The sequence below is a fragment of the Pleurodeles waltl genome, chromosome 7 (assembly GCF_031143425.1).
Source record: "Pleurodeles waltl isolate 20211129_DDA chromosome 7, aPleWal1.hap1.20221129, whole genome shotgun sequence".
Taxonomy (NCBI): Eukaryota; Metazoa; Chordata; class Amphibia; order Caudata; family Salamandridae; genus Pleurodeles; species Pleurodeles waltl.
The window spans coordinates 1,302,834,656-1,302,978,834 of record NC_090446.1 but is presented as its reverse complement, the minus strand read 5'-3'; positions in this window follow the sequence as shown (position 1 = coordinate 1,302,978,834).

The following is a 144,179-nucleotide window of genomic DNA, read 5'->3' as shown; positions in this document are numbered from 1 at the left end:
ATTTTGTTTTTCCTTGGAACTATCTGTGGCTTTTTATGACTGTGATGGCTTTTTTCCTGTGGCTGGGATTTGTTGTCACCTTTTTTCTGGTGATACATGGTCATTTTCTTCCTGAGCGATCTGAGACTTAGCAGGTGGAGACCGCATTTTTCATCACACATAGTTCGAAGAGACTTGTCCTTTGTGAACATTTCTGTTGTACCTGTTCCAGATGGGATTGTGTGGGATAGAGTAATGTTTGATATATATGGTCCCACTGAAATAATTCAAATACCGTATGTTCTCAAATTGTCAATGAATGATATCATTATACCAGGCATTGTATCTGACGATTGGGATGTGAAGACAGTTGCCAGAATGGTACGCTTAACACTTCATTGACACATCCAGGCGGGTGGTTATTGTGGCCCATAGACACTAATGGGTGTCATCAACGTTTTGTCACCTCTTCGGGGGGTTTCAGGACTAGTAGGGCAGACCCTCGCTATATATCACCAGAACATGCTGATATCATTACTACATATAGCATGGGGAAAGTTTGTCAACAATGGTTAAGGTCATCCACACTAGATGCAGTTAAGACACATCTCACGTTACAGTCTAATTACACTGACTTGCAAGATTTTTTGTCAGGTCCAAGAGTGCCCCGGAAAAAACGTTTTTTGTATGAAGTGTACAATGAGATATGGAAACTTTCACAACACGACGCAGCGGCCCGGTTGAGGCAGATAGATCAGGAGAATTTGAAACAAGCTTTGTCTGTTGTGGATAATGGAATGCATACCCTGTCAGACCGTGTATATACGATTGACAACATTGTTTCCTCTGCTATAGACATTATTAGATCAGATATGTCTTCTTTATATCATGGGCAGAGTCAAACGCGGTCCATTATGCAGTTGGGTTGGACTCTACAGACATTGAAGGCGGGTCACATTCCGTGGCAGCACATCAAAGCCAGGGAGATTTTCTTTTCCTTTAATTTGACACGTCAGCGGCAGCTGATGGCTAAAAAGGAGGCGACATATGTGATGTTGAATATTGAAAAGTTGGAGGAGTTGCCTTTTACTGTGGCTGAGATTCCGTCAGCTGAATGGTTGATACACGGGTTATAAATTTGCCTATTTCCACTCTGCAATTCACTTCTTGTTTGAAGCATGTTCCAGTGGGCAGATATGAGAAATTGGGAGACAGTTACATACATGAGGTGTGGGAGCTTCCCTTTTTATACAGATGTCTTAATGGTATGAGGGAGGTTTTTCTTAGCGGTGGTGAATGTGAAACTTCTGTCAGCCATTCGATGGTTTGTAAGCAGCTGTCCTTGCATGGGGCGTGTAATGCCTCAGTTGCGAATTTAGCTTGCTATCTAAAGGGAGTTCCAGTCCCCGTGATTAAAAACACATTCCAGGTGCTTTCAAACGGCAGCTACGTCCTTCTTAACAGTGAAGCCTGTTGTGGCATGCGTGCCGGATTAGTTTACGTGGTCATTGTCACCAAGGCCGTTACGTGCTGCGGACATGTGTTGTTTCCCCCACTCAGTTTAGGGAGGTAGCAGACATCTGGCCTCACATTGCTACTTCCAAGGTGAATTTCGACAGGTTGAGTCGACTAAAGGCTCTATTGTTTCAAAAGCATGTGGCCCTTACATCTGCACGCGAGACCTACGCACTTCAGGTGGCGAGGTCATCAGCAGAAATACAGTCCCTTTTAAATACTAACTTTCCGAACCACTTTGGTGAACTCGTGGGATGTATATTTAATGCGTCCAGCACTGCTGGAATTGCACATTTTTTTGTAGCCGTTGGTGTTGGATTTGCTCATGTCTTCTCTTCTGTATTTGGTTTGATACCTTTGGCTATTCATTCTATTTTCGGAAGCATCTTTGGAGGATTTCCGATAACTTTGGCTTTAGTGGCTGGTGCTTTGCTGTTGCTGTTATTCTTCCGCAATGGCTGTCCCGCCGCGACAAGATCCAATATGGGCGCTCCCATCTGCGCAGCTGTGTCGTGAGCGCATGATGCAGCATTTTGGAGCAACACTCCTGGGACATTTGGAGTGTGACTGGTCTCTGTCATTTCGACCAGTTCTGGATTGTGTTTCAGTGCCTATGGTGCTCTTTTGAAAATGCGATGGCTCTCTGTCTCTCACTGCAGCGCCCCCCAGTGGTTGATGCTAATCTGTAGATGTTCCCGATTAGGGCTCATTCCCAGACATGTGCACTGCGGTTGCGTTTGCTTCGTGAGGCAGTTTACGAGATTCCCTTCCTGGAGGGAGATGGTATTGTCTCGTTCATAGGCTCTGCACGGGATGCCGCCTTGAATGGTTCTGGGGCTTTGGAACACACCTGCTCCGTAATAGTATTTGGAGTGGATTTTCCGGTGTTGACATCTGCCGAAGTGGAGGATCTCCTGCTTTTCGTGGCTTCCATTTGAAATAGGGTTTTCTTCTAAATTGACATTGTATTGATTTGGCTTTACCGTCACATGCTTAAAAATTTAAATATGGTTCTGTGCTTTGATGTCCTCTGGACTTGTCGAAATATATTTTGTGTATTTTTATATCTGGGGATATTATTGTTGTTTTTTGTTTAGAGTGGAACCACTTACTACCGACAAGGGGAGGGTATAGTGTAGTCATTTTTATGTATACTTTGCGTGTTTGCTTCAGGCGTTATGCCTTTGTGCACTTTGCCCTGGATGTATTTTATTCCTTTGCTTGCAGCATAGAGCCTCTGTGCACTTTGCTCTAAATGGATTTTATTCAGCTTCGTACTGTTATTTTACAAATAGCCAGTTCTACGGTCTTGTTTTATTTTTTATATCACACTGTTTAGCCTACTTCAGCACTGGAGTTCTCAATAACATATTCTTGTTCACTCTGTGCTTCAGTCAAGGATACAGTCTGGTACATTGCCGATAGACGTGGTAGGAGTTTAGTCTTTGGATTACTTGCGTAGGGACATTTTGTGATCACACTGACATGTTAGTTATAAAAACACTTCCTTGTCCTAATACACGCAAGAGGGAGATTCCGACCAGGGAACCACAACTAGACTCTGACTGCCTTGTTGCAGACGCTGAACCAGATCACAGGCCTTTGCTCAGGTATGAGGGTTGATGTCTTCCCGGGGAATCTGAAAGGCAAGTTAGTAGCTTAACATGCTGTGCTTGAAATATAACTTACTGAGAGAGAATAGAATCTATTAACACCATGATAGCGTTGTTCTTATGTTTCACTCTCATCGTGACTATTTCAATCCTACTGTGTTGTATGCTTCTGGTTATTGTGGCTCATGCCTTATTATCTAAAATACAGTCGTTTTATTAAAAACAATATATAAAACTTAAACTGCCTATGTCATTTGTATATGAGATCATACTGTAAATGAGAGAGTTGGTTAGGACCTGAGTGACCACGACTTCCCTGAGAAGTTCTAAAGATGTCATGCGCTCGGCTGCCCAATCATCCCTCCCCCTTGGGAGAGATGAGGCACTGCTAGTTAGCCGGAGCAAAACCGGATTGAGGGAGACAGAGGTCCTTCCAAGTGGGTCAGACTCAGTCCCCCACACCAGGAGCGATCCTGCTACCTAGAAATCCAGTAGTCTCATTTAGGATAATGAGAGCCCACGCAACAGAGGTACAGGGGATTGGGTCTGGGTGAAGGAAGTTGGAGGGGGGAGGCTAGAGACGGGGACAATGGCTGCCATCAGTGCTGAGGCCAGAGTTTAAAAAGCTCAGTGAAGGGCCACCTGACCAGAATGAATGCCCTCTAGGAATGCATTAGTTTGTTGCAACTGCCTTTCTACACCCTGGATGGCATTCAAAATGGTAGACTGCCCAACAGTGAGGGACCTGAGGAGGTCAATGGCTTCCTCACTGAGGGCAGCAGGGGTGACTGGGGCAGGGCCTGAGGTGCCTGGGGCGAAGGTGATGCCCACCCTCCTTCGTGAGCGGGCACGGGGCAAAGGCTGAGGGGCTGCTGGGAGGGCGGTGCTGGTAAGGGGGGTGGCGGCTGTACCTGTAGATGCGGGGGACACAGATGTTGCCGCCACCACAAGGGAGCTCCCATCAGAGGACGTGTCCGTGTCGCTGGTCTCAGCTCCTGTCCCCACCGTGAAGCTCCCCTCGCCCTCCGTCCCACTGGTGAATTCCGAGTCCGTAGTCTCGCCCTCCAGGGCCATGTGGGATGCAGCTCCCTTGTGCTCCGGTGCCACTGCTCCTTCGCCTGATGATGCTAATGCACACAAGAACAGGGAGACCACAAAAAGGGGGGGGACGACAGAAGAAAGACATGTTGAGTGCATGGATTACCGCTACCATTGGCGGAAAAGGCAGACACAGAAGCCCCCTGCACTACGCCGCGCTCTTGGGCTCCACTGTTCAATTCCTGGGAAATGGCCTACAAGGCTATGGACGACATCTGCACACATAGATGACACAGGGGCATGAATAGCTGTACTTGGCAGTCTACAGAGGTGGGCTGGGGTGCCACATGGCCTGCCTTACGGAGGGGCCTTGCCTACGGAACTCGTACTGGCCTAGGGAAACCCACAGCCCTCCTCCCCCACCCAGACAACTCCACTGCGCGCAAAGTCAGCACAATGAGAGTGTACTCACCCCCTTGTGTCTGCTGTGATGCCCTCAAGCGCCCATCCAACTCCGGGTAGGCCACCGCCAGGATCCTGAACATCAGGGGGGTCATGTTGAGACGGGCACCCCTCCCATGTTGGGAGGCCATCCCCAGCTGAGCCTCCGCCCCCTTCTTGCTCCAGCGGCGAATGTCCTCCCATCTTTTCCGGCAGTGGGTGCTCCGTCTGTGGTAGACCCCCAGGGTCCGGACGTCCTTGGCGATGGCACGCCAAATATCTTTTTCTGGTGGGCGCTGACCTACATGAAATGTACAGGGGAAAAAGAGAAGTTATTACCAGCTGCACCGTCAAAGTGATTTGCCCCCATCCCTACCCTTGCCATGTGGCACATGCATTCACCGTCTTTCATGCACGCAGCACTCTGCCCCCTTCCTTCTTACATCTAGCCCTCTCCACACAGGCATAGCACATACAACATGCTCCCTGTGTACTTACCTGTTTGTCTGGAGGACCGTAGAGTAGCGTGTACTGGGGGAGGACCCCATCCACGAGCTTCTCCAACTCCTCCAATGTGAAGGCAGGGGCCCTATCCCCAGACGCACGAGCCATTGTCTCTTCCAGACCGAGGTCACAGCGGCACTTGCAATGTAGGTCCTCTCCTGTCGAAGATCAGGTATCGAGTGATTGAAGAGATAGAAAATGGCGGTCACGTCCGCAGCGGTGCGTACCGTCACCAGCGGCGTACATCATTATTGGCTCCTGGGACCCATAGGGTCCAATGTTAACCAATGCAGCATTGCGCCGCGGTCTTCGACCACCTACCGCGACGGTGTACAACGCCAGCGCAGTTACCTCACATCCCATTGTCCCACTTTACAGGTCAGGCAGCCGCCATTTCAGGGGCCCACATGGCTTAATTTTCAACTGCGTCACACATACCTAGGCCTAGTCTCAACACACATACAGGCCATCTTTTTTGTATGATTGGTGTTCTGGGTAAACTGTTGGTACGTACCTCTGAGTTGGTTGACTCTGTGCTTGCTGTTGTCCTTCATAGGCACCGTCCGCTGGGACATGTGAGGAGATGGCGGCATCCTGCGGTGTACCGACCGTTGGTGGACCTGTCGACAATGGAGGAGCGACATTTGATAATCACCTACAGGTTTGACCGTGCCACAATCCAGGAACTGTGTACCCAGTTGGAGCCAGACCTGATGTCAGCAATCCGCCATCCCACGGGAATCCCCCCTCAAGTGCAAGTGCTGTCAGTACTCCATTTCCTTGCAAGTGGCTCTTTTCAAACAACTGTGGCCATGGCATCAGGGATGTCCAGCCTATGTTTTTCAGCGTATTGTCCAGAGTGTTCTCTGCCCTTCTGAAACACATGCGGAGCTACATCGTTTTCCCTCAGGTGGAGGATTTGCCTACAGTGAAAGGTGAGTTCTATGCCCAGGGACATATCCCCAACATCATAGGTGCCATTGATGGGACCTATGTGGCTTTGGTCCCCCCCACAGGAGTGAACAGGTGTACAGAAACCGGAAGAGTTCTCATTCTATGAATGTACAGATGGTATGTTTGGCAGACCAGTACATCTCCTATGTGAATGCCATGTTCCCTGGCTCAGTTCATGACGCCTACATCCTGCGGAATAGCAGCATCCCTTATGTGATGGGTCAACTCCAAAGGCACCCTGTGTGGCTATTAGGTGAGCACCTGGAAGCAAGTCAGTGGGAATGGTTGTCTGGGTCTGGGGTTATCCCTCCAGGTTAGTGTGTGTCTAACAGTTGCCCCTCACCATTTGCAGGTGACTCTGGTTACCCCAACCTGTCATGGCTAATGACCCCAGTGAGGAATCCCAGAACCAGGGCAGAGGAACGCTACAATGAGGCCCATGGGCGAACTAGGAGGGTGATCGAGCGGACCTTCGGCCTCCTGAAGGCCAGGTTCAGGTGCTACCAGATGACAGGTGGATCCCTATTCTACTCACCAAAGAAGGTGTGCCAGATCATTGTGGCCTGCTGTATGCTTCACAACTTGGCTTTGCGACGCCAGGTGCCTTTTCTGCAGGAGGATGGTCCAGATGGCGGTGTTGTTGCAGCTGTGGAGCCTGTGGACACTGATGAGGAGGAAGCAGAGGAAGAAGACATGCACAACAGGGACTCAGTGATCCAGCAATATTTTCAGTGAGACACAGGTAAGAATACAATCCTGCCTACTACATGGACTTTAACACTACTACCTATCTCCTGACTGTAGTCTTAACCCAGTGTATGGTCACTGAGTTGTCACTTTCCCTTACGGTTTCACAGATGTGGGTCCCACTGTGTGACATCTGCTTAGATTCCTCATGGACTAGAGCTGTGTGACATAGGTATGTTGACATTAGTATTTCTAAAAATTTTGTCACTGTATTTGCAAATACACTATTTCGAAATCACAGACAGACTCCAGATCATTTTGTGCTTTAGGTGTGTTTATTTAAATGCTCAAAATTGGAGGGGGTAGTGAAATGGTGAGGGGTGATGGCGGAGGAGTGTCCATGGCAGAGTCCAGTCTATTAGTCTCACAGGTGCATTGCCCATATGGGCATAGGAAGTGGAGCTGGGGCAGTTTAATTATGGACAGGGTGACAAAGTGGGACAGTAGGATGACAATCAGGGTGGTCTCATTTCTTGGCGGGGGTCTTGGCATCATTCTCTGTCTTGTTCCTGGATCTCAGGCACCGTTTGTGGGGTGGTTCTCCCTCTGCAGGGGGTGGGGTGCTGGTGTGGTGGTCCTGTGGCAGGGCTTCCTGTCCACTAGCGCCGGCGGAGGTGGTGGGCAGTTCATCGTCCATGCTAGTGTCAGGGGCCCCTTGTAGTGCCACAGTGTCCCTCCTGGTGTTGAGTACTTCCTTCAGCACTCCTACGATGGTGCCCAGGCTGAAGCTGATGGTTCTGAGTTCCTCCCTGAAGCCCATATACTGTTCCTCCTGCATGCGCTGGGTCTCCTGAAACTTGGCCAGTACCGTTGCTATCGTCTCCTGGGAGTGGTGCTATGCTCCCATGATGGAGGAGAGGGCCTCGTGGAGAGTGGGTTCCCTTGGCCTGTCCGCCCCCTGTCACACGGCAGCCCTCCCAGTTCCCCTGTGTTCCTGGGCCTCCGTCCCCTGGACCGTGTGCCCACTACCACTGCCCCCAGGTCCCTGTTGTTGTTGGGGTGGTGGGTTATCCTGGGTTCTCTGTAGTGGTGGACACATAGCTGATTGACGTGTCCTGGGGACGGAGGGTGGAGTGTGTGGTGATACGTGGGGTGATATGTAGTGGTGTGTTGTGTGAGGTGCGTGGAAGTTGTGTGGGTGATGGTGTTGTGTGCCTGTGGATGCTGCTGTTCTTGCTGGTGGTGTCTCTCTCTGGCCTTCTTTTGGAATTTTTTGTCGTGGGGGTTTGTGGGTGATGTGGGTGTGTGTTTTATATTGTAATGGGTGTGTGGGAGTGGTGTGTGTATGTGTCTCAGGTGTGTGTATTTTGAATTGTCCAATGTGGGGATGTTTTGTAAGAGTGTGTGTATTTTGAGCGCAGCGGTGTGTACCGCCAATGGAATACAGCGGATGAAAGACCGCCGCGTGGATTCGTGTGTCGTTATAGTGTGGGCGTATTTCTGTTGGCGTGACGGTGTCGGTTTTATTTTTGCCAGTTTATCACTGACCTTTGGCGTGGCAGACTTGTGTGGGTGTCTGACTTCTGGTGGATTCCGAGATGTCGGTCATAATAGCTGTGGTGGAATTCCCCGGCCGTGTGTTGGCGGTATTCTGCACGCGGTAAGCGGCTTTTACCGCCAATGTTGTAATGAGGGCCGGAGTGCATGCTCATTTGGCTCACAAAAACACTTCAGATGTTTGCCCCAGGGTTATAAGAACAGCCCAGGGTTGTTTTCAGCCTGTGTCACATCAGTACTGCATAATATTGATCCAGAGGTATTGTCCTATGTGGATGACATCTATCTCACTGATGATGACCTCAACATTCATCTTGCCAGGGTCAATTGGATCATTTTAGGATTCACATCCCTTGGTTACAAATTCAATTTCAAGAAAACTAAAGTAGCCTTTCTCAGTGCATTGTTCCTGGGATGCGAGCTATCAAACGAGGCTAAGAGCCTGACCCCGCACTTTCTAGAAAAAAGTGCTCAACTTCAACCACCAAACACGATCAAGAAACTTCAGTCTTTACTTGGTTTCTTCAACTTTGGCAGAACTTACATTCGCATCAAACCATTGTATGATTAAATTTGCCAGGCTTTCTCAAGCAGACAATGGACAGTAGAACACAGTAGCATCCTTAGAGGTTTGCAGCAAGACATGCTGGACGCAAAACACTCAGATGTAACGTAAAACAAATTTGGTCATCAGAATAATTGCTGGTGCCTTTGGGAGTACCTATGTCACGTTTAATGAGGGCGACATGGTGCCCACAGCATATAAATCACATTTTTATTCCAATGCAGAACAATGTTTTGCACCCACAGAAAAATTCTGACTGCTGGACAGATAGCCGTCATCAACTAGAGGCCACTTGCCCAAGGGAAACAAATTATTGTTGTTACCCTGGTGCCAGCTTTAGAGGCAAGCGTTCCCAATGCTAAAGCATTTCATCATTCAATGGGCAACCTCCCTGAGGACCACTGATGTTGACTATATCTTTAACCCAAAACTTCAAACACAAGAATTTTTCCAGTATGACCAGGAGTGACCCTCACCTCTTAATATCTTGTCAGTTGACAGATACCACACTGTCATTCACACTGGTGGTTCAGAACAACCAGTTGTAGGTACAAAACATCAGAACTCAGTTCCTTGCGCAGCCGTGAGAAGATTTATGAAGGATGGTGTATTCCACCCTCAGAATACCTACATGCAGACCCTGGGGGACTGCACAGCACAGTTGGCTGAGCTTAAAGCTCTTATCTTGGCACTGGAACATATGGATCCAGAACAGCTCACACTGATTGTATGTGATTCGTACTTTTGTGTCCAGTCCTACAATGATTATCTCAATCATTGGTGGTTCAACTGGTTCAGCGACTCAAAGGGGAACACCATAAAACACCGAACTTTGTGAGGGAGGGTGGCTGATCTTCAGGCTAAGCTACTAAGTGCTCATGTAGTACATACACTGGGCCATCAACGTGTGAAAGAACATGTTATAGGAAACACTTTGCCTGATGAAGTGGCCAAATCCCCAGTATCTCTTCTATTGCTGCAGTGACTTGTTCTCACACAAGATTGGATAATGAAATACAGGCTGCTGTGAAAGCTTCGGCGAATGAAAGCCTCTTCCAAAAGCATACCCTACAAAATATTCCTACCATATCAGTGCACAGAATGTTGCCTTTGTGACAATTCATGGGGTGGGAGATCTAGTGATCCCCATCCAATACCAGAGATTAGATCTCATCAAAGCAGCGCATGAGGGTGTTGCATCTGCTCATGCTGGCGTTGCAGCCACAATATCACTGTTACAGAAATGCTTCTGGTGGCCTGGTCTATACAAACAGACCAAGCAATATGTCCTTTTCTGTGATGTATGCCAGCAAATAAACGGCTCAAACATCAAACGCCCACCCCAGACATCCCTCTTAAGGTCCAACAGGCCACTACAAAGTTTGTGCCTGGACCATTGTGGTCCCTTACAACCTGATGGTGCATACAAGTACATCTTAGTCGCTGTTGATTCTTGTTCTAGATTCCTGTGGGTATGGCCACAGCGGCTGGCTGATGCTTGAACTGTTATGAAAGACTTGCTGGTCTTTATCAGTACATATGTAGTTGCAGCATTCCATTTGGACCAGGGCCCTGCTTTTGCCTCTCGGACATTCAGGGACACCATGAGGACGATGGGTGTTTAACTCCTTTACTCTTGTCTTTATCATCCCGAGGGTAATAGTGTTGTGGAGAAGAGGAAATGTGCCCTAAATCAGTCCTTAACAGCTAGAGTATTATGTTCAGGCTGCAGTTGGTTTCATCCCCTACATGGGATCCAGAGAGCACTGAATAATCTGCCAAGGCAGTCCTTGGGACGATGCAGTCCTTATAAGGTACTCTTTGGGATACCTCTGTATGTCCCAGATCTAGATGGCCCTGGTGTGGTGGCAGCCGACACACCTTTTAACATAAATGAACATCTCACTGTCTTACAGGACCTTCAGCAATTCCGTGTTCTACTCCATTGTGTGGAGCCCTGAAAAATATATAGACAAATTTGCATGCTTTTCTGGGCATGATACTACAAATGCAGAGACATATCATTTCAAATTACCACCTTCTAAAATACGGAAGATTTTGCTAACTGACACCAAATTAATCTATTCAGATTCCTTTGTTTTCTGACTTGCTGTTGAAGGTTGTGAATCCTGGAAGGGCACTGGTGATGTGAAAAGTGTATGGGGAACACAAGATTGGCAAATTGAGAGTAGGGAAGCTTTGTTCAGAGCATGCCTTATTCCTGTTAAAATGATATTTTTAAATTACATGGTTCAACAAACATCCTGCCTAGGGTTACCAAAATTAAAGGAAATGAATGCACTCAGTATTCTCACACCAGCGAAATTCCCCAATTGGCAATCATTCCTAAATGTCACTGAGGAAGAACTAAATGCTTGGGTTCAGGATGATACCTATAATTCCACACTTTCAAGGGCCGGTGGGTGGTTACTGTGGCCAATAGACACAAATGGGAGTCAGGCGCATTTTGTGAACTCTTCAGGGGGTTTCAAGATCACCCGGCCAGACACTCGCTATATCTAGGGTCAACACTTGGGCATAGTTACTACATACAGTGTGGGTAAACTGTGATAACAGTGGTTATGCACCAACTCCTTTGCAGCAGTTAAGGAACATCTTAGCCTCCTATTAGAAGTAGAAGTGCAGGATTTCTTGCTAGGTCCAAGAAAACAATGCTCAAAATGATTTCTGTAAGCCATATACAATGAAATATAGAAACTTTCTCAAATGGAAGCAGCTGCACGTTTAAGGCAGGTAGATAAGGAAAATATGGAAACGTCTTTAGTTGTTGTCGATAATGGCATGAATGCTGTGTCCAATAGAATATACACCCTTAAGAACACAGGCCCTCATTATGACATTGGCTGTAAAAAACGCCTACTGCCTCGGCGATGGGCACCAAAAGACCGTTGCCGCAGCTACCAGCTGTCTGCCGTATTATGACCATAGCTGGATTTTTGCCACAAGAATGGCGGACACCCGGCTGTGGCCATGCTGGCGGATGGCGGATGGCGGTAAGGTGGCGTTGCTGCCAGCAGCAGCGCCACACCAGTAGACTGCCGCCAGCTGTATTATGACAAATAATATGGCCTGGCGGTGTTCCGCTGGCGGACGTTGCTGCTGGCAGCAGCGCCCTGTCCCATCTCCTGGCAGAGGACCCCCTGGATCCAGGTAAGTCGGGTCTCCGACAGGGGAGGATGGTGGGGGGTGTTGTGTGTGTGTGAATGCGAGTGTGTGTTGCGTTTTGAATGCGTGTGTGCATGTGTGGAGGTGTAAGTGCATGCATGCTGTGTGATGTGAATGCGTCTCTGGGTGTATGTTTGAAAGTGTGTGCAGATGTGTGGGTGAATGGATTTATGCATGCGTGGATGCATGTGGGATGTGTGTGTGTATGCATGTGTGTGTCTGTGAAGGGGGCGTGAATGTAGGGGGTGGGGGTCTGTGGAGAGGTGGGGGTGGGGAGAAGCTAACTGGAGGGGGGAAGACCCCTATTAATGAAAGGGAAGGAATTCCGTGTCACTGATAGTGCCTACCGCCATGGTTTTCATGGCATTAAGGAAGCCCCGAAAATCATGGCGGTAGGTGGGGTCATAATCCCGCAGGTGGAACAGTGACGGCCACCCGGGGGCTGTTACCACTGTGGCGGTCGGAGTGGTACACCCGCCAATGTCAATATATGGCTGAAAGTACAGCCAGCCTGTTGGCAATACTTACCGCCATATTATCGCTGACCACCGGGGTCGTAATGACCCCCATAGTATCTTCTGCAATAGACATAATTCAGAATGACATGTCCCTCGTACATCATGGGCAAAGTCAGCTGCGCTCCATCAGGCAGTTAGGTGAAAGTTACAGATTCTGGCCGCGTCTAATGGAAATACATCAACAGGAGTGACTTGTTTGCTGCTTTTTTTATTTGTCTAGGGAGTTACACCATGCTTAATGTAGAAAAGTTAGAAAAGCTGCCTTTTACGGTAGGAGAAAGTCCTTCAACAGTATGGCTTGTACATCTGTTATAAATCTGCCAATTTCCACCTTTTGTTTCACAAAATGTTAAAAAAATTATGGTGTGGGCAGATACGAGTGGTTAGGAGATAGCTATATTAAAGAAGATTGGGAGTTGCCTTTTGAGTTCAAATGTCTGAATGGCGAAACAGAGGCCTTTCTGAGGTCCTACTGTTAGTCATTCAATAAATCTGCAAACAGGTGTCACTTCACGGCTTTTGCAATGCGGGAGTCGCAAACTTGGCATGCTTTCTGAAGGGTACTCCCGTCCCTTTGATTCGTCCAGCATTTCATATACTTTCAAATGGAAGCTGTGTGGTCTTGAGCGATCAGAGCTGCTGCAGAATGAGACCAGAAATTGCCTACCCAATTTCCGTGTCTCAAATTGTAACTTGTTGTGGACATGTTCTGTTTCCACCCCACACAAGAGATAAGAGTTGCAGAAATGTGGCCTCCACAGTGATACTACTAATGTAAATTATGACAAGCTGAGCAGACTAAAGGCGCATCTGTTCCAAAAACAAGTGGCATTGACATCGGCCAGAGAGTCATATGCTCTCCAGATAGCGAGACCATCAGCCGAGATACAATCCTTATTGAATACCAACTTCCCCAAGCACTTTGGAGAACTGGTCTTCAGAATATTCAATGCTTCATGCACTACAGGGATTGTACATTTCTTCAAGGCTGTTGGGTCTGGATTTGTTTCCATCTTAGTCATTCCATCAGCTATCCATTCACTCTTCTCAAGTGTGTTTGGTGCTTCCCTGTGACTTTGGCTCTGATTGGCGGGATACTGCTGTTGCTATTTCTAATATGTAGTGGTTGTGCCTTCTCAACCAAGCGGAGTGATGGAGCTACTACCACCAGTCCAGCTGTGCTGTGATCGCATGGTACAGTTATTTAGTGCTCTGTTGCTGGAGGAATTGGAGCATGATTGGTCACTGTCATTTCAACCAGTCTTGTGGTGCATGCAACCTGTCTTTTATTGCACCTGGTGCCTCTTCACATGTCTACCATCGGTGTGTCTTGGTGTTCCACCTGTACCTCTTGTGGACAAAGAACTGCTGATGTTCTCAATGAAGGTTCATTCACGGTCATGCCCCAGGGGACTGAGGCTGATTCTCAAGGCCACTTACAAGCCACTTCTTGGGAACTATTTGGCTCCACTAGGCACTATGGATGATGCTGCCATAGCGGGTGATTCTGCGCCTGAGGATTCTGTGCACTTCTGCTCCGTGGATTCATCTGCCAATCCTGTCATCGATCTGACGATGTTGAGTCATTCCTGGATGCGCTCTGATGACTTTGGAGACATTCTTCAAGATCATGATTATTGTTAAATAATTTGACCATTGGCCTTAATAAAAGTTTCAAAATGTAATGCCAAATTGCGTGTTAATTAGATTTGCATTTGGCTCGCTGGCTTATCATGGTCGACATTTTATCTCTTTGTATGTTTTAAGCCTAGTTTTTAATTACATTTTAGCGTATTTTTAGCTCAGAGCCTTTTAGCTTGGACTTAGGCACCCTCAATACTGTGTTGTCATCCCCCGGCAATAGGGAGGGTGTAGTGAATCCAATTTAGTTTTCAATGAGACTCAGAAGATTAGCTTAGCCTTTTGGTTCACAGGCCTGTGCCCCCATCAACTAGTGACTTTTAACCTACTTAGCTTGCTCTGTTTTAACCCATTTACTTAATTATTTCTTTTAAGATGGCTGCTATAGTTAGAGAAATGTTTTGATTAGCATTATCAGTGCCACTCTGTGAAGGCGTCACTATCAGCGTCATAATCAAGTGATGTCCGTAAGTATTCACATCATGTCCCTTTCTCACTTACGTGTGACAGGAACATAATGTTCACTTGTTGGGAATAGTTTACATAATTGCCACTACAAATCTACCTCCTTATCAATTGTTTGGGAACATACCTGCGTCAGGGGTCCTACATGATCTGTATAAATACATCTCACACTGACAAGGTTATCAGAGGGATTCCTTCAATATGCCATCCATGCCATCTATGCGGCACATCACCTTGCTGCAGAAATCAGCCTTCGTGTCCCCACGGGGTCTGGCCTAGAGACCTCATTCCAAGGTAACGAGGGTTGGGGGGTGCTTCTCATGGACATGATACTGGGAGATTAGGTTTATCACACCTAGCTCTCATTAGGTTAGAGATATAGGGCCAGATGTAGCAAAAATAAAAATTGCGACTCGCATTTTGCAAGTTGATGCGACTCGCAAAATGCGAGTCGCAAATTGGAATGCCAGAAAAAAAAGCGATCCGATTTTGCGACTCGCAGCCGGACTCGCAACGCTGTGTGCGAGTCCGCAGTTTGCGAAGTCGCTGTTTGCGAGTGTGCAAAAAACGAACTCGCAATTAGCGAGTGGGTGTCGCAAATTGCGATTACCTTCAAAATTGCTTGCAGATGCAGCAGAACACTCCAGAAAGCATACCAGAACACTCTGGAAACACTTCCTGGCACATGATGATGACATCACAGCCAGGAAGTCAACAAATACACCTGGGAGGAGGGCTCAACAGTGAGCAGTGTCTCTGCCACTCACAGTAGGGTGCTGAGGAGTGGTAGGCACAGCACCATGGACGCAGCAGGGACCAGCCAGGCTGGCAGGAGGGGCAGGAGATCATAGATAACAGCCAGGACAGATTAATGTGGCACATGGCGTTAATGTGCCACATGACTGGTTGGCATTTTCCTGCCCATGGACAATTTCAACTTGTATATAGTTTCTTCATGACATTAATAAAACAGTTATTTTTGTTCCACTTAACAAATGGTTAATAGGTGAGTATGGTGGGAGTTGACACGTACCGTCCAAAATATTGCGTTGCAATGTGGTCCCGTCTCAGTCTGCCTTGATTAGCTAGACTCCTATCCCCATGATGGCGATGTGGTTGTTCTTGCTCTTCATCATCAGGATCTGGGTCTGCAGGGGTGAGAGGTAGCCCACGTCGGGTGGCTATGTTGTTGAGGATGGCGCATGCGACCACAATTTTGAAAGCGGTAATGGGGGTGTATTGGAGGGCGCCTCCACTGCGGTGGAGGCATCTGAATCTTGCCTTCAGCAGTCCGAAGGTGCGCTCGATCAGGTTCCTGGTCCTCTTATGCGCACTGTTGTATTGCCTCTCTGATTCAGTTCTGGGTGTTAAAAACGGAGTCATGATCCAAGGCCTGAGAGCATATGCACTGTCACCTGTTGGGCACAAAAGTACACGGTTAGGAAGTCCAGATTGACGTGCACAGTGACCTGTGTGTATGTCGGCAAGTGTCTGTGGCTCTACCTAGGAGCTAACCGTCTCCAAATTCCCCACGTTCCAGGCGTTGATGTATCCCACTATGCCTAAAAATGTATGAGTCATGGGTACTGCCAGGAAACTTAGCTACGATGTCCGTGATGACATAATGGGCATCACAAACAACCTGTATGTTGAGTGAGTGGGTGGGTACACTTCCTGTTGCGGAAAATGTGTTCCAGATTAGCAGGGGGGCATATTTGAATGTGTGTCCCATCTACACACCCTATGACATGAGGAAAGTGGGCAATGCGGTAAAAGTCCAGCTTGGTGCTGTTAATTTCTGCCTCATTCCTTGGTAAGTATATGAAGTGAGACATGTGCGTGACTAAGGCATCTAGGAATGCCCTGAGGAACCTTGACACTGCACTTTGGGATACCCCACGTGCCACGGCAATGACCCCCTGATAGCTCCCTGAGGCCAAGAGGTGCAGTGCGCATAGTACTTGCACATGCGTAGGGATGGCGCAGCCACGTAGAGTCTTGTTTTCTAGCTGTGGTTTCAGTAAATCTATTAATTCTAGAATGGCTGCGCTGCTAAGGCGGTATTTGTCATAGATCTCCTCTTCAGTTTGCTGAAAAAGAGTCTGCCTGGTTCTATATATCTTCTCCTGTCTGTGGCCCCTCCTCCTCCTCTGCTGGGCTGCGTAGACTCTCCTCCTCACTGCTATCAGGTATATCTCCGCCATCTTGAGTAACCCAGATGCCTTCTGGGTCCCCTTTTATACTTTGGTAATGGTTACCACCTGCTCTGAGTTAGTGGTAAATGGGACATGCAAACTGGGCTTTTTGCGACTAGTCGCAATTTGCGAGTTGCAATTGCATAAGGTTTGCGACTCGCAAATTGCGACTTGCAATTTGCGGGTCGCAAAATGGGGTCGCACCGGATGCGACTCGCAAACGGGTCCCATCGCTTTTTGCGAGTCGGAAATGGGCTTTTTGCATCCCATTTCCGATTTTGCACTGTCGCAAATTGCGATTCGGCCCGTTTGCGAGTCGCAATCGTTTGCTACATCTGGCCCTAGATTCTCTATGCTAGGGATTTTACATCTCATGCTTATTGCAAGATTGTGGGGGTTTTTGTATTCACAACTCTTATATTCACAATTATGCTTCTTTTATTGTTTGTTACCCTAATCATTGCAGCTCATGCATTTTACCGTAGATTGCAGTATTTTTAATACACCTATTGAAAACTCTCCTGCATCCCCTTCATTGCCTGTGTGTGACTGAGACTTACTGCTAACGTGAGAAATGGATAACTTCTGTTCCACCATGACTCCCCTGAAATATTGCAATCTAGAGACCATGTGTAAGGCTGCCAATAATCACCTTTTACTGTTTGGGTTTTTGGTGAGGTACCGCTTGTGACCGGAAGTTGCGACTTGTTGCAGGAGTGCCTCATTTGCCTGTAAACAAAAGTGCTGTCATCCCTAAACCATCAGTCTCACCTAGGAGCGAGAGTCCAACTATGACATTGCAAATTTGTCCACTTGTGTATTCATTGTGAACTTGGATTCCATAGTAATTCCAAGGTTTCTAACTTCCTTTGATACTTTAGGAGGTTGTCCCTGGTCGTTAGGCCAAGTGAAGAATCGGTCATAATTTTTTCCATTTGCCACATGTGAGTATTTCCATTTTGGAAGCATTCAGTTTGAGATGGCTCCATGTTATCCACTAATCAAAAGCTCTGTGGCAACTGAAGATTTGTGAGTTTATGAAATCTTTGGGGCATGCGAGTTTAAGCAGTATTTGTGTGCCATCTGCATAGTTGTAGCATGAGAGTTGAAATTCATTGACCATTGCCGGTAATGACATCACATAGATGTTGAAAAGCATCCCTTGCTTTTGTGAAGTAGGGTTTGGACGAGAAAGGGAGAGTATGGATAACATTTGTTCTGTTTTGAAGGTAGGATGTGAGCCAGTCGAGAGCAGTCCCCTCTATACTGGGTTCGTAGAGTCTTTGTTTTAGGGTGTCATAGTCAACTGTGTCAAAGGAAGCTGAGAGGTCCAAGAGAAGTTGTACAGCAACTCTTGTGTGGTCTATTGTGTTTTTAAGATCATCCCAGATGGCATTGAGGGCAGATTCTGTGCCTCTTCCTGGGCAGAATCCAGTTTGGTAGTCTCAAAGTATGGAGATATCTTCAATGAATTGACATCTGGGTGAATGCTGCTCTTTCCATCAGTTTGCCCAGGAAAGGTCCATTTGTAATTGGCCTGTAGTTGTTGGGGTCTTACAGGTCCAGGTTTGCTTTCTTTAATAATGGGGTTATGTATGCCATTTTAAAGTATTCAGGAAAGATTCTCATAGTTAAGAATTACTGATGATTCTTCTTACTGGTGCGGCAGCAGAGGTAGGTAAAAGAATGTTCCTAAAGATGTGTGGTAGACAAGGGTCAGAAGGGCAGCCAGAAGGCCTGCTTGCTTTGTCCTGATCCATTAATTCACTTTGTGATATTTGTTTGAAGGAGTGCAGAGGCTGGGTTGGCTTACTCTTGGAGGGGATTTTTGGAAACGGATTGGTGCTGGTGGTTTTCCTTTGTTTTAAATAGGGGCCCAATTTGTCTGCCTTGGTTGTGTAATGATTTGACAGTTTTTCTGTGAATTCTTGAGTGATGAGATGAATTCCTTCCATGCATTTAGATTTTCTAAATGTGAGGCGAATTTTATAAAATTCTTTATTTGCAATTATAACATTTTGAATTCCGTTTTTTTTTTGTTTTTTGATAGATGATTTGTGTATTTTGTTAAGTTTGCATAGGTGAAGTTTGTCTTGAATGTTGTTTGTTTTGAGCCAGGTTCGTAGCAGCCTTCTGATTTGTTGTTTTATTTTTTTGAGTTCTGTATTTCTCCAAGGTGCTTGATTTATTTTGTCCTGTTTTGCTTTTTCTGAGTGCTATTACGATATCAAAAGCTTCTTGTAGCCACTCATAAAGATTTTGAACCAAATTTATTGTGTCTAGGTCTGGCAAGGTACTTGGCTAGGGCTGCAGGGGCCACAGGGGTCTTGGATCTCTCCCGGTGACCCCTACTGAGGGGAAAATTGTGGGTGACAATATAGTTGTGAATGTTAATATGTTACTTTAAATTCAAAAAGGATAAAGGGATGTTATAGTTAGATGAAAATGTCACCGCAATGGGGGGAATCTCTCTAGGACCCCAATCCCCAACAAGGACTAGAGGGTGGCCCCAAAGGAGGTGTGTGTGCCTTGACTTCCACAGCAAATCTAGGCAATTTATCAGAAAAAGAAACCCCTTGTCTCAATATGGTGTTCTTAAACCAATTCATACTTTTTATTTTTTCATTATTTCAACAGTTTCATATATTTATCATTTAAAACAGATTAATCAATTAGAATGGATTTAGGTGCTCCTATAGTGACGGCACTGTGATATGGAAAGTGCCAAAGTGTTACATACAATATATGCACAGAGTGTGGTTAAAAAAGGGAATCAGTGATCTTCAAAAAGACTCCTTAATGCCAGGTGTCTTGAAGTCACCTTATAGTTTTCTACATTAATCCACATCAAATTATGTCGACGTTTTGACCCTATGTATAAGCATCAATCAATAACGGGTCATCATCAGGACTGAAAATTTCTCTATGCCGGTAGCACCTACTGGTCCAAAGATTTCAACAATACTCTTCAAAACTGTTTCTTAATGGCAGTTAAAAGCACCTATGGTCGTTCCTCGTCCCAATCGGCTTTTCAAACAACTGATTTTCCTGATCTCACTTTTCAGCCTTCAAAGTGTTAAATATCGCCATGACCTCGCTTCGTACAATCTTGCTTCGGATACTTTGTTACGACGCGCGGGAGGATGAAAATGTGGCATTACTTTCACTGTGCCATCACTATAGGAGCACCTAAATCCGTTCTAATTGATGAATCTGTTTTAAATGATAAATATATGAAACTCTTGAAAAAATGAACAAATAAAAAGTATGAATTGATTTAAGAACACCATATTGAGACAAAAGGGTTCTTTTTATGATACATTGCCTAGATTTGCTGTGGAAGTAAAGGCACACACTTCCCCCTTGGGGCCACGTTTCTGTTTGATATTTTGTAAAACCTTGACTTGTTGAGGAACTTGAGATTATGAAGCCGCTGAAGAAACTAGTGAACAGGTTAGATGTTTGCAAGGTTTCCCTGGCTGTCCTTTATGGGCATGTTTAAACAAACATCCAACAACATTCTGATGTCCATATTATTAGGTAAGCTTGGTTAAGGTTAGTCTTACTGGAGTGGAGTGTAAGCAATTACCCATAGGTTTGTAATAACCTGCTTCAGGGAAAGCCAGCTAATTATGTATTTGCTGTCTATGCAATATAAACAGTGACACTGAGGAAATGCTGATACTTTCTGATAGTTGATGCAAAATCTTCAACTGTTATCCTCTTAAATATTAAATTGTGACCCAGATTTACTATTGCTTATGCAACACAGCACTCTGAGAAAAAATGCAGCCCTGCATTGTGTGAACCTTGAAAATCTTTTCCAGCACCAGACCTACAGTCACCCATAGATGATGCAATCAGTGGTTCTCGCAGAGTAGATGCCACGCTTAGCGCTCGCTTTAGTGACTTTCATAAGGTCGGTGAGTCCCAAAGTAGACAAGCTGCATCTTTGATGCATTTAGTTGCAGCCATTGAGAATGCATACACCTCTCAAAGAACACTTAGCCAAGAGTCAATTGATCAATCTGATCTGATGAGCAATTGACCTTGACTAAAATCTGCGTATCTTCTGCGTAATATTGAAATAATTGAATAAGCCTTGTGATCAAGAAGGCTTCACATATGTATTATGTAAGAACAGCCCCCTTAACAAGTTCCTATTGGCAAAATGTATCAGTTTATGTTTAGGTAATAAGCATGTTTTTAATGTAGTGTATTGATATTTCTAATATTGTCTCACAATGAAATGGTATATTGGTCCTAAAATTAACAGGAATTGTAATTCTTTCCAGACTGGGACTCTGAACCTGAACGCGTCCAGGAGTTAGTCCTTTGCAAGCAGGAATATGGCCCCAACGCCTCATCTCCTGGGAACCTCCCCACGCCAGGGCTGGTCTTCGCAATGTTGATTGTCATTGGTCTGCTGCTGAAGAGTGCTGTGAATGCTAGAGCCATTATTCAAGATATCAACTAGCCGTCTTGCTAGTCTCCGAATCTTGTTTCCTGCCTCTTTTTGGACAATGGACTGTGTAAAGTCATATCTGTAAATTTGTATTTATTTAGTTGCCCAAAGCATGTTGATAGAAATTGCTGTACACAGATCGAAGAAAGTGTGCAGAAGAACTAGGGTATATATGGTGGTGGACATAAGCCTTCATAGATGAAAAGAGAGGATCACTTTATGGGAGAGAGGGCTCGAGAGGACTAGGTCACTGTAATTTTGTAGAATTTGAGTTAGGGCAGCGAAGAGCCATCCTATGGAAAATGGCACTGAGGCAGTCAGTCACTTTGTGTGAAGGTGAGGGGTAAGATAAAGGAAGGCAAAAATATTTTTTTGTCATGAGTGAGCACAGAGGTATTCAAACTTAAATGAGGAGATTTTATCACCCAAAGCGGTGGTCTAGAAAGAGAAAAAAGAGGATGAAGGACCAAGATCTGCGACATGGGGGGCAAGGGTGGAGGTGGGAGTCCTGTTCCGGGGGTATTAGGAAAGGACAGAATCATCATAGGTACTGGGAGGATGAAAACAAGATAGATGATAGCACTGGTGAGGAAGCTTGAGATGTGGGAGACGCCAATCTTGTTTGGGATCGACCCAGGAACAGCCAATTGGAAAAGATTCACAGATTATCTCTGGAAAGGGTAGGGTGAGCCTGTTAAAGCTCAGCCCTAGAGACCTTTGGGGAAACAGAAAGACAAAACTTTGAAATTCTTTACACTGAGCTATTAATTGCTACATTTTCCAAGATGGCCTGGTTTAACTTAGATTCATTCAAATGACTATGCATATTACGTACTAGTATACAGATGTACCCTGAAATCAATGACTACTACTTTGATAAATATTTCTTCATGTGAAATGGAAAGGGAACATGCACTTTAAAAGTCTATTGCTACTTGTCAGGAATTTACCATCCCAGTCGCTATCTCTTTCTGTCGGTTTATTTTTTGCATTGCTTGGTAGCTTGGTTCACTTAGACTGTCTTAATTGTCATGAACTGTCTGCAAACAGCTTACTACATTAATAATGCAGAACAAAAGATAATATTTTATTCACAGCAGAATAAAGCCGCCTTCCTTCAAAGGGCTGTAACCCCAGTATCTTCTGTCCCAGTATGTCATTTATCATTAAAAACATGGCGAGGACCATTATTTATTTATTTACATAGCACTACTCAAAACCACGGGGTGTTAGTGAGCTCTACGGAGAATTTAAAAGAATGAGACAAAGACTAAAAAATACATTTAATAAGCATCTCTTATGGATGTAACCTTGAAAATGTGACTGAAAGAGAAAGCAAATCAATAGGAGAGAGGAGGAGGGGAGGGCGAGTAGAAGTGAATAAAGAAGGTACAAATAGACAGAAAGCAAACAGAGATATGTCTATCAGGCCTTCATCTTTTGGAGGTAGGATCAAAACTGATGAATGTACCTAGAGATCTTTAAGGAGAGACTTCCATGGTGGTGGCATAGCTTCTGAGAATGACTTTGAAGCAGCAAATTTGGTTTTAAATCTCTTTATTTCAAGTTGCTTCTCATATCTTTGGCTCTTCCAGACTAGAGAGAAGTATGTAGGAACAAAGATAAACTGGATTTTGCATTCTCAGATCTTTCAAACTTAGAATTGCAGGTTTCAACTCAATGTTTTGCCACAAGGGATAACCAATTAAGCTGCCAAAATGATGTCAAGTGAGAGGAGAGGCATGGAACCTAAACTAGTAGGCTCAAAACCTTCCACTTATGCTCTTGTTTTTTTTTTTTTTAATTAAGCACTGCGATTCTCAACTTTGTACTAATTCATACGTGACTTTCGTTTATAGGGGCTCTAAAAAATATAGCCTGTGTTACATTTCTTCTTTCTGTATTTTCTGCGCAAATTGCACTCCATGCACCTTGTATGTACAACACAGCCACTAGCACTGTGCTCAGGTGCTGTTGTTTATCGCATGTCTGGATTACAAAAGTAGTGTGAGTTTGGCTCAAAAGCCAAAAAAACGATAAAATGCTTCTGTTCTTCCACGCATATTCGTTTTGCTAAAAACTGTGTACATGCATTGTTTTCATATGGATTTATAACTTTGCTATAATCTATAGTTTCCCATGGATGTAATGTCAAGAATATTGATTTATTTGCATAAGAGACTCCTGGGAACCACTGTCCTCCTATATACCAAAGTATGCTTCTGACATGTTCTTGTTAGGTCTAAGCCTACCAGACAGCGCAGCTGTCTGATTTGCTAACGACATCTTGGAGACATTGAGAAAGCTTTCCTGGAAAAGCATTCCACTCTTTGCTTATCACTGACTTTGTGGTTTGTAACTCACATGTGTTTGCTTTCTGTTTGCTAACTCAATTTGTTTTTGGCTGTCCAGCTTGAGTTTGTCCCTTCCGTTGCCCAAATACTATTTACCGTATTCTTCCACCACTACTGGATTTCTGTAAACAGGCTTTTAAATATTGTTCTTACCTTGTCACCTTTGCCGCACATTCAAAGACAGGGGTAAAATGTCAGGCTCTGTCTTTCAGGGAGCTTGGTGTGTACTTGTCTTCTCTGACTTCAAAGTTAGAGGATTTATTTAACAATCATGTTGGCTACTGGTGGTGTTCTTGAAGAAAGCTGCACAATGTTATTTTTTTCTATATTTCAGAATATATCAGTATTAGAAAAGCACAAATGAAGCATATTTTGGTAATTCTGAAGTGTGGTGGAAACAAATATTTGAATACAATCAAAACAAATCAAACACAGGTGATGACATTTCCACACATCATAATTTGTGCACTGTATATTTTTATCAGTAAAACTGTACATCTGTGGAAATGTAATGGTCATTTCAATTGAAGATGTGTTGTCTGTAATTGCAAAGTGGTACCACATGATGCATACTTCACCTTACCCCACTCCACTCTACTATCTGCCACACCACACCACTGCAATCTACTCTGCACCACTCCAGACCATGACACTCCACTCAACACTACTCCACATTGCATCATTGCACTCTACTCTGTACCACTACACTCTACAACACTCCACTCTACACCTCTCTACTCTACACCACTTAAATCTTTGCCAATGCACTATACCCCACACTACTCTACCATGCACCACTGTACCTTTTGTCACTCCACTCTTTGCTACAGCATTCTACACCACTCTACGCCACTCCACTCTATGCCACTATACTCTGCAACATTCCACTCTATGCCTATGCACTTTATTCTGTACCACTCCACTTTACACCAGTGCACTCTATGCCAATCTACTCCACGTCACTCTAATCTACTATGCACTCTATGCCACTCTACGCCGATGAGCTCTACTGTTCACCACTCCACTCTACACTGAAACATTCTAGTCAGTGCCACTTCACTCAGTGTCACTCCACTTGGTGCCACTCTACTCTGCGCCACTGCACTGTACTCTGCTCCTCTGCACTGTACTCTGCGCCACTGCCCTCTACTCTGCACCTCCGCACTCTATGCCAATGTACTTTACACCACTTTACTCAAAACCAATACACTGTTCTCCAATGAACTCTACGCCAAACCACTCTGCACCACTGCACTCTATGCCAAAGCACTCCACCAATTTACTCAAAACCAATGCACTGTACACCACTGGACTCTACGCCAAACCACTCTGCACCCTTGCACTCTATGCCGCTATACTCTACTCTGCAACACTTTACACCACTACACTATATGCTATTGTACTCTACATCACTACACGCTAAGGCACTCTATTCTACTCTTTTCCACTGCTCTCTATTCCACTGCTATCTACGCCACTGCTCTCCATGCAACTGCACTCCAAGCCAATTTACTCTATGCCCCTCTGCTTTACACCACTGCCCTCTACGGCTGTCAACTTTCCAACAATGCACTCTACACCATTGCACTCTACGCCATTGCACTCTACACCACTGCACTCTGCATCACTCCAGTCTATGCCATGTCACCCTTTGCCACTCTACCCTGCACCACTCCTCTCTACGCCACTTCACTCCACATCACTTCACTCTACGCCGCTATAGACTGCAACACAGCACTCTACGCCACTCTTCTCTGCACCGCTCCACTGTATGCCACTGCACATAACTCTGCACAACTCTATACCACTCTACTTAATTCTATGCCAATGATCTGTATTCCCCTACACTCTATGCTACTCTGCATTGTTTCACTCTATGACACTGCATTTTACGTCAAACCACTCTAATCTAATCTGCATGACTGTACTCTATGCCACTGCACACTACTGCACTGTCCTCTGAAACAGTCTACTCCATGCCACTGCACTCTATGCCACTGTGTGCTATTCCACTCTATGCCACTGCAATCTACCCTGCCTCACTCCACTCACTGCCACTCTATTCTATGCCACTACACTCTGCGCCAATCTACTCTACACCACTGCACACCACTATGCTCTGCAACACTCTTCTCTACACCACTCTACTCTACACCATTGCACTCTATGTCACTTTACTCTGCACCAGTCTATGCCACAGCCTTTCCACCAATGCACTGCCCACCAGTTTACTCTATACCACTCCACTGTACAACACTCTATGTAACACTGCACCCTCTGCCACTGTACTCTGCACCGCTGTACTCTGTGCCACTGCACTCTAAGCCACTGCACTCTACACAACTCTGTGCCACTCTACTGCACTCTTTGCCACTACACCCAACACCACTCTAATCTACTGTCCACAACTGCACTCTATGACACTGCACTCTAATCCACTTCACTCTACGTCACTCTACTCTATTTCAGTGCACTCTACTATGCACCACTGCACTCTTTGCATTGCATGCTACACTACTTCAGTCTAGGCAACTCCACTCTCCTCTGCACCACTCCACTCTACACCACTCCTCTCTATGTTACTCTACAACACTGCACCCTATGCCAGTGCACTATATGCCACTACTCTATCTACTACACTCTACCCTGCACCACTCCACTCTATGCCACTTCATTCCACCCTGAAACAATCGACTCTATGCTACTGCACTGTACTCCATTCTACTCCACTTAGCGCCACTCCACTCTACATCACTGCACTCTATGCCACTGTACTCTACTCTACATCACTTTACAGTACACCAGCATGCTTTATGTCACTACTCTATGCCACTCCAGTGTACCCTGCACCTCTCCACTCTACCCTGCACCACTCCACTCTACACCATCTCACTCTACTCTGAAACAATCTACTCTATGCCACTGCACTCTACCCTGCATCACTGTATATCACTCTACTTCACTCTGCACCACTTTAATCTAGGCAAATGGGCTCTACATTACAGTTTACTCAAACCCAATTAACTCTATGCCACTGCACTCTATGTCAACTACTCTGGGCCACTGCACTCTACACCACTGCATTCTACTCTGCACCACTCAATTACATTCTACACCAAACCACTTTATGCCACTAAACTCTGCATCACTCCACACCACTCTAATCTGTTCTGCACCACTGCACTCCACGCCACTGCACTCAACGCCACTCTAGTCTACACTCTACCCTGAACAACTCCACTCTATTCCACTTCACTCTACTCTGAACCAATCTATTCTGTGCCACTGCACTCCATGGCACTGCACTCTGCATCACTTTTCTACCACTCTACTTTATGCCACTGCACTCTATGCCACTCTGTGTCATTGTACTCTTCGCCAATCTAGTCTGCATCACTGCACTCCATGCCACTGAACTCGACACCACTCTAGTCTGCACTCTACCCTGCACCACTCCACGCTATGCCACTTCACTCTACTTCAAAACAATCTACTCTGTCACTGCGCTCTACGCCACTGCAATCTACTCTGTATCACTCTACTCTACGCCACTACATTCTACGCCACTCTGTTCTACATAACTGCACTTTACGACACCACTGCACCACTGTACTTTACGCCACTTCATTCTAGACCACTCTACACTATTTCATTACACTCAATGATGCTCTTCTCCACTAACCTTTCCTCCACTCTATGATACTCTACTCCACTTTATGCCACTCCACTCTAAAACACTCCACTTCACAAAGCTCTCTGCAACTACAATCTATGCCACTCCATTCCATGTTACCTCATTCCATTCTATGACACACTACTCATCTCCACTCCACCACTCCACTCTATGGGCCTCATTATGACCCTGGCGGTAGAGAACCGCCAGGGCCAACGGGGGCGGGAGCACCGCCGACAGGCCGGCGGTGCTCCCTTGGGCATTCTGACCGCGGCGCTTTGGCCGCGGTCAGAAAGGGAAAACCGGCGGTCTCCCGCCGGTTTTCCACTGCCCCTAAGAATCCTCCAAGGCGGCGCAGCTCGCTGCGCCGCCAAGGGGATTCTGACAATCCTTACCGCCATCCTGTTCCTGGCGGCTCGCCCGCCAGGAACAGGATGGCGGTAAGGATTGTCGTGGGGCCCCTGGGGGCCCCTGCAGTGCCCATGCCAATGGCATGGGCACTGCAGGGGCCCCCGTAAGAGGGCCCCGCTAGTATTTCACTGTCTGCGTAGCAGACAGTGAAATACGTGACGGGTGCAGTAGCACCCGTCGCACCTTCCCACACCGCCGGCTCGATTACGAGCCGGCTTCATGGTGGGAAGGTCGTTTTCCCCTGGGCTGGCGGGCGGCCTTTTGGTGGCCGCCCGCCAGTCCAGGGGAAAACTTGGAATACCCTCCGCGGTCTCTGGACCGCGGAGCGGTACTTTGGAGGGGGGAAGTCTGGCGGGCGGCCTCCGCCGCCCGCCAGACTCAGAATGAGGGCCTATGTCCCTAAACTCCACCCTATACTACTTCACTCTGACACTCTATGCCATTAAACTTTACACCACTCCACTCAACAACACTCTGTTCCACTCTACAATACTCTACTCCACTCTGCGCAACACCCTCTGTGACACTCTGCTCTGCTCTACACCACTCCATGACACTCAATGCCACTCCTTTCTATGACACTCTAGTCTACACCGCCCAACTCTACTTTACGTCCTTCCACTCTATGACACTACTCCCTCCACAACACTCCACAACACTCTACACACCTCTCCATGACCTTCCACTTCACTGCACTGAACTTTACAGCACTCTGCACCACTCCATAATACTCCACGCCACTCTACGACACTCCACTCCACGCTCTTTAACTCCGCTAACTTAAAGCCATGCTGAACAGCAGCCACGCTAGTATGCAACATGGCTGGAACATGTTGTCAAAGCCAATAGCTCTTGCATAGTAAGACATATTGGCTTTGCCAATGCCGTGTTTTATCTGTATGCTCATTTCTTTGCAGATGCTTGTCTCTGCACAGCCTCACGTTTCCCACAAGTATTGAGCCACCTAATTGGGATGAGAATGGGGACTGGGTGACCTAAAACCACAACCGTCCTTCAAATATTATCGTGTTCTTAATATAGCGTTCATTATCACAGACTGACTTTATAACAGGTTAAACTGGAAGCAGACTTATTATATTAAGCACTGGAGAAAAAAGACTGGATTGGATAATCTGTAGGTTGCAGGGAGATTTTTGAAGTAGAACGCTGCTAAAAAAATGCTTTGACTTAGAATCGCGAGCTAGCTTCTGGAACTGATTAAAATTTTCTCCATTGGGAAGTCTATCGCCTGCAATACTGCATCAGAACTCTCTCGCTAGTATGCAATATTGACCCATTTTAGGGATAAGTGGTTTGTCCAGTTCTGGTTTTATCTTTGCGTTCAACTCCTTGTAGATTAGCCTTTTCTATTATGAAACACGAATTCCAAGCTTGAGCCAAAGAACTGCACATGCGCAGACAGTCAGACACACCCACACACACACATTGACATAGCACACATCATGCACCTATGCAGACAGAAGACACATATAGGCATCAATGCAGTACAGAACAATACACCTACAGACATCCATGCACACAGGGGTCGAGTCACTGACACCAACACTCAATGGTAGTCATGGAATTTTACAGACAAACTAACCACAAGAACTACAACTGACCCACGTAGATCAACAGACATGTAGTGCCCCATGCACACTGACTAACAGGCACTCAAGTTCTCATGAACACAATTCAACAAACATGTAAAACATAAAGGTAGGTGTGCAGGACCATGCAACTGAGATGCAGCTAGACTGATCTCAAGCAGCGTCATATTGATCTGCTGGACTTCGAATAAGCAGAAAGATAGAGGATAAGACAGACTGATGGATGGAAATAATGATGAATCCCTTATGTACTTTTAATGCTCTGCTGAGGAAATCAAATTCAAGATGAAGCACTTCCTGGCAAGCAAGTCTACTTAGAGCAGGTGTAGAGACCCTTTTAAGTTCCAATGCACATCACAGGAAAATATTAAAGCAAAGGTACTATTAGCTCTGAATTAATGCAACCAGAATTCCTAATTTAAACCTAAAGGTTTGACGAAAACAATTAAAAAGGATAAAGAAGGGATAGAAAAAGCATTGGCAAAACGGTATCACACACACAGTGCAAGAAAGCCAAGGGTTGCAGTAGGTTGACCCCAAGACACAAGTCCTAAAAAAAGAAGTGGGGGGGATTAATCAAGTTAGACAGTATACAAGTGACATAATGGCACTTGATATCACAGCATGTGACATCATGGCCCATGACATTCCAAGTGCCATCACAGGAATTGGCATTGCAACCCATAACCTCACAGGAAGTGACATCACAAGAAGTGACATCTGACCTTAAGGCCTCACACATATGTTTATCAAGTCTTTAAGAAGTACATTTGAGCGAATTACCAGTTTTAACAAATTCGATTTTGTGTTGGGTTGTGCCAAAAAAAGTTACACAACCCCAACGCAAAATCTGGGCCTCAATTTCAACATTTATTTTAATCTGTGCCACAAAGACTTTGACAGTTGGAGGAACTTGGCAAAAAAAAAATCTGCTAAAGTGGTTGCAAAGACTACATTTTTAAAAATCTTATGGGGTTAAGGCACCTGCTGCAGAGAATGTTATATGCCCCATAAATCTCAGGGAATAATAATAATGGTAAAATAACTCTGGTGGTTAGGACATTTGCTGTAGAGGTGTGTGTTGGGTCTAGTTCCAGTTTTGAATACAGAGCAGCATAAAGGGTTATGGTGTCTCCTGCAAAGCACATCATGACAGATTTTTATTTTATGTAGATAGGTAAATGGGCTAATGTGATCCTTCTGTTACTTGCAGTTCATAAATTGTAATCCATCTAATATAGCACAGTGAGCTATGAAGAACATGTGACTACTACACCTTGGAACCCTCACTATTCTATGTAACACATCCTGCATAGATTTACACGTATATGATGTGTCAATGCATAATGCGTACATGTGGTCTAAAGCGCTCTCACATCCTGCATTGGGATAAGTAGCACTGTAAAAGAAATAGAACAAAATAGTGATATTTAAATTGCCATTTGTGCAAATACAGGAACAGACCAGCGTATCTGACATATTTACTGTGCATGCATAGTTTTTAAATCCAGGGAGTGACTGAAGTCAAAATCATGCCTCTCTTAAGTACCAGTGAAGTGACAAGCCATTTGTTAATCTGTTCACCCTCCATGGCATTTGCAGGTATGTGTGAGCCTCCAGATAGCTCAAGCGAGAAAAATAAGGAGGCCTGATGGCCACTTAACTTTGGCCTTTGTTTCGGCCTCAGTATGAATTTAAAATAAAACAATGTACCCTTCCCTGCCGCCTGCGCGTTGCTGCTCAGAAGGAAAGCAGACAATGTTCAGGAGCTGCTGAATGCATTGCGGTATTTAAATATTACATAGGGAAGAGTTTAGCATATTATAGTATGGCACAGCTACTTCGCAGGGTGGACGGGGTCCACCCTGTGAAAATAGTGAGTGGACGCCATGTATACCCCTGACTTGTGCCCTGGCTGACCCACTACCCACGCTATATGCTGTGGTGGGCAGAAGTAAAATGTGAATGGCAGTTCAACAAAACAATAAATGAAAAAGACTGACTCAAAGCCCCTCTGTGTACGTGCGCATGTGTTTTTAATAACATGCTTTTTTTACCTGAGGTTGGCGAGCCATTTAAAACTGTATATTGGCCCGACCTAAAACATTCTGTGACGTGAAGAACTCATTAGACCGAACATTCGAGAAATTGAGATGTCTGAAGCATAAATAAAATGTCATGCATGTCACATATGTACATTATTTCACACCCATGGCGCCTGAGTGTCCAATCACCTCATAAAACTCTTCCATGTGAAGGATTTATTTACCAGGTTCTTTGCCTCTGACTGTCACGTGCACAGATCTGATACCCACGGGTGTCCAATGCTGTTGTCAAGGAAACAAGAAACAGTGTGCCCTTCATTAGTTGGCTAATTAATCAAGATGCTCACTGACCCGCAACGTTTCCCCTAAGGCGGTGTTTAAGTAGCCTGTCCTTCACAGAGAGGGCTGGGAGAGGCTGAAATTAGCAGTACTGCCTAACCGTTCTGGGATATATGCTACTGATGTATGCGTTGGGCCCTCAAACAGCACTTCTGATAGTCATAAATTACACGCAGTGCATATTACCAAGCATAGGGAGGAAATGGTTTGGTAGAGTGAGGTTGGATGCCACTTGTCAAGAACAGCAAACACTAGAGAACTCCAAAGTGTTTTGAAACCTTGTTTTGCTTGGCCATGGATTAGACACATACACGTGGAAGTGGTTCATGGCTATGAAAGATCTTGAGATGGGGACTTGTTTCTATCTGGGTTGGGATTTTACAGTGGCGTTGTCACTTTTGTCACTGCACTGCAGAGGGTATGCTTCGGCCAGTGCTTAATTTGTAAATAAAAAGGTGCCGGTGCTCAAAGCCCTCCTCTTAAACACGCGGCTGCTGCAATTAAATGTGTGAACACGGAATACTGAGGCAGCGTAATCCTGAAGCCATCTCTGGCCTCTTTAATCCATATAAAGCCACGCCTGCCCCTTCAGCTCACTCTTGCAGCTTTCTACTTACTCCCTTTGTGACGCTTTTTCGTTTTTCCCTTCATCCATCTTTCCCATATGTGTCTTTTGCTCGCAGTAAATGCTTGAGGCAGAAGAATAAGCCCCGGCCCTTAAAAATAAGTGCCGGTGCTCAGCACCGGACACAACAAGCACAAATTAAGCACTGGCTTCGGCACACCGATGGCAGCAGGGACACGGCCTCCTCCACGCCCCTGTTGAAGCAAGGGTAGAGATGCTACAAGTAATACCTCTGCTCTCGCCTATATTGATGGGGGAGAGATGTGGCCTAAAGTCCAGTGTTGACTTTGGAACGGGGAAGCTGGTTTCAGTCTCAGTGTCTGGTTAACATCTTGTGATTCTGAGCAAGTCACTTAACCTCCCCATGCCTAAAAACAGGAAAACAAGCATTGGCAAAGCCAAAAGATTTTGCTTATGCAAGAGCTACTGGTTTTGTCAATGTCTTTTAGCCGTGTTGCACGGCAGCTGGCTGCATCTTAGCCATTTTTTCTGGGAGGGAGGGGCCAAGCAACAACACAGGAGAGGGCATGGCATGCAACAATACAGGGGGGGTAGGGGTATGTGGCAAGCAACAACGCAGGAGGGGGTGGGAAGGATGTGGCAAACAACGCAGGAGGGGGTGAGGGGACGGGCAAGCAACAATGTGCGAGGAGGAGGAATGGACAGGAAAACAACAATGACTGGGCAAGCAGCAACACAGGAGTGGCAGGAGGGATGGTGCAAGCAACAACATGGGAGGGGACCGGAGGGATGGGGCAATCAACAACACAGTAAGGGGAGGTACGAATCAGGCAGGCTACAACATGAGAGAAGGGTGGGAGAGAAGGGACAAGAAACAACACAGGAGAGGAAGGATGGGGCAGGCAACAACATGGGAGAGTGGCAGAAGGGACGGAGCAAGCAGCAACCCAAGATGATGGACGGAGCAACCAACAACAGAGGAGGGATGGGGCAACCAACAACATGGGAACTGAAGTGACGGAGCAGGCATCAATGCAAGAGGAGGAGGAAAGGGACAGGGTAAGACAATGTAGGAGGAAGCAAGGAGGATAGGACAAGCAACTACGTGAGAGGGGTCGGGAGGGATGTGCTAAGCAACACCACAGGATGCCATGGATGCCGCATGGGCCATGCTCCAGGAGAGGGAGAAAGAAAGAAGGACAAAGCGAAGCCAACACAAGCTGACCAAAGAGAAGCAAGGAGTGACCATGCAGTCAACCAATGTTAAGCATGGGACAGTCTCTAAGCCACCCAGGAGTAAATAAAATGCACATGCGCTGTGTCAATTGAGACTTAAAAATGAGTCTGACTTTGTGCAATGTAGTCTAGTGCTCTTGTAAAGAGCTAATGCCCTTGGGCCAACTTCTATCTATATAAACCTATAAGCCCTCTCCCTAAAACAACGCAGAGTTGATTGTTTGGGTAAATGTTGGAAATTACCCATTCTGCAGGGTTTTCCCTGTCTTTTTGACTTCTGACCGCCTGTTTGTGATCCTGTGCTGAATTTTGTTTTTGCTGGCTTTAGGACTCTAGACACTTTACCACCGCTGACTAGTGCTAAAGTGCAGGGCTCCATGTGTAAATTGTATTGGTGATTGGTTTATCCATGGTTGCATATTTGATTTACTAGTAAGTCCCTAGTCTAGTGCACCATGTGTGCCCAGGGCCTGCAAATTAAATGCTACTAGTGGGCCTGCAGCACAGATTGTGCCGCCCACATAAGTAGCCCTGTAAACATGTCTCAGATCTGCCACTGCAGTGTCGCTGTGGGCATTTTTAAACTGCCATTTTGACCTGGCAAGTGCACCCACTTGCCAGGCTCAAGCCTTCCCTTTTACTACATGTAAGTCACCACTAAGGTAGGCCCAAGGCAGCCCCACGGGCAGGGTGCAGTGTATTTGAAAAGGTAGGACATGTGCTGGTGTGTTTTACATGTCCTGATACTGAAATACTGCTAGATTCGTTTTTCACTATTGCAGGGCCTATCCCTCCCCTAGGTTAACAGTGCTTCCATCAAGACGTTGTGAAAGACCCGAGTTGGAGCAATTGGGTTTGTAAGCACTTTACCAAGATTTCATCTTTAAAATGTTTTAACTTTGCTTGTGCATGGTGAATGTTTGTTATTGTGGTCTTGTTTAACTCAGATAAATATTGGCTACTTTTTAAAACTGGTGTGCAGTACTTTTGTGGTGTTTTCACTGTTACTGTGTGTGTGTATGTGTGTGTGTGTACAAATAACTTTACACTGCCTCTGACTTAAACCTGACTGCTATGTTGTGTGACTCTCGTGATTCCACAAGACTGTTGGACTTGGGGCGGCAGCACCACCATTTGCGGGTGACTGAGTCTCTCCCACACCGGTTTGGCAACTGTAGACCCAACCCTACTGGCTTGCTAGCAGTACCTCATCCAGACACAAACAGTGAAGGTGATTTGTAGCAATCTAGTGCATGACACTCTAGTGACTTCTCGGGGAGTCACTGTGAACAAGCCATACTCTTTTCTCTCATCGGCAATGAGTCTTGTACCCACACACAGGCAAAAAAGGCGATGCAGGATAGGTTTAAATCAATTTATTGAAAAGACTGCAATCTACGATAAAATGCATGAGCTATAATAATGAGGATAATGAAACATAACAAAAGTGGGGTTGTGAGAATTGGTGATGTAAATATAAACAACCCCAACATATTAATGCATAATTTCTAGCCTGTAGTGAGAGCATGGCTGTGTTAGCCAGATCTGTCCATTCTGAGTCTATGAGAGACGCACCCACCCATGACGGAAATACAGCACAAAAAAAGTATAAATATGGGCCTAAAGGTTTTTGTGATCTGCCCATATTGTGGCCTGATGTTTTGCCCCTTCCAGATATTGGCAGCACTTAGTACGCTTCCTTGATTGCCAGAATCTCTTGGTCATAGATTGCACATTTGCTTTCTGTAATGTTGAGGGTTCAAGAACAAAAAAGCTACAGGGCTTCAGTAAGAGGATCACATTGTGAGAGTACAGCTCCAACCGCGCAGGAGGAAGCATTAGTTGCTACTATGAATGGTATAACCACATCAGGATGTCTCAAAATGGTTGCCTAGGTAAATGCTTTTTTCAAAGTCTAAATGGTGTGTTCTTTCTCTCTGGCCCACCTGAAAGGCACTCCTGTTTGAAAAACTTGATGATGGGATTGGGGATAGAGAAAACGTCATGTTTGAAGTGCTAGTAAAATTTGGTGAATCTGAAACCACTGTATCTCTTTCACTATTGTTGGTTGGGGCCATCAATGATCAGCCTTCAGTTTAGTAGGTACATTGCTGATCCTGTCTCTTGAAATCTGGAACCAGAAAAAAGGTGATTTAGGAAACCTCAAATTTATACTTTTCAATCTTGGCATAGAAAGAGTACTTTTATAGTCTTGACCGAGTCTCTAACATATAACCTATTTGTTAAGACTACTATATAATCTAAATATACCAACTTTAATGTGTCAAATTTCTGAATTTATCTTTCAAAAAATGTTGAAAGGCACTTGGAGCACTGCAAAGATTGAAAGGCACACAAGATAATCATATTGTCTATATCATGTTTTAAAAACATTCTTACAACCATTGCCCTGTCATATCGAAGTAAGCCCCCTTGAGGTCGAACACAGACACAGTATTTTGTTGTTTTTATCTGATCTACCAACACATACATGAGAGGCAAAGAGTAACAATTATGAATGGTGATCACATTAAATTGTTGGTAATCAATGCAGAAGTTCCACTTGGCATTCCGTTTTGGTATTAATGAAAAAGGGTGCAGATGATAAATAAATCTTTTCTCAAAGTTCCCCTGCAGATACCTATGTAGCACTTCGTCTTCTTTCGGTTTCAAGGGCTAAGTTCATCCATGAGGAATGTTTGTCAGAAAAACCAAATCAATGGCAAAGTCGTATTGCCTATGGAGGGAGAAGTTTCTGTCCCATTTTTAGGGAAGACATTCCTGAAATCCCTATATACTTTAGTTAAGGGATCTGCCTTGGTTGTGTTTCTTAGAACAAAACAAATACATAACAGAGTCTTTTCCTGGTTGCAGCAAAGAAAGCTGTGTTTACAATACGGAGAAGAAAACATGTTAGAAGGCACCTGCCAATAAATCAAAGGGTTGCCTCTGTAACAAAGTGGTTTATTAAAACATCAGGAAAGACAGGTGCATCAATAAGATCAAGTGAATGGTTTCCATGTGTCAAATTGGTATGGCCACAACTGTTGAAATAGTTTTCCTCCTTTCAAGCCCTGAGTTGAGGGCCATCCCCTCAACGCTTTTAATTTCTTTGGGGAAGTTTTTGCCTTGGTTGGAAGATTCATCTTTATCTGAACACAAGGTCTATGAAACAACTTGAGATACCAGAATCAAATAAGGCAAAGACTGGAAATGGCCTCTTCTGAGTAGTTAGTAATACTTTGATTTGAAAATGTGCCTTCACTGTCACAGATGAATGGGCCCACTTGTTTGATCACCCTAGGTCAGTCACCTAAGGATGACTATGTCTGCTTCCTGCCAAATCAGGACACGTGACACACAAAATGTCCTGCTTTCCACTATAGAAACAGAGCCCCACTTTCCTCCTTCTCTCATTCTCTTCCTGAGGGAAGGGCTTACACACCTATGCTAACTGCATGGCCGCTTCTTCATTAGGAGTTGCTTCTGAAGGTTCTACTTGTAGTGCACTACTTGTACATCACAGATCGCCTCTTTTCTCAGATTTATGATATCTTTATTGCACATTGATCTGAAGGGTGGAGCCTATCAGTGCAGGGGTTATAGTAGGTCAGGTCACAACAACAGCTAGAGTATTTTAGCTCTACTCTTGAAGCCATGGTAGAAAGCCACAGCAGCAGCTTCATCAGTTCAGGCAACCTCTACATTCAACTTTTGCAAGTAACTAATATACAATATTAACTCCTTTTTGTCTTGTTGAAGGGTAAGTAGTTCTGCATGTGCTATCTATGTGGCTTTTCATTTGCTAAAGATAGCCCCAAATTGTGTAAGAAACTGATGATGATTTGATAACCAGAGGCTCTGATTCAGATTAAGGGGTGTCACTCAAGCCTTTGTGTCCTTTGCTACATAGGATAAAAGGAACAATGCTACTGCAGTATTACATGACAAAATCAGATGTCATAAAATACAATGTAGCTGACAGTGTGAAATTACGCACAGATGTGTGTACTTTGTTCACCATACCACAAGATCCAAGCCAGTGCTTAATTTGTGCTTGTTGTGTCCGGTGCTGAGCACCAGCACTTATTTTTAAGGGCCGGGGCTTATTCTTCTGCCTCAAGCATTTACTGCGAGTAAAAGACACATATGGGAAAGATGGATGAAGGGAAAAACGAAAAAGCGTCACACAGGGAGAAAGTAGAAAGCTGCAAGAGTGAGCTGAAGGGGCAGGGAGTGGCTTTATATCAATTGAAGAGGCCAGAGATGGCTTCAGGATTACGCTGCCTCGGTATTCCATGTTCACACATTTAAGTGCAGCAGCCGCCTGTTTAAGAGGAGGGCTTTGAGCTAAAGATAGCCCCAAATTGTGCAAGAAACTGATGATGATTTGATAACCAGAGGCTCTGATTCAGATTAAGGGGTGTCACTCAAGCCTTTGTGTCCTTTGCTACATAGGATAAAAGGAACAATGTACTGCAGTATTAAATGAACAAATCAGATGTCATAAAATACAATGTAGCTGACAGTGTGAAATTGCGCACAGATGTGTGTACCTTGTTCACCATGCCACAAGATCCAAGCCAGTGCTTAATTTGTGCTTGTTGTAGCCATTGAATGTATTAGGCACTGTACTAGGATTGTTCCAGGCAGAAAATAGGAATAGGGATTTTCTACATCGATGATGATGGGAGTTAAGTGGCTTTTACATGTACCTACCACTGTATTTTAATAAATACTGTAAGGAAATGGTAATAGTTATTTTACTCACAGGGGATTTTGGGCTTTAAACAGCGGTTCAATATATTTTCCTTCATTTACAAATGGGTAATGTTAGGACAGTGAGAATAGATACTGTTTACATGGAGGACTGTGGGGTGGGGGTACATATCACAGGCATGGAATATTAGTTATTCCTCATGGGACAGGTGCATAGTGATTTTCTACATGGGAGATGATAAGTGTTAAATAGCTGTTACATATACCTGTCACTGTAGTGTGGTGGTTCACGTTTCCTTTATGGTGGATGATAGGGGTTAAAGGGCAATTGAATATAATTTACCTATATTCTAATGGGTTCCTGTTAGGATAATGAGAACCGGCATCTTTTTATTTACAAATTAAGCACTGATCCAAGCTATACCTCGCTGATAAGGCCCAGTAAAGCTGAAACCAGTCTGAGTTTGCTTGTATTCCTTACTGGCAAGATACCAGTACATTAAAACTTTCAAAATCATAAACATGAGTTTTAGTGTTTGGGAAAAAAAAGCAGTACACTTTGACTTTTTAGCAGGTGATAATGACGGAATGACACATCAGTCTCTGAGTGCTGGCATGCTGTATCGAGCTCCAAAGAAACGCCAGGATACAGGCACAGAACCCAGGAAATTCTTGAGACTTGAAGTATTGTGTCTGACGAGGGAAGTGGTAGAACACCAAGAGAGAAAAAATAGTAAGGTATGTAACTAATGGAAACACCACACGTGAGGGAACAAGAAATGGAGAAAAAAAGAACAAAAGTACGTAAAGTTGAGTGACATACTCACCAAAGTGTGATGAGACCAGGAACAACTAGGAAGCATTGCCAGGCAAAGATATATAGAGTGACCTTCCACTTTGTGGTCACTCTGACTACCCTGCTCGGGAAGTGCACCAGTCTGACCTGAAAGTCCTGTCCTCTGGTCTCTGATGTCATTTTCAAATTTTTCACAATATCCAGAACTCCGAACTGCTTATTTTAGATGTAATGCAAACATGATGTGGAATTAAGTGTATGACATTTGCAGTGTACCACACTTAGGCGGTCATTCCGACGGGAGCACCACCAACAGGCTGGCGGTGCTCCTCAGGACATTCTGACCACGGCGGTTCAGCCGCGGTCAGAACAGGAAAACCGGCGGTCTCCCGCCGGTTTTCCGCCGGTTTTCCGCCGGTTTTCCGCTGTCCTGCAGAATCCTCCATGGCGGCGCAGCTTGCTGCGCCGCCATGGGGATTCTGACACCCCATACCGCCATCCTGTTCTGGCGGTATGAGGTGTTGTGGGGCCCCTAGGGGCCCCTGCAGTGCCCATGCCAATGGCATGGGCACTGCAGGGGCCCCCGTAAGAGGGCCCCACTTTGTATTTCAGTGTCTGCTTTGCAGACACTGAAATACGCGACGGGTGCCACTGCACCCGTCGCACATACCCACTCCGCCGGCTCCATTCGGAGCCGGCTTCCTCGTGGGGAGGGGTTTCCCACTGGGCTGGCGGGCGGCCTTCTGGCGGTCGCCCGCCAGCCCAGCGGGAAAGCCAGAATGGCCTCCGCGGTCTTTCGACTGCGGAGCGGCCATATGGCGGCCCCCTCCAGGCGGGCGGCGACCGCCACCCGCGGGGGTCAGAATGACCCCCTTAGAGACGAATTAACTGTCTTAGTAACAGATGTAAACACATGTTCATTGCTTTATCCTGAGCCTGAGACCTGGCATATTCACAGATTCAAGACAACTGGATATCCAAAGATAGCTACAGAAAAAAAGAAAAAAAATCAGAAAGGAACTACTAAGGATAAAACCAACTCAGAAGATACAGAATGACAGGACGTACTAAAAGAATCATTGGGGATGATGGGATGATGGGCTGCATTCTCTTAAGTGTCCACTGGTGGCAGTGCATTTTAATACTTACATGTACAAAGTGAAAGTTAACTTTCTTCAGCATTTGTTACTGTTTACCTATCAGGATGTGCTTTAATTGTTTTATTCAGCACTACCTTGTTAGTAGATAATTACATAGTGTGCATTTGGAGATATTTTCACCTATATATGAAATATGATAACTTACCTTATAAGATATGACTTTTTTACCATTGTAGATTCCTGATGATTATATGCTAATTGAACTGTTACCTTGCTGGGTCATGTACAGCTGCAATACAGCTATTTATGGTAGTACCAGACACAAAATATACATTACAAAAGAGGGATTATTGAATGTAATCAGCACCAACTGTTACTTTTACCTGCAGAAGATGGGAACTTAGTAACTGAAATGTAGCTGGTACTGTTATTTAGTACATGTTGAAGGGACATTGGTATAACTTTGTTCTACATGGGTTATTATGGGAGTTCCATTGTCTTTGCATCTATTTAGGAATATATTAGGAGGTAGGAAATGGGGATAGGGATTTTCTTCATCGGGATGATGGGCATTACATTGCTATTACAGATACCTTGTACTGTTGATTAGTAAATGTTGAAGGAAAATGGCCATAGCTGTGTTCTGCATGGGTGAATATGGAGGTTATATAGTCATAGAATATATTTGGGACTGTATTATGTTTGTTCCAGGTAGGAAATGGAAATAGGGGTTTTCTACATCAGGGATGATGATTGAAATAGTTGTTACATATACCTGCTGCTGTATTTTCATGATTACTGTATGACAATGTGAATAGCTAATTTCCTCACTGGGGGTTATGAGGCTTAAAAAGCTGTTGAACACATTTTCACCTGCATTATAATGGTCTTGTTAGGAAAAAAGGAATAGATAATTTTTACATGGGGGATTATGGAGGGTAAAACGCTGCTACATATCCTGGACACAGTAGTTACCCTAGCCTTTTTGGGATAATGGCCATAATAACTTATAAATAGTGATGATGGATGTTAAATGGCTGTAATGTATACGTGCCACTCTATTATAGTGACGTGTGTTAAGGAAATGGGCATATATATTTTTTACATGGAGATGATAGGGGATAAATGACTGGTAAATATACCTGGTACAGTTATTTAATAAATGTTGAAGGTAAATGGGCATAGCCGTATTCTGCATGGGGGATTATGGGTGTTACATGGCCATTGAATATATTAGGCACTGTACTAGGATTGTTCCAGGTAGAAAATAGGAATAGGGATTTTCCACATTGATGATGATGGGAGTGAAGTGGCTTTTACATGTACCTACCACTGTATTTTAATAAATACTGTAAGGAAATGGTAATAGTTATTTTACTCACAGGGGATTTTTGGCTTTAAACAGCGGTTCAATATATGTTCCTTCATTTACAAATAGGTAATGTTAGGACAGTGAGAATATATACTGTTTACATGGAGGACCGTGGGGGGGTGGGTAAATGGCTCCTACATATCACAGGCATGAAATATTAGTTATTCCTCATGGGATAGGTGCATAGTTATTTTCTGCATGGGAGATGATAAGTGTTAAATAGCTGTTACATGTACCTGTCACTGTAGTGTGGTGGTTCACGTTTCCTTTATGGCGGATGATAGGGGTTAAAGGGCCATTGAATATAATTTACCTATATTTACCTATATCCTGTTAGGAAAATGAGAATAGATAATATTTACATGATGGATTATGTGTGGAAAAATGCTTGATCCATTTCTCGGGCATGATGTTTTATTCACTTGAGATAGTGGCATAGTGATTTTCTTCATGGGGAAGATCATGCATGTTAGGTGGCAGTTGCATAAATCTGCCACTATAATTTAGTGATTTATGGTGAGGAAATGGGTATTCCTATTTTTCACATGTGGGACTATGGGTGTTAAATGACCATTGAGAATAATTGGAATAGCCTTAAGCTTATTCCTGGTGGGAAATAGAGCTCTTGATTTTCTACATGGGGTATGATAGGTGTTAAATGGCTGTTACACATCCCTGCAACTGCGTTTTCATGATTTCTGTAAGAAAATGGTAATAAATGTTTGCTGCACAGGGATTATCGGTTTTAAAAGTCTGAAGAATGCATTTGCTACTTTATTCTAGTGGCTCCTATTAGCAAAATGGGAACTGGTAATTTTTAAATGGGGACTGATGTCTGGCAAATGGATGTTATATATCATGGTCATAGGATTTTATTTATTGGGATTGTTAGCACAGTCATTTTCTACATAGAGGATAATACATGTTTAATTGCTGTTACACATAGCAAGGACAACTGGAAATATGTGGTAGGGGGTACTACATTATGTGACAAATTTGACAAAATCTTGCAGCAAGAAAAGGCAAATTAGGTGGCGTAATGAATCTCATTTTGTGATATGCATACCTCATTATTTTGTCCTTTTTACATGTTAGCACTATCTGGGCAAATGATTCACCCCATGATTGCCAGCATGACATAGAACTACAGTAATAAGCAACAGAAAGTTGTCCAACATTTGTGAAAGGCCTTCTGCATTTATGTAAAGTTTGATACGTTTGAGTGAGAAACACATTTTTTGTTAAAAACAACAGATTATTCGGCAGATGATGGATTATGAAGCAAATGCAGCAACTCCATATTTTTGCTGGTAAGGCAGTAACTGCAAAATCTTTAATTGCAGTGGCTCTGTGTTAGAAATTGGGTTTTTGGTTGGCAGTCAGGTTGCCCTCTGTCCAAGCAAGAACCCTCACTCTAGTCAGGGTAAGTCACACACAATCCAAAATCAGCCTGTGCTCACCCTCCGGTAGCTTGGCACGAGCAGTCAGGCTTAACTTAGAAGGCAATGTGTAAAGCATTTGTGCAATAAATCATACAACACCATAGCATAGCACCACAAAAATACACCACACAGTGTTTAGAAAAATATATAATATTTATCTGGGTATCTTCAGGTCAAAACGATCAAAGTTGCAATACGAATTTGTAAAGATATCACTGAAAAGTGATAGAAAGTGTCTTAAGTCTTTAGAAAGTAAACAAAGGGCCTGATTCTAACTTTGGAGGACGGTGTTAAACCGTCCCAAAAGTGGCGGATATACCACCTACCGTATTACGAGTCCATTATATCCTATGGAACTCGTGATACGGTAGGTGGTATATCCGCCACTTTTGGGACGGTTTAACACCGTCCTCCAAAGTTAGAATCAGGCCCAAAGTCTCTTTCAAACACAAAGTACCTGGTTTCTGGTGAAAAATCTCCTCAGAGGGCCACAGGAGAAGAGGTGCGTGGAAAACTGGTGTGTGCGTCGATTTCTCCTCAGCACACACGGACTTGCGTCGTTATTTTCCACGCGGGGAGACGTGCGTCATTTTCCGGCGCGCAGACAGTCTCTTACTGTGGTTTGCGGTGAGTACCAGATGTCCCGGGTCTGTGCGTGGATTTTCCTGTTTGTTTTCCGGCTGCGCGTCGTTCTGCGGAGCTGCGCGTCGAAGTTTCGATCTCACGGCAGGCGTCACGTCGATTTCTCCTGCGGAGTCGGGCGGCGTTGTCCTTGCGAGGCCGTGCGTCAAAGTTTTTATCTCACGGCAGGCGTCGCGTCAATTTCTCCTGGGAAGTCGGGCGGCGTTGTCCTTGCGAGGCCGTGCGTCAAAGTTTCGATCTCACGGTAGGCGTTGCGTCGATTTCTCCTGCGGAGTCGGGCGGCGTTGTCCTTGCGAGGCCGTGCGTCAAAGTTTTGATCTCACGGCAGGCGTCGCGTCGATTTCTCCCGGGAAGTCGGGCGGCGTTGTCCTTGCGAGGCCGTGCGTCAAAGTTTCGGTCGTCCCGAAGACGTCGCGTCGATCAGCGTCGGTGTGCAGCGTTTTTCTTGCCGCGGAACAAGCTGTGCGTCAAAAGGTTCGGCACACGGAGCGTCCAAGAGGAAGAGAGAAGTCTTTTTGGTCCTGAGACTTCAGGGAACAGGAGGCAAGCTCTATCCAAGCCCTTGGAGAGCACTTTCACAGCCAGACAAGAGTTCAGCAAGGCAGCAGGCCAACAGCAAGGCAGCAGTCCTTTGTAGAAAGCAGACAGGTGAGTCCTTTGAGCAGCCAGGCAGTTCTTCTTGGCAGGATGTAGTTTCTGGTTCAGGTTTCTTCTCCAGCAAGTGTCTGATGAGGTAGGGCAGAGGCCCTGTTTTATACTAAGTTGTGCCTTTGAAGTGGGGGTGACTTCAAAGAGTCTCTAAGAAATGCACCAAGCCCCCTTTCAGTTCAATCCTGTCTGCCAGAGTCCCAGTAGGGGGTGTGGAAGTCCTTTGTGTGAGGGCAGGCCCTCCACCCTCCCAGCCCAGGAAGACCCATTCAAAATGCAGATGTATGCAAGTGAGGCTGAGTACCCTGTGTTTGGGGTGTGTCTGAGTGAATGCACAAGGAGCTGTCAACTGAACCTAGCCAGACGTGGATTGAAGGGCACAACAAGATTTTAGTGCAAAGAAATGCTCACTTTCTAAAAGTGGCATTTCTAGAATAGCAATATTAAATCCGACTTCACCAGTCAGCAGGATTTTATATTACCATTCTGGCCATACTAAATATGACCTTCCTGCTCCTTTCAGATCAGTAGCTGCCACTTCAACAATGTATGAGAGCAGCCCCAAGGTTAGCCTATGAAGGGAGCAGGCCTCACAGTAGTGTAAAAACGAATTTAGGAGTTTTACACTACCAGGACATATAACCACACAAGTACATGACCTGCCTTTTACCCACACAGCACCCTGCTCTAGGGGTTACCTAGGGCACAAATTAGGGGTGACTTATGTATAGAAAAAGGGGAGTTCTAGGCTTGGCAAGTACCTTTAAATGCCAAGTCGAAGTGGCAGTGAAACTGCACACACAGGCCTTGCAATGGCAGGCCTGAGACAAGGTTAAGGGGCTACTGAGGTGGGTGGCACAACCAGTGCTGCAGGCCCACTAGAAGCATTTAATCTACCTGCCCTAGGCACATGTAGTGCACTCTACCAGGGGCTTACAAGTAAATTAAATAGTCAATCATGGATAAACCAATCAGTAGTACAATTTACACAGAGAGCATATGCACTTTAGCACTGGTTAGCAGTGGTAAAGTGCCCAGAGGTCAAAAGCCAACAACAACAGGTCAGAAAAAATAGGAGGAAGGAGGCAAAAAGTTTGGGGATGTCCCTGTCAAAAAGCCAGGTCCAACACTCTGCATACACCTGTCACTGTATTTTAGTGATTCCTTTGAGAAAATGGGCATACCTCTATATTTTGTTTTACATAGGGGATGATGGGATTTTAATGGCTGTTACAAATACCTGGTACTGTTATTTGGTAATTGCTGAAGGAAAATGGACATAACTGTGTTCTACACTTGGATTATGACTGTTAAGGGACCATTACAAATACTAAGGACTGTATTGGGATTGTTCTAGGTAGGTAATAGTGATAGTGGTTTTTAAATGGATGATACATAACCCTGCCACTCTATTGTCATGTTTAAGGAAATAGGAACAGCTATTTGCGCGTCAGGTTGTGGGCATTAAAGGCTGTTGAATACAATGGCCACTGTATTCTAATGGTTCCTGTTAGAAAACTAGAAAAAGCTGTTTTTTAACACAGGGAATGGGGTGTGTAAATGTCTAATACCTATACCAGCCACCGTATTTCAGCATTTGCTGAAGGGATAATGGCATACCTGTGTTGTATATGGGGGATGTGTGTGTGAAGTGGTTGTGGAATATATTTGGTACTGCATTGGATGTATTCCAAATAGGAAACATGGATATAGTTTTTTTTTATTCATGGGGGAGATGGGTGTTAAATGGCTGGTACATATACCTGCCACTGTACTAGCATGATTCCTGTAAGGAAATGGTCATAGCTATTTTATGCATGGAGATTATGGGCTTTAAAGGGCAGATTAACACATCTGCCACACAATTCTAATGGTTTCTGTTAGGAACATGGGAATCACACATTTTTACATGGGATATGGTGGGTGGTACATTGCTGTTACATATACCTGGCACTATATTCTACCCATGGCTGAAAGATAATGGACATAGCTGTGTTCTACATGTGGGATTATGCACAATAATTGCCTGCTTAATGTATCTGGGACTCCATTTGGCTTGTTCTAGGTGAGAAATGGTGGTAATGAATTTCTACATGAGGATGATAGGAGTATATAAACCCTCCATTAGCTGGTAAAGACTTGCGGCCTTATATAATCTTGTTCTGCAATCTGCTGGCTTTAAAAATATACTGCACAATTGTAAGTGTAGTATATGCCTCCAGCAACAAAATGGCAATTTGTGAATCAGTACTGCACTACTGGATTTGAGCCACTCACAGTGTCCTTCTCAGGAAGTTGATTCCCATGAAGTTGCATCCTCAGAAATGAATTCCAGTGCATTCTTAGCCAACTGATGGGTGGGAAACCTGCTGATCTCGATAGGGATTGAGGATTGTAATTATTTCCCATGAATGAGGAATTCCCAGTAAGTGTGGATCATAAACTTGCGGTAAATTCTTGCCCTTTGCAAACACCACCCATGACTACTACCAATTGGATGGTTTAGTGAGTTCTTCAGATCGGCCCGACAGGGTTGGCGAGGGCCCTGGCAGAGCACAAGAAGCCGTTAAAACCTGAGTATCTAGAGGAAGTAAAAGTCTGAACACATTTTCTGCAGATGAACCTGCAGAAGCATAATTAATGCCAGAGTGGCCTGAGCCTGAACCTTTGGACGGCTCCTGGAAGGTACCCGAAACCCATAGGCACAGGATCCGCACCCACCAGCGTGCTTGGCGCTGGAAGGCATCCCCCACCTGGGAAGACCCAACTGATACACTTGTGAGGGACCCCTGCCACAGTCCCCCCGCCCGGGAGCTGCACAATGGAAAGCCCTCAGGAGACGGAACCCACGCTCACCCAACACAAAACTGGGGGAAACTGAATCACAGTGCCTCCCGGGGCTTGACCCACCTGCAGAGGCCCTCCTGCAGCCAGGTTTCAGGCAGCCTGGATAAGAAGGAGCTGGAACCATGAGGGAACCCTTGCTCATCTTGGCATAGGGGCCAGGACCCCCGCTCAAAGCTGGTGCGAACTGCTTTGAGGGTGTAGTGTTTGAGAGGGGGATCCTCACAGCTCTAACCTTCTAGTGCCTACCACCAGGGCAGGAGCGGGATCCCCCCAGCCCAAAAGCATGGCTCGGGCATGAATTGTTAGTGTGAATTGCAGGACACATTGTTCATCAACATTTTCAAATGCACATTCTGGCCCCGGGTTCCTCCCAAGGCTATGCCATTCTCAGACTCGATTGATTGTCAATCGCTCCTGGGCTTTCCCAGGGTGAGGCTGGGGTCATCGCAGGATAGCTCTGCTGCTTTCATCCCCCCAATGTCACACCCTCATCGCCCATTGATAGATCCCACCTCATGGTCCTTTCGCAGAGGTATGCTGCTGGTGCACCTACCCTTTTACCCCTTGCCTTGGTGGGGTGCAGGCACGTAACGGGTCCACCACAGGTGTGTCCCAGTGTGCCTGGCTGTGTCCCAGGCACAGCTGTCTGTGGTGTCCTATGGTTGCCCATGCGCACCACCTCTGGCACCCATTTCAGCAGCTGAAGGGGGCAAGGGCCCCCCTGGCTGCCAGCGGGTGCCGGTTCCCATCCCAGTACACCAGTGGCATTGGCCCCATGCTTTGACATCTGACTATGACCTCAGATCAGACATGGCGAGCCACTGAATATAAGCATATTACTAAAAGGAGAAAAAGAAAATAACCAGTATTCCCTCATGGGAGTGGGCATGGCAAATGTGGCATACAGAAGTACTCAGGGGGCCCCAGTCCTTCTAACTGACCCCAAGAATGATCTTAGCCCAGTAGCGGTCCCTGGTGTGCCGGGATCGGGTCTTCTCAGAGTCAGGTTGCTTGGGAATGCAGCCTATAGTGGGTGGTAACCTCCATCTAAGCCTAAATACGGGTGCAAGACTGATAGCTAACAAGTACCGTAAGGGAAAGTTGAAAATCACTTTGAAGAGTAAGTTGAAGAGGGCATGAAACCGCCAAGAGGTAAATGGGTGGGGTCTGTGAAGTTAGCCCCGAGGATTCAACAGAATAGGAAGGTCAGTTGCCCAGGAGGGTGGCACACCAAGCCCTGCAGGGTGCATTTCCTGTGTGTGGTGGTGCACAGTGACTGGCTCTGGGTCAGCTGGGAAGGCTTTGAGATGGCAGGTGGCTCCCCGATCCAGCAAAGAGTAATACAGCCCTTCTGGCAGCAGTTTTACTGTGTCCATGGGGCAGATAGAGATATGACTGTCCCGCCTTTCCACGACAACCACCCTGTCGTGTGTGATAGGACCCGAAAGATGGTGAACTATGGCTGGGCAGGGTGAAGCCAGAGGAAACTCTGGTGGAGGTCAGTAGGGATCCCGACATGTAAATTGGTCATCCAACCTCGGTATAGGGGAGAAAGATTACTCAAACCATCTAGTAGGTGGTTACTTCCAAAGTTTCCTTTAGAATAGCTGGCACTCAGAAACCACAGTTTTATCTGGTAAAGCAAATAATTAGAGGTCTTGGTGCAAAAATGATTGCAATCTAATCTCAAACATTAAATGGGTAAGAAATCTGGCTTCCTGGCGTGGAGGCAGACATCAAATGAGAGTGCCTAGTAGGCCATTTTGGTAAGCAGAACTGGCACTGTGGGATGAACCGAATGCTGGGATAAGGAGCCAGATGCTGATGCTCATCAGAACCCAGAAAAGGTGCAGATCTTGGGGGTAGTAGCACATATTCAAATGAGAGCTTTGAAGGCCAAAGTGAAGAACAGTTCCATGTGAACAGCAGTTGAACATGGGTCAGTCAGTCCTAAGAGATGGGCTAGTGCCATTTGGCCGATCCGAAGGAACTCCGGTTCAGATCCCTGAACCCAGAGTGGCAGAGACAAGCACCCTTGCGTTGTCCAGTGTAGTAACACAAACAACCCTGGAGTAGCAGATGGGAAGCTTGAGGAGAGTTTTTCTTTTCTTTGTGAAGGGGAGGGCACCCTGGGTTCATACCAAGAGTGGGGCCGAGCCTTGGAAAGCGTTGCAGTTCCAGCAGCATCTGGTGAACTCTTGCTGGTCCTTGAAAATCCAGTGGATATGGTGTAAATCTCACGCCAGGCTGTACCCACATCTGCAGCAGGTCTCCAAGGTGAATAGCCTCTGGGATGTTGGAAAAAATGTAGATAAGAGAAGTCGGCAAGTCACATCCATAACTTTGGGATAGAAATTGGCTCCAGGGGCTGGATGAGTCAGGTTGGGGTATGAAGCGGGCTGGGTGAGTGCCACAGCTGGACAAGTTGCAGCCCTCCAGGGCAGCGGTGTCTCTGGTTGTGAGCCAGGTCATTCCTGTGGATTGTCCCAACTACAGTGGTTACTCCTCCCTGTGCCCCTCCCTGGGACACAGGAGCAGCACTCTGCCTCAGCTGGTGCCTAGCAATTGACTTCAAACTGATGCAGGCCAGGGGAATCTGACTGTTTAATTAAAACAAAGCATTGTAAAGGCCCGGAGTTGATTGAATGTGATTGCTGCACTGTGCTCAGAATGTCAAAGTGAAGAAATTCAGTGAGGCACGGCTAAACGGCAGGAGCAACTATGACTTTCTTAGCCTCATCTCAGTCGTAGTGGCCTTTACCTCCTAGTGGTCCCGCTGGTAACTATCTCTGTCCTACTATACTCTTTGAGTAGAAGTTTATAGAGATAGGTCAAACAAGGTTCTATCATGGCCTTGAGCATGATAGTGAGAAATGGCAAAGCACACAATCTCAATACCAGATGGGGTAGTTCCTGGATATTAAAAACCCTGCTAAGATGGCGAAAGGAGGTGCTGTCTTTTCCAGAAATTGTTAACCTCCTAACCGAGTTTGTCAAATTTTCACCTAGATCTAACAAAAACAATTGACAACATTGAATCGAATCACACACTATCAACTTGTACACCCTTTGTACTATCAGAAAATGAGCAAAATGTATACCTCAAGGAAAGCTTTGAATTCATAGCCTCTTCAGCCAAGAATGACACAATTACTTCAAAATGTGAAAGACTCCCAGATGTGTATGTATATGAGGTCAAGGACAAACCAAATGTGAAACGAAGAAAGTCACATTTGGATTACGATTTGTGTGAAGACATTATGGGTACCTTCAAAAAGTTAAGAAAACATCTCTCTAACAAACACAAGGGATTCTACCATGTCATTATGCAAAATGCAAGGGTTGCCCCAAGAAAGGAGAGTTGCAGTTCCTCGTAGCTTTTGTGACCTCAGATTCAGAACCAATTTTGGATTGTTGCAACAGGCAAGGCAGTTACATCTCAAAGCACAAAAGGATGCTTGAGTGGCAGCTGTAGCAAACAGCAAACCATGCAAACTTTGGTCACAGGAAGAACTATTGCTCCTGGCAGATTTAGAAAAAGTACATGAAAATAAAATAAATATCAATGCACTCATGGTTCCACACTTTAACAACAAAAACAGGAAACCAATTGCAGAAAAAAAGAAGGAATTGAATGGCTAAAAGAAAACAAGAGGCATTGGATGTACAACAGTCATCCAATAACACCGAAAATGACTCCAATGATGAACCCGAATTACGGAAGGTAACAACAGAAGAAAGGCGCAAAGACTTTATGAACAGAAAAATGGTGCCTAAAATCATTAACTTTTATGATCTGAGTGACAGAATAACAGAAGCTCAAAGATATTCCAAAAATGTGCAGCATCACAAAGCTGCTATGGAAGAAATTGTGATTTACATATCTGACAACAACAATGATGTTGATCCAAGACCAGTCAACAACAAAGAACAACCAATTGAAACTGGCAGCGAACCTATAAATACTGCTCAATAAGAGCAACAGAGTAGCCCAGCTCAAAATAAAATTTAAAAAAGGAAAAGAGAAATGAAAAACTCAATAAATTGCATGAGAAAAGATATGCCAAAGCAAAGGGCAGTAACAAGGAATACCAGCAATGTTTAAGAAAGACAAAAAGAAAATTGCCAGAATAATCACTGATGGTGCAGAAGATGCTACCTGCCAAATTGGTGCGGATGATATCTTTCAATATTACAAAAACAATATTGAGAAAGAAAATAAGAAAAATCCCAAATTCATTCCTATTGACACTTTTGACCCTAAGTGTGAAATCACACTGCTCGAAGTAACAGACGCATTTGAAGTCTCCAATCTGAATAAAGTAGTTGGGACTGACAATATTGGCCTGAATGATCTTTTCAAAGTACACAATAAAGTACCAAGGTTGCTGCCCGAAATACTATTGACTTTGTTGTCTATAAGAACAGTTCAAGAACGTGTAAAGAAAAAACGTTTGATCTTAATTCCTGAAAATGTACCAATTGATGAACGAGACATAAAAAGCAATTGGAGACAGATTACAATTGATACAGCATTCATGAAGTTACTCACAAAAATACTTACCAGAAGACTCACTTCATTTGTTGACCTTAACAAGAGACAAAAAGGCTTCATGAAAGTAAGAGGATGTCTTGAAAATTTGACATTACTTCTAAACATAATTAAAGGGGCACGGAAGAACAAACACTCTCTTGCACTAGTGTTCATAGACATTTCAAAGCTTTTGACTCTGTAAGCCACAGTCATATTTTATAGAGTCTCAAAAGACACAGAGTTCTGTTGTACATAAGAGATCTAATTAAGGACTTTCAAGGGTAAAAACAACGAATCTACACCAGAGTTAGAAATTAAGGGGGTGATTCTGACCTCGGCGGTAAAAGGCCCTTACCGCCGGTCAGAAGTCCGCCATTCTACCGCCGCGGCCGCGGTAGACCGCCACGGTCATTCTGACCACCAACTGTGAAACCGCCAAAAATCCGACATCCAAGGAAGGCCGCCACATCAGCGGGCCGCGGAAAACTGGAGATGAACAAACCTCCACCGTCACACCAACACAAACACGCCCATGCCATTCTGACCCACGAATCCACGCGGCGGTCTTTCAACCGCGGTATTCCATTGGCGGTACACACCGCCGCGGTCAAAATACACACCCAGCTCCAAAACACTGCCACATTGGACATTTTGAAATACGCACACCTGAGACACATACAAACAACGCTCCCACACATCCAATCAACTATAAAACACACACCCACATCACCCACAAACCCCCACTAGTTGGAAATCGGAGCGAAGGCGAGAGCAATAGAGATAGCGAGCACAGCAATAGAAAACCCCAACACACACAGGAACCCAACTTCATCACCCACACCACATCTACGCACACATCACCACATATCACCACGCACATCACCACAAACACCACCCCACACCTCATCCACACCACCCCATGGCACCCCAAAGACACCCAAGGTTTTCGGACCAAGAACTCCGGGTCATGGTGGAGGAAATCATGAGGGTTGAGCCCCAGCTCTTCGGCACACAGGTGCAGCACACCACCATAGCAAGGAAGGCTGAGCTATGGCAAAGGATCGTAGACAGGGTCAACGCTGTGGGACAGCATCCCAGAAATCGGGAAGATATCAGAAAGCGATGGAACGACCTACGGGGGAAGGTGCGCTCGATGATCTCCAGGCACAACATCGCTGTGCAGAAGACTGGCGGTGGACCCCCACCCACCCCACCCCAATTCACAGCATGGGAGCAAGAGGTGGTAAACATCCTGCATCCTGATGGCCTCGCTGGAGTACACGGAGGAATGGACTCTGGTAAGTCGAATCTCAACTACTTCACCCCCCCCAACCACCAGCATGCCAACCCCCCCCTCCCTCACCCCCAATATCACCCCCCAGCACATAACCTCCCTGCCAATGTCTCACCAGCACAACCCACCCTAAACAACACCAACCTCTGAATGCCAACACAAACCATAGACAGCCACCACCAAAGCATGACCATTGCACATACCCATACACCCCCCCCCAAACCCTCACCACACCTCCCACAAGGGAATGCCAGCACTGGGGGACAAGGGCACTCAAAATGCACGCCATGGCACACACAGAAACAATAACCATACTCCTTCACCCCTGCAGGGCCCGAACGCCAACACACCGCCACGGAGGGTCCAGACATGTCCATCCCAACCCCAGAACAGGCCCCCAGCGAGGACAGCAGCTCTGTCGACCTAGAACCTGACAACCAGCCCGGACCATCGGGGACCTCTGGACAGTCGGTTCCCCACACACAGACACAGGCCACAGCAGACCCAAACCCCTCTGGGAACACCAGCACAGCTCCCACCCAGCGGGCCCATGCCTCTGTCTCGCGGACGCGTCAATCAGCGGTGTGTCCGCCACTACAGGGCACCCAGGCTGACCCAACACCCCAACAACAACAGGGACCTGGGGGCAGTGGTAGTGGGCACACCGTCCAGGGGACAGAGGCCCGGGGAAATAGGGCAACTGGAAGGGCTGCTGTGCGACAGGGGGGGGAGGACAGGCCCAGGGAACCGACTCTCCAAGAGGCCCTCACCACCATCATGGGAGCATACCATCACTCCCAGGAGCCGATGGCGACGGTACTGGCCAGGTTCACCGAGATCCAGGCACAGCAGGAGGAACGGTACATGGGGTTCAGCAATGAACTCCGGGCCATCGCTACCGCAATGGGGACCATAGTCCAGGCCCTCAACCGGATAGAAACCACATTGCGGGACCATGTGGCACCGCAAAGGGCCCCTGTCACTAGCCAGGAACAGCCTACCACCTCCGCCGGTGCTAGTGGTCAGGAGGCCCCCACAGAACGACGGGCCACCAGAACCCCACCTCCTGCTGAAGAACAACCACCCCGCAAGAGGAACCTGAGATCTCAAAGGAAGACAGAGTAGGATGCCAAGACCCCCGCCAGCCTAATATCCCCCCGGATGTCATTCCACTGTCCCACAGTGTCACCCTGTCCAACCTTGAACTGCCCCTGCTCCATCCTTCCACAGCCATATGAACAATGCACCTGTGCGACCGAGAACTGGACTCTGCCATGGACATAACTCCACCCTCACCCTTCACCGTTTTAATATCATGTACCAATATATAGCACTAAAAATAAATCACTCATTGCACATAAATCATTCTGGAGTCAGCCTGTATTAATTACAAATGTATAACACATTACTTATCAATAATGTTCTGTTATTTATGTGTGGACAACATACCAATGTCAATAAGCATTAGTCCATGGGCTAACCAAGCAGAAGTCACGCAGTGGGTCATACAGCACTGAAAAGGGAAGGGAAAAGTAAACTTCAGTTTAAAAGAACTGGGGGGAAATACACAAAGTAAAGATGCAGGGGGCATTCAGTAAATGTTAAATGGCGTGGGTGATTCATACCTGTGTGCTACTGAAAATACTGTTGGATAACTCTGTCCCTGTTGTCTGGGTCGTCCTCTTCGTCTTCCTCCTCTTCACTCTCCGCAGGCTCCACAGCTGCTTCAACCCCACCATCTGGACCATCCTCCTGCAGGAAGGGCACCTGACGTCACAATGCCAGATTGTGAAGCATACAGCAGGCCACGATGATCTGGCACACCTTCTTTGGTGAGTACATCAGGGATCCCCCTGTCATATGTAGGCACCTAAACCTGGCCTTCAGGAGGCCAAAGGTTCTTTCAATGATCCTCCTAGTTCGCCCATGGGCCTCATTGTACCGTTCCTCTGCCCTGGTCCGGGGATTCCTCACTGGGGTCAATAGCCAAGGCAGGTTGGGGTAACCAGAGTCACCAATTAGCCACACACGTTGTCTCTGTAGCTGTTCCATCACATAAGGGATGCTGCTATTTCGCATCACATACGCGTCATGCACTGACCCAGGGAACATGGCATTCACATGGGAGATGTACTGGTCAGCCAAACAGACCACCTGAACGTTCATCGAATGGTAACTTTTCCTGTTTCTGTACACCTGCTCATCGTCTTTTGGGGGTACTAAAGCCACATGGGTCCCATCAATGGCACCAATTATGTTGGGGATATGTCCAAGGGCATAAAAATCACCCTTCACAGTGGCCAAATCTACCTCCTCAGGGAATACAATGTAGCGCCGCATGTGTTTCGTCAGGGCAGACAACACTCTAGACAAGATTTTTGAAAACATAGGCTGAGACATTCCAGATGACATGGCCACTGTTGTCTGGAATGAGCCACTTGCCAGAAAATGGAGGACTGACAGAACCTGCACTAGAGGGGGAATTCCTGTGGGTTGGCGGATGGGGGACATCAGGGCTGGCTCCAGCTGGGCACACAGTTCAGTTATAGTGGCTCGGTCAAGTCGGTATCGTAGTATGATCGTAGTATGATGTGGCGTTCTTCCATTGTCGACAGGTCCACCAGCGGTCGGTACACGCGAGGATTCATCCTTCTCCTCGCAAGTCCCAGCGGACGGTGCCTAGGAAGGACAACATGGAGCACAGAGTCAAGCAAGTCACAGGTACGTTCACCACTGCATGCATAGCACACGATTATCTATGTATTGAAAGGCGTGTATGTGTGGCAATGCAAGGCCTAGGCCTGTGTGACGCAGTACAAATAATGCCATGTGGGCCCTTGAAATGGCGGCTGCCTGACCTGTGAAGTGGGACAATGGGATGTGAGGTCAATGCGCTGGCGTGGCACACCGTGGCGGTAGGCGGTCGAAGACCGCTATACGAAGCCGCATTGGCTAACATTGAAGCCTATGGGTTTCAGGAGCCAATAATGAGGTGCGCCGGCGGTCGCGGTACGCACCGCCGCGGTACGCACCGCCGCGGGCGTGACCGTCATTTTCTATCTGTTTAATCACTCGAGACCTGATCTTCCACAGGAGAGGACCTATACTGCAAGTGCTGCTGTGACCTCGGTCTGGAAGTGACAATGGCTGCTGCGACTGGGGAAAGGGCCCCCGCCTTCAGTTCCGAAGAGTTGGAGAAGCTCGTGGACGGGGTCCTCCCCCAGTATGTGTTACTCTACGGTCCTCCAGACCAACAGGTAAGTACACTGGGTGCACATTGAATGGGCTATGCCTGTGTGGAGTGGGGTGGATGCTAAGTTGGTGGGGTGGGTGGCGAATGAGGAGTGCAACGCATGACAGATGAGAGCATGTGCCATATGGCAAGGTTGGGGATGGGGGGCCAATCGCATCTAACATGCAGGAATATGATGATTTCTCCTTCCCACCCTGTACATGTCAAATAGGTCAGCGCCCATCAGAAAGTGGACATATGGCGTGCCATCGCCAAGGAAGTCCGGGCCCTGGGGGTCCACGTCAGACGGGGCACCCACTGCCGCAAGAGGTGGGAGGACATCCGCCGCGGGACCAGGAAGACCGCCGAGTCACTGCTGGGGATGGCCTCCAAACCTAGGAGGGGTGCCAGTCGTACCCTGACCCCCCTGATGTCCCGGATCCTGGCGGTGGCCTACCCTGATTTGGATGGGCGCTTGAGGACATCACAGCAGACACAAGGGGGTGAGTATCAGCACATTCTGCTATCTCTCTGCGCAGTGGAGGCGTCTGGGTGGGGGAGGAGGGTTGGGGGTGACATTAGGCCAGGGCGCTTTCTGTAGTGTAGTCCTCTCCTTTAGGCATGGCCCTGTGCTCCCAGCCCCCACCTCTGTAGGGTGACAAGTACAGCTATCGATGGTCCAGCATCACACATGTGCGCCTTTGTCGTCTCTAGACCTGTTGTCCTAGTCAGAAGTACTGAGTAGTGTACCCCGAATGCGCGGCTTAGTGCATGAGGCTCCTGTGTCTGTCCTCTCCGCCAACGCTGTTGACATTGCATGCACTCAACCTGGTCTTCGTTTTTCTCCCCCCACCCTTCTTCTTCGTCTTCTTGTGCATGTGTGCATTAGCATCATCAGGCGGAGGAGAATTGGCATCGGAGCACGAGGGAGCTGCAAGTCACAAGGCCCCGGTGGGACCAGGAACAGACACCGAGGGCACCAGTGATCCGGAGGGCGAGGGGAGCACCACAACGGGGACCGGTGGTGACACCAGCGACAGCGACACGTCCTCGGATGGGAGCTCCCTAGCGGTGGCGGCAACATCCGGGCCCCCCGCCTCTACAGGTACAGCCGCCACCCAGCGCACCAGCCCCGCCCTCCCAGCAGCCCCTCAGCCTACGCTCCGTACCCGCTCGCCCAGGAAGGCGGGCGTCTCCTTCGCCCCAGGCACCTCAGCCCCTGCCCCTGTTACCCCTGCTGCCCTCAGTGAGGAGGTCATTGATCTCCTCAGGACACTCATTGTTGGGCAGACTACCCTTTTGAATGCCATCCAGGGGGTAGAAAGGGAGGTGCATCGGAGCAATGCCTACCTGGAGGGCATTCATTCGGGTCAGGCTGCCCATCAACGATCGTTCAATGCTCTGGCCTCAGCACTGACGGCAGCCATTGTCCCTGTTTCCAGCCTCCCTCTCCTGTTCCTCAGCCTATCCCATCCACACCATCAGACCAGCCTGCACACACCTCAACACCCAAGGGCAGCTCATCCAGACACAAGCACCACAGAACCCACAAGCATTCACGCAAGCAACACCCAGATGCAGACATTCCAACAGTCACTACCACCTCTGTGTCCCCCTCCTCCTCGTCTCCCTCCTCCCGCCCTGTGACGTCTACACTCACACCTGCATGCACACCACCATCAGCCAGTGCTTCCATCACCAGCACACCCTCCAGTCCAGTCCGCACACGTGCAGTCACCACCCCCACTACCATTTACACGTCCCCTGTGTCCTCTCCCACTGTGTCTGTCACCCCCTCTTCCAAGACACACAAACGCAGGCAGACACCCACCCAACAGCCATCCACCTCACGACAGCCTCCAGCACATGCACCTGCACCCAAAGACAGCACACCTGACTCTCCTACAACCACATCCTCTTCCTCCACTTCCATCTCCACTTCTCCTACCTTTTACCTTGGTCCTAAGAACGTTTTCCTTGCTAATCTTGACCTCTTTCCCTCCACTGACCCACCCCCTCCATCTGCAAAGAGTCCCAAGAGCACCTCAGCCACCACCAGCCCAGCTTCGAGTGTCACTGTGGTGCATGGGTTCTGGAGCCCACCCTTTGCCAGCAGTGACACTTCAATCAGCAGCAAGGGGACAGCCAGCCCCCCACCAGGCAAGAAGACCAGGAAGCTAAAGGGCCGCCGTGAGAGGACTGACACGGCTGCCCCCAAGGAGCCAAGTTCGCCCACTTCACCAGCCACAACATCTAGGGGAGGCAAGGGCCCGAGAGCCCCATCTAAGGAGCGAAAGGGCAGCAGGGCGGAAAAGTCAGCCAGCAGGAGCGCGGAGCAGGAGGGGCCCACAAGCCCCATCCCGGGTGTTAGGAAGGACACCAAAGGGCCCAGGACTCCTTCACCGAAGGGTCCAGCAACAGCACGGTCGGAGGGCGACTGAGCAGGGAGTCCAGGCCAGGTCTGGCTCCCTTGACCTACTGGACGAGCACCGCTGAAGAGGGCCCCGCCGTGCAGAAGAGCACCGCTGAACAGGGCCCCGCCGTGCAGAAGAGCACCACTGAACAGGGCCCCGCCGTGCAGAAGAGCACCGCTGAAGAGGGCCCCGCAGTGCAGAAGAGCACCGCTGAACAGGGCCCCGCCGTGCAGAAGAGCACCGCTGAAGAGGGCCCCGCCGTGCAGAAGAGCACCGCTGAACAGGGCCCCGCCGTGCAGAAGAGCACCGCTGAAGAGGGCCCCGCCGTGCAGAAGAGCACCGCTGAAGAGGGCCCCGCCGTGCAGAAGAGCACCGCTGAAGAGGGCCCGCCGTGCAGAAGAGCACCGCTGAAGAGGGCCCCCCCGTGCAGAAGAGCACCGCTGAACAGGGCCCCGCCGTGCAGAAGAGCACCGCTGAAGAGGGCCCCGCCGTGCAGAAGAGCACCGCTGAACAGGGCCCCGCCGTGCAGAAGAGCACCGCTGAACAGAGCACCGCTGAACAGGGCCCCGCCGTGCAGAAGAGCACCGCTGAACAGGGCCCCGCCATCTCAAGCACCGCTCCGCTGGGCCCTTCATCCAAAGCACCGCTCCACTGGGCCCTTCATCCCAAGCACCGCTCCACTGGGCACCGCCGTCTCAAGCACCGCTCCGCTGGGCCCTTCATCCCAAGCACTGCTCCGCTGGGCACCGCCGTCTCAAGCACCGCTCCGCTGGGCCCCGCCGTCTCAAGCACTGCTCCGCTGGGCACCGCCATCTCAAGCACCGCTCCGCTGGGCCCTTCATCCCAAGCACCGCTCCGCTGGGCCCCGCCGTCTCAAGCACCGCTCCGCTGGGCCCCGCCGTCTCAAGCACCGCTCCGCTGGGCACCGCCATCTCAAGCACCGCTCCGCTGGGCCCCGCCGTCTCAAGCACCGCTCCGCTAGGCACCGCCATCTCAAGCACCGCTCCGCTGGGCCCTTCATCCCAAGCACCGCTCCGCTGGGCCCTTCATCCCAAGCACCGCTCCGCTGGGCCCCGCCATCTCAAGCACCGCTCCGCTGGGCCCTTCATCCCAAGCACCGCTCCGCTGGGCCCCGCCGTCTCAAGCACCGCTCCGCTGGGCCCTTCATCCCAAGCACCGCTCCACTGGGCCCCGCCATCCCAAGCACCGCTCCGCTGGGCCCGCCGTCTCAAGCACCGCTCCGCTGGGCACCGCCATCTCAAGCACCGCTCCGCTGGGCCCTTCATCCCAAGCACCGCTCCGCTGGGCCCTTCATCCCAAGCACCGCTCCGCTGGGCCCTTCATCCCAAGCACCGCTCCGCTGGGCCCCGCCGTCTCAAGCACCGCTCCGCTGGGCCCTTCATCCCAAGCACCGCTCCGCTGGGCCCCGCCGTCTCAAGCACCGCTCCGCTGGGCCCTTCATCCCAAGCACCGCTCCGCTGGGCCTGCCGTCTCAAGCACCGCTCCGCTGGGCCCCGCCGTCTCAAGCACCGCTCCGCTGGGCCCTTCATCCCAAGCACCTCTCCGCTGGGCCCCGCCATCTCAAGCACCGCTCCGCTGGGCCCTTCCTGTCAAGCACTGTTAACGGTTCACTGTGCCCACCATGCCTCCTCCTTGACCAGTGGAGACTGTAATCCACCTGATGGACTGTGGCTTTGCACTCCCCAGGATTGATCAGTGGGCAACCCACCCACTGTAGAGACTTGAGAGACTGTGTCTTTGCACTCCCCAGGATGGCCGAGTGGCCAAGCCACCCACTGTAGAGACTTGAGAGACTGTGGCTTTGCACTCCCCAGGATTGATCAGTGGGCAACCCACCCACTGTAGAGACTTGAGAGACTGTGGCTTTGCACTCCCCAGGATGGCCGAGTGGGCAACCCACCCACTGTAGAGACTTGAGAGACTGTGGCTTTGCACTCCCCAGGATGGCCGAGTGGGCATGGTGGCCCCTTCGTGGATCTGGCGTCGTGGAATCATGTGGCTGTGGTGCCCCCCCCCTTCCATTCCCCCTGAGGTGCCTGTAGTTTTTTCATCAGATGCCCCTGCAGTGTTCTCTCCAAAGGACTCAGGTCTCCTGTGTGGGCTTTGCCCTTGTGTTGCTACACTTTGGCCCACGGACACTTTGAATCTCGTTAGTTGTACAGGACGTATTGCCTCGGTTTTTCGTATGCACTGGATATTGAATTTGGATTTTTGAGTTGTTATTGCTATTTGACCGTGACTTATCAGTGGTTTTTATTTCACATAAATTTCGAGTCACTATTTAATTATGTCCTTGTTTTCTTTACGGGGGTTGGGTGGTTTCACTGTGACTTGTTGCTCTGCATTGGTGTGTACATGGTTTGGGGGGGTGGGTGTATCGCGTATGTGTGTGCACGTGACATTTCCTCCTCCCCCCTCCCCTGTGTCGTAGGTGCAGTACTCACCGTTGTCGTCTGCGCCGGCGTTCGTACTCGTGGTAGATGAGCAGGTAGACGAGAGCAGGTAGGATGTTTAATTCGGGTTCCATGCTGTCCTCCTTCCTCCTGGAGTGCGTAGAGGTGCGCGTTTTCCCGTTCGTAGTCTGTTTCCGACGTCTTTTTATCGGCGGTGCTCCCGCCCCGGAAAAGGTGGCGGATTGGCCGGTCATGATAGTGTGGGCGGAACATTGTCTGCCGCCTGGCTGTTGGCGGTGACCGCCGCGCTGTTTGTCGGTCCCGCCGCGGCGGTCGGAGTGTTAATTGAACTTTGATCCACACACTAGTCACACAAGAAACAGCAAAGCTAATGAGGTCCTCACAGTCTGGGTTAAAAAGCTTGAAAAGCTACCACTCAAGCTCACACAAAAAGTTGTAATACTATGCCAATTTCTGGTTTCTAAGCTGACATTTGAACTGTAAATGATGGACACATAAGCAAAAACTCTCATTGCTTTGGACCAGACAGTTAAGAAATAGGTCAGACAATTTCTACATCTACCTGTATATACCTGTGATGGGCTCCTCTACTCTCAAAGGTCAAATAGGGGCCTAAACTTACCTACATTATGTACAAAAGGACTAAACAAAGATCTCTACTTCAGAGAAACACCAGAGCTATACATAGCTCAATCCTACATGTATGCAGGAGAAATAATAAATTACAAAGTTGATCACACCATCAAAACCCACAAATTAAACATGTTCATGGGGCACTGGGTCTAAATCATTCATAGTTGACCTGATTCAGGGTCAGGTTTTCAGAAGTAGCAGAGCAGCTACCTCACTGTGATCTACTGAAAGTCATCCTCTGAGCCAAGCTTCTGTCTCCATCATGGGCACTCGTGTCTCCCACACCTGGGGGTGCCTTTGCTGCCAGGGAAAGACAGGGGTGAAGTGGGCTTGTGGAGACTGCATCAACACCTTGCCACTGAGCACAGGGACCTTCCCCTCCCATCCTGCATACTCGGTTGCAGGGAGTGGGTCCACAATCTCTTGCAGGCCAGCAGGATGACCAGATGGCTGTAGTGGAATTTCCCACCACCGCCAGGAGTCGCTAGGAGGCAAGTAGCCTCCGAGTGTTTGCCTCAGAGGGTTGTACGACGGAATGCCGACTGACAAAACAACGAGTGCCTGACCTCGTTGTTACTACTAATGCCTTTACCACGAATGCCTTAACAACGATATTTCATTGTAAAGGCATTCCTGGTAAAGGCATTAGTAATAGGCACCCATTGATCCTGCATGCGTCACCCCAACCCCACCCCAATACCTACAACGCCCGCCCCCCCAACCCCAACCAAAAAAAACTAAAAACCCCTGGCCCCCCACCCCGCCCCAAAACCTAAAACGCCCCACCCCAAAACTTAAAACCCTCTGACCCCCCACCCCGCCCCAAAACCTAAAACGCCCCGCCCCCACAACTCCCGCCCCAAAACCTAAAACCCCCCACCCCATCCCAAAACCTAAAACACCCTGCCCCCCCAGCCCCCACCCCAAAACCTACAACCCCCTGCCCCAAAAACTAAAACGCCCCACCCCCCCAAACCCCACCCCAAAACCTAAAACCCCCCGACCCCCCAACCCAACCCCAAAACCTAAAAGACCCCGCCCCCCCAACCCAAAACCTAAAACCCCCTGACACCCCACCCCTGCCCCAAAACCTAAAACGCCCCACCCCCCAACCCCACCCCAAAACCTAAAACCCCCTGACCCCCCCACCCCGCCCCAAAACCTAAAACGCCCCACCCCCCAACCCCACCCCAAAACCTAAAACCCCCCACCCCCTCCCCAAAACCTAAAACGCCCCACCCCCCCAACTCCACCCCAAAACCTAAAACCCCCTGACCCTCCCTCCCACCCGCCCCAAAACCTAAAACCCCCCAACCCCCACCCCAAAACCTAAAACACCCACCCCCAACCCCGCCCCAAAACCTAAAACGCCCCACCCCCCCACCCCACCCCAAAACCTAAAACCCCCTGACCCCACCCCGCCCCAAAACCTAAAACGTCCCACCCCCAACCCCATCCCAAAACCTAAAATCCCCTGACCCCCCACCCCGCCCCAAAACCTAAAAAGCCCCACCCCCCAACCCCACCCCACCCCAAAACCTAAAACCCCCTGACCCCCCACCCCCTCCCCAAAACCTAAAACGCCCCACCCCCCCAACCCCACCCCAAAACCTAAAACCCCCTGACCCCCCACCCCTGCCCCAAAACCTAAAACGCCCCACCCCAAAACTTAAAACCCCCAACCCCAAAACCTAAAACGCCCCGCCCCCCAACCCCCGCCCCAAAATCTAAAACCCCCTGACCCCCCACCCCCCCAACCCCGCCCCAAAACCTAAAACCCCCCGACTCCCACCCCAAAACCTAAAACGCCCCTCCCCCCAACCCCCGCTCCAAAACCTAAAACCCCCCCACCCCCACCCTCGCCCCAAAACCTAAAACCCCCCACTTACCTGAGTCGTCACCTCGTCACCTGCGTCGTCCTCCTCAGCCGACTCCCTTGTTTGTACCTTAACCACGCATGTTCGTTGTTCAGGACATGCGTGGTTAAGGCACAAAATAACAAAGTTGTGGTTAAAGAAAGCGTTGTTCCGCTTTCGTTAACCAGGACTTCGTTATAAAAAAGTCGGCGTAGAGGACATTTCCCGCCTCATAGTGCATGGTCACTCTCATCATCATCAGGCTTCTGTGTGCCTGAGGTCTGGGTCTCTCTGGGTCACCCAGGCCATCTGGCTGCCAGACTGGCTGAACAGATGGCTAGCAGGCTGGCCTGGGGGATAACTGTGACTCTTGTCCCCCCGAGGTTCTGTGAGCCCCCACTTTGTGGGGGCTTAATAGTCGAGGAAAATCAGATTCCTAGGCAGAACCAAAGGAAGAGGCTATGGAGTGGACTGGGTTTAACCTTCCTTAGCTCCCATTGCCTGGGCTCCAGGAAGGTGGAAGGCACTGACCCAAGGCAGCACCCTTAGCCCACAGTATGGTGGCAGCAGTCACTACCCAGGACAGGGTGGCTGCAGACCAAGCAGGACTCTCTTGCTCCTCCTTTGGGTTTGGGCCTAGAGTGGAGGCCAAACCTGCATGAAAGCCCTGCCTCCCTCCAAACCCCCCTGTCGGGCACCAAGCTGGAATACAAGCCAAGGTAACTCAAAGAAGCCCTCAGCTGATGCTTGGGCCCGGTCTCGAAGGCAGCAAGTTTCAAGGTCCTGCGATACCCAGGAAGTACCATTGGCAGGCCCAGCACTAGGCTTAACATTCTCTGCTGCGCACCCACACCATGAGAGTGGAGCCTGGCAAAGGGGATGCAGCAGGCCCGGAAAGCTCTCTCTCAAAAGCCTGGTGAGATCTCCGGCAGGGCCTAGGCTCCATTTGTTGGCCATCTCTGTAGCAAAGTGTGCAGGGCAGGGCTCTGTGGTCCTGGACAAGGTGCCCTGCTCGGGAACTCTGGTTGATCAGGCATACTTAAGCCTATTTGGTGATGGGCTACCTTGTTGGAAACACCTGATCATGCCCCCTCTTCCGGTCAGGGCTTTTGAGCCATAAAGCATACGGGATGTGGTTCCACTGGGCCAGGGATCCTGCAGGCCCAGGCCTGCAAGCCCACTGATCCAGCAGGCCTGGGACTGAAGCCCACCAGGGCCCTGGGCTCCCTTCTCTGGCCCTCTGTGTCACACAGCACCCAGGACGGAGAGGGGAGAGAAGTTTGACCAGGCACCGCATCAGAGCACCGGCTGGCTATGGGTGGAAGGCTCACCCTGGGCTCCCTAACACAGTCTGCTAGGTTGTAAAGTGCCCAATACGAGGTCCCACAGGCCTGTGGAGAGTTTCTCTGCTGTTCCCGGGCCGAGACTTGGCCTTGGGGTAGACACCCCCTTCATCCTGGGCACCATCCCCCAGCCTAGCACTTCACAAAGGGCATAGGACGGAGTCCGCAGAGCAGTAGGGCTTAACTTAGAGGCAGTGTGCAAAGTATTTGTGCAAGGTCAACTGGATTACGCCCAGGAACAGGCACTGAATCAGCACTCATAGCAATCTGGGATGATCTTAAAACACGGTCGACCGCAATGGAGTTGCTGCACTACTTCTCAGCTGCCTTTGATACTGTTGACCATGACACCCTAATTCAAAGACTCCACGAAGCCGGCATAGAAGAGACTGCTCTCGACTGGATTACATCCTACGTTCAAAACAGAACTAATATTATCTATTCTCCCCCCATTCTCGTCCAAACCCTACCTCACAAAAGCAGGGGTCCCCTTAAGATCAATCATCTCACCTATGCTTTTCAACATCTACATGATGTCATTACCAGAATTGATCATGATTTTCAACTCACATGCTACAACTATGATGATGACACACAAATACTACTTAAATTGGAATTCCCCAAAGACATTGAAAACTCACAAATCTTCAGTTGCCTCAGAGCCGTTGGTTAGTGAATGACTTGGAGCCATTTCAAACGGAATGCTTCTAAAACGGAAATACTCACATGTGGCGACTGGAAAAAGTATGACCCACTGTGTGCCTAGCCTGACGATCTCGGACCACCTTCTCAAATATCTAAGGAAGTGAAAAACCTTAAATTACCATGGACTCCAAGTTAACAATGAATGCCCAAGTGGACAAATTAGCACGATCAAGCTTCATTACCTTGAAGACTCTGCAACACATCTTCCCCCACCTTGGATTTTCAAACAAGGTACAGGCTACTATCTCTCTTGTGCTATCCAAACTGGATGATGCCAATGGCCTTGATAATGGATCAACTCTGTCTATTATGAAAAAACTACAATGTATTCAGAACTCAGCTGCCAGGCTACTATTACATGTAAAGCCACAAGCCCACATCTCCCCTGCCTTCAGAGCACTACACTGGTTACCAATTGCCATAAGATCCACCTTCAAGCTGCTTGTATTACTCCCAAAGCTATACATGGCACAGGACCGCTTTTCATCAGAAATATTTTTAGCAAATACATTCAACAAAGAAACTTCCGTTCAAAATTGGCACCCGCATAAGAACACCACCATACATTCTCTTGTAAGCTTTACTCTGTCTCCCCTTCACCCTATCTCTGTATCAATTTATCTTCCATCCCCACTCTGACTCATCCCAAACCCATTCTACTACTTTCATCTCCAAAATAACCCTGCCTAAGCTCTTCCCTCCTCTACTGCATCTAGCTCACCCCAAACCTCAGTTTACTACCATGATCTCCCTAACAACCCTACTAAATTCTCCCTCATTTATCTCAGCTTCGACTCATCCAAAACTCCTCTTGCTACTATGATCTCCCTAACCCTTTCTACAGACTCTTCCCTTCTCCTTTACTCATCCCAAGCCTCATCCTATTACTATAAACTCCCATTTAGCACTTCTGGATTCTTCCCTCCTCTATCTATCCCCCCATTACTCTAGTCAATCCAACTAACAAACTCACATATCCTCTGCTCAAATTAACTCATAATAATACTAATACTGTACTCATATTTCCCTATACTAATCCACCACTAATTCCTTTTGGGTTCCGGAGTAGTGTGCTACTTGCCAAAAAGCACTTCAACGCCTCGTCTAGTAAGCGCTGTATGAATACAATTACAATTACAACACTTCAAACAGTATAACAGTGAAAACCACACACAAAAAAGATTCCATACCAGGGTAGAAAAATAGAGAAGCATTTAATAAATAAAACAAGGCCAAACAACAGTAATCCAATAAGTAGAACTTGAGTTATGAATTTTTAAAGATTAAACTGTAAAATAAAGCTTAGAAGCAAGAACCTTCAAGGGGTGATATCTGGTCTCACTGGACTAGGACAAAGTCAAATGTTCAGGCTGACCGTGAAGGAGCCCAGTTGGTTCCAATGAACCAATGTACCTAAAATCCTGGTTGCAGAGCATTGCATTAGTTTCAAACCACACAGTAGAGAGGTGTAGGAAGCTGGGTTCTGGTTGCAGTACCCCTCCTTTTTTGCCTGGGTTTTTGATGCAACTTTGACTGAAGTGCACCGGGTTCCCACTAGCCAGGTCCACTGTACCAGTGTTATTTCCCCAAAAAATGACACCTGGTCACTTCATCCCCAAGTGCCCAGGCCACTTAACACCTCTGTAAGTCCTTAGTAAATGGTACCCCTGGTACCTAGGACAGGGGTACTGAAGAGGGGCCATAAGAGCTACAGCACAACTTGTGCCACCCTAAGGGACCCAATGCCAAACTCATGCACTCTGCCATTGCAGGCTGCGTGCCAAGGGGCTCCCTAAAAGGCAAAACACAACATGGTGCACACACTGTGTACCATGTCCCCTAAGCACTGCATGCGGTATTTGTAGGTCACCCCTACAGCAGGCTTTACACCCTTAAAGCAGGGTATTACATGTGTGGGCATATCTGTAAGTGCAGACATTTCCCTGCTATACCTTTGTTAATTCTTTGAAATAGTAAGTGAACGGGGAGCCAGTTTAAATACATGTGCTGGACACTGGTCAATATACGTTCCCCAGCTACATGATGGCTTCACTGAAACTAGGGATGTTTGGTATCAAACATCTCATATTAATAAACCCTCACTGATTCCATTGATCGATTTATTAATACATGCAGAGGTGCCCCGTGAAAAACCTACCAACTGCTGGTGAGCTCTCTGCCCGCCAACAGACGAGATCTGCTTTCTAGAGGTCAGAAACAAAGCCTGCTCTGGTCGGGGTGTTAACACATACCTCCCAACAGAATCTGCAAATCTGCATGCTTCAAAGGGAGCTTCAAAAAAGCTCACCGCCTTTTGTATGAGGAACTGGCTTTCCTCAGAGGAGGATGCCGACACCCTCTGCCCTAGGGCCCATCTGGCACCTAGACAGCTAGGCACCTAGACAGCTAGGAAATTAGATATGCAGGAGGCATGTTGCCCTTCGTGGCTGAACACACCCCTATGGTGACCAGCCTGAAGTAGACATGACTTAGGAAATTCCACCATCTTGTGTGTAGTAGAATTTAGCAACTCTGGACAGGGTGACGCCTACTCCCCATAGGAAGAGGTCATCTGGGGGTGTAGCGACCCCAAGAGTAAGTAGCCCATTGGCTACTGCTGTTCACTCCTCTTAACACTCCCCAAACTGAGTACTTATAGAACCCTCTGATATCAGGGCTTAAGATCTTCACTGGACACAAAAGAAAGAGTGGACAAGAAGCCTGCTGTACCCCAGAACCAAGGAGCACAACTGACTTTGCGCCAATCCTGTAACATGCCTGCTGCACCCGACCCTCGAGGAGCAACTGACCTGTCCTGCCGCTGGAGTCTCCAAGGAAACTGGAAGAGCTTCCAGTGCTTTGCAAATAACCAAAAATGACTCCCTTGGACTAGAGGAGCTGCTCCCCTGCATCCAGAGGCACCCAAGAAAGAACTGAGAGGACTGAAACTGCCAAAGACCAGAAGGCGGTCATCACCACTGCACTCGAGCCACCTAGCCCGTGTTGAAATAGGCCAACTGTGTCAGTGTGGTTGTCAGGCCTTCCAGAGGCAAAGCCCACCTTGAGTGTCCCCAATGTGGACTTCACAGTGGTGTCTGTAGCCTGTTCCTGCAGACTGTCCTGCAACCGCAAGTGACCAGGAGACAAAGTCCTGATGCCGCAGGGCACCTCTGCACCCATCTGCCCCAGACCAAGGAGAAGAGGACCAAGGCTGTCCCCATGTTTCCCAGCCTTGTGAGCCCTGAGCCCACTTGTTGGTTTGGTCAGACTGAAACCCCAGTCCGCACCTGCAGATTGTTTCTGCGGACCCCCCCGATGGGATTCCCTGGACTGATCTTCTAGACCATCCCTGCAGCAGCTTTGTGACCCGACCATTCCATATTGATGTGAATGGGACTCCCGATGCCGTAACACACCTCTGCTCCCGGACACCCGAAACCTCCCACGGTGACCTTTTGGGGTGGCCTTAGACCTTGCCCCCTACTCACCTTAAGTCTCAGAGAACTGTGAAGTGTCCAAATGCAGTATGTTCCCCCCCAATAGGCTAACATTACTGCACCCAAAGAGTGCACTGTGTCAATTTGAAAAAAACTCTAAAAATCTATGTCTTGAAAAGTACTCACCTGATTCCGGTGAAATTGGTATCAAAGTGTATATAAAAGCATGTGCTATTTTTATAAATTGGTGTCAGATTGCTTTTTTGAGTGTGTGACTCACTTGGTGTACGAGTGTGTGCCTTACATGCTTAGCACTACCCTCTGATATGCCTAACTGCTCAACTACTCTACCACAAAAGAGAACATTTGGGATGTCATTTGTGCCTCTGTGATACCTTTGGGGTTTGTCTGGACTCTTTGCACTGTGTACCTCATTTTGGTCCACTATATAAAGAGCCAGCTTCCTACAAGGGGGTGCATCGATTTTCTCCATGCAACAGCGGCGATGGGTCAGTTCTGAGATGCAGCTGAGTTAGGGTGTGAGATTTTGTTGCATCGAAGTCAAGGATCCAGGCATTGGGGCTTGCGATGTGAAGACCAATGTCGAGGATGTGCTCTGCAGTCGAGGTGATGAGCCGGTTCAGATGAGCACAGATCCTGAGATGAGGAGATTTTACGTTATCGGCAAGGCTGCCATTGACTGGGATTTGAGGACCTTGCACGGGGACAAGCGTCGAAGTCGCAGTTCCAAAGGCAATGCGCCAGTTTTGTTCCATGCAACAGCACTACTGCCTCAATTCTGCTCCCAAAGCAGAGGATGAATTGGAGCAAACACCACTGGAGCAAACACCAAAGGCCCACTTCCAAGGGTCCAGGAGTGGTTTGGCATCACTTGGCAGGGCAAACTCACAGATGGCAGAGTCCAGATCCAGGAGTATGGTGGTTGGAAGTCTTTTATGTCCCTAAAACTTCAGATAAGGAGGCCAGCTAGCCCTTGGAGTCACTCTGGGTTCAAGTGATGCAGCTCCATGCCTTCTCACCCAGGGAGCGGTACAGCAGGCAGCAGGGCATCACTGCAAGGCAGGAGTCCAGCAAAGCAGGAGCCCAGCAGAGTAGCAGTCCTTCAGCAGCACAGCAGTCTTTCTTCCTGGTAGAGTATTCACAAGTACAGATGTATACTTAATTTGTGGTGACAGAGGTCCAGTACTTATAATCAGTTCGACCTTTGAAGTGGGGGAGACTTCAAAGACAGGCCTTTGAAGTGCACAGAGGTTCTGCCCTTTCTGCCATGGGTCCAGACTCACTGCAGAGGGGCATGTAGTATGTGGACAGGGCAAAGCCTATTCAGCTGTAGGTGAGGCTGTGTCCAGCTCCTCCCTCCTATCCTTCCCAGGATGGCCCATCAAGTCACACCTAAGCTCCCATTGTGTGAGGCAGACTAGGAGGAATACACAAAGCCCAGCCGTCACTCACCCCAGGCATGTGAGGAGGGACAGGCAGCAGGCACCAAATTGCTAAAGTAAGAAAATACCAACTTTCTAAAAGTGTCATTTTCAGAATTGCAATTTAAAATCTGACTTCACCATAAGTTGTGATTTTACATTGTGACACCAAACTTGAAAAGTCTATCTCTTCCTACTTGTTTATTACACTTATATAATGTGATAAGGTAATTCCAGTGTTATCCTATGGGAGAGATAGGCCTTGCAATAGTGAAACGACTTTGAAAAACTTAAAAATACATGTCCTACCTCATAATACATTCCACTCGGGGGAGAACATGGCGGCCAGCTAACATCAGGTCGCTGTTCGCGCCAGGCAAGGTGCTGTGCTGTGTATGAGAGTGGCAGAGAGAGACAAGCGATGCTATAGGGGGAGGAGGAAATAATAAAATGTTTGACATACCTCAAATAGTGTTGGAAAAACGAGACATGGCAGCCTGGTGGCACATCGGTCAGCCAGCAGCAGTTAGGATGGCAGAGGAAGTAAGAGAACCGCTAGGGGCCGTGAGGAAGGTGCTGTGGAGACAGGCGGCTCAGGAAGTGAAAAATATTTGTAGAATCACTTCCTGGGTTACGCTTAGGGGGAGGAGTGGCTTCCGCAGAGGCATCACTGGAAATCCGGTTTGGGAGATCTTGGATGAGTCAGGGGTGGTTACGGCAACCCTCTCCCTTTTTGAAAGGGGAGAGTTAAGCAGGAAGGAGGTCTTAGAAAGCAGCAAAGAACAGCCCAGCGGCCTTAAAGGTAGGAACCGGCTGACGAGGGGGAAATCGAGGAGAGTAAACAGATATTCACTGAGAAGCATAGTAAAGACTGTGGGGGAGCCCGTTACACCCTGGGACAAAGTTTCCTCTGGCGACGGTATTACATTCGCCGATTCCAGGAGAACAAAAGAGAGAGCCAAAGGGAAGGTAAAGGCTTTAGTACCAGACAGGGGAAGGCTCCGTTATTTTTTTATTTTTATTATTTTTTTATGTATAACACCAAAAACAATCTCCAATTGGAGGATACATGTAAGTAATCTTCCAAATATGATGCCCATGTCATCATTGAATACATTGATTACACTACATTTGCCGCAGCCCCCTTCCATGCACCCAAATATTTTACAGGCAGGGAATAGCATGTACCGTATTTTTCCATATCCTCAGCTTTAAGAAATGCAATGTCCATTAACATTTCATTCTCTCAGTCTACTTTCACTACCTCCCAATCCCCTTCCTGGGACCACACATTTAGCAACAATGACAATTCGAGCATCTGCCTTTTCCAGTTTCTCCAGATTAACACCCTCTGCCTCCCCTGTCTCCTTACCAATCAAATACATTTGATATGAACCCCAGTAATTCTTTGGACGGATTTGTGGTGGAGTCATTATATATATATATCTGTCTGGGTGTTAGATCATATTCCGGTGCCAATCACTCAGTGTAGGTAGTGGTCCCAGGTCCCATCTCATCGCTACATGGCGTTTTGCCAAGAGCAGGCCCATGGCGATCAACTTCCTTACCGCCTTACCCATCCCTCTATCACATCCCAACAGTACCACCAGTGGTGTGGCCTCAAGCCCCATGTTATTTGTTCCAATACGGTGAACACCTTCGAGCAAAATTTGTGGATGCCTGGGCAAATCCATGCCATATGCAGGAATTCTGCTTCCTCAGCTCCATATCTCCGTAACCTAGTCGGGGTATAATATAACAATTAAGATATTTAAAGTGGACCAACCTGTGCCTCCCTAAGCTCTGTTATTACATAAAGCTCCCCCTAGGAAAGCACATAAAGCAGTACTGGACTCCGGTGGAGGACAACTGAAGATCAACCCTTCACTTAGGTCCTTTTCCAAAGTACAGGGGAAGCCATCAGAACTCACTGTGACCCCTATACTTCCGGCATCCAGCCTGTCTTCAATGTATCCTGGGGGGACCCAGGTTTAGATATTAGGTCCCCATCACCCATAATGAGCATGGAAGGAACAAAAGTGGGAGAGGTCCAAATACCACCAGACATGAACCGGTACCAGTGCCTAGCAGAGGCATCTGATGCTCTGGAGGGAGAGGCCCAAAGGATGGAGAGTAGAAACAAGGACTATGGGGGTCATTACGACTCCCGCCGGACGCGGTGACCGCGCGCCTGGCGGGAGCCGGCAAAATACCGTACCGCGGTCGCAAGACCGCGGCGGGTATTTTGAGTTTTCCCCTGGGCTGGCGGGCGGCCTTCAAAAGGCCACCCGCCAGCCCAGGGGAAAACGACCTTCCCACCATGAATCCGGCTCGTAATCGAGCCGGCGGAGTGGGAAGGTGCGACGGGTGCTACTGCACCCGTCGCGTATTTCACTGTCTTCTATGCAGACAGTGAAATACAAGCGGGGCCCTCTTACGGGGGCCCCTGCAGTGCCCATGCCATTGGCATGGGCACTGCAGGGGCCCCCAGGGGCCCCGCGACACCCCCTACCGCCATCCTGTTCCTGGCGGGCGAACTGCCAGGAACAGGATGGCGGTAGGGGGTGTCAGAATCCCCAAGGCGGCGCAGCATGCTGCGCCGCCTTGGAGGATTCTGACGGGCAGCGGAAAACCGGCGGGAGACCGCCGGTTTTCCTGCACTGACCGCGGCCAAAGCGCCGCGGTCAGAATGCCCTAAGGGGCACCGCCAGGCTGTCGGCGGTGCTCCCGCCAACCGCGAGCCTGGCGGTCACAGACCGCCAGGCTCGTAATGAGGGCCTATGTGCTACAAATTCCTAGGCCATCCACTGCTTCAGTTGATTTAGGTACTGAGGTAAATCAGGACGATTCAGTTGATGTATAGAGAACTAGGGAAATTCGACAACTTATAGCTGAAGTCGGAAACGGCGTGCAGCAGGGTAGATCATTGGAACAGATTCTGCATCCACTGGCAAAAGAAGTTAAAAGTGTTTTTTCTATCTCCCAAGCAAATTAAAAAGAGATACAGGGAGTATGTAAGAGTTTGGACGATACGTTGGATGCCCTGTCTCAGAGAACACGAGTCTTGGAAGACTCTGCAGCAGAGCTAAGGGAAGTGACCTCCCGAGATAGGCAGGAGGTAATCAAATAGAAGGTAAAACTTAAGGAGAACCAGGATAAGTTAGAATCTTTAGAGAATAATGTAAGGAAAAACAACATAGATATCCTGAAGGTGCCGGAAGGAAGTGAGGTGAAGGATATAAAAACATTTATAGTGGATTTATTAGTCAGCTGTGGAGTATGGGAGGCCCTCACTAATGATATTCAAAGGGTAAGTAGTGATCCTTTTTTGAAGAAATGTAAATAAAAGTAAGCCTCGTAGGATTTTGATGAATTTTCTCACTTATTTTATTAAAGAGGAAGTTCTAAGTAAGGCCCTAAAAGCAGGTTCTCTGAAATGGAAAGACTTTTCCTTTGACATCAGATCAGACATTTCTCAAATCACCTTCATCAGGCAGTGGGAGTTGGGGAATAGGAGGGAGTAATTCAGGAAATTGAGGGGTCAGCTCAGCTGAAATTTTCAGCAATTTTGAAAGTGATGTTCAATAACAAGATGTATAATTTGAAGGACCATGAAGAAGTGGATGATCTGTTGGAGATGTTTAGGTCCAGTCATGATTGATATTGAGGGGGAGGGGTTTCTCCCTCTTTTCTTTCTTTCCTTTTTGCTAATGATTTAGATTAGGTACGCCCCATCCCTCATTTTTTGTCCTGTTCTTTCTCTTTCTGTTTTTGTTTCTTTTTTAGACAGCACGTTGGTAGTCCTGTTTGCACACCAAGGCCCATATTTATACTTTTTGACGCAAACCAGCGCCGGCGTTGGTTTGCGTGAAATTTTTTACCACCGGCCAACGCCATTCCTATGTGTCATGCGGGCGCCTTATTTAAGGAATGACGGTAGCCGGCGCTGCGGACTGGTCAGAGTCCAAAAAAATGACTCAAACCAGGCAGCACCGGCGTAGGGGAAAATGGGGGTTGTACATCAAAAAATGGTGCAAGTCAGGTTTGAGGCAAAAATCATGCCTCAAACCATACTTGCGCCATTTCATGATGCACAACCCCCATTGAAATGACTCCTGTCTTAGCAAAGACAGCAGTCATGCCCCCTTGCACAATGGCCATGCCCAGGGGACCTCTATCCCCTGGGCATGGCCATTGGGCACAGTGGCATGTAGGGGGGCCCAAATTAGGCCCCCCTATGCCACTTTAAAAAAATTACAAAAAATACTTACCTCAACTTACCTGTACTTACCTGGGATGGGTCCCCCCCATCCATGGGTGTCCTCCAGGGGTGGGCGAGGCTGGCAGGGGGTGTCCCTGGGGGCAGGGAAGTGCACCTCTGGACTCCTTCCATGGTCAGAGACCATGGAAGTGAGCCCACAGGTCCCTTAACGCCTGCCCTGTCCCAGGCGTTAAAAAACTGCGCACATCAGGCTGTGCGCCATTTTTTAAGGCCCGCCCTCTCCTGTGCGTCAAAATGATGCAGGAGTATAAATAAGGCGCACAGGCCTTAAAGTCATTTTTTGGGTGGGAACGCCTACCTTGCATGTCATTAACGCAAGGCAGTTTCCCGCATCCAAAGAATTACTCACACGGAGGAATTTGACGTCCGCGGGCTCGGCCGTCAAACTTTAAATATGGTGCACGGTTTGCGCGGAATGTGCATCAACATTTTGGACGCACATTCGGCGCAAACAGTGTATAAATATGCCCCCAAATGGCTATGATAGCCAGCCAGAAGTTGGGGAGGGTTCTCCACGGAGGGTGGGTGTTAGGTATTGGTGGGGGGAGCACAAGGTGGGGAGCACTGAGCGGAAAATAAAAAATAAAAAAGTGTTGTGCAGGCAAAGAGATCCATAAGCTGGTGTAATAGGTAGCTTTGGATCCAGAGGTAAAGTTAGAAATGGGGATGGATAATAAGGTAGTTCAAGTTTTATAATGGAATGTCAGTGGTCTCCGAGTAAGGTCTAGGAGGAAAAAGATTTGTCACTATTTAAGAGACACCCCAGCCCAAACAGTTATCTTACAAGAGTCACACCTCACAAGAAATTAATGTATAGATGATTTTAAGACACAGAGATGGGTGCAGCAGTTCATTTGTATGGACCAGATATGCCCCATAAAAGGAGTGGTTATCCTTATCAAAAGGAAGATTGAAGCATTCATATTAGACTACAAGGCTGATAGAAAAGGAAGATGGGTTATTGCAAAGGCTAAAACTTTCAATAGCTTGTATGTGTTGGTAGGCTATTATGGCCCCAACGTAGACAATATTGACCCCAAGAATTATGCCTTGAGTTGCTAGATGCACCCATCCAATAATAATGTCAGGTAATTTTAATGTAGTAATGAATAATTTATTAGATAAGTCAAGTAATAACAGGTCATGAACCTGCTCCAAATTTCAAGTATATATCAGATTCTTAATGATACAGCTGAGGCTCACTGACATTTGGAGAGAGAGGAAAGGTGTAGAACGGGGACATACTTTTCATAACAAGAAATATAGGCCATCATTCCAAGCTTGGCGGGCTGCGGTTGCCGCCCGCCAAGCGGGAACCACCAATTGGCCGCTCTGAGGTCAAAAGACCGCGGGGGCCATTTCGACTTTCCCGCTGGGCCGGCGGGTGCCCGCCAAGGGAGCGCCCGCCGGCCCAGCGGGAAAGGGCCTGCAACACAGAAGTCGGCTCCGAATGGAGCCGGCGGTGTTGCAGGTGTGCGACGGGTGCAGTTGCACCCGTCGTGCTATTCACTGTCTGCTAAGCAGACAGTGAATAGCATACTGGGGCCCTGTTAGGGGGCCCCTGCACTGCCCATGCCAGTGGCATGGGCAGTGCAGGGGCCCCCAGGAGCCCCAGGACACCCGTTCCCGCCATCCTGTTTCTGTCGGTGAAAACCGCCAGAAACAGGCTGGCGGGAAGGGGGTCGCGCGCCGCCATGGAGGATTAGCCCAGCCGGGGCTAATCCGGCGGGAAACCGCCGGACCCGGGTTTCCGACCACGGCTTCACAGCCGCGGTCGGAATGGGCAGGGAAGCACCGCCAGCCTGTTGGCGGTGCTTCTGTCATTTTAGCCCTGGCGGTCGCGGACCGACAGGGTTAGAATGACCCCCATAGACTGTGGTCAAGGTTAGATTTCTTTCTGATGGACAAAACTCTTAAGGCCGATGTACAGAATGTTCAACACTTGGCTGCTCACCTGTCTGACCATGCAGCAGTGTTTTTAGAGTTAAGGGTCAAAACTACAAAAAGCACTTGAAAATGGACACTAGACCGTTCATTATTGAAAGATCTGGAGGTGGTGGATACCTTGCGACCTAGGGCTATGGAGTTTTTTGAGAATAATATTAACTCCACTACACTGCATGTAGTATGGGACTCCTTTAAGGCCTATATAAGGGGGGATTGATCAGCATCTCAGTCCAGAAAACCAGAGAACGTAGGAAGGTGATTGCGGAGGCAGAGCAAGAGTTGGCTCTTCTGGAAAGAAGACTTGAAGATCAACAGGATCATGGGGAGACTAACGAGACCCTATTGAAGGAGATTCAGGAGTAGAAGGCTATTATTGGTGCAGTAGTGGAAGCGGGGGTTAAGGGCTTGATGGGAGGCAAGTAAGAAAGCACACTTTGAGTATGGCAAAATTGCAGGGACGTTAGTGGCCTGGAGGATCAAGGCAGACTCAGTAAGAAATGAAGTGAGAGAGGTAAAATGTAAAATCACTTGGAAAAGATTGTAGGAAATGAAGGAGGTAAAGCAGGCCTTTTTAGATTTTTCTGGGACACTGTACGCAGAGGATTTGACAAAGACAAAGGTGCAAGTGAACGATTGGCTGGAGGGGCTGGTAATGCCAAGACGGTCGGAGGAGGAGAAGGAAAGTTTAGATGAGGTCATCACCTTGTAAGAGATGCAGCAGATAATTGGTAGGAAAAAGAAAGGAAAGGCGCCAGGACCTGGTGGGCTACCAAATGGGATTTATGAGATTCTGGAGGAGATAATTAGCCCAGTCCTGACCCAGCTTTTTGTGGAGATTTGTCAAGAAGGTGCTCTCTCCCAAAATCCTGGGAGGAGGCGGTGATAACATTGATTTTGGAACCAGACAAAGATCCCTTAATGTGCAAGTCATATAGGCCTATCTCTTTGATAAACAACGATTATAAATTATTTGCTACAATCCTGGCAAAGAGGTTCAGTAATGTTGTAGGAAGCCTGATAGCAGATAATCAGAAAGGGTTTCTAAAACGAAGACTTATGCATGAATTAACGCATGAGTTAATCGGATATATAGATGTGGCAGTTGCAAAGAAGGCCCCCTTGGCTGTAATAACGTTGGATGAGTAGTTTGATTGGCTGGACTGGTAATATTTGGAGGTTTTCAAACCATATAATAATGGAAACTTAACAGCGAGCTTCAAGATTGCGAGATGGACGAGACAAGGGTGTCCTCTTTCTCCTCTATTATTCAACCTGCATGTAGAACCATTAGCAGAAAAGATTAGAAAAGAACAAATTGTTAAACCTTTTACTTGCCGTAGTTGGGTGAAGAAGATATCATTCTATGCAGATGATGTGTTGGTTTATACAAGCAATTTAAATTCGACTCTAGCCAGTTTAGACAAAGTAATAACAGTATTTGTGTTAGTATCAGGTTATTAGATGAACATGTCTAAGACAGAAATTATGGCATGGAATATGGAGGGAGAACATGATTTGATCAAAACGGAATTGAAATACTTGGGAATTAAGATCTGTAGCCCTTTGGAGAGAATTGCTGAATTAAGTCTTAACAGTGCTATGAAAGAGTCAAAGAGACTTTTGCTCAGCTGGTCTCATCTACCCTTAACATTGTTTGGAAGAGCCAAAAATTGCATGGTAAATTGGATTCCTTTATTTGGGCATCTAAGGAGGCAAGACTTGCAAGAAGGAAGCTGAGGAGGAAACACCATAAAGGGGTCATTGCACTTCCAGACTTTCAATTATATGCTTGGGCTTTCCAATAAAAAAATGTAAAGGCTCTGATGTCTGAAAGCGGCGGTGCTGGGGGAGCTCAGATATGGGACGATATGTTTTAAAGGAGGTGGAGGGTGGTGGGTCAAAATTCATGTATAAATTTGGTGATTTGAAATTTTTCAAAAAGGTGAGACTGAAAGTTTTACAGGCAGCCACTCGGTTGTGGGCACAGATCAGGAGGGAGACAAAACTATCTTCGCACAGTAAATATGCCCTGGTGTGGGATTCCCCCGGTATGCCAAAATGCCTTAAAGACAGACTGGTGAAAGTTTTACAGGCAGCCACTCGGTTGTGGGCACAGATCAGAAGAGAGACAAAACTATCTTCTCACAGTAAATATGCCCTGGTGTGGGATTCCCCCGGAATGCCAAAATGCCTTAAAGACAGACTGGTGATACCTCTCCGAGAGGCAGGCATAACAGGATAGGACCAGATCCTCCAATACGGGAAACTGTATTCATGGGAGGACATTCAGAGGAAAACATTGGGTGAGATATCTAAATTTAAGTTTTATCAATTACAAAGTTGGGCGTGCTCTCTGGGTGAGGAAGAAACTAATACAAATGAGTTGGAAGAGTCGCTGATTAATGGGTACCGTGGGAAGAAGGAAGTGGCGATTTGGTCTGGGCTCCTCCTGGATTTCTTGGATGGAGATTTTGATCTCCCTATGTTTTTTTGGGGAGACAGTATCTTGAGTGAAAGGGTTGATGAAAGGTTTCAAACCTTGTACAGTGTCGTATACTGCATTGTCTTTCCCTTCACGGGGTATTTTGGTCACCAAAGAAGTTGGCAAAATTCCAGGGAGAAGAGAATGCGTATTGTAAGAAATGTGGCCTAATGAAAGCTGACGACCTCAATATGTTCGTGCTTTACCCCAGTATACAGGAGTTTTGGGGAGATGTTGGTAAGGTACTAAATGATGTCTTCCACACTTGTATGGAGGTACGTCCAGAGTAAATTATATTTGGGATGTCCCCGGAGGTGGGAGCTACCCAAGGGTGTGATGAGAAACTGTTGATCTACCTGGTCCTACTGGGCAAAAGAGAAATATGTAAACAATGGTTAACCCCAGTCATTCCTTCGGAGGTGGAGTGGTTGAACTCAGTGATTTATATGTGCAAGGGAAGAAGGGATAGACTTCAACCGGGTCCGATGATTACAGCTGAGTGTGGACAAAACAAGGTGACAAGTAAGTGGTGCCCGTAAGTCAGCCCTCTTTCTTCCCTAGCTGTGAATCCTTGATCTCCTCAGTTATCTGGGGTAACATGAGTAGAGGAAGAACTTGGAGCACAGCCTGGAAGTGTATAAGGTAAATGAGGACAGAAAAATAAATACATAAATATAATTACATTGCACTCTGCACTGTGGGTTGCCCAAGGCCTATCTTTGGGCCTTAGGACTGTGATGTCTTGTACTCAGGAGTGACTTATATGTATAAAAAGGGAAGGTTTAGGCCAGGCAAAAGGGTTCCTTTGGCAGGTCAAAATGGCAGTGTAAACTGCACATACAGGCTCTGCAATGGCAGACCTGATACATGGTTAGAGGCTACTTAAGAGGGTGACACAATCAGTGTTGTAGGCTCAGTAGTAGCATTTAATTTACAGGCCCTGGGTACATTTAGTACCACTTTACTAGGGACTTATAAGTACATTAAGGCCCTCATTACAACCCTGGCGGTCGGTGTTAAAGCGGCGGTAATACCACCAACAGGCCAGCAGTAAAAAAAAATTGGATCACGACCACAGTGGAAACCGCCAACACAGACAGCCACTTTAGCACACTCCGACCGCCACGGCGGTAGGAACAAACACTGCGGCGGTCACCGCCAACAGACAGGTGGAAGACAATGTACTGCCCACCCTAAAACAAAGCACCAATCCACGAGCTTTTCCGGGGAAGTACCAATGACATCAAAAGCATGGCGGAAACAGTACACTGATGGGGAACCACTCACCTTTCAACACTCAACGAAGAACCAGGACTCCATGGAGCCTGAGCTGCAAGTCCTGCCCATGCTGGTTTACCTCCTCATCTACCAGGAACACCAAAGACGGCGGAGACAACGACGGTGAGTACTGCACCTAGCACACAGGGGAGGGGGGAGGAAAAAGAGAGTGACACACGCAACACGCAACACCCCCATCCCCACCCTCACCCACAACACCATACACACTAACAGATCCAACAACATTGAAGATACACCCCGTAACCCGCTGGAAGAACACAAGGACAAAAGGAATAGAGTCAAATCTGTGATATTTTGAAAATGCATATAAAGTTAACGATTGTAAGTACCAGTTTATACAAATATTTACAATACGTACAGAGGGTTGTACACTGTCCATTGCAAATGTCCGTGGACCAGTGGCCCAAAAAACATGGGCGAACCCAACACTTGACTCGTGCCTCAAAACGGAGAGAACACTGCAAGGGCATCAGGTCGAAATAACACAGGCACCTCAGGGGACGGTGGGGCACCTCAGCCGGAAGATGATACTACGCCACTGCTCCTGGAGGGGGCAACATGCCCACAGCAATGTCCTGGGGAGTGCAAAGCCACAGTCTCTCAAGTGGGTGGGTTGCCCACAGTCATGTCCTGGGGAGTGCAAAGCCACAGTCTCTCAAGTGGATGGTTTGCCCACTGCTTGCTCCTGGGGAGTGCAAAGCCTCAGTCTCTCAAGTGGGTGGTTTGCCCACTGCTTGCTCCTGGGGAGTGCAAAGCCACAGTTTCTCAAGTGGGTGGTTTGCCCACTGCTTGCTCCTGGGGAGTTCAAAGCCACAGTCTCTCAAGTGGGTGGTTTGCACACTGCTTGGTCCTGGGGAGTGCAAAGCCACAGTCTCTCAAGTGGGTGGTTTGCCCACAGTGATGTCCTGGGGAGTGCAAATCCACAGTCTCTCAAGTGGATGGTTTGCCCACTGCTTGCTCCTGGGGAGTGCAAAGCCTCAGTCTCTCAAGTGGGTGGTTTGCCCACTGCTTGCTCCTGGGGAGTGCAAAGCCACAGTCTCTCAAGTGGGTGGTTTGCCCACTGCTTGCTCCTGGGGAGTTCAAAGCCACAGTCTCTTAAGTGGGTGGTTTGCACACTGCTTGGTCCTGGGGAGTGCAAAGCCACAGTCTCTCAAGTGGGTGGTTTGCCTGTCGTAGTTGGACTCTTGCTCTGGGCAAGTCTGCTGGTTTAAGGATGACAGTACTTATGTTTGTAGGTGACTATGCCTATCCTACAACAAGTCGCCGCTGTCGTCGCAACCCTTCCGGCTCACTAGCAGCCCCTCACCAAAAACCCAAACAGTAAAATGTGATTTGTGGCAGCCTTTACGCATGGACTCGAGAGTATGACATCTCAGGGAGTGTCATGGTTAAACGGAGATTACCCCTTTTTCACAGATATATCATGTCTTAACCAAACACAGGCAATAACGAAGATGCAGTAAAGTTTCAATAGTTTTTATTTAACACAACTGCAATCTGCGATAAGTTGCATGGGCTGCAATGATTAGGATAATGAACAGTGCAAGGAACAGAATTGTAAAGACGAGAGTCATTATTACAAAGACCCCCACCATCTTGTAATAACATGAAAAGACATAAAGTGTGTACTATGTCCTAATACCCTATCATGAAAGGCCTACCCTCCTACCTAAAGGAGAGCTGGGTATGTTAAACCTAATCTGCCAATGCTATGTCCATGAGAGGAGCCCCCAACCCTCGTTACCTTGAAATGAGGTCTCTATCTCAGACTCCGCAGGGACACGAAGACTGAGTCAGCGTCAAGACAACGTGCAGCATCGATATCAGCGATGGTGGCGATGCCCTCTGGTCTGAATCCCTCGGATTATCTGTCTAAAGTGTGATGTATTCATACAGATCTACTTGGGCCCCTGACGTAGGTGTGTTCCCAAACAATAGATAACGGCATGCTTGGGGCGGCAATTAATATAAACAATTCTCTCGAAAGCATGAAGAGGGAAAGTCCCTAAATTTGAACACCTACAGTTTGTTTATCTTTGTTACTTGATTTTGACGCCTTAACGCGGTGGCACTGATAAGGCAAATCATAACAATTGGCCTAACTGTAAACAAGGCAGCCATCTTAGAAGAATTAAAACATTAAATGGGCTGAGACAGAGCAAGCTAAGTAGGTTAAAATTCACTAGGTGACGGGGGCACGAGTCCGCAAGCCAGTGGCTAGGCTAACTCCTGTTATCCCATTAAAACAAACTACGATTCACTACATGCCCACTGCTTGCTCCTGGGGAGTGCAAAGCCACAGTTTCTCAAGTGGGTGACATGTTCCACTGGTTCCACTGGTTCCACTGGAGGGGGCTTTGTGCCCAGTCTGTTTCATCCTGCCAAGGATTGGGTGAGTGGATGCATCTCTCCACTGGTTCTGGAGGGGGTATTGTGCCCAGATTGGGTGAGTGGATGCACCTCTCCACTGGTTCTGGAGGGGGCATTATGCCCAGTCTGCTTCATCCTGCCAAGGAAAGTGATAGTGGATGCATATCTCCACTGGTTCTGGAGGGAGATGTGTGCCCAGTGATGCTGCACCTGGGGTGTGGCAGTTCACATTCCCTCACCTGGGTGTCTGAGGCACGAGATGTGCAGGGAACAGGTAGCATGATACTCCATGGAGGCAGAGCCAGATTCCATCCTGCAGCGATGAAGGCTGCAAACTAATGGTAGTGCCAGTGCTGGTGGTGGTGTCTCAAGTGGTAGGTGCAGGGACCAGGATGTCTCCTGCAGCCTCGGATGGCTGCCCACTGGGAATGCTGCTGATATCCTATGTAGTGGCACCGGCTGGGCATGTGGCAGTGCCTGTGGCGGTGCCTGCGGCGGTGTCTGCGGCGGTGTCTGCGGCGGAGATGCTGATGGTGCTGGCTGTGGTGCAGGTGCTGGTTGTGGTGGAGGGAGGCACCAGGCCGTCTCCAGCAGCCTCGGTCGGCTGCCCACTGGGGATGATGCTGCTGACTGTCGTTGTGGCAGTGGCGGTGCAGGGGGCAGTGCAGGTGGCGGTGCAGATGGCAGTGCACATGCGGTGCAGGTGGCGGTGCAGGTGACGGTGGTTGCGGCGGTGCTTACCGTGGTACAGGTTGCTGGCCTGTCAGGACAAATGATGGTCACCAGTCCCTCACCTGGAGGCTCCGAGCCCTGAAGTGCCTTGCCCTTGCTTTTTTTCCCTTCCCCACCTTGGTAGATGCTGCTGGGACCTTGGCACTGTCCTCTTGTTGTTTGGATGAGGCCTTGCTGGGTGGGTCAGGCGTCTTGTTAGTGCTGCATGCTGGCCCCTTCTTAACCTTGGCAGGTGGCGGATTCGGAAGCTCTTTTGCAGTGGTAGGTGGCACACTGCCAGCCCTGACAGGTGCCCCCTTCGATCTTCTCAGACTTGCAGGGACCACAGCGGATGCCTAGTTGGTGGCTGAGGTGCTGGCCTGGGATCTAGACATCCTGGCCCTAGGGGAAGGACGGCGGGAGGCGTAGGGAAGAGGTCAACATTAGCCAGGAAAAGTTTTTTAAACACACTGGGACAGGAAGATGGAGGGGGTGTGGGAGTGGAGAAAGAGGTAGTGGTTGTAGGAGGTGTATGTCTGCTGAGTTTGGGAGAAGGTACATGGGCTGGAGGCTGTTGTGAGGTGGATGGCTGTTGAGTGGGTTTGTGCCTGCGTTTGTGTACTTTGGGAGGAGGGCTCACAGACACACTGGGAGAGGACACAGGGGTCGTGTGCATGGTTGTGGGGGTGTTGACTGCTCGTGAGGGCTGTGTTGTGATGGGCATGCTGGTGATGGAGGTAGTGGGTGAAGATGTAGTGCATGCAGGTGTGAGTGGAGATGAGACTGGGAGGGGGGTGGATGAAGAGGAGGAGGGGGACACGGTGGAGGTAGTGGATGTTGCTGTGTCTGCATGGGCATGGTGCTTGTGTGAGTGCCTGTGAGATGAGGTGTGGTGCTTATGTTTGCCTGAGCCACTTTTGTGTGTTGATTTGGGTGAATGCTGGTCTGAAGGTGTGCTTGGGATAGGCTGGGGTTGAGGGGATTGGGACTGGGTAGAGGAAGTTGGAGGGGGGAGGCTAGACACAGGGACAATGGCTGCCATCAGTGCAGAGGCCAGCGCCTGAAATGGTCTGTATTGGGCCGCCATACCAAAGTGATTGCCCTCCAGGTATGCATTTGTTTGTTGCAAATGCCTCGCAACACCCTGGATGGCATTCAGAATGGTTGACTGCCCAACAGTGAGGGATCTCAGGAGGTCAATAGCCTCCTCACTGAGGGCAGCAGGACTGACTGGGGCAAGGCATGAGGTTCCTGGGGTGAAGGAGATGCCCACCCTCCTGGGTGACGGGGCACGGAAAACACGCTGAGGGGCTGCTGGCAGGGCGGTGCTGGTAGGGGGGGTGGCAGCTGTACCTTTTGTTGGGGTGGGCACAGAGGCGTCTGCCACCACCAGGGAGCTTCCATTGGAGGAGGAATCGCTGTCACTGGTATCCACTCCTGTCCCCGTCTTGGAGCCCCCCTCGCCCTCCGTCCCACTGGTGCCTTCACCCTCAGTGGAATCGCCTTCATGGGCCATGTGGGATGCAGCTCCTTCCGTCGCCTGTGCCTCTGCTCCTCCGCCAGATGATGCTAATGCACACAAGGACAGGGTGACAAAACAAAAAGGTGGGGGAGAGACAGAGGATACACTTGGTCAATTCCAACAACACCACTACCATTGGCGGACACAACACACAGGGAGCAGCCCTATGCACTAGGCCATGCCCAACCAGTCAGTAAGCTAGTCACCAGCCCCTGGGGTACAATGCCTAACGCCAGCATCTGCACACCTGACACCCAGAAGACCCTGGCCAGTAGTAGTTGGCCACTTGGACCATTGGGGTAGGAGTGCTTCAGAGCCTGCACACAAGGGACCTACCCTGCCATGATCGCCCTGGCCTAGGGGCCTGCACAGCCCACATCCCCCACCCAGCTATTGTCTAAAGCGCGCAATGTCAGGAATCAGAATCCGTACTCACCCCCTTGTGGCTGCTGTGATGCCCTCAAGCGCCCATCCAACTCCGGATAGGCCACCGCCAGGATGTGGAACATCAGGGGGGTCATGGTGCGACGGGCACCCCTTCCACATTGGGAGGCCAGCCCCAGCTGGGCCTCTGCCGTCTTCTTGGTCCAGCAGCGCAGGTCCTCCCATCTCTTGTGGCAGTGGGTGCTCAACCTGTGATAGACCCCCAGGGTCCGCACCTCCTTGGCGATGGCACGCCAAATACCCTTTTTTTGGTGGGCGCTGACCTGGAGGAAAAAGACAGCAGCAAAGGAAATTACTCACCCATCCGGACCGTCATACTCATTGCCCACCAGTTCCCACCCATGCCCTGACGCACATACACTGCCCACCTCTCATGCAGCACTCAGGCCAGGACGCCCTAGCACCCCCCAACATGTGGCTTACATCCACACCACTCCAAACAGGCATTGGCCACACATCATGCTCACAGTGTCCTCACCTGTTTGTCTGGAGAACCGTAGAGTAACGTGTACTGGGGGAGGACCCCATCCACCAGTTTTTCCAACTCCTCCACAGTGAAGGCAGGGGCCCTTTCCCCAGACACTCTAGCCATTGTCGCTTCCAGACTCAGGTCACAGCAGCACTTGCAGTATAGGTCCTCTCCTGTTGATGGTCGGGTAGCAAGTGAGTGAATAGCTAGAAAATGGCGGTGAGATCCGCTACGGTGCGTACCGTCAAAGCCGGCTTACATTGCCATTGGCTCCTGGGACCCATAGGGCCGACTGATAACCAATGCAGAGTTGCGTGGCGGTCATCGACCACCTACCGCGACGCAGCACAACACCAGCGCAGTTACCTCATTTTCCCTTGTCCCTCCTCACAGGTCAGGCAGCCGCCATTTCAGGGGGCACATGGCATGGCACCTAGCTGTGTCAGATATTGGCACATCTACTGACTCTCGAATTCACACACTGCTTCTGTGACATTGATTCAAAAACAGTTGTGCCATCTCTGTGGAACATGACCTTCTGCTCACCGTTCTCCTCCATAGGCTACAACCGCTGAGGCAGATGATGAGATGGTGGCATCCTCCGGTGTACAGACCCCTGGTGGACCTGTCGACAATGGAGGACAGACACATTATCATCACATACAGACTTGATCGTGCCACAATCCAAGAACTGTGTGCCCAATTTGAGCCAGACCTGATGTCACCTATCTGCCAGCCCACAGGAATCCCCCCTCTAGTGCAGGTCCTGTCAGTGCTCCAATTCCTGGCAAGTGGTTCCTTTCAAACAACAGTGGCCATGGCATCAGGGATGTCTCAGCCAATGTTCTCCAACGTGTTGATTAGAGTGTTGTCAGCCCTGCTGAAACACATGCGCAGCTACATTGTCTTCCCCCAGGTGGAGGATTTGGCCACAGTGAAAGCTGACTTCTTTGCCTTGGGACATATCCCCAACATCATTGGCGCTATTGATGGTACACATTCGGAATTTGTCCGCCCCCGCAGAAATTAACAGGTCTACAGGAACAGAAAAAGCTATCATTCGATGAATGTACAAATGGTGTGTTTAGCAGTGTCAACACCAGGGCAGTGCGCGCTCTACGGGCGACTAGAATGCAATAACCCAGCACTCTCAAGACAATGTAATTTATGCATTGTGCTGATATGTTGTTGTTTAACCTTTTGCATTGCAGAGTTCAATCCTGAAGACTTATTTTTAAGGTGCTTATAAATACTGTGCATTTGCAATGTATTGCTGCAGGCTTTCAGAGTGTGTCAGGGTGTGGTCCCTTTCCAGGGCCTTCTAGAAGCTTTCCCTGCAGCATGCTTGGCTGTGGTTGTGGGCTGGGCCAAGACTCAATAAAAGGGAGCCAGCCCAACTCCACGGGTTCACTATTCAGAGGTCCTGGTGCAGAGCAGCAACAACTTCCTGAGCTCCTGTTTCGGTGGCCTACTTTGATCTTCCAGGCCTCTGCCCTTCATACTACATTGGTGATCCTTAAGCAGGGCAGTAAGACGGAGGTTGGGCTGGGCCCCCGACCCCATTATCGAGTACGCTCGAATTCTTGGGCCTTATTCTTACATGACAAACAATTTACTCTTGCGCGTGTGAATGTGCTCTTTGGACGTTTCGTGGCATTTGCATGCTGTTACTTTAAATCGGCAAGACGCGCGATTCGGTTTCTAGTGATTTAACCCTTGATATTCATTGTGCGCTACTTTTCCTTGGCAGTTACATGGTGGCATTCGAATCGGCAAGACGCTCGATTCTTTCCTCGTGTTTAATTCATGTTATTCATTGTGCGCTACCATTCCTTGGCAGTTACATGGTGGCATTCGAATCGGCAAGGCGCGCAATTCTCTCCTTGTGCTTAATTCATGTTATTCATTGTGCGCTACCATTCCTTGGCAGTTACATGGTGGCATTCGAATCGGCAAGGCGCGCAATTCTCTCCTCGTGCTTAATTCATGTTATTCATTGTACGCTACCATCCTAAGGCATTTACTTGGTAGTACTCGAGTTGACAAGTCGCGTGATTTATTCCTTGAATCTACGTTGTGTTATTTATGGTGCACAATCCTTCTATGGTGTTTACTATCTATGTGAAAATCTGCAATGTGCGCAATTCATGTTCCAACATTTTGAGAGAACAAAAAAGGTCAGAGTTCTAGATGGAACGTTGTGTGTTCCTGATATGTAATCTTAAAAGAGATTCATATGATGGTTCAGAACTTATTCAGATTGTTTCCTGATTTTTATGCAAAAGAAAGTACTTGAATTTGAAAGTTTCATTTAACCTCTCTTGATTCCCTCACAGGTATTCAGTCATCTTGAAGCCTAGTCATTTTAAGTCTATTCTTAGGTTGTTCATGTTTTCAGAATGACGATGCTTAGTCATAGCCTAGTACTGATTTCATGAGATGTAATTTTGATGTTGTGTGTTTTAACCTTTTGCTTCCTACAGGTCTCCTTCCCAGCTGTTCCCTTCCTAATCCCCTTTTCCCAACTTGGACTCTCTTAGACTCTGTGACAAATCTAATCAGAGTATTGGAGCTGTCTTGTGGTGGAAGTGTTGGGAACGTGCACAGACCCCGAGGATCTGGTGACTCTGACAGGCAGACCAGTACATCTCCCATGTGAATGCCAAATATCCTGGCTGAGTGCATGACGCCTATGTCTTGAGGAATAGCAGCATCCCTTATGTGATGGGGCAACTCCAGAGGCACCGGGTGTGGCTATTAGGTGAGGCCAAGGTCCCCACACAGTATAAGTTGGGGTCTGAGTATGGGATTGTCCCTAAGGGTTAGTATGTGTCTAAGAGTTGTCCCTTGATATTTACAGGTGACTCTGGTTACCCCAACCTCTCATGGCTACTGACTCTAGTGAGGAATCCCAGGACAAGGGCAGAGGAACGTTACAATGAGGCGAACAAGGAGGTTTATTGAGAGGACCTTCGGCCTCCTAAAGGCCAGGCTCCAGTGCCTACATCTGACTGTTGGATCCCTGTACTACTCACCCAAGAAGGTGTGCCAGATCATTGTGGCATGCTGTATGTTGCACAACCTGGCCTTGAGATGCCAGGTGCCTTTTCTGCTGGAGTATGAGCCTGGTGATGGTCTTGTGGCAGCGGTGGATCCTGTGGACAGTGAGGAAGAGGAGGCAGATGAAGAAGATGTGGACAACAGAACAAACATTATACAGCAGTACTTCCAGTGACACACAGGTAAGAGACTGTAACTCAACTTCACATTTCAGTATGCCTTTGTGCATGGGCTTACCCTCTGTCTATGGACACTGACTGTTCCCTTTGGATTCCCTATTTTCAGATCTGTGTACCCCATTCTGGCTCCTGCTATTTGTACTGCTGCCCACCAACTGTCATCCTGTGGTATGAGTATTAGAATTTAGACATTGCAATGCTTTGAGAAAGTTGTAAGAATACATCTTTCCAATCATTACACTGACTCCAGTATGGTTTATATTTCAAGGGTGTTTATTTTTTCTGCTAAATAGTATGGGGGTAAGTGCAAGGGGCTGGGGTGATGGTGGAGGAAAGTCCAGTCCAGTCTCTTGGTATCACAGGTGCATTGTCCAATGGGGCATAGGAAGGGGAGTAATGGCAGTTCAAGGTAGACAGGGTGACATAGTGGGACAGAAGGGTGAAAGTCTTATTTTCTGGCTGGGGTCTTGGCAATGTTCTCTGTCTTCTGCCTGGATTGCAGGGACCGTTTGCGGGTTGTTCTCCTTCTGCACGGGGGTGCTGGTGGCCTGGTGGTCCTGTGGCGGTGCCTCCTGTCCACTAGCGCGGGTGGAGGTGGAAGGCTGTTCCTCGGTTTGGCTAGTGCCAGGGGCCCTTTGTTGTGCCACTGCCTCCCTCGTGGTCTTGCCCATGTCAGCCAGCACCCCTGCTATGGTGACTATGATGGTGTAGATTTTGGTAAGGTCCTCCCTGATCCCCAGGTTCTGTCCCTCCTGCAGCCGCTGGGTCTCCTGTAACTTGGCCAGTACCGTGCACATGGTCTCCTGGGAATGGTGGTATGCTCCCATGATGTTTGAGAGTGCCTTGTGGAGGGTCGGTTCCCTGGGCCTGTCCTCCCCCTGTCGCACAGCAGTCCTCCCAGCTTCCCTGTTGTCCTGTGCCTCTGTCCCCTGAACTGTGTGCCCACTGACCCCAGGTCCCTGATCGTCCTGTGTTTGTGGGGTGGCCTGGGGGCCCTGTAGTGGTGGACACACTGCTGATTGACGTGTCCTGGGAACAGAGGTATGGGCCCGCTGGGTTGGTGCTGTGGTGGTGTTTCATGAAGGGGGAGGCTCTGTGGTGGTTTGGGACTGTGGCAGGGGAACCGACTGTCCAGAGGTCCCTGATGAGCCAGGTTGGTCATTGTGATCCAGGCGTGAAGATCTGCTGTCATCACTGTGGGCCTCTTCTGGGGGGTGCTGGATGTTGGTGGCACCTCCTCACCGGTGATGTTGGATAGGGCTCCTGTTGGGATGCAAATGCATTGTTATTGTATCTGTGTGTGCCATCTTGTGCAATAGGTGTGTTTCCCTGTATAATTGTGCTTTCCCTGTCGCCTTGGCCTTGTGTCAGTTGTCATTATGTGGCCTGGGTGAGTCTCTCTACTGGGCATGCTGTAGTGATGTGTGTCCATGCAGGTCTGTGATGGGTGTCCATGCATTGTTGTTGCATGCAGGGCTTGGTATTGGGATGTGTGGGTTGTGATAGTGGAATATGTGAGGTGGTAGGAGTTTCTGATAGCATGCAGGTAGGGGGGTGAAAGTAGTAAAGATTTGCCTTACCAGAGTCCAGCCCTCCTGCGAGGCCCTCAGGATGCATGATCGCCAAGACTTGCTCCTCCCATGTTGTTAGTTGTGGGGGAGGAGGTGGGGGTCTACCGCCCGTCCTCTGTACAGTAAACTGGTGTTATGAGACCACGGAACGCACCTTCCCCCGTAAGCTGTTCCACCACTTCCTGATGTCATCCCTTGTTCTTGGATGCTGTCCCACAGCATTGACCCTGTCGACGATTCTCCGCCATAGCTCCATCTTCCTTGCAATGGATGTCTGCTGCACCTGTGATCGGAATAGCTGTGGCTCTACCCGGATGATTTCCTCCACCATGACCCTTAGCTCCTCCTCAGAAAACCTGGGGTGTCTTTGGGGTGCCATGGATGTGGTATGGGTGATATGTGTGTGGATGTGCGAGGTGATGTGTAGGGTGATGTCACACTCCTGGGGGTTGGAGACTGCTTTGTATAAGGACAGGCACAGCCCTATTCAAGTGCAAGTGTCAGCTCCTCCCACCACTCTAGCTCAGGAAGACCCATCCGGATATGCCGTTTACACCTCAACTCCCTTTGTGTGACTGTCTAGAGTGAATTCCCAAACAGCCCAACTGTCATTCTGACCCAGGAGTGTATTCCATAGTCAGACAGAGGCACAGAATGGTTAAGCAAGAAAATGCTCACTTTCTAAAAGCAAAATTACAATTTAAAAACTAACTTTACCAAAACATGTATTATTTTTAAAGTGTGAGTTCAGAGACCCCAAACTCCACATCTCTATCTGCTCCCAATGGGAAATTACACTTAAAAGATATGTCAAGGCAATACCCATGTTACCATATGGGAGAGATAGTCCTTGCAATAGTGAACACTGAATTCAGAAGTATTTAACTATCAGGACACGTGAAGCACAAAGTACATGTCCAACCTTTTACATACACTGCACCCAGCCCATGTGGCTGCCTTGGTCCTATATTAGGGATGACTTACATGTAGTAAAAGGGAAGGTTTGGGCCTGGCAAGTGGGTGCAGTTGCCTGGTCGAAATGACAGTTTAGAATTGCACACACAGACACTGCAGTGGCAGGCCTGAGACATGCTTACAGGGCTGCTAATGTGGGTAACTCAATCAGTGCTGCAGGCCCACTAGTAGAATTTGATTTACAGACCCTGGGCACACATGGTGCACTATAGTGGGGTCTTACTAGTAAATTAAAGATGCCAATCATGGCTAAACCAATCACCAATACAATTTAGACAGAGAACACTTGCACTTTAGCACTGGTCAGCAGTGACAAAGTGCCCTGAGTGCTAAAGCTAGCAAAAACGAAATTCACCGCAGGATCAAAAACAAGAAGTCAGAAGCAAAATATTTAAAAATAACCCTGCAAAAAAGGGCAATGTCCAGCAATTTCCTAAATATCAGCACCTGGTATATGTCATAGCCATTTATTGCCCATCATCCCCAACATAGAAAATCCCTATCCCTAATTCCTACCTGGAACAATCCTAATATATTCCTGAATAGATTAAATGGAAATGGAACACGCATAATCCCCCATACAGAACAAATGGCCAACAAACTATGCCCATGTTCCTTCAACAATTACTAAGTAACAGTACCAGGTATATTTAAAAGCCATTAAACCCCCATCATCCTCATATAAAACTGTTATTACAGTACTACGTCCAATAATCCCTTTTTTGTAATGTAGTTTATGAGTCCAGTCCCACTATAAATAGCTGCATTGCAGCTTTTCGTGACCCAGCAATGTAACAGTTAACTCAGCAAAAAATCGCCAGGAATCTACAATTGTACATAAACATCATGTGGGGGGGGCATGGCTTAGGCAGTCAACATGTCGGTCACGCCTTTGTGGAGCTACGCCGAGATACCCCATTTATCTGTCCATTTCCCTGCTTTGTGCCAGCAATCGGACTCTGATGCACTGCCCACTGCATCTCTCTTATTTCCCCACCTGTGCGGGGTCGTGCAGTTCACTGCTGTGACCCCGGCGAGGACCGTTGCGGATCGCAGCCTATGTGGGCCAGCCTATTGGCCTCCCTAGGGGTACAAGGAGGTGCATCAGCAGCTGCTTGAAACACACAGAGAAGCAGAGTTGCTGATGAGGTGCCTGCGGACTGACCATGTGGAGGCCCCCGTCACTCCACCTGTGTCCTCCTGTTGTGACCCACTTTGGGCTCTGACTGATACCATGGGTGTGGGGCAGTGTCAGAATCATGCCGTGGTATTACAGCAGTAAGACCTGCTATTTTGGCACGTACAGAAGTAGAGCTGCTACCGCGGCTTCTGTGAATTATGGACTTTTTCTGCAGCTCGCCCTGCTTCACTTGGGTTCCACCTGGTGACCTTCAGCGCTGTGTCATTTGCGCTGGTACCATGTTTGCTGTACCCTGTCGTTGGGGCCTCCTCCTGTGCTTCAGGCAATGCCACTGGGCCGATACAGGCCTGTGTTGTCTTCCTGTGGCTCCTTCCTTCCCCACACACTCATGGAACCACCCTTGAAGGATTAGTACATTTACCCGTCACCCGCTGCAACATTTATTTACCGGTCAAGAACCATTGCCGATGAAACAACATCTAATGTAAAAAGAGGGGATTAACTACTATCAGGTACCTGCATGATCTCTCGCCGAGGTGATATCCAGAATAGCTTCACAAAGCAATTAACTATACTTGTAATAAATGCATTGTTTGCCTGAACCTTTAAATGATCTCCCCTCAGGATACTCTGGCACCCACCTGCTCTGGCACTTTGCTAGGTAGTCTGCTGCAATAGAGCTCATATTGGCCTATTGACTGTGAGATCCCTCAAACCTTGTGCTGTTTCTCTTTCTTGACTTGTTCCTAATAGCGCTATACAACACAAATGAGCTGCTAATTGCTACACCGGACTGCGCGTGCTTCACCTCTCCTGGGATCCAGTTGGTGTCAGCAGGCGGGCCTGGTGGCAATTCAGAGCGGCATTATCTGTTTAATCTTACATTTGTACTGCTGTGCACTACTGGACCCTTGGATTCTAATCTCCAACCATGAAATCTAGGGCCTGTTCATGCTGCGCCATCTAAAGAACTCCATTGGCATCTGCAAGCGGGTCCACTAGCGCATAGAGGAATCTTCCCTCGATTAGCACCTTTCCTCTGCCTGCCATAATATAGGGTGCTTGCGATCCGGTACCCGGAAAGCTCCTTCATGTTCCTCATCTGCTACTGACACCTCCACTGGGTCCCTCACTTCTACTAACCTTATTAGACAACTCCCCCCCCACTGTCAAAGACAAATTGGACACAATTAGAGAAAATGTGCTCTTCCCTAGATGACACTAGAACCTCTCTTGAAAATAAGATCAATCATGAGGCCATGAACCTCACTCTTCTACATGCAGTTCAAAACAAACTGCCAGACAAGGTACGAACCCTGGAGCAAAATATTGAAGTCCTCTCTGAAGACACTCGCAGAGCGGGTACAGATGCTGGAGACTTATGCAGAAGATGCTGAAGGCCATTCCAGAATGAACAATGTTCGAATGATAGGCCTTCCTGAAGGGACTGAAGGCACGGATGCAGTAGCCTACAATGAGGGCTGGCTCTGTGATTTGCTCCCTTTGTCCATGTATTCACAATTCTTCCCTATAGAGAGAGCACACCGTGCTACCACTTGGAAACCTCCTCCAGGCGCTAGCCCATGACTATTGCTGTTTTGCGTGCTCCACTATTGTGATAGAGACTCTATATTACGTGAAACCCGGAAAATCAATACTGTGGATAATGCTTGTGTCATGTTCCTTCAGACTATACTGTCATGGTACGATGTCAGAGAAATTTATCTTAGTAAGACACCTGGAATCCACTAGCCTGGCATCCACAGGACTCTCTCCAGCAAATGCACCGCAAATACATAAACCCGCCAAAGGCCATTGGAGGATGCACCCACACCTCTGGCGCATGTCTCTAATTCTGAAGTCACTCCTGACTTGGAACAAGTAATACTTGAAAGACGTTATGCCTTGCAGACAGCTGCTGCCATCCTGATGATTCCTTACAACTCTGATCTAGCCTCCTAAAAACCCATCTTTCATCCCTAGCTCATTGGTCCCCTCCCAAAGCCGGTGCCCACATACAACTACTCATTATGGGGTAGGCTATGCCTAGGGTACTACACACTTCCCTTGACTAAACCTCCCAGTCGGCTTACATCGCCGCTCTTGTTCTCCACTGTGTTCTTGTTTGGGCAGACCTATGTTGGTTATCTGCTCTGATGGTATTTCCAGTTCTTCCTTGTTAATAGTTTTAGACTTGTTTTTGCTCATCATGTTGCCCACCCTCCTTCCATCTGCGACACTACTAACATACTCCCACGCATGCCCTGTGCCATATGTGGCAATTGCCCTCTCTCACTCTTTTCACTGGTATAATGATGCACACTAGTATTATCACTCTGAAAATATAGGGAATGCACACACCCTTCCGATGGTCTGCAGTTTGCGCTTATCTTAAACACCGATCAACCCACATTGCAATACTACAGAAGATATATTTAACAATCGCAGAGGTGACCAAATTACATTGACGCTGGTGTGGTCAGGTCTTCGCCACCAACTACTCCTCCTACACAAGAGGTGTACTCATTTGGGTTAGACCTGAAGTGTTTTTCACAGCAGAAGAGATAGTCATGGACCCAGAGGGTCAATATATATTCCCGAAGAGCTGCTTAGATGGCTGTCACATTCAGTCCTGGCTCGCACTGCGTGAAACGGACGGGGCGGGTGGTGCAGGGAGATACGGGGTCAGGTGGGTGTAAAGATGACATTAAAAAAAACACTTACCTCCTCATCGCGCTGCTCCTCTCCTCTGACTCTTGCGGCCAATCTTGACTGGGCGCTCCCAGGCAGACTGGAAGCCTGTGCAGGCTCTCTCCTGCCCAGCAAAGGTGTTGCTGGGCTGCAGAGAGCCCTGTGCACATGTGTGTTTGGCCGGCCCAAGATGACCGGCCAAACACACAGGCGCTCTGAGCGGAGTGCACAGTGCACTCCCATCTGCTCGTCACCCCCAATACCCCACCCCTTTCATAAGGCAGGAATAATAAACACATCCTTGTGAGAGGATTTGCAGCGGCTGCTGCTGGCGGGGGACGATGCTCCTCTGCCCCTATGGAGGAGCCGCCCCTGGTCACATTCTTATGTACAACATACATGCTCTTGATCCAGACCAATCTGAGGGGCAGATTTAGGAAAAGTGACTCTGCACGCAGTGCCACTTTCCTTGCACCCCTTAGCGCCTCCTACTGCCACCATGTGTGCGCCATGTTTAAAATATGGCGCACCATGGGGAAGAATAGGAGGCAATAGTGTCAGAACTTTTGACGCTATTGATGTGCTGTTCAGGGTTAGCGCAAAAATTTTGGCACTAACCCAGAACAGTACATAGGAGCCCATTATAACCAATTGTGTGCGCCATTTTAACGCTTGCTCTGAGCATTCCTTCCCACCATTGCCCTGCACAGCTGCCATTACTAACGTCCAAACACTACGCAACTGGCTAAAACATTGGCACCTGATTAATATTTGGCGGCAATGTAACACAAATATTAGGGGGTATTCCTTCTTTTCGCCACCCCACTGTCTCCACATAGGCATTTGTCACTTGGTTGGTACACCTGATCTCTTACCATTGGTCACTCTCATTGATTAATTAGGCCACTCCGATTAGCCTTTCCCCCATTCCCATGTGGTGTCTACAGACAATGGCACTAAAGGACCCTCCCTTTCGCTCTGCTCTTAATACTGTTACAGGCGATTACTTTGAGTTTAATGCACACATGGCCATAACCAAAATGGTAGAGTGGGATGCTTTTAAAGTTACTGTGCGGAGACACTGTTCTGGGGGTCAACTGGTACATGCACAAACAATTGAACAAGAACATTTTGCACATTGAGTGCTAACTCTTAAAACGTGAGACCCAGACAGTACGTGACTATCACATGCCTGCCACTTGGCAGAGATGCACCTTGAGCATGTCTCATTATTGGAGCAATGAGTATGCTTTAACTATGCAGTGCACTTCGCTAAGACTCACAGCTCAGCGGACCACTCTGTCTCTCTCTTATTATGGTTAATTCCTCAAGACCAAACCCATCACTACCTAGTGACACTGCCCTCCATCGCTAACGCACTGTTCTACACTCAATCTGCCATCCATTAAGAACTGACATAACATTACAGTAATTTGTATCGAACCACTGCACATGCAACCCAAGATGATATCACCTACTTTCTCTCCAAACTACCTTTAACTTGCCTCACTCCTGATCAACGTACTGAGCTAGACGATCCTTTCAGTCTGTTGGAAATACAAGAGGCCATTAAGGCCCTAGCCACTAAAAAAATGCCAGGCCCTGACGGATTACCTGTGGAACTGCACAAAACCTATGCTCCCCTAGTATCACCCTGACTATAAGTGATATATGATGAAGCCCTGCGGTCCGGCTCCCTGCCTGCCTCCCTTTGCAAAGCCCTACTTATTTCTCTTCCTAAGCCAGGTATGGATCCAAAGGAAATAGGCTCCTACAGACCCTTGGCACTATTAAACACCAACTACAAAATATTGGTCAAGATCCTCGCTGACCAACTTGCACCCTTGACCCCCTTGTCGTAGTTTGGACTCTTGCTCTGAGCAAGACTGCTGGTTTAAGGATGACAGTACTTTTGTTTGTAGGCGACTGTGTCTTTCCTACAACAAGTCGCAACTGTTGTCCCAACCCTACCGGCTCACTAGCATCACCTCACCAGAAACACAATAGTAAAAGGTGATTTATGGCAGCCGTTTACGCATGGACTCGGAAATAAGATATCTCAGGGAGTGTTGTGGTTAAACGGAGATTACCCTTTTCTCACAGATATTTTAGGTCTCATACAAACACAGGCAACGACACAGATGCAGTAAAGTTACAATAGTTTTTATTTAACATAACTGCAATTTGCGATAAGTTGCATGGGCTGCAATGATCAGGATAATGAATAAAGCAAGAAACAGTATTGTGAAGTCGAGAGTCATTATTACAAAGACCCCCCACCATCTTGCAATACATAGAAAAGATATATGAGATGTAATATGTCCTAATACCCTAATGTGAAAAGGCCTAACCTCCTACCTAAAGGAGAGCTGGGTTTGTTAAACCTAATCTGCCAATGTCATGTCCATGAGAGGAGCCCCCAACCCTCGTTACCTTGGAATGAGGTCTCTATCTCAGACTCCGCAGGGACACGAAGACTGGGTCAGCGTCAAGACGATTACAGCATCGGTATCAGCGATGGTGGTGATGCCCTCTGGTCGGAATCCCTCTGATTATTTGTCTAAAGTGTGATGTATTTATACAGATCTACAAGGTCCCCTGACGTAGGTGTGTTCCTAAACAATAGATAACAGACATCCTTGGGACGGCAATTAATATCAACAATCCCTCGAAAGTATAGAGAGGGAAAATCCCTAAGTGTGAACGCCTACTGTTTGTTTGTCTTTGGTGCTTGATCTTGACGCCTTGGCGCGGTGACACTGATAATGTTACCCATAACAAGTGGCCTAACTATAAACAAGGCAGCCATCTTAGAAGAAATAAATAATTAAATGGGCTAAGACAGAGCAAGCTAAGTTGGTTAAAAGTCACTAGGTGACGGGGGCACGAGCCTACAAGCCAGAGGCTAAGCTAACTCCTGTTATCCCATTAAAACAAACTAGGATTCACTACACCCTCCCCATTGCCGTAACAGGTATGACGAAGGAACAGGAACCCAAAAGCTAAAACTTGCTTCTGAACTAAAAGCTAAAAGCAAAAAACAAGCTAAAAAAGCTGTAGCATGTGTTAAAAAAATATGTTAAAACAAATCTTCTAAAATACATACAGGGATGTTAATGTCAACTATGACAAGCACAGCGTGCAACAATTTCAATTTAAATGCATAATTTGGAATCGGGAATGGCAATTCAATTCATCAAATTATTTGTTATACGCATGATCTTGAAGAATGTCATCGAAGTCACCAACCAAGGACCTAAAAAATGAGTCAACATCGTCCCATGTTAAGTCGAGTGCTGGGCGGACAAACGGATCCAAAGAGCAGAAGTGAGACGTATTTCCTGGTGTATCGTTATCCATTGCAGTGTCCTCATCCATGGTAGATCTCAAAACGGAAGGCTCATAAGTGGCCTCGCGGAGCAACCTCAGTCTCAAGGGGCATGACCGTGTATAAACCCTCATCTGGGACATCAGCAGTTCGTGGTCCACAGGAGATGTCCTTGCAACAGCAAGACAGACCATAGGCAGATGTTCAAAGAGACACCATATGCAGCGGAAGACTGGTTGTACGCATCAGAGAAGGGGCTGAAATTACAACAACCAGTCACGCTCCAGTTCCACCAGCAAAGGTGCACCGAAGACCCGAACCATGCGCTCACGGCACAGTGGAGTTGGTGGGAGTGGCTCCATTGCTCTGCGTTGCTGGAAAGAAACAACCACTGCGAATCATAAGAAATAGCAGTAGTAGTCCGCCAATCAAAGCCAAAATAATTGGAAAGCCACCAAACACACTTGAAAAGAGAGAATGGATGGCTGATGGGATGACTCCAAAGACAGTCTGGAAGATGGACACGAAACCAGACCCAACAGCCTTAAAGAAATGAACAATCCCAGTGGTGCTCGAAGCATTGAATATTAAATAAAGTGTTTGGGGAATTGGTATTTAAAAGGGATTGTATCTCGGCTGATGATCTAGCAATCTGGAGAGCATACGTCTCCTTTGCGGATGTCAAGGCGACCTGTTTTTGAAACAATAGCGCCTTTAGCCTACTCAGCTTGTCATAGTTCCCATTAATAGTATCTATGTGGGGCCACATGTCAGATACTTTAATCTCTCATGTGGGGGGAAACAAAACATGTCCACAACACGTAACGACCTTCGAGACCGAGATTGCGTAGGCAATTCCGGGTCTCATGCCGCAACAACTTTGATCGTTCAGTACAACATAACTTCCATTGGAAAGTACACGAAACACTGGACGAATCAAGGGGACAGGAGTACCCTTCAGAAAACAGGCCAAATTTGCGACCCCCGCATTGCAAAGACCGTGAAGAGACACCTGTTTGCATATCATAGAATGACGAACAGCAGTCTCACATTCGCTTCCGGTAAGAAAGACCTCCCTTTCGCCGTTCAGACATCTATAGTCAAAGGGAAACTCCCACTCTTCCTTTAATAAAGCTATCTCCTAGTTGCTCATATCGTCCCACTGCAAGATGTTTCAGGCAGCTCGAGAAACGAAAGGTCGAAATAGGGAAATTAATAACGCTGTGTAAGAGCCAGATAGTTGAAGGACTCTCTGCTACCGTGAAGGGCAACTTATCTAATTTCTCTACTTGAAGCAGGGTGAAACTAGCCTCCCTCTTAGCCATTGTCGCTTGTTCCTTGGAAAAATTAAAAGCAGTGAAGAATTCACTCCCATTAATATACTTCCATGGAATGTGGCCACTTTTCAGTGTCTGTAACGTCCAACCTAGCTGCATGATGGAACGTAGCTGTGTTTGCCCATGATATAACTGGGACAAGTCTATCTGTGTGATATCAATAGTAGACAACACTATATTTGATAGTGAATAAATCCTGCTGGACAGTGTATTCATGCCATTGTCGACAATAGCTAATGTTTTTTTCCAAATTTTCCTTATCTAGTTGCCTTAAACGCGCAGCAGCCTCAATTTGGGAAAGTTTCCAAATTTCATTGTACATAGCGTATAAAAACCTTTTAGAGCGCTGTTTTCTGGGACCCAGCAGAAAATCCTGCAAGTCTATATTTTCAGAAAGAGTTTTCAGGTGTTTCTTAACTGCGGTTAACGTGTTTGTTTGCACCCATTGCTGGCACAGCTTACCCACACTGTATGTCGTAACTATGCCTGTGTGTTGACCCGATATAAAGCGAGGGTCTGGCCTGTTAGTTGAAAAAACCCCTGAAGAGTTCAAAAAACGCCTTTGACACTCATTAGTGTCTGTGGGCCATACCAACCACCCGCCGGGACTGGAAAGTGAAGAATTATAGGTACCAGCCTTAACCATTGCATCTAACCTTTCCTTTGTGATATTAAGGAAGTGTTGCCAATCTTTAAACCTTTCCGGAGTAGGGATACTGGGCGTGTTCAGATCTTTAATTTTTGTTAACCCCAGACAGGATGCCTGCTCAATAGTGTCATTTAAGAAAATCATTTGCACAAGAATCAGGCATGCTCGAAACAAAGCCTCCCTACTCTGTATTTCCCAATCTTGTGTTCCCCATACACTTTTCAAGTCAATAGTGCTCTTCCAGTATTCGTAACCCTCAATCGAGAGCCGGGAAACAAAGGGATCTGAATAAATCAGTTTTGTATCTGTTAGCAAAATTTTCCTAATTTGTGCCGGAGGTATTTTAAAATAATACGACTCTGCTTTTCTTGTATCATACCCAGAAAATGTAAATTTATCGCTATAATACTTTGGACTCCCCACCGGTGGTGTAGAACAGTGTTCCCACTGTGTGTAGTTCAAGAAAGGCCTGTATCTACTGGCACGGTGTAGGTAGTGATGCCCCCAATTGTTATAGCAGAACATTTCCCCATAATTCATTGTATAATCATATACATCATCACTTTCAAAAGCTGAATAGTCCTTTATTTCAGTTAGCATGGAATCAACTTTTGGACATCCCAATCATCAGAGACAACATCAGGTGTAATTACATCAGTCATTGAAATTTTGAACACGTATGGTATTTGAATAATTTCTGTAGGCCCGTATATATTGAATGGAACTTTGTCCCACACAATCCCATTAGTAATCGGTATTGCCGTAATATTTACAGGGGACAAATCCCTTCGGACCTTATGTGAAGAATGATGTGGTGTTAAAACTTCATCAACAGGCTCCACTGAGGAGCGATCAGGAATATAGTGACCATTTATGAGCAAAAAGAAAACAGTCACAAAACCAATCCATAAAAATAATGCAATAAATGTCAAACAGAACCACAAGTAGTTCCATGGCTATATCAAATAGTTCTTTTTAAGCCATCGATACAGCTTACTACTTTTTGAAATATCGTCAATCACTGTAGAGGATGAATCCGAAGAACAAATCATCAATGTCAATGAAATAGCCAGGGGTAGTCTCTGCAAACACAGGAGCCGGTGTATTCTGATCCACCACACGTGGAGGCTCTTGGTAGACAACGTCATCAGTCGTTGAAGTGTTCGTGTAAAATACAGCTAAATCTTGAACAGGGGTGGTCACAGAAGATGTGACTGGAACCAACAAGAGTTCATTTTCTGCCCTCCCCATGGTCGAGGAAGTGTCCGGAACAGCAGTTGACATCGTTGCATAGTCTGTAGTCGTGATGTTCATCCTACTATGTAGATGGATGTCCTTTTGGGTAGTGAGAGGGGATCGGGAACCACCCAAGGGACCTCCTGGTCTACTGTGAAGGATCGGCCACATGGTGTAATTTGATGTCATCAATGGAGATGAATCTGTTCGTCTTAGAACCAGACAGTGGTGGTAAGATGACAATCCTGGTGCCTTGTATTCCCAAGACTGGTACAGGTGCTCTGTATGATGGACCGAACTCCTTCTTCAAAGCGATCTTCTCACGAACCAGATCCCCCACTTTAGGAATCCAGCCAGTTGAAGTTTTCGCCAAATCCCTTATTCCTAAGGTGGCAGCACTTGCAGATGATTTATCATCACGAAATTGTTGAAGCTCCTGTAAAACAGTGAGACGTTCTTTTATGTCAAATGGTGTTTCTGCTGCCACCATACCAGGGGCATCAAGATCTGGGACATACATAGGTATCCCAAAGAGAACCTCATATGGAGAGCATCCCCCCAAGGACCGTCTTGGCAGATTATTCAGTGCTCTCTGGACCCCATATAGGTGGTGTAACCAAGTGCGGCCTGAACCTAATACTCGAGCTGTTAAGGACTGCTTTAGATCACGATTCCGCCTCTCCACGACCGAATTTCCCTCGGGATGGTAGGGTGAGGAGTAATGGAGTTCAACACCCATCATCCCCATGGTGTCCCTGAATGCCTTAGAGGCAAATGCAGGGCCCTGGTCCGAATGGAATGCTGCAACCGCATATGTACCTATAAAGATCAGCAAATCTTTTATAACAGTCCGGGCGTCAGCCGACCGCTGTGGCCATACCCACAGGAATCTAGAACAGGAATCCACAGCCACTAAAATTTATTTGTATGCACCATCAGGCTGTAAGGGACCACAATGGTCTAGGTACACACACTGAAGTGGCTTGTCGGACACTAAGAGGGATGTCTGCGGTGGGCGTTTAATATTTGAGCCCTTAATCTGCTGGCAAATTTCACAGCAAAGGACATACTGCTTTGTTTGTCTGCATAGACCAGGCCACCAGTAGCGTTGCTGTAGAATTGTTATCGTGGCCTGTATACCAGCATGTGCAGAAGCGACGCCCTCATGCGCTGCCGTAATCAGATCTAATCTTTGGTCTTCATTAGGGATCACTCGATCTCCAACCCCAGGAATCGTTGTATAAGCAACATTCTGTGCACTGATATGGTAAGTATAGTTTGTAGGGTATCCTTTCGGAAGGGGATTGCCTGCAGCCGAAGCTTTAACTGCAATCAATATTTCATTATCTAATCTCATATGAGAACGAGTCACTGCAGCCACAGAAGCCGTAGCTACTGATGCTTTGGCCGCTTCATCAGCCAATGTATTACCGGCAACGTGTACTCCTACACGTTGGTGTCCTAATGTATGGACTACATGGACACACGGTAGCTTATCCGTAAGATCAGCCACCCTTCCCCACAATGTTTTGTGTTTAATGGTGTTCCCTTTAGAATCTCTAAACCCGTTCAGTTTCCAATGATTGAGATATTCATTGTATGACTGGACGTAGTAATATGAGTCACAGACTATCAAAGTCTGGCTTCCTGTCTCAGTATGTTCGAGCACTAGAATAAGAGCTTTAAGCTCAGCCAACTGTGCTGTGCAATCCCCTAAGGTCTGCGTGTAGGTATTGTGAGGGTGGAAAACTCCATCTACCATCACTCCGCTCACGGCTGTGCAAGCTGCCGAGTATTGATGTTTAGTACCTACAGCCGGTGGTGCTGAACCGTCAGTGTATATGATAGTATGGTAGCTCTCTAGTGGCAAGATATTTAGAGGAGCGGGGTACTCTTGTTCATACTGGAGAAATTCTTGTGTTTGAAGTCTTGGATCAAATCTATAATCGACATCAGTGGCGGTCAGAGACGTTGCCCATTGTATCCAATGTGGATGTAATGCCTTAGCGTTAGGAACGCTCGCTTTAGTGACAGCCTCTAAGGCCGGCACCGGGGAGACAACAATAATATGTTTCCCCTGGGCAAGTGGCCTCTCTTTTATGACAGCCATCTAAACTGCTGTCAGAATCTTTTCTGTATGTGCAAAACGTTGTTCAGCATTTGAGTATAAATATGATTTATATGCTATCGGTATCGTGTCATCCTCATTAAAGGTGACATAAGTAAAACCTATGGCACCAGCAATTATTCTGATGACCAAATTATTTTTATTGTCACGTGTGTGTAAGTGTTTAGCTTGTAGCATGTCCTTTTGCATGTCCCTAAGGATGTGCGTGTGTTCAGTTGTCCAGTGTCTGCTAGAAAAGTTGGGCTGAACTAGGTCATACAGTGGCTTGATGCGTTCAGCATAATCTGGAATGTATGTTCTGCCAAAATTGAAGAAACCCAGTAATGACTGCAATTTCTTAAGTGTGTTCGGAGGCTGTAGTTGAGCACATTTCTCTAGAAAGTGCGGGGCCAGGCTCTTCCCTTCGCTTGATAGCTCATTTCCCAAGAATAACCCACTAAGAAAGGCTATCTTGCTTTTCTTAAAATTGAATTTGGATCCGAGGTTTGCAAATCCCAAAATGATCCGATCGACCCTCGCAAGATGAATGTCGAGGACGTCGTCCGTGAGATATATGTCATCCACATAGGACAATGCCTCGGAATCAATATCATGTAATATTGATGTTACACGGGCTGAAAACAGGCCTGGGCTATTTTTATAGCCTTGAGGTAAATGGCAAAAGCGTTTCTGAGAGCCAAATGAAAATGCACTACTTTCATGAGATAAATTCTGGCAGAAGAACCCATTAGATATGTCTAAGGTTGTCTTAAATTTTTTACGCACTATATTGTTTATCAGTGCTGTTCTGTGTGAATTTTGTATAGCATACGTGCGTGTATGACTATTTAAGTGTCTATAATCAATGATTATTCTATATGAATGATCTGGCTTTGCAATGGGGAATAACGGATTATTCATTGCAGATGTACAGGGCTCAATTACTCCCTGGAACTCAAGTTGTGATAGGATCTCCTTTACCGGAGCTTTCGCTTCATGTTTAACAGGGTATTGTGGCTGCGGTTGGGGTGTAGACCTAACAGGAATAATATGACAAGGAGACTCCTTGTCTCAACCTACATGATTGCGGTATAGTACTGGTGCCTGCGCTAAAGCCCATTCAGCAGCATAGGCTTCTTTTGCTGCTTCCGGAACAAGATCGGAGAAAGAAGGCAAAATTACATCTTCCCCATGCGGGAGCTTGCGGACGTGTTCAGGTGGCCAGTCTCTTTCGGCCAATAGGATATCACTAGTAAGTTCATCCCAAAATATCACACTAATAGTGCGCTCCACGTCTCCCTCTATCTGAATTTTGAAGTCATAAACCCTATCGGGGGGAGAACGCAGCCATCCGCTGTTTTAACCGCGATGTAATCGCTAGTTGTTGTCGCATCCAGATGATCTTTCAGACTCTGGCGACATATCGTGACCTCTGCCGCACTGTCTAACAGAGTCACTGCCCACCTCTTGTTCCTCAACAGCGTTCTCAATATTACTGGCATTTTTAACTGTCAGTGCTGCCACCTTCTTCTTTTTAAACTGTGGCTTTTGCTGAGGAGTCTTTTCTTCTTTTTTAATGGTAAACTGTTGTGAGTCTTTCTTTTCTTTCACGTATTCCGGACGTCGATCTTGACGGCCCCCTCTCTCGCTACGTTTATCCGGTGCGTCCTGAAAGGAACGAGAGGGACGTGAATCAGTATATCTGTCTGGAGTTTTAATGTTCTCCCTATTTCTGAGATTATATCTCCTTTCGGAGTTCTCCGGGTGTGGAGATTCAGCTCTCTTATTTCTTCTTTCTTTGAAATCTTTTTGTTTGTCCCAGCGCTTCTGTAGGAAAGTACCATCTTGCCTGGCATGTTACCCCCATATTTCACTGTATATATGTTGTTTTAGTTGTATGTGTCACTGTGACCCTGCCAGCTAGGGCCCCAGTGCTCATAAGTGTGCCCTGTATGTGTTACCTGTGTTATGACTAACTGTCTTACTGAGGCTCTGCTAATCAGAACCTCAGTGGTTATGCTCTCTCATTTCTTTCCAAATTGTCACTAACAGGCTAGTGACCAATTTTACCAATTTACATTGGCATACTGGAACACCCTCATAATTCCCTAGTATATGGTACTGAGGTACCCAGGGTATTGGGGTTCCAGGAGATCCCTATGGGCTGCAGCATTTCTTTTGCCACCCATAGGGAGCTCTGACAATTCTTACACAGGCCTGCCACAGCAGCCTGAGTGAAATAACGTCCACGTTATTTCACAGCCATTTACCACTGCACTTAAGTAACTTATAAGTCACCTATATGTCTAACCTTTACCTGGTAAAGGTTGGGTGCTAAGTTACTTAGTGTGTGGGCACCCTGGCACTAGCCAAGGTGCCCCCACATTGTTCAGGGCAAATTCCCCAGACTTTGTGAGTGCGGGGACACCATTACATGCGTGCACTACACATAGGTCACTACCTATGTGTAGCTTCACAATGGTAACTCCGAACATGGCCATGTAACATGTCTAAGATCATGGAATTGCCCCCCCAATGCCATCCTGGTATTGGGGAGACAATCCCATGATTCCCCGGGTCTCTAGCACAGACCCTGGTACTGCCAAACTGCCTTTTCTGGGGTTTCACTGCAGCTGCTGCTGCTGCCAACCCCTCAGACAGGTTTCTGCCCTCCTGGGGTCCAGCCAGGCTTGGCCCAGGAAGGCAGAACAAAGGACTTCCTCAGAGAGAGGGTGTTACACCCTCTCCCTTTGGAAAAAGGTGTTAGGGCTGGGGAGGAGTAGCCTCCCCCAGCCTCTGGAAATGCTTTCATGGGCACAGATGGTGCCCATTTCTGCATAAGCCAGTCTACACCGGTTCAGGGATCCCCCAGCCCTGCTCTGGCGCGAAACTGGACAAAGGAAAGGGGAGTGACCACTCCCCTGCACCTCCCCTGGGAGGTGCCCAGAGCTCCTCCAGTGTTCTCCAGACCTCTGCCATCTTGGAAACCAAGGTGCTGCTGTCACACTGGACTGCTCTGAGTGGACAGGGCCAGCAGGTGACGTCAGAGGCTCCTTCTGATAGGCTCCTCCAGGTGTTGCTAGCCTATCCTCTCTCCTAAGTAGCCAAACCTCCTTTTCTGGCTATTTAGGGTCTCTGCTTTGGGGAATTCTTTAGATAACGAATGCAAGAGCTCATCAGAGTTCCTCTGCATCTCTCTCTTCACCTTCTGCCAAGGAACCGACCGCTGACTGCTCTGGAAACCTGCAAAACCACAACAAAGTAGCAAAGACAACTACTGCAACCTTGTATCGCTGATCCGTCCGCCTTCTCGACTGTTTTCCTGGTGGTGCATGCTGTGGGGGTAGTCTGCCTCCTCTCTGCACTAGAAGCTCCAAAGAAATCTCCCGTGGGTTGACGGAATCTTCCCCCTGCAACCGCAGGCACCAAAAGACTGCATCACCGGTCCTCTGGGTCCCCTCGCAGCACGACGAGCGTGGTCCCTGGAACTCAGCAACTCTGTCCAAGTGACTCCCACAGTACAGTGACTCTTCAGTCCAAGTTTGGTGGAGGTAAGTCCTTGCCTCCCCACGCTAGACTGCATTGCTGGGTACCGCGTGATTTGCAGCTGCTCCGGCTCCTGTGCACTCTTCCAGGATTTCCTTTGTGCACAGCCAATCCTGGGTCCCCGCCACTCTAACCTGCAGTGCACGACCTCCTGAGTTGTCCTCCGGCGTCATGGGACCTTCTTTTGTGACTTCGGGTGAGCTCCGGTTCACTCTTCTTCGTAGTGCCTGTTCCGGCACTTCTGTGGGTGCTGCCTGCTTCTTAGAGGGCTCCTTGTCTTGCTGGTTGCCCCCTCTGTCTCCTCACTCAATTGGCGACATCCTGGTCCCTCCTGGGCCACAGCAGCATCCAAAAACCCTAAACGCGACCCTTGCAGCGAGCAAGGCTTGTTTGCGGTCTTTCTGCGTGGGAACACATCTGCAAGCTTCTTCACGACGTGGGACATCCATCCTCCAAAGGGGAAGTTCCTAGTCCTCTTCGTTCTTGCAGAATCCACAGCTTCTACCATCCGGTGGCAGCTTCTTTGCACCCTCAGCTGGCATTTCCTGGGCATCTCCCCAATCTTGACTTTGTCGCAACTCTTGGACTTGGTCCCCTTGTTCCACAGGTACTCTCGTCCGGAAATCCATCGTTGTTGCATTGCTGGTGTTGGTCTTCCTTGCAGAATTCCCCTATCACAACTTCTGTGCTCTTTGGGGCACTTAGGTGCACTTTACACCTATTTTTTAGGGTCTTGGGGTGGGCTATTTTTCTAACCCTCACTGTTTTCTTACAGACCCAGCGACCCTCTACAAGCTCACATAGGTTTGGGGTCCATTTGTGGTTTGCATTCCACTTTTGGAGTATATGGTTTGTGTTGCCCCTATAGCTATGTGCTCTCATTGCAATCTATTGTGACGGTACATTACTTGCATTGCTTTCTATTGCTATTACTGCATATTTTTGGTATTGTGTACATATATCTTGTGTATATTTGCTATCCTCATACTGAGGGTACTCACTGAGATACTTTTGGCATATTGTCATAAAAATAAAGTACCTTTATTTTTTGTCTATCTGTGTATTGTGTTTTCTTATGTTATTGTGCATATGACACCAGTGGTATAGTGGGAGCTTTGCATGTCTCCTAGTTCAGCCTAAGCTGCTCTGCTAAGCTACCCTTTTCTATCAGCCAAAGCTGCTAGATACCTCTTCTACACTAATAAGGGATACCTGGACCTGTTGCAGAGTGTAAGTACCTCTTGGTACTCACTACAAACCAGGCCAGCCTCCTACATTGGTTGTGCAGCAGTGGGATAAGTACTTGCAACTACTTACCACTTTGTCATTTTGTACTTTTCATAAGAGAAAAATATACAAAACAAGTTCAGTGTATGTACACCTAACCAAAAAAAATTGCTTTTCTTCTCTTACTCTTTTGCTAAGTGCTGAAAAGTACCTCTAAAACTTTCAAAAAGTCCTTAAAAAGTTTGAAAAGTTTTTTTCTGTTCTTTAAAAAGTTCTGAAACTTTTTCTATCTTTTTCTATCCCTTAAACCTTTTCTTTAATGTCTGGTACAGGTCAAACTGTTGATCTGACCAAAATTGCTTATGATCACCTTAGCTGGAAAGGAGCAAGGAGTCTCTGCATTGAAAGAGGTTTAGGGGTAGGGAAGAATCCCTCAAGAGAACTGTTAGTTAATATGCTCATTGAACAGGATAAGACCTTAGTTGGCACATCTGTAGAGAAATTAGCTGATGGTTCACACACTGACTCTGGGGCACCCCTAGTAAGAGAGTTAGGAGGGAACCTTCCCAGCCTGCCCCCTAGCAAGGCTGGTACTAATGTGAGTTCTCATCACAGTAGGAGTGTTACTTCTGTAGGCCAGAGTGTTAGAGTGCCATCTGTTAGGGACAGGTCTCCCTCTGTCCATTCACATCATTCTTCTGTGTCAAGGCATGCCCAACCCACCCTCCCTGAAGACAGAATGTTAGAAAGGGAACTCAATAGATTGAGAGTGGAAGAGTCCACACTGAAGCTTAAAAAGCAACAGCTGGATCTAGACAGGGAAGCATTTGACTTAGAAAAAGAAAGACAGAGGTTGGGGTTTGGACCCCATGGTGGCAGCAGCAGTATTCCAAATAGTCATCCTGTAAAAGAGCATGATTCTAGGAATCTGCACAAGATAGTTCCCCCTTATAAGGAGGGGGATGACATTAACAAGTGGTGTGCTGCACTTGAGAGGGCCTGTGTTGTACAGGAGGTCCCTCAAAGGCAGTGGGCTGCTATCCTATGGCTATCTTTCAGTGGAAAGGGTAGGTATAGGCTCCTTACTGTGAAGGAAAGTGATGCCAATAATTTTACAGTTCTTAAGAATGCACTCCTAGATGGTTATGGCTTAACCACTGAACAGTACAGGATCAAGTTCAGAGAAACCAAAAAGGAGTCTTCACAAGACTGGGTAGACTTTGTTGACCATTCAGTGAAGGCCTTGGAGGGGTGGTTACATGGCAGTAAAGTTTCTGACTATGAAAGCCTGTATAACCTAATCCAGAGAGAGCATATACTTAATAATTGTGTGTCTGATTTGTTGCACCAGTACCTGGTAGACTCGGATCTGACCTCTCCCCAAGAATTGGGAAAGAAGGCAGACAAATGGGTCAGAACAAGGGTGAACAGAAAAGTTCATACAGGGGTGACAAGGATGGCAAGAAGAAGGATGGTAAGTCTTCTGACAAGGGTGGGGACAAATCTAAAAATGAGTCTTCATCAGGCCCACAAAAACACTCTGGTGGGGGTGGTGGGCCCAAATCCTCTTCAAATCAAAACAAAGAAAAGAAACCATGGTGCTATTTATGTAAAATAATAGGCCATTGGACAACTGATCCCAGTTGTCCAAAGAAAAGCACCAAGCCTCCCACTACCACAACCCCTACTGCTACACCTAGTGCCCCTAGTAATAGCAGTGGTGGTGGGAGCAAACCTACTAATAGCCAATCCAAGGGAGTAGCTGGGCTCACTTTTGGTAATTTAGTTGGGGTTGGTCTTGTTAGGGAGACCACAGAGGCTGTGATAGTCTCTGAAGGTGCCATTGATTTGGCCACCTTGGTTGCTTGTCCCCTTAATATGGATAAGTACAAGCAACTGCCCCTAATAAATGGTGTTGAGGTTCAGGCCTACAGGGACACAGGTGCCAGTGTTACCATGGTAATAGAGAAACTGGTCCACCCTGAACAACACCTACTTGGTCACCAGTACCAAGTGACTGATGCTCATAACAACACACTTAGCCACCCCATGGCTGTTGTAAATCTCAAGTGGGGGGGGGTTACTGGTCCAAAGTAAGTTGTGGTTGCCTCAGATTTACCTGTAGACTGTCTACTAGGGAACGATTTAGAGACATCAGCTTGGTCAGAAGTGGAGTTGGAGGCTCATGCAGCAATGCTGGGCATTCCTGGGCATATTTTTGCTTTAACAAGGGCTCAGGCCAAAAAGCAAAAAGGACAGGGTGACTTAGATCCTGGAAGAATGGACCAAGTGCTCCCTAAAGCTAGGGTTAGTAAAGGTAAAACACTACCTACTATCCCTTCCTCTACAGTGGATTCAACTTCTGAGGAAGAAGAATTTCCACCCTGTGCAGAACCTACACCAGAGGAGCTGGAAGCAGACACTGCTGAGCTTTTGGGTGGAGGGGGGCCTGCCAGGGAGGAGCTGAGTGTGGCACAGCAGACCTGTCCCACACTAGAGGGTCTAAGACAGCAAGCTGTCAAACAAGCAAATGGGGATGTCAGTGACTCTCACAGAGTTTACTGGGAGGACAACCTCTTGTATACTGAAGCAAGGGATCCAAAACCTGGAGCTGCCAGGAGATTGGTGATTCCTCAGCAATACAGAGAGTTCCTCCTAACTCTAGCCCACGACATTCCCTTGGCTGGACATTTAGGGCAAATGAAAACTTGGGACAGGCTTGTCCCCTTGTTTCATTGGCCTAGAATGTCAGAGGACACAAAGGAATTTTGTAAGTCCTGTGAAACCTGTCAAGCCAGTGGCAAAACAGGTGGCACTCCAAAGGCTCCCCTTATTCCACTACCTGTGGTTGGGGTTCCCTTTGAAAGGGTAGGGGTTGACATAGTTGGCCCCCTTGACCCTCCTACTGCTTCAGGCAATAGGTTTATTTTGGTGGTAGTGGACCATGCCACCAGATATCCTGAAGCAATTCCTCTAATGACCACTACAGCTCCTGCAGTGGCAAAGGCCCTCCTGGGAATCTTTTCCAGGGTGGGCTTCTCAAAAGAGGTGGTATCAGACAGGGGAAGCAATTTCATGTCTGCTTACTTAAAGGCCATGTGGAAGGAAGTGGTGTTACATACAAGTTCACCACACCCTATCATCCACAAACAAATGGACTGGTTGAGAGGTTTAATAAAACTCTCAAAGGAATGATAATGGGACTCCCTGAAAAACTCCGCAGGAGATGGGATGTCCTGTTACCTTGCCTCCTTTTTGCTTACAGGGAGGTACCCCAAAAAGGAGTGGGCTTCAGCCCCTTTGAACTCCTATTTGGACACCCTGTAAGAGGTCCTCTAACACTTGTTAAGGAGGGTTGGGAACAACCTTTAAAAGCTCCTAAGCAAGACATAGTGGACTATGTACTTGGCCTAAGATCTAGGATGGCTGAGTACATGAAAAAGGCCAGTAAAAACCTTCAGGCCAGCCAAGAGCTCCAAAAGCAATGGCACGACCAGAAGGCTGTTCTGATTCAGTACCAACCAGGGCAGAAAGTGTGGGTCTTGGAGCCTGTGGCCCCAAGAGCACTCCAAGACAAATGGAGTGGACCCCACATAATTGTTGAGAAAAAGGGAGAAGTCACCTACTTGGTTGACTTGGGCACTGCCAGGAGTCCCCTTAGGGTGCTCCATGTCAATCGCCTGAAACCCTACTATGACAGGGCTGATCTCACCCTGCTCATGGCAACAGATGAAGGACAGGAAGAAGAGAGTGACCCTCTCCCTGATCTCTCCTCTTCCACAGAACAAGATGCTCTAGTGGAAGGTGTAGTTCTGGCAGATTGTCTTACTGCTGAGCAGAAAGACCACTGCATAAATCTCCTGGGTCAGTTTTCTGAACTCTTTTCTACTGTGCCAGGCACCACTTCTTGGTGTGAGCACACTATAGATACTGGAGACAGCTTGCCTGTCAAAAGTAAGATCTATAGGCAGCCTGACCATGTCAGAGACTGCATAAAACAAGAGGTTCAGAAAATGCTTGAACTGGGAGTGGTTGAGCACTCTGAAAGTCCATGGGCCTCTCCTGTGGTACTTGTACCAAAACCTCATTCCAAAGATGGAAAGAAGGAAATGCGGTTTTGTGTAGATTATAGAGGTCTCAACCAAGTAACTAAAACTGATGCTCACCCTATACCCAGGGTAGATGAGCTAATAGATACACTGGCATCTGCCAAGTATCTAAGCACCTTTGATTTGACTGCAGGGTATTGGCAGATCAAGTTATCAGAGGATGCTAAAGCAAAAACTGCATTTTCAACCATTGGAAGGCACTACCAATTCACAGTAATGCCTTTTGGGTTGAAAAATGCACCTGCCACTTTTCAGAGGTTGGTGAATACAGTCCTGCAAGGATTGGAGGCTTTTAGTGCAGCATATCTAGATGATATAGCTGTCTTTAGCTCCACCTGGGATGATCACCTGGTCCACCTGTGGAAAGTTTTGGAGGCCCTGCAAAAGGCAGGCCTCACTATCAAGGCTTCAAAGTGCCAGATAGGGCAGGGGAAAGTGGTTTATCTGGGACACCTGGTAGGTGGAGAACATATTGCACCACTTCAGGGGAAAATCCAAACTATTATAGATCCCCCTACAACTCAGACCCAGGTGAGAGCCTTCTTAGGCCTCACTGGGTATTACAGGAGGTTCATAAAGAACTATGGCTCCATTGCAGCCCCTCTTAATGGCCTCATATCTAAGAAAATGCCTAAAAAGGTATTGTGGACAGCTAGCTGTCAGAAAGCTTTTGAGGAGCTGAAGCAGGCCATGTGCTCTGCACCTGTCCTGAAAAGCCCCTGTTACTCCAAAAAATTCATTGTCCAAACTGATGCATCTGAATTAGGGGTAGGGGCAGTCTTATCACAACTTAATTCTGAGGGCCAAGATCAACCTGTTGATTTGATCAGCAGGAGGTTGCCCCCTAGAGAAAAGCGTTGGTCTGCCATAGAGAGGGAGGCCTTTGCTGTGGTCTGGGCACTGAAGAAGTTGAGGCCATACCTGTTTGGCACTCACTTCATTGTTCAGACAGACCACAAACCTCTACTTTGGCTAAAACAAATGAAAGGTGAAAATCCTAAATTGTTGAGGTGGTCCATATCCCTACAGTGAATGGACTATACAGTGGAACATAGACCTGGGAGTACCCACTCCAATGCAGATAGACTCTCCAGATATTTCCACTTAGACAATGAAGACTCATCAGGTCATGGCTAGTCTTATTCTCCTTCGTTTGGGGGGGGGGGGTTGTGTAGGAAAGTACCATCTTGCCTGGCATGTTACCCCCATATTTCACTGTATATATGTTGTTTTAGTTGTATGTGTCACTGGGACCCTGCCAGCCAGGGCCCCAGTGCTCATACGTGTGCCCTGTATGTGTTACCTGTGTTATGACTAACTGTCTCACTGAGGCTATGCTAATCAGAACCTCAGTGGTTATGCTCTCTCATTTCTTTCCAAATTGTCACTAACAGGCTAGTGACCAATTTTACCAATTTACATTGGCATACTGGAACACCCTTATAATTCCCTAGTATATGGTACTGAGGTACCCAGGGTATTGGGGTTCCAGGAGATCCCTATGGGCTGCAGCATTTCTTTTGCCACCCATAGGGAGCTCTGACAATTCTTACACAGGCCTGCCACAGCAGCCTGAGTGAAATAACGTCCACGTTATTTCACAGCCATTTACCACTGCACTTAAGTAACTTATAAGTCACCTATATGTCTAACCTTTACCTGGTAAAGGTTGGGTGCTAAGTTACTTAGTGTGTGGGCACCCTGGCACTAGCCAAGGTGCCCCCACATTGTTCAGGGCAAATTCCCCGGACTTTGTGAGTGCGGGGACACCATTACACGTGTGCACTACACATAGGTCACTACCTATGTGTAGCTTCACAATGGTAACTCCGAACATGGCCATGTAACATGTCTAAGATCATGGAATTGCCCCCCCAATGCCATCCTGGTATTGGGGAGACAATCCCATGATTCCCCGGGTCTCTAGCACAGACCTGGGTACTGCCAAACTGCCTTTTCTGGGGTTTCACTGCAGCTGCTGCTGCTGCCAACCCATCAGACAGGTTTCTGCCCTCCTGGGGTCCAGCAAGGCTTGGCCCAAAAAAGGCAGAACAAAGGACTTCCTCAGAGAGAGGGTGTTACACCCTCTCCCTTTGGAAAAAGGTGTTAGGGCTGGGGAGGAGTAGCCTCCCCAGCCTCTGGAAATGCTTTCATGGGCACAGATGGTGCCCATTTCTGCATAAGCCAGTCTACACCGGTTCAGGGATCCCCCAGCCCTGCTCTGGCGCGAAACTGGACAAAGGAAAGGGGAGTGACCACTCCCCTGCACCTCCCCTGAGAGGTGCCCAGAGCTCCTCCAGTGTTCTCCAGACCTCTGCCATCTTGGAAACTGAGGTGCTACTGGCACACTGGACTGCTCTGAGTGGACAGGGCCAGCAGGTGACGTCAGAGGCTCCTTCTGATAGGCTCCTCCAGGTGTTGCTAGCCTATCCTCTCTCCTAAGTAGCCAAACCTCCTTTTCTGGCTATTTAGGGTCTCTGCTTTGGGGAATTCTTTAGATAACGAATGCAAGAGCTCATCAGAGTTCCTCTGGATCTCTCTCTTCACCTTCTGCCAAGGAACCGACCGCTGACTGCTCTGGACGCCTGCAAAACCGCAACAAAGTAGCAAAGACGACTACTGCAACCTTGTATCGCTGATCCGGCCGCCTTCTTGACTGTTTTCCTGGTGGTGCATGCTGTGGGGGTAGTCTGCCTCCTCTCTGCACTAGAAGCTCCGAAGAAATCTCCCGTGGGTTGACGGAATCTTCCCCCTGCAACCGCAGGCACCAAAAGACTGCATCACCGGTCCTCTGGGTCCCCTCTCAGCACGACGAGCGTGGTCCCTGGAACTCAGCAACTCTGTCCAAGTGACTCCCACAGTACAGTGACTCTTCAGTCCAAGTTTGGTGGAGGTAAGTCCTTGCCTCCCCATGCTAGACTGCATTGCTGGGTACCGCGTGATTTGCAGCTGCTCCGGCTCCTGTGCACTCTTCCAGGATTTCCTTTGTGCACAGCCAAGCCTGGGTCCCCGCCACTCTAACCTGCAGTGCACGACCTCCTGAGTTGTCCTCCGGCGTCGTGGGACCTTCTTTTGTGACTTCGGGTGAGCTCCGGTTCACTCTTCTTCGTAGTGCCTGTTCTGGCACTTCTGAGGGTGCTGCCTGCTTCTGAGAGGGCTCCTTGTTTTGCTGGGCACCCCCTCTGTCTCCTCACGCAATTGGCGACATCCTGGTCCTTCCTGGGCCACAGCAGCATCCGAAAACCCTAACCGCGACCCTTGCAGCTAGCAAGGCTTGTTTGCGGTCTTTCTGCGTGGGAACACCTCTGCAAGCTTCTTCACGGCGTGGGACATCCATGCTCCAAAGGGAAAGTTCCTAGTCCTCTTCGTTCTTGCAGAATCCACAGCTTCTACCATCCGGTGGCAGCTTCTTTGCACCCTCAGCTGGCATTTCCTGGGCATCTGCCCAATCTCGACTTTGTCGCGACTCTTGGACTTGGTCCCCTTGTTCCACAGGTACTCTCATCCGGAAATCCATCGTTGTTGCATTGCTGGTGTTGGTCTTCCTTGCAGAATTCCCCTATCACGACTTTTGTGCTCTTTGGGGAACTTAGGTGCACTTTACACCTACTTTTCAGGGTCTTGGGGTGGGCTATTTTTCTAACCCTCACTGTTTTCTTACAGTCCCGGCGACCCTCTACAAGCTCACATAGGTTTGGGGTCCATTTGTGGTTCGCATTCCATTTTTGGAGTATATGGTTTGTGTTGCCCCTATAGCTATGTGCTCTCATTGCAATCTATTGTGACTGTACATTACTTGCATTGCTTTCTATTGCTATTACTGCATATTTTTGGTATTGTGTACATATATCTTGTGTATATTTGCTATCCTCATACTGAGGGTACTCATTGAGATACTTTTGGCATATTGTCATAAAAATAAAGTACCTTTATTTTTAGTATATCTGTGTATTGTGTTTTCTTATGATATTGTGCATATGACACCAGTGGTATAGTGGGAGCTTTGCATGTCTCCTAGTTCATCCTAAGCTGCTCTGCTAAGCTACCCTTTTCTATCAGCCAAAGCTGCTAGACACCTCTTCTACACTAATAAGGGATACCTGGACCTGTTGCAGAGTGTAAGTACCCCTTGGTACTCACTACAAACCAGGCCAGCCTCCTACAGCTTCTTAGAGCCCTCTTGTGCCTGCTTTGTACCCTCCTTAGGGGCGGTACCTTGTAACTCAATTTTTTTAGGTTTGGCCACCAAACTATCCCGTCCTATACTAGTATATGTATCGGAAATTATCTTCGGTAGCTGTCTCTCCTGTTCCTGGTTTGGAGTTTCCCGGAGACGCTGGCGAATTGCAGTGCTACCGCTTCCCCTTTAATATTACTTAGTATAATTGATGATTTGGCGTCAAAGTTACGCATCAATTTCATCCCCAAATCCAGGGCCGGTGCAGCCCCATGCTCATTTTGTATTTGTTTTAACACTTCCGGTAAATTAGCAAGTGTAGGGGTACCATGTGTGGTAGTAGATATGGCAGCGAAGACTGTACCTCATGTGGCACAGTCATCCACCGAGGGAACCATCCCAAAAGGCAAGCACATAGTGAACAATCTATGTTTTTCCTGTGGTCCCGTATGGGGAAACACAACTTCCAGCTGATTAGTTTTCTGGGCAATCCAGAACGGTATTTTTTCCCGTTCCGTGGGTACTTTACCCATAATAGTATGCACTGTTTGTGGAATAATCCCAGTAGCCTATTGATAACCAGCAGCTACTGGAGGTGCTGGACGCGCTGGCGTTGTGTTCAATGTTCGCATTACGAACTGTACTAATCGTCTATACAATGCCACTATTTCAATATATAAAACTCGTAAATCTGCTATCGGCATATTCTGTATGCCTGGGTGAGGTGTGTATGTGGCGAACATAAGCCAGGTAGGTCCATCATTACTTAAGGGACCTAACCGCACTCTTCGTAGTACATGTGGCAGGGAGCCTTCGAACCAGTTCTGATGCTCCTGGTAGGTGAGCGATATTTCATGATACTGGTATGCTTGGTACCGTAAAGGTACGTTTGCAACTTCATATGTGTGGAATGTTTTTGTTCTTTGGTCAACCTCAGGAAAGGTGACCCAACAGTAAAATGTTTCTGTTTGGTATGCTTCAGTAGCTTCTATTATCAGAGTAACATGCCCGCCCTCATCTGTAAGGCCATGCGTTAATAAATGTTGTGTTAGTGCATGTCTAGCATTTTCAGGAATGTCTATGGAATCAGCCATATTTGTTTAGAGAAATGGAACACCAGAAATGGGAAGTATATTCCTTTTATGAGTTCGAGCTCGAACAACCTACAGCTTAATTAGGTGTTACCTTTTCAGCTGAGGAGGATTCTCCCAAAGACCACGGACGTCTCCGTATAATGGTACTTAGGGTACCTGTTGTCTGTGAGACAGTGATAGTCAGGGTATCCGTAAATTAGTGCCTAAACACCATAGTTGGTGGCGCCATGTCATAGTTTGGGCTCTTGCTCTGAGCAAGACTGCTGGTTTAAGGATGACAGTACTTTTGTTTGTAGGCAACTGCGTCTTTCCTACAACAAGTCGCAACTGTTGTCCCAACCCTACCGGCTCACTAGAAGCACCTCACCAGAAACACAATAGTAAAAGGTGATTTATGGCAGCCGTTTACGCATGGACTCGGAAATAAGATATCTCAGGGAGTGTCGTGGTTAAACGGAGATTACCCTTTTCTCACAGATATTTTATGTCTCATACAAACACAGGCAATGACACAGATGCAGTAAAGTTACAATAGTTTTTATTTAACATAACTGCAATTTGCGATAAGTTGCATGGGCTGCAATGATCAGGATAATGAATAAAGCAAGAAACAGTATTGTGAAGTCGAGAGTCATTATTACAAAGACCCCCACCATCTTGCAATACATAGAAAAGATATATGAGATGTAATATGTCCTAATACCCTAATGTGAAAAGGCCTAACCTCCTACCTAAAGGAGAGCTGGGTTTGTTAAACCTAATCTGCCAATGTCATGTCCATGAGAGGAGCCCCCAACCCTCGTTACCTTGGAATGAGGTCTCTATCTCAGACTCTGCAGGGACACGAAGACTGGGTCAGCGTCAAGACGATTGCAGCATCGGTATCAGCGATGGTGGCGATGCCCTCTGGTCGGAATCCCTCTGATTATCTGTCTAAAGTGTGATGTATTTATACAGATCTACAAGGTCCCCTGACGTAGGTGTGTTCCTAAACAATAGATAACAGACATGCTTGGGACGGCAATTAATATCAACAATCCCTCGAAAGTATAGAGAGGGAAAATCCCTAAGTGTGAACACCTACTGTTTGTTTGTCTTTGATGCTTGATCTTGACGCCTTGGCGCGGTGATACTGATAATGTTACCCATAACAAGTGGCCTAACTATAAACAAGGCAGCCATCTTAGAAGAAATAAATAATTAAATGGGCTAAGACAGAGCAAGCTAAGTAGGTTAAAAGTCACTGGGTGACAGGGGCACGAGTCTACAAGCCAGAGGCTAAGCTAACTCCTGTTATCCCATTAAAACGAACTAGGATTCACTACACCCTGTTTGGTCCATCTGGACCAGAATGGGGTTGTCCCTGCCTGTAACACTTCCCTAAACCTCAGACGCTTCTTCCGTGTTATGACATATGCCCCACAACAATGGCCAAACGCAGGATGCCTAGTGTTAAACCTTGAAAAGGCTTTCGACTCCCTAGAATGGACTTTCTTATTTGCGGTGCTCCCACATTATGTTATGGGCCATTGTTTTATCTCCCTGATACGATTATTATATACTCTGCCTGTAGCAAGGATCAAGATAGGACCTTTCATCTCGACCCAATATGAAAACACAGAGGCACCTGTCAAGGATACCCGCTCTCACCATTGCTCTTTGACTCTTTGAGAGCATGGAACCACTCGGGCATCCCCCTGGGGGATGACATTCATACAACCTCACTCTACACAGACGACCTACTTTACATTTGTGACACACACTCACTCCTGATTTCAATTGCCCAGATACTTAATCACTACTCCCATTTATCTGTCCTGAAGGTGAACTGGTCAAAAAAAGGCTTATTCCCTTTCAGATCCACACCTCCCAACCCCGACCTTGCCCTCAATGGATTTCATATATCTGGGCAAACCATTGTGTTCAGATACCTGGGGATCCTGCTATATTATTCACCTTTGGATCTTTGTGATGGCAACCTTACCTTCTCCCATGGGCGTCAATTCACCAAAATGCCAGGGATAGCGGAAGTGACATCACACACCACACCATTTGACCTTACACACACACACACACACACACACATGCTTACACATATACACATATTCACACACTCACTTTCACATAAACACACTCTCACCAACAAGCATGCATACAACATACATTTAAAAACATTTTTAACTTACCTTAGCTTTCAGATAGGGTCATATTCCAGCTAATTTTGTATTAAACAAATAGTGAATATGATTCACCTTTTAGGTAGAAAAAATTGACACAAACCAGGAAAGTGGGTCCTCACCGACGTCCATGAGTACAAGCTGCCTCTGTTTTCCAGGCACTCATGTTGCCACCTCTGAGGCCAAGGGTTGCAAAGCCAGTGCCAGGGTTTTCAATGGGCAAGCAAGGGGTCGCAGCTGTGACCCCTGGTTATACCTAAATGACGTCCATTCCCACACTGTCATTTCTCTTAGGTTTCAAATGTCCTTTTGGAGTACACTACCTCTATCAGTGGCGGGTGCATTGCACTCCTGAAAATGGTGGCACTCCCCAGAATTTTGTATTATTTTAACAATCTTCCCTTTTGTATTTCCCAAACCTTTTTCGCTCATTTGAATCCTCCATCAGGGAATTCATTGGGAACACATCTCACTGTAGGCTAGCTCTTTTTAAACTCAATTTGCTGAAAGACCAAGGAGGCCAAGCGGTCCCCAACTTTGAACACTATTACCTCGCCTCCCAACTTTAATGGGTGGCCAAGTGGTTAGCAGGGTTACATTTATCTGACACTGCCACCACACTACCCACCTGGACTCACACAAGCATCCTCCAGCTGTTCCATCCTTTCTCCAAACCCCTCCCACGCCCAGCCACATTCTCCTGCAGGTGGCGAGCTGTTGTTACTGATGTAGTCTCTCCCTTACCCGAACCTTGACTCCTTATGCTCCAGTGATGCCAGTCCACGGTATGCCCAAGGGGAGGAGAGTTACATCATTATTGGAACTGACTGCGAGGCACACTGCTAGTATACATACATTGGGTGACCTCAACCAAGATGTCCCTCCTCTCCTACGACACAGGATCACAGAGGATGGCCTGCCCCCAGGGCCATTTCCTGCTTTATAACTCTTTGATTGTGACACAACACATTATGTGGGGTGACATGGCTCAGGAACATCTGATACATCTTGCCATGCAGTATCTCCATGTTGTGGGCCCGGGTAGACAACTGATCCACTTGTTTTACGACTCCCTCCACACCCATGCTGCAATATTGCTTGTTCTCCTTCGTCATCACTGGGAAGAAGACCTTTCCTGTCCATGCACAGACGAAGAATGGGTTGCCCTGCTAGAGAACCCAACACAGATTCCCCGTAACGCTCGCTTTCGTCTTATCCAATGTTGCATTGTCCACCAGGCCTATCTCACTCCTTCCAAAATTAACCACTATTGTAATCGTGCAGATGCGGCATGTCGTTGCTGCTCTCAGATTGTTGCTGATCTCCTTCATATGTGACGGACCTGCCCATCACTTCACCAGTATTGGCAGGTTGTAGTTTCCCACCTATCTACCTGCACAGGACACCCTGTAGCTCATGCATGGGAGGTATGCCTATTGGGTTTTTATTGCAGGGATAAGAAACATAGAGCCACGTCTCTATATATCTGGGCCTTATTACAGCCATACGCCTCATCACCAAGAGATGGACGGCACATGAACCTCCCAATGTTGGAGTTTGGACTTCTTCCTTGACCATGTGAGCCAGGGCGGGAGGGGTAGCCCTGCACAGGGAAGACACCCCGGGACTCCATAAGTACCCCATAGTGGCTAGCTGGGCCGCCATTCTGACAGACTTTCAGGAGATCTCCCACACAACTACTGACCACTCAAGTGACGAGCCCTGGGATGTTCGTGTGCAGTACCCACCATGGATTCCACAATGGTTAATTTGTCTCCCTACCAGTTTTGATTCTAAACCAAATGAATTATCTTAACACGCGCTTTTCTTCCTATGCAACATACTGATACATATTTTGTTTTTCTTTGGGCAAACGCATCTCCAAACAGGTGTAAATTGTTGTACTATGGGGGAGAAGTGGGTTAACGAGTTCTGTGTTGTTGTTTTTTTTTATCCCAGTTTACAATATCTTTATTGTCATAATGACGATGTTTATCTATGCTCATGTTGCACTATCATGCAGTTTATTGCCTTTAGCAATCTATTGCTGAGTCATGCTTTGTCCTTATCGTCAAAATTGTGTATTGGCATATATCATATATGTACCAGCTTCTTTTCTCATGCACACCCTATTACACAGGGCAGTGATAGTCATATATGTGGCTCTCTGCATTAACTCTCTGGTCTACATACTTGTCAAACACAAACTGCCTTGCTGGTGTTGTTACATTTCCTTGAAACTGCTACTGTTCTGCACCTTAAAAACTGAAACCCAATAAAGAGATTCAAACAAAACAAATGGTACATAAACATCATATCCTATAAGGTAACGTATCATATATATAGATGAAAATATCCCCAAATGCACACTATGTGATTGTCCACCAACAAGATAGTACTGAAAAAAACAAATCCTGATAGGTAAACAATAACAAATACTGAACAGAGTTAACCTTCACCTTGTGCAAGTAAGCATTAAACTACACTGCCACTGGTGGACACTCAGAGAATGCAGCCCATCAACCTATCATCCCCAATGATCGTTTTAGTACGTCCCAATAAGACTTAACATATCATATAACAATGAAGCAAAACAAGAGATGAAAACTCTGGAAAAGCATTAGAACATATTAAATCAATCGCTTCCATTCTCTTTCTCAAATCACTTTCCTCTGCAGTCTCTCAGTCTGTTGGCCATGTATATCCCTTTTTCTCCCCACATCTTTCTGACGTTATTCCTCTGCATATCTCATGAGTTTTGGTAATTTGACTAATATATCATGCAACACTGTATAGCAATTAAAGGTTCTGTGCTGTGTTGCATGGAAGGGAGAAAGAAGGACAGCGCCATATGAGCAAAGATGTGGTGCTACTGTTCCCTTTTCAAGCCCTGGTGCACAATCAGGTTACCTAAGTGCTTCTTTGGATTACCTTTAGGCAACTTTCCAGGGCAAAGCAAGTTGTGTGCTGGAAAGTAAATAACAAATCAACACTTAGCACCACTTTGTTTCACTTTTGGTTACTTTGCACCAACACAAAGTGTTGACAAATTTGGCCCATCATCTCTTTCCTCTTTCGCACTGTTTTTTCACTGTCTCCTTTTGCACACGTCCTTTAATCTCTTCCACCTAACAGACCCCCACACACATACACAAACCATCTACTCACTCACCAAAAAAGCACTGCATTGTCATTCCCTTTAGTGCTATCAATAGTTCCATAATTGTGTACTGCTTTCATGCACATCCTCTTACATTAGACACATATGTGGCCACCACACTGTGTGATCTACTTAGAAGCAAAGGGTTGGATGTGCATATAGTCTCTGTACCATTATGACCCAATGACAGCCACTATGAGACACTCATCCTACCTTAAGCTTCAGCTCCAGAACTCTCAATACCCACCCACAACCTGAACTTACCCAGATACCCACAGATGCGCTGTACAAAAGTCATATGTTGAATGGAAAAAAATACTTCACAACCATAATATCAGGAAAAAACTAATATTTTAGGTCATGCAGGAAAAAGGTTAACATATGAAATGAAAACATGGACTACATCGCTGATATAGATTACCTTTTTCACATCTGTTTATTGCTTTTGCAAGAATATAAGTTTCACACAGTAATACATCACATTTAGAGCAACAGGTTATATATTTAAAATGGTGTAGTTGCCCTTTAGTGTATCCTATGCTCCTAGGAGATGGCGAGTTGTTTTGGTTTAAACTGTTCTTAAGTTAGCTGAAACATTGAAAACAACAATAGCATCAAACAGCAATAACTCTCTTTGGCTTCCATTCTTAATCTGTCTTTAGTTGGGGTTAAAATTCTAATTTAAAAAAAGTATCCAATTAGGGGTTTACTAATTTTTCTTCCGTTATTAATTCCCTCTGTTGCTTGAATTATTGGAAGGAACATGGATTACCCTAAGGGTCTTTCCACTCATTGTTGAGAAATCGATCAGTGTGTTCGACATGAATACAGGGCCCCAAATTTACCCTTTCAAAGTTAGTTTTAATCTCTAATGTAAACCATCCTAATCCTTTAACCATACATATCTTCACACCTTAACCCTAAAGGCATTTTAAGGCATTGGCAAATTCGGAAGTTGCACAGAGCCCCCACCTTTCAACGGTCCTCTGGGAAAGTGACTTTCTCTGTAGGGGCCAGATGTATCAAGATTCCAGTTAGCGATTCTCAAATTGCGATTTTTAAGAAATCACAATTTAAGAAATGCAAAAAGCGATGTATCATATTTGAAAATTGCTAATAGCGATTTCTTACAATTCGCAAACGTAATTTGCAAGATGCAAATACCGAATCGCAAAAACAATTGCGATTTGATAATTGAAAATCGTAAATAGCGAAAATGGCAAACCGGAACAGCCTGATGACATCACAACCAGGAAGTGAGTCAGCCCATGCTGTTTCCAGGAGCCACACCCACAGGAGAAGGGAGAGAGACACAGCCCAGCACCAGGGAGTCAGCATTGTGAGTAAGCCAGGACCAAACTGTTACATGGCCAATGCTGGAAATGGGAAGGAGAAGGGAGACAGGAAGAGGAAGCTCAAATTCAATGAGCCAGAATTGGAGGTGCTCATTGAGGAGGTTGTTATGAACCATGATAGACTATTTGGCAAAAACTCACTCCAAGTACCTGAGAGTGAGAAGCGGAGACTCTGGTCACAGTGGGTCTTGCGCAGCACTCTGTGGAGGAGATACACAAGCGATGGTACGACTTGCAGTCCCATGCCAAAGAGAGGGTGGCCAGCATGCTTATGAAGGCAAGGAGCACCGGAGGCGGACCATCCACCCAGACACCATCCAACCCTATGGAAGACCTGGTGGAGTCCACATTGCTTCCAGAAGCTGTCAGTGGTGTTACTGACATTGACACCTCAGGGACACCCAGCACCAGCAAAGGTAAGGCCAGTAATTATGTGTATCCCCACATGTGCATGTATAAATGCCCCTTAGGAAATAGAAAATAGCTTGAAGCACAGTGAAAAGTAGTCCATGTCACATCTTCCATACAACACAACTGTGCCTTATGGGAGTGGTTGTACACAACCCTAAGGTGAATACACAACATAAATAGTAAGATAGTGGTCAGCCACATAGAGAAACACCACAAACGACTCAGGGTGACACAATTTAATTGTACATTTAAAGCAGCACTGTGGAAATCTGTGAAAAATGCTAGAACTGACATTCTTCCCATTGTCCTTGCAGATGACCCGGTCCCTGCTGCTGCAGGATCTGAAAAAGTGGGGGAAGCAGAAACACAGCCACAGTCTGACTCAAATACCAGTGAGTCCTACAGTATTGTTCCGACTAGACGCAGGGCAAGGGTGTTATCACTGCCAGAGTATAACCTGGACTCAGATGAGATGCCAGAACACAAACCCACACCACCACCAGAGGCTAGTCCCACAGGAAGACAGCAGTCCCAGCGCCAGCGACAGCAACTCCCCTCAGGAGGCGCCACAATGCAGGCAGAAAGTGCACAGATGGCGGCCTTGAAGCTTCCATGCTGAAGGTGCAGTGCCTGCAATGCAAACAATTGAAGTCAAAGCACAGACAGTTTGTGTCTCACAATAGCAATATGGGGTTACTACACAAGCAGTTGGAGACTCTGATTGAGGGACAGCAAACAGCAGCTGAAACCACCAAGGAGTTGACACAGGCCATTGGGGAACTCTGCACTGAGATATGGCAGGAGCGTGTCAGCCAGAGCACCTGCCATCACCAATATTTGGGAAGGTTTGACAGCTTCTGTAGCTCCGTCAATCGGCTCGCAAGTTCACCAGCCCTGATATCACGGCATGCCGTTGGCACACAGGTGGAGATGGCACATTGCAGTCAGACATTGCACAGGGACTGGTGCAAATAACCAACGTACTGGAGGCTATGCAAACAGCACGCAGTGCCACAACCAGCGAACTGGGTGTTGGGGACAGTGAGGAGTCCTGTAGCCTCAGAAGTCTGACAGTCCCTGTGATTGATCCGAGGCGTCGCAGTGCCAGACACAGTACTGCATGTGAACCTGCTACAAGAGGTGCCAGCGAGGGCCCTGAGCACTCAAGTGGAGTGCGTGGACGTAAGAAGTGATGTTGAGGCCTACAGGGACTACCTAAACATGTAGCAATACAGTTATGCTATGATGCTGATAGTGTGACGCTGTTAATTGTTCATGTCTGCCCATTGTGAATAGCTATGTCCTATTGACACATTGGTTACCTGAAGTCAAGGTAATAAAGATGCTAACTACAGAAATACATTTAATTTAAGTGGATTTGTCATTACTTACATTAAAAATGGTTGCGCGTGATGTCAGCACGTCTTTGCCTGCCCTCTGCTGCACTGGTCCTGTCTGCTGGTTGAAGGGGTGGTAAGGGATCATCATCCTCATCTGAGTCTGGCTCCGTGAGTTCCACTGGTAGGCCCCTGGTGGTTGCTATGTTGTGCAAGATAGCACATGTGGCCACAATTTTGCATGTCGTCTCTGGGCTGTAATGGAGTGCACCTCCACTCTTATGGATGCACCTGAACCGGTTCTTCAGCAGCCCAAAAGTGCGCTCCACCACAATGAGGGTTGCCCTATGTGCAGCATTGTACCTCCTCTCTGCTGGAGTTGCAGGACTTAGGTGGGGTGTAAGCATATAGGTGCGCACAGCGTAGGCACTGTCTCCTGAGTGCACAGAGAGTAAAATGAGTACATGTGCTGTCTGACGTCACGCTTACATCAATGCATTATTGTAAACTATCAAATTACCTAGTAGATATCCTTAACCAAACTCCCCAGCTAGCAGTCTGGTGTGTATCCCGCTGTGGCGAAAGATGTAGGAGTCATGTGTGCTCCTTGGGTATCTGGCCACGAGATCAGTAATGATGTAGGAGGCCTTGCATATCACCTGTATGTTCATAGAATTATTGTTTTTACGGTTGCGATACACATACTCGCTGGCCGATGGTGGACAGTTTGCTACATGTGTCCCATCGATGGCACCTAGGACATGTGGGAACTGTGCTCTCTGGTAGAAATTAATTTTAGTTTGTTGTAATGCCTTTTGGGTGTTGGGGAATCTTATGTACAATTGTATTCTGCTCAGCATGGCATTGAGAAATGCATTGAAAAATCTATAGAGGGCACTTTGTGATACCCCTCCAGCTGCTGCTATGACCCCTTGATAGCTCCCTGAGGCTAGTAGGTGCAGGGAGCATAATACCTGCACATGGGTGGATATGCTATGGGTCCTGTGTGTTGTGCGCTGCAGCATGGGTTGTAGCTCAGCTATCAGGTCAAGTATCATGGCTGAGCTTAACCTGTACTTCTTATAAATTTCCTCCTCAGTCTGGTCAAAAAGGTGATGCGCACTCTAAATATGCACTCCTGTCTCCTCCTCTCTCTCCTCAAACCTGCCCAGATCCTCATTCTCCTCGCCATGACGTGGAGTGCAGCCATTGTGGAAGAGGAGCTGAGGCATTCTGGGCCTCTTTATATAGTTTGCACCTGGTTACCACCTGGTTTCAGTTCGTGGTAAATTGCATATGCAAACGGCCATTCTGCAAATAATCTCAAATTGTGATTTTTTGATGTATCGCATTGCGAATCCGTTTTTGAGAATCGCAATCTGCGTATCGCAAATAGCGTCACGATTTAGCAGATCGCTATCTGCGATTTGCTAATCTGTGTCACAATTTGCGTTTCGCAAATTGCGATTCGGTAATTCATATCGCTATTTGCAATACGCTGTTTGCGGCATGCATTCGCAAAAAATCGCTATTTTTGGGATTCCTTATTTTCGCATTGGGAATGCCTTTCATACATCGGAAAATACATTTTTTGCATTTGCAAACGGCCAGTTGCAGCATTTGCGAATGCAAAAAACGCTTGATACATCTGGCCGTAGGTCACTTATGTGTATTTCTGTTTGTCAACCTTTATGTACAATTCAATATTGTTCGGTAGCATAGAGTTTGAATTATCAGACAATGTGTATTAAAATTCAAAATTGTATTAAAGAGGACCCCCGAAAATATGTCTTGTTTAGGCCCCCAAAATCCTTAAAATGTCATTGCTTAAACCCGTAAAAATTTACAGAGTCGGACTTTTTGAATTGGTCTGTACCAACATTGACAATACCCTAGCAATCTCACCTATGGCCGCCTGATGGCAAACTTGGATCAAGAATTAGGTATTGTCAGCGATGTTACGAAAAGCAATCTATTAAATCTTCATTTCCTACACGCCTCAAGGTCGAAGAAGAACGGATTTTTTTTTGCCAAAAATAGGTTGCGTTCTCCCATGTACTTAAGTGGATGGTTACTTTGTAAAATATTTTTCCATGAGGGATGCAAACTAGCACAGTGGAGCAAAGGCCCTACTGCAGCCACCTCTGTATGGGTTCTAGCGTGGGCCTGGCCCACCCAAACATGACCTTTGGCTCTCCCAGTAAAAGCAAAAGTGGCCACAGAGAAAGCTCCTGTTAAGTGCTTCCTCCATGTCGGCAAATATGATTTTTTTCGCTTTTGTTTATTTATCAGTCAGGGGTCAACGAGAAATCTCTAGAATACACTTTATAGTGCATAGTTTTAATAATAGCTGTTTTACTTGTGTATTGATAGGGAGAAAAACACCACCTTTAGATGATTTTCCGTATTGTTCTACTGTCTGAGACAAAACTCTGTGCATGCCTGTGAGAAGAAAACAGCCCTGTGGCGACCTTAGCTCATGTCTGATGCAAGCTGCAGTAGGGAGGTGTGTGATGGGGAAGAGGAGACAGGGGTTTACCTGCCAATGATGCAGCAGGTGCAGTGACACCAGAGCCCAGGTTGTAGACTGCCCCCAGAATTGTCGAACATTGGGCTCACATTGGCCCACCCAAACGCACCCTTGGCCCATCCAGAAATAAATTCCTGTAACCGGGCCTGCTCTATGTACTCCAGGGTCTGCCTTGAAATATTCTGCTAGGAATAGCTTGATTTTACATTCATATGAGGTGAATGGAATGAATACTATTACGGTGGATAATAAAAAGGGGTTTTGTGACAGGCAGTACCTCGGTAAGGCCGGGTGGTCTGGGGCAGAATAAGTAGCCCCCTGGGTGTGGCTCGCTCAGTTTCATGTTGGGGTCATCACCACGTTGCATTTCATTAGGGCACCATATTTCCGTACAGTCCAGGGTCTTTTTTCTGCAGAAAATGATTATCAGGTTCCTTTGACGGTTACTTCAATAGAAACAACCCACCTTATAGAAGAAGGTATGCTAGTTGAAGAGGGCACTAATTAAAAGAAACTTGGCAAAGAAATAATGCATTTTAAAGTACATTTACTAAACTTCAGAAACAGTTCTGAAGCGGAGATTCACCCAGGTCCACCCAGCAGCAGAAATGCATCCATGGGCTTAACACAAGCACTCACTGCCCAGGTTCAACAGGGTTAGCTCAGGTAGAGCTCACCGCCGGTTTTTTCTGTGCAGGAAACTTATTCCACGAGGAAAGGAATGTCCGTCGCGACGGTTATGCTAAAGGCAGATACCTGTCTTCTTAGGTCAAGAACCAAAACAAATGAACAACAAGTGCCAAGAGAGCTTGTGCCCACCGAATGTTCTGTGCCAGCCAGAGAATATGCCCATCCGGTTTTCTCTACTAGGAGGAGATGCACAAAATGTCATATGCCAAGACTAAAATGCACGAAACTCTGCACAGAGCACCGAAGGTTCAAGTCAGCAGAAGCGACTTGCCTCATGGCTGAGGGTTTTACCCTTCATAATCACTGGCATAACGAAACTTGAGGGGACCCCCCTGCAAAGTACATGGAGAGACCCCCCTCCGGACTCAGTCAGGAGCTCCGAGGCCAGAATACTGAGTTGACGGGGTCCCCTGGATCTCGCCCCCACCCCGGCACGCAAGGGCCTTTGTTTCGCCACTGTTGAAAATACACTTGTTGTTAGACTTGCTACCGAACCATGCCATTGGTCGAAAGCAAGTGTGTGATGCCGATTTCGATTTTTTATTTTACTGCTGACAAAGTGGCATCCCATGAACCGGACCATTATGATTGGCTCCCCAAAGATCTGTGGTCCTCCCTATCGAAATCCACAAATACAAGTAGAATATGGTGCACCCAGAAGGCTTTACCTGTTCCCTAGGTACAACAAATCTTTCCAAAAGCATGAAACAGGGCTGCCTGTTGGCACCACTATTGTTCTCAATCTATGTTGCTTATTCGGCAAAAAAGGTAGATGCTAGTCTATCGGTCTCAGTGAAGTTGGAAAGCAGCAAAATATCCATCCGATGTATGTTGAGGAACCACTGTTACTTGGATTAGCATCTGCTGTTTTTCAAGTTTTCTACCTGATTTTGGTATGTTGCTCACCAACAATTGTTAGACTCTGTTGAGTTATAGCGGTACACGCAAAATTGGTGCCCCTTTCAAAATGGAACGCTTATGACCTCATGACCAGGCCATGACTTTACTAATGGTTGGTGGTGGCTGATTATGACAGCCGTGTATAGCCATGCCAGTGGGGGGAGTGCCTACTGGTTCTCTGTGACTTAGTATGTCTTGAAGGCCTCATGAGTGTCCCTGAATGTCTGAAGTGTGAAAAAATGATTGTATGTGTGTTATACATGTAACCGTGCTACATATGGCAACAAGTATGTCCTGTGCCACTAGTATATATGACACAGCGTCTCTGTTACCCATACAGCCCATTCACACACACAGATTTTCATACATCCCCAAAGACCACACTATCACTGACACACATGGCAGCCTTGTCATAGTGGCCCTAGTCAAAGTATTTTGTTCAGACCATAGTATCCAGCTCTACGGGCATTAGGGTTAAAGTCAAGGAAGCTGGGCGTGGGAGTGTCTGGTAACAATGCATGAGTTGTTTAGCCTTCAGTAGCCCATGATGAATTTCACTGATCAGAAGTAGCTCTCACTACAGAAAAGGTTGGAGACCCCTGATTTAGACATTTTCCTTTTTTAGCAGATCCTAGGCTCTGCTACTGAAGATCTCCTGTTGAAAAATGTATCTGGCTTCACACACAAATTAATTAAAAGTCAGTCCATTTCCAATTTCTGGCTTCAATGCATCTCCCTTCATATACAGTACTCAAGTTATTTTGGACTTTTTAGTGAATCTGTTAAAGAATCAGTGTGCCTAAACATGTTTCTAAGATACCTATGACTAGCAAGTGAACAATATATTCACAGAAACAGAAACAACATTTCCAGAGTGCAAAACTCTGTGTCATTGAACTGGTAAGGTTCTTAAAGAAGCAAAGTTAGACCATACCTTTCCTGTCACCTTGAAAGTGGCATATATCCAGTCTCTTCTGTTTCTGTGTACAGTCCCAGTCTCAAGATGTCAATGTTCGATGGAGAGCAGGATGTCATGACAACTTTGTGTGACTTTTCCACCAGTAACTCTTGGAGAGCATAGATGAGGGTTGTCTGAGCTACCACGATCATAGCTCTTGGAGGGAAGTCATGCTGCAGACCTGGTTTGCAACTGGTCTTATACTTATGATAATAAACGTTAAAAAAAAACTATTGGACCTAGATACTTTGTAAGATTGGCTACTGTTTTACTCACAAGCTGGTTTCTTCTTCTTATTTGTCCGACGTCTTCCTTTATGCTGGTGTTAGAAATTTGCTCTTTCTCCATGGTCACCCTGAATCGTTTACCTTTTGCCAAACCCTACTTTTGCTTTCTATTGAACTCTGTGCACTTTACCCCTGCCTACAAGTGGGAAGTGCTTGCGCTTCTTTCAACATGGTAAGATCAGAATACTCCTGATTGGCATATTTAACTTACCTCTAAGTCCCTAGAACAGTGATCTTCAAATTTTTTTATGCTGCGCCCCCCACAATGAAAAAAAATATTGTCCCCCCGACACATTTTTCACAATTATCCTATAAATTTGTCAATGGTTAAATATGTGTAGACATATTTAAACATTGCAGTTGAGTTCTGTTACTGTTTTAAAAATGCCATCAAATACATACTATTCTGGTCATGCAGGCTTTACTAACCTGTACAAGTATCCACAGTGTGATTATTAGAAGTAGGGGTGGGGGTTTTGAAGAGTATTTGGAGTCCCTTCCATTTTGATACATACTCCCAGCTTCGGCATAAATGGGAAACATGTTTGTGATGACCCATTGCAGAGACGTTTACTGCAGATCATTTTTTTCAGCTTAAAACAAAGCTCTGGTATCAGTATATTACTTCTTGTGGCCAGAGCCTGGCGCCCCCCTGAAATCACTTGAGGCCCCCCTAGGGGGGCCCACCCCCCCAGTTCAAAGACCCCTGTCCTAGCATATAGGATCACAGTGTACCAAGGGCCTGTGAGTTAAATGACACCTGTGGACTGCAGCACACATTGTGCCACCCACTGCAGTGACAAGGCAAACATGACTGCAAGTCTGTCACCAGTAACCTGGATGTGCACGTTTAAACTGCAAACTTGGTCATTCAAAATAACCCCTTTTGACAGGTTTCATTCCTCCTTTTAAATATTAACAAGTTACCCCTAAGTAGGCAGCTTGATGGTTCCCCTGTGGTGAGGTGTGCACTGCTCCCAGGAGCAAACAATACCTGATCTGAATGGGCAGAGATGACCCATCTGAACCAGACAGAATTTGCAGGTGAGGCTGGAAGGATCCTCTTTGCCATTAAAGTTTCAAGTCTTCTTTGAATGTCAGATCCTGCTTGACCAGTCCACTGGGGTTTCTCATATGACCTTTGGGGAGCACTTCAAAGAGGCCACCCCAGTTACAGGCAAATGTTAGCTGACATTTGGGCAGGGCCTCTATATTGTCTTGCCAGTCAGGCTTCAATCACGGTGGGACTCTCTTTGATATTGCAGAGTCAAAACCTGTTTGACAGGTATGCTAGGTTTACACATAGCGTCTGAGGTGCACTTCAAAGGAGGAAAAACAGAATGCCAAAACACTTTGCGTGTATCGAATGTCTGATGGCTGAAAGCTAAGCTTTGATTTTAGCAGGCGTCTGTCTCTGTCTTTGCTGTGGGTACAGGGACCACCTAAAACTGGATTTTAGTGTAGTATATTGGAGGACATCAGGATTACTATAGAACATGTTGGAAAGTGGTTTATTAGTAGGTGCAGGTAGGTACCTACAACTAGTAATAACTCCAAAATCACAAATAAGGTCCAGTCAAGACTCATAATCCTTGCTCAACCCTTGGTAGCTAGGCTTATGAGCAGTTTAACTTAGGAGACAGGTGTGTAAAGCATTTAATATTACCAAAACAGTAAATAAGTAAGACACAACACAAAATAAAACCCAATAAAATCCAACACCAATTTATAAAAATAGAGAATATTTTTATCCTTAAAATGACAGCAAAGCGACAAATATGCAATGTAGAGAACTAGAGATATGAGGTTTTAAAGATTACGGGCCTCATTATGAGGCTGGCGGTCCAAGGACTGCCAGCCTCGCGCTGACGGTTGGACTGCTGCAACTGTGGCGGTCCAACCACCACATTATAACCCTGGTGGGTGGACTCGCCAGGGGACCAGCGTACCCGCTGGGAACATGGTTCCCGATGGATAGACAGCCGGAGTTGAACTCAGCCACGGAGACACTGAACTCAGCACCGCTGTGATGATTACAATTCAACTTTCTGCCAGCCTTTCCATGGCGGGGACCCCCCAATGGAAAAGCTAGCGGAAAGGCAGTGCGGGGGGCCACGGGGGATGCACTGCCCATGCCTACAGCATGGGCAGTGCAGGGACCCCCTTCCCAGCACCATCGGAATGCGCACTGTCTGCTTTGCAGACAGTGCGCATTCCGATGGTGCTGGGGTTCTACGGTACTGACCTCAGCAAGGCCAATACCTTAGCACTGTTACCGCCAGGCAGCCTGGCGGGGACCTCGTAATACAATGTTATAGCCGGTCAGCCCAGCGGGAACATTGTAATACAGTCAGGGGGCATGCCACAGCCATTGCGGTGGCATCCTCCCCGTGAGTTTGGCAGTCAGCTTGTACAACTGCCAAACTCATAACGAGGTCCTTAATACAAAAATGTGCTTTGTAGTGCCAAAAAGTGAAAAGCGCCAACTGCAACTATCTGACCTGGGGCTACACCAAAGTATGAGGCAGTTAGTCCCTTTTTTAGTTCTTTTGCTCTTGATGTCCCGCAAGTCTCCTCAGCAGGCCTGCTTGCAGTTCGACAACAGCAGCTTGCTTCAGTGCAAGATCTTGGTGAAATCCTGGAGGTCTTGGTTCTCTTAGTTGACAATGAGGAGCTCCAGAGCTTCAGTGTGGCAAACCTGAATTTCAGGCTGGGTCACTGGCTTGACTTTTGATGACAGGTCGGTCAACTTATTGAACTTTTTACCAAACATTCTCCAAATGGTTCCAAACTTCAAGAGCTTCTTCCAGAAGGTTATTTTGGGGTCTTGAAGGGTCCACAACACCAGACAAGGTTCCAGAAGCTCTGATGTGCTCCTTGGAGTGTTGGGACTACAATTCCCACAATGTACCTGGAAGATCCTTAAAAGTCCAGTTGAGCTGGTCAGCTGGGCTTTTCCTTGCAGGAGTGGATGCAGGTGACTCTTGGTACCTCTTTTCTACCTGTTGCTTTCAGGGAATCCACTTCTGAGTCTTAGAAGCCAGTGCAGTCCTCTCTTGGTGCAGACCAGTCCTTCTTCTCCAGATTTCTTCAAGCAGGGATCTGAGGTGCTGTGCAGCTCTACCATATTTATTCCTTATTCTGGGCTGGCAAGGAGGGGGGCACCCCCAACTAAGAGGGTTCCAGTTGCCACCCACTGTGATGACCACTTCCTGGGAAGTGTGGAATTCTTCCAGAATGCACATCTAAAAAAAAATCCCCCAAAAAAAAAATCACAATGGAGAAAATCTCTCCTGGAGGTTCAGGTTCAGGTCCTGGGAAGTGTGGAATTCTTCTGTTCCAGAATGCACATTTAAAAAAAAAATAATAAAAAAAAAAAAAAATAATCAACATGGAGAAAATCTCTCCTGGAGGTTCAGGTCTGGCTAACCCAACCTACAGTTGTGGCAAATGTTTCCCTACACTCTCATTCAAGATCCTCTCCTAATCTAATTAGAGAAACTCCCATCTGGCTGAGGGTGCAGGAGTTGGGGGTTGGCCTGGTTCCTGTACTATCTGTCCTTCTCTCTCCAAAGACCAGTTTGGCTACCTAGCCCCTTCCTGTCTTGGCATCTGCAGAAACAGCTCTCCTCCCACCAAAAGGTCCCAGGGCACTTCACATCTCATCAGAGCAGCTTGGCTCAGCATGTCAAAAGCTGACCAATCAGAAGTGGCTGTAACAGGGCTGATTTTAGGTAACTTTAGGAAATCAGTTTTAACACTACTTTCCTGCAATGTTTATAATAAATCTAACCTTGGCAAGTTGTTGGATTTATTGTAACTATTATTTTAACACTTTGAATGACTGTTATAGCTCATTTCTGTCACAAGTTACACTTTATTAAAGTTGAATTAGGTCTTCCCATGTTAGCCTATGAAGCTAGCAGTGCTACAATGAGGAAAACGAAATTCACAGGGCATATAAAACATCTTTAGTAATGCCTCACTTATTATTACAATGCACTCTACCCATGGGGCACTTAGGGTAGACCTTAGGGGTGACTTATATGTGAAATTAAGGAAGGTAGTTTAAGACTTTAAAAGTACTTTTAATTCCAAAGTCAAGCTTAGACATAGTTTTGTTTTAAAAACAGCCTGCAAGGCAGGGCTGGCTTTTATAATGATGGCAGGCACCACAGCAGCGCACACTTAAGTGCATTAAATCTACTCGGCCTCTAAACCTACATGCCCTACCATATACTAGGGACTTACAGGTAGGTTGTCAGAGCCAATGGTAACTATGTCTAATTACTGTACACCTTTTAAACGGAGTACTGGCCCTGCGCCTGGTTAGCAGAGGCCAGGCACAATCAGAGTCATCAACCACAAGTATCAGTCAGGAAATGAGGGTGATCAGGGCAAAAAGGATGACTTTCTCACAGTACACTATCCCATAATACACTCCTCACATACACACCCAGTCCTCAGAGCCATTGTTTAGTATGGCCAAAGTCTTCAGCCATCTTAAAAATCCCTAAAGTAATTAGGGCTGGTCCCGGGAGGTGTTTACCGCATTGGTTAAGACATACCTAGGAGTCATTTCATTCACTTTCTCATGCCAGGCATAAATGTGGCATCTCCAGGCACTCACTTCAGAATACTCATGGACCTAAGAAACATCAGAATAGGACTGAACCTGCTGTCTATGACCTGAGAAGAGACCCAGAGGACTAGACTAGCTCTCTCTTGTACCTAGGACAAAGAAGTAGACTCCAAGGGTCATAAGGTTGACCTCCTGGTAAATCTACATGGACACAGCATGCTACAAGAGGCCTTTCCCTACAACTGGCCAGTAGCACTGGACCTGGACCTGAGCCTGGCGTTTGACCTCTGCCTAACAGCCTGTGACTCTGTAAGTGCCTCCCCTGAGATCCTTTGAGGGGCGGGTAGAGCTTCAGAAGTGTCCTCCTGTGGTGATTGGAGACTTAAAGGCCTAAAATGAAAAAGTAATAAGGATGAACCTGGTTGATGTATCTGATCCATGATCCATCACAGTCAGCATCAACTTGCACCTAGATCCCGGACTATCACAACCATTAACTATCATTGGCACTTTATGCTTCTTGACTCTATTCCTACTTAAAACCTTAAAAAATCATGGGCCAGATGTACATAGGTTTGGCTTTCCGATTACCAAATAGCAAATTTTTGTGATTCGCTATTTGGTAATAGCAAAAACCCACATAACAATGTGTTTGACACATTGTGCAAGTCGCGTTGGGTCGAAAAGAAACCTATTAACATTCATGAGGTAGGTATCACTTTGCGACCCATTGTGAATCGCAAAAATCACAGGGATGGTGGCCTGCTTGGATCAGCAGACCACCATGTCTCTGATTGCTTTTAAATAAGGAAATGGTTATTTTTTTCAATGCAACACATTTTCCTTAAAGGAAAATGGGATACGTTTCAAAACGAAAAATGAAAAGTTTTCTTTCATGTTTGAAGAGTAGGCAATGGCCCGTGGGACCACTACTTGCTCTTAAAAAATAGTTTACAACCATTGAACAAAGGGGAAGGGGCTCTTGGGGACCCATTCCCATTTGCAAATGGGTTACCACCAACTTGGAGTTGATGGTAAAATGCACATTTTTTACAACAGCATTTTGGTTGCAAAACATTCACACATACCACTGCTAGTTGGTAGTAGGAAGGGACGCCCTATACATGCCTCTTCCTAATACCAAATCGCAAACCCTATTTGCAATTTGTTAATAGGTTACCGAATTGCAAATACAGCCTTTGTCCAATTAAAAACGCTTTTTTATCCAGTCACAAATGGCCCGATTTTGCGATCAGACCGTTTGTGACCTAAAAAAGCTTTGTACATCAGGCACCATATCTCCAGTTCCCTTTATTGGATTTTGGTCGTATTGGTGTCATTCTGTTTACTAAATTTTACTCTATTTTCCAAATTTATTTTGGTATTTTTTAATTGCTTTGCATTTCGACTTTATTACTGTTTTGTTACTGCATAAATACCAAGACTGACCTCTATGTATCGAGCATTGGGTGTTTCCTTGGGATGCTGAAAGGGTGGGTGTAGGAGGCTGGACTGGCTTGTAGTGAGTACCAAGGGGTACTTACACCTTGCACCAGGCCCAGGTATCCCTTATTAGTGTAGAGGGGTGTCTAGCAGCTTAGGCTGATAGAAAATGGTAGCTTAGCAGAGCAGCTTGGGCTGAACTAGGAGACGAGTGAAGCTCCTACAGTACCACTAGTGTCATATGCACAATATCATAAGAAAACACAATACACAGATATACTAAAAATAAAGGTACTTTATTTTTATTACAATATGCCAAAGTATCTCAGTGAGTATCCTCAGTGTGAGGATAGCAAATATACACAAGATATATGTACACAATACCAAACATATGCAGTAATAGCAATAGAAAACAGTGCAAACAATGTATAGTCACAATAGAATGCAATGGGGGCACGTAGGGATAGGGGCAACACAAACCATATACTCTAGAAGTGGAATGCGAACCACGAATGGACCCCAAACCTATGTGACCTTGTAGAGGGTTGCTGGGACTGTAAGAAAACAGTGAGGGTTAGAAAAATAGCCCACCCCAAGACCTTGAAAAGTGGGTGCAAAGTGCACCTAAGTTCCCCAGAGAGCACAGAAGTCGTGATAGGGGAATTCTGCAAGAAAGACCAACACCAGCAATGCAATAACGATGGATTTCCAGACGAGAGTACCTGTGGAACAAGAGGACCAAGTCCAAAAGTCACGATCAAGTCGGGAGTGGGCAGATGCCCAGGAAATGCCAGCTGTGGGTGCAAAGAAGCTGCCACCGGATGGTAGAAGCTGAGGATTCTGCAAGAACGACAAGGACTAGAAACTTCCCCTTTGGAGGATGGATGTCCCACGTCATGAAGAGTCGTGCAGAAGTGTTTTCGTGCAGAAAGACTGCAAACAAGCCTTGCTAGCTGCAAAGCCCGCGGTTAGGGTTTTTGGATGCTGCTGTGGCCCAGGAGGGACCAGGATGTCGCCACTTGCGTGAGGGGACAGAGGAGGCATCCAGCAAGACAAAGAGCCCACTCAGAAGCAAGCAGCACCCGCAGAAGTGCCGGAACAGGCACTACAAAGTGGAGTGAATCAGTGCTCACCCGAAGTTGCACAAGAGAGTCCCACGATGCCGGAAGACAACTCAGGAGGTTGTGCAATGCAGGTTAGAGTGCCGGGGACCCGGGCTTGGCTGTGCACAAAGGATTTCCTCGGAAAGTGCACAGGAGCCGGAGTAGCTGCAAAACACGTGGTTCCCAGCAATGCAGTCTAGCGTGGGGAGGCAAGGACTTACCTCCACCAAACTTGGACTGAAGAGTCACTGGACTGTGGGAGTCACTTGGACAGAGTTGCTGAGTTCAAGGGACCTCACTCGTCGTGCTGAGAGGTGACCCAGAGGACCGGTGAAGCAGTTCTTTGGTGCCTGTGGTTGCAGTGGGAAGATTCCGTCAACCCACGGAACCACCAGGAAAACAGTCGAGAAGGCGGCAGGATCAGCGTTACAAGGTCGCAATAGTCGTCTTTGCTACTTTGTTGCAGTTTTGCAGGCTTCTAGCGCGGTCAGCAGTCGATTCCTTGGCAGAAGGTGAAGAGAGAGATGCAGAGGAACTCTGATGAGCTCTTGCATTCGTTATCCAAAGAATTCCCCAAAGCAGAGACCCTAAATAGCCAGAAAAGGAGGTTTGGCTACCTAGGTGAGAGGATAGGCTAGCAACACAGGTAAGAGCCTATCAGAAGGAGTCTCTGACGTCACCTGCTGGCCCTGGCCACTCAGAGCAGTCCAGTGTGCCAGCAGCACCTCTGTTTCCAAGATGGCAGAGGTCTGGAGCACACTGGAGGAGCTCTGGGCACCTCCCAGGGGAGGTGCAGGTCAGGGGAGTGGTCACTCCCCTTTCCTTTGTCCAGTTTCACGCCAGAGCAGGGCTGGGGGATCCCTGAACCGGTGTAGACTGGCTTATGCAGAAATGGGCACCATCTGTGCCCATGAAAGCATTTCCAGAGGCTGGGGGAGGCTACTCCTCCCCTGCCTTAACACCTTTTTCCAAAGGGAGAGGGTGTAACACCCTCTCTCTGAGGAAGTCCTTTGTTCTGCCTTCCTGGGCCAAGCCTGGCTGGACCCCAGGAGGGCAGAAACCTGTCCGAGGGGTTGGCAGCAGCAGCAGCTGCAGTGAAACCCCAGAAAAGGCAGTTTGGCAGTACCTGGGTCTGTGCTAGAGACCCGGGGAATCATGGGATTGTCTCCCCAATACCAGGATGGCACTGGGGGGGCAATTCCATGATCTTAGACATGTTACATGGCCATATTCGGAGTTACCAATGTGAAGCTACACATAGGTAGTGACCTATGTGTAGTGCACGCGTGTAATGGTGTCCCCGCACTCACAAAGTCCAGGGGAAATTTGCCCTGAACAATGTGGGGGCACCTTGGCTAGTGCCAGGGTGACCACATAATAAGTAACTTAGCACCCAACCTTTACCAGGTAAGGGTTAGACATATAGGTGACTTATAAGTTACTTAATTGCAGTGGTAAATGGCTGTGAAATAACGTGGACGTTATTTCATTCTGGCTGCAGTGGCAGGCCTGTGTAAGAATTGTCAGAGCTCCCTATGGGTGGCAAAAGAAATGCTGCAGCCCATAGGGATCTCCTGGAACCCCAATACCCTGGGTACCTCAGTACCATATACTAGGGAATTATAAGGGTGTTCCAGAATGCCAATGTAAATTGGTGAAATTGGTCACGTGCCTGTTAGTGACAATTTGGAAAGAAATGAGAGAGCATAACCACTGAGGTTCTGATTAGCAGAGCCTCAGTGAGACAGTTAGGCATCACACAGGGAACACATACATATAGGCCACAAACTTATGAGCACTGGGGTCCTGGCTAGCAGGGTCCCAGTGACACATAACAAACATACTGAAAACATAGGATTTTCACTATGAGCACTGGGTCCTGGCTGGCAGGATCCCAGTGAGACAGTGAAAACACCCTGACACACTCACAAACAGGCCAAAAGTGGGGGTAACAAGGCTAGGAAGAGGCTACTTTCTCACACAACCCCCCCCCCCCCCCACCCCCCAAAACGAAGGACAATAAGGCTAACCTTGGCCAGTTGAGACTTTATTGTCTAAGTGGTGATAAGTAGAGAGTAGCTCTGCAATAGACTGGTTACTCCCTTTATCATCCACTATATGGTTACTTCCCTGTGCGGATGTAAACCACCCTGTTTGAAGTTTTTTAGCTAAGCAACAATGTGAAGATATATTTTCAGAGTTTCTATCAGTAAGTTTTAGTTTAGAGCAGTGGGAGTTATCCAATGAACCTATTTCTAGTGATGAGAATGCCAGACAGGGATGCTGTCTCAGTAAAGCCATAGCTGGGCAAAAGTTTTGTCCATATGGCTGGAAGAGAGAACAGGGATGCTGTTTCTCTTTAGTTGGAGCAGGGCAGGGATGGTGTCCTATGAGCTCCACACTAGGGCAGGGATGCTGTCCTAAGTGTTGTGAGGCAGTGCAGGGTTTCTGCACTAAAGTTTCTCTGGGAGGGTTGGAGGGATGCTCCATGTTAACTAAATGGTGCTCTTTTTCTCACCAATGTTAGTTATCCCACATAGAGGTACTTCCACCTCAGGGAGTACAGCTTTGCCAGCTGTTGATTCCCTTGGTACAGGTGCCACCCCAGGAGAGGTTTCTCCCACCACAGGAATGGTATCCTGAATGGCAGGGTGGTTAGGGGATACTGTGATACCCTTTTTACCTGTTGTTGGAGAGGGATCCTGAGTTTTCAGGCCTTCTCTCCTTTGCTTTTTCATTTCAGTAGAAATGAGAGGGAACAATTCCTCTGGGATGCCCAGCATGGCTGCATGGGCATAAACCTCTACATCAGCCCAACCTGAGGCCTCTAGGTCATTACCTAAGAGACAGTCTACAGGTAAGCTAGGTGACACTACCACCTGCTTAGGACCAGTAACTCCACCCCAACTAAACTGAATTATAGCTAAGGGAAGAAACTTAGTGGAGTTATGGACATCAATAATCTTGTACTGTTGTCCAATGATGTGTTGTTCAGGAGCCACAAGGTTTTCAGTCACCAAAGTGATACTGGCACCTGTGTCCCTGTAGGCCTGGGCCTCAACACCATTTATTGATACTGTCTGCCTGTACTTATCCATTGTAAGGGGACAAGCAGCCAGTGTGGCAAGGCCAATGCCACTAGATGTGACAGAAACTGTCTTGGGACTGACTACCCCAGTTTCTATGATGGACCCATAAGTGAACCCAACTACACCCTATGCTTGACTGTTGCCAGCAGTCCCACCACTAGTACCACTACTGCTAGGGGCACTAGAGCTTGATGTATTAGTGGTGGTAGGCTCAGGGGGTTTACCTGGACAGGACTTATCCCCTGGCCTATGGCCTCTGTTTTTACACACAAAGCACCAAGGCTTTTTAATGTGTGCAGGTTGTGAAGAAGAGGAAGAATTTGTTTTATCCCCACCCCCTGAAGAGTGTTTAAGATTTGAAGAAGGATCTTTGGTTTTACCCTTATCCCCATGCTTATCTTGAGATTTCTCACCATCTTTCTTCTTGCCATCCTTGTCACCCCCTGTATGAACTTTTCTGTTCACCCTTGTTCTGACCCATTTGTCTGCCTTCTTTCCCAATTCTTAGGGAGAGGTCAGATCCGAGTCTACCAGGTACTGGTGCAACAAATCAGACACATAATTATTAAGTATATGCTCTCTCAGGATTAAGTTATACAGGCTTTCATAGTCAGAAACTTTACTGCCATATAACCACCCCTCCAAGGCCTTCACTGAATGGTCAACAAAGTCTACCCAGTCTTTTGAAGACTCCTTTTTGGTTTCTCTGAACTTCATCCTGTACTGTTCAGTGGTTAAGCCATAACCACCCAGGAGTGCATTCTTAAGAACTGTAAAATTATTGGCATCACTTTCCTTAACAGTAAGGAGCCTATCCCTACGCTTTCCACTGAAAGATAGCCATAGGATAGCAGCCCACTGCCTTTGAGGGACCTCCTGAACAACACAGGCCCTCTCAAGTGCAGCAAACCACTTGTTAATGTCATCCCCCTCCTTGTAAGGGGGAACTATCTTATGCAGATTCCTAGAATCATGCTCTTTTGCAGGATGACTATTTGGAATACTGCTGCTGCCACCATGGGGTCCTAACCCCAAACTCTGTCTTTCTTTTTCTAAATCAAAGGACTGCCTATCTAAATCCAGCTGTTGCTTCTTGAGCTTCAGCCTGGATTCCTCCACTCTCAATCTATTGAGCTCCCTTTCTAACACTCTGTCATCAGGGTGGGTGGGAGGGACATGCCTTGAAACAGAAGTATGGTGAGAATGAACAGAGGGAGACCTGTCCCTAACAGATGGCACTCTAACATTCTGGCCTAAAGAAGTAACACTTCTACTATGATGAGAAGCAACACTATTACTGTGATGTGAATTCACATCAGTACCAGCTATGCTAGGTGGCCTGCTAAGGGGCAGGTTGGCAAGATTCCCTCCCAAATCTTTTGCTAGGGGTGCCCCAGGATCAGATTGGGAACCATCAGCGAATTTCTCACCAGAAGTGCCAACTAAGGTCTTATCGTGTTCAATGAGCATATTAACCAACAGTTGTCTTGAGGGATTCTTCCCTACCCCTAAACCTCTATCTAAGCAGAGACTCCTTGCTTCCTTCCAGCTAAGGTTGTCATAAGCTATGCTGGCCAGATCAAGAGTTTGGCTTGTACCAGACATGATAGAAAAGGTTTAAGGGACAGAAAAAAGAAAGAAAACGTTTTCAGAACTTTTTAAGGAACAGGAAAAAACTTTTAAAACTTTTTAAGAACTTTTTGAAAGTTTAGAAGTACTTTTCAGCACTTAGCAAA